We start from the raw sequence: 119446 nt of genomic DNA, 5'->3' as shown, positions 1-119446 counted from the left end.
ATCAAGGTCACAGGCCCACCCTATTCATACACTAAATATGCCCTTAGGGTGGGATTTGAAGGATTTGGAAGCAAAAGAGCTACTGGGAAACGTTTCTCTTCTGCAGAGGAATTAGGAGAGCCAAGAGTGCTGGGGGGGCGGTTTGCTCTGTGTGCGAAAATAATGTGTAATTTCCATGGGGGAACATTTCCTAAACTTTGAAGGGTGATGTATTGGTTTTCTGTAGAGTGTGTGCACCCTAACACCTGTGAGGAAAAGTTGCGGCAACGGGAACTTTTTGGTTTCAAGAAAAGGCCAGTGAGAAGTTACATGATAGAACTGCGTGAAATTATGCAGCTTCATAAGAGTATATATTTAAAGAAGATGAGTAAATGAGCAAATTAAGTTCATTTGGATATGCAGAAGATATTAAAAATAAATTTAAGGAGGTGCAGAAAGAGGGGGAGGGAAGTCAAGCTTCGAAATGTCAAAATTATTGAAAAAAATAGTGAAATGTATAAACTTGAAAAGTAGAAACAATTGTTTATTATATATTTTTTAAAGAAAGTGGCAAAAGAAGAGTTCTCCCTCTCTGGTCACACCAAAACTCGTGGGCACCCGATGAAGGTGATGGTTGGAAGACTCAGGTGAAAAGAAGCATTTCTTCACAGGTAAACTGCGGAACTCCCTCCCACAGGAGGCAGGGATGGCCACCAACCCGGTTGGCTCTAAAAGAGGATAGCTAGGCTCTTCCTCAGCAGCTGGAGGCAGCAGCGCTCCCGAATAGCAGTTGCTGGGAGCCGCAGGAGGGCAGAGCAACTCCCTGCGAGGCCTACAGAACGCGGGGAGCGAAAGGAACCCGGAAGGCGACGCCTTTTGTGAGTCTACAAACACACGCCACGCGTCTATGGAAAGCGGAGCTAGCGAAAGCGGCCGGGAGAACGAATCAACCGTTAGCTCTATGGCCTCGGCGGCGCTCAGAGCGTCGCTTCCGGTGACGTCAGAGCCGCTTCCCAGAGCGGCGTTGGAGGCGGGGCGGGAGAACGAATCAACCTGTAGCTCTATGGCCTCGGCGGAGCTCAGAGCGTCGCTTCCGGTAACGTAGGAGCCGCTTCCTGTGGTGGCGTTTACGGAACGGGTTTGTTGTGGAAGTGGGAGGTGGGGGCTGGCGGTTGGCCGGGCGTCCAGCAGGCCGTGCGGTTCGCCCCGTCAGCCGTCGCCCTCATGTTCGCGGGGCGGGAAAGTGAGGGCCAAAGCCGGGCGGCGGGGCTGCCGTAATTGCGGCCGTGCTGCGCGGAGGAGCGGCGGGTTTTGCGGGGCCTCCCGTAATTACTCCTCTAAAGCCCCCTCTGAAATTGTCCTTATTGCAGCCGTGAGATCCCCGCCCCTCTGGCTTCTCCCTGGCAGCCGGTTCAAAACGTCTTAAGAACGGGCGCCTTGGGCTCAGGTGGGCAGGCTTAGCCCCCGAGCCCACAGAGATCTCCTGTGCTTCAGGTTGCAGGTGCGCTTCAGCTGCCTGCCTCAGTCCTAGAATTACAGAGCTGGAAGGGATCCTGGGGGTCATCAAGCCCAACCCCCTTATGCAATGCAGGGATCTCAACTAAAGCATCCCTGACAGATGGCCACCACCAGCCCTGCTGCCCTGCCTCTTCCTCCTCTGCCTGCGCTGGAGTGGTGCAGTAGCTGAACGGGGTGAGCTGAAATAAAAGCCCTGTATCTTCTTTCTGTTCATGGTGTGGCATTCTCTCAGTTCACCGTTCCTACACAGCGCAACATGAGGGCAATACCAGGCCTACTAAGTTGGGCTGTTGTAAAAGCGCTTGAGATAGACGCCTGTGAAGTGTTTTGGGGGAAGCGCTGGGTGCATAAACGGTGACCAGCTCACCAGGAAGGAGGCTGCTGTCCCATTGTTAACTAAAACAGGACTAGATGGTTCGGGTTTGGAGGCAGTGGCCCACTATCTGTGCCCTACAGGGTGAATTTGATATCGCTGTACAAAAGGGGAAATATCAAAAGCCGACATTTAAAGGGGTAAAAGATCTGGAACAAAACAGGGGTGGAGAGGGTGACCCTACTTTAATAGGGAGACAAGCAGGTACAAATGTATGGTTTACTCCAGTGTGGACAGGCCCAGAGTTTGGGTAAGAGTCATGAGCTAGAAAGTCTCTAATCCAGATCTTGCTTGAGATATAAATACCCTTGGGCAAGCCAGTGTTTTCTCAATCTCAGCACCTCATCTGTTGTATGGGGATGATTTATAATACTAATTTTCCTTAAAGGCTGTTGTAAGGGTTACAGGATAATACATGTGAAGTACTTCGAACACTTGGAAATATGCTGTATAAATGGGAAGTATTATTGCTTTCTAAATATTTTTTTTCTTTTGACCTTCCAAGGGAATACCAAAGTGTTAAATGCTAGACGACTCATTTGCAAGGTGCCTTGGTGTTAAGGAACTGGAAGAGATCAACAGCCATAGCTTAACTGTTCAACTGTGATGTTGAATCATGCCTCGGCCAGCTCCCAATGGATAAATCTTTGCTGTCCAAAACCCTGCTCAGAGAGGAAAATACGCTTGCAGCTGAGGAGCTCCAAACAACAGGGTAGGTAGTCTGGCATCGCCCGCTGTAAAGGGCTTTGAAGTACCTTGACAAATACTAAAACTGCTGTAATGCTGAGAGTGGACACTTTTTAATTGGTTAGTTGAGAGCCACTGTGATGAAGTGAATAGGCTAGATTCTGCCCTCCAGATGTTGGGCTGCTGTGTTTAGCATTAGCAGAATGTGTGCAAATTACACATAGCAGAGGAACACCCATCATAGGTTCCAGGGATTGTACTAATTCTGCAGCAGCAGGAGAAAGTCTAGGGAACTTTGTTCTCCGTATGTTGCTGAAGCACAAACTGTTGGGCTGTTAGCATCCAAAATGCATATGGGAAATGTTAAGGTTTGAAAGGACTGTAGAACCCTGTGATGTCATATGCTCTGGCATTTCTCTCTGTGTGGTATTTCAGTTGGTTCAGTTGGTTTCATACACTCTGTGGTATTTCAGTTGGTTCAGTTATTAACAGTCTTGCGAGTCTTAATGGTTAGAGCAGCAGGTGTGTTGTGTTGTGCTGCTGTTTGCCTCAGAGTCAGAGTAAATGTTAGTCAGTAACAGTTTAACCTATGTAAGATGTTCTAGCAACTAAATAAACTTCCACCTGCATTGTGTGTGTATGTACACACACACACGTGTGTGTGTGTGTGTGTGTGTGTGTGTGTGTGTAACTGCAACTGCAAGTACACTAAGTAAAAGTTATTTGGTCTTTAAACATGAGTATTTATAGGAGGAAAAAGAGAACTAAAGGGTCAAACAACCCAGGGCTGTCTTCCACATACTCTGCAAATAGGGAATAGAGTCTTAATTCCCCGCACAAACATCAGTCTCAGCAAACATGGCCAATGGCCAGGTGCGATGGGAGTTATAGTTAGCAGCACATGAAGAAATTATCTTAACTCTTTAGATTGATGTATATACCCTGTAGAAGTGGGCTGGATTTGTAATGTAAAAGATACTCCAAGTCTGTTTTGATGCTGTGTGGATGACTGCATGCAAGACTTAACATATGTGCATGTATTTGGCCTGGAAGACAGCACTACATGTTTGGTGATTGCTTTCAGAATTTTCAGTAAAGTTTGTAAAAAGAACAAAACAAAGTTCAGCAACATCTGAAGGGCCACGGATTCCCTACGCCTGAGCTAGATAGAGGGTCCGTGATCAGCATGTGAAGGCCATAGGGAAAACATTCATATTGTTTTGGGTCGTATATTAGTTATTGTGTGCTTAGACTATGCTCAATTAGAAATATTTCACATGCCTGTGTACATGCTAGATCACATGCCTCAGTATTTGAGAACAATTGTGTATTTTATGTATGGTGCAAATTTGGTGTTTTTATGAAAAAGTGCACAGTTGGGACAAATTGGACTGTGCCACCACTCTATCGTGGCCATATGCAGTGTTATTGTATGCTAATGCAAGATCCCTTGCATTAGTGGATGGCATAGTTTAAAGGTTGTGCAATGAAGGAATCAAACAGCTGTTGTGCTAGTGGAAGCTTGTTGCACAACAGCTGTGTAATCTGTTGGCGAGCAATCTTTCGTAATATACTTGTGTTTGTGTTTTCCTTTGCACAGCAATGCTCCGCCAGCACAACAAGGATATCTCTAAGTGACTTAGTGCTACGCTGGATACAGCCCTTGGTTCTGCCATCCATGCTTTTCCCCTCCTGTCTTTGAGGAGCCATGGCCACCACAAACCCTTTGGAAAACCTCCAGGTAGAAGCCAGCTGCTCTGTCTGCCTGGAGTACCTCAAGGACCCCGTGATCATTGACTGCGGCCACAATTTCTGCCGGGTATGCATCACCCGATGGTGGGAAGATCTGAACCGGGACTTCCCCTGCCCTGTCTGCCGCAAGACTTCGCGCCACCGCATTCTGAGGCCCAACCGGCAGCTGGGCAACATGGTGGAGATAGCCAAGCAGCTGCAGGTCACGAACAAGCGCAAGGTGCGGGATGAGAACTTGTGCGAGAAGCACAATGAAGTCCTCCGCCTCTTCTGCAAGGACGACCAGGAGGCTGTTTGCTTAGTGTGCGAGATCTCTCACGAACACCGCTCCCACACGGTGGTGACCCTGGACGATGCCTCCTTGGAGTATAAGGTAAAGTGGGGCTGGGGCATGGCTGGAATCAAGTTTTTGAAAAAGACGGGCAAGGGAATGAAGACCAACATTTGAGTTGGTTCATAGTAATTGGTTTTAATATTTCTGTTGTGTCTGTAAGTGACTTGGAGTCATTTCCATGAGCAATGCGATTAATGTATATAAATAACAACCAGAAACATCACCAGCCGTGTGAGGTATGCATTTGATGTGTATCTGCCCATTGCGGGCAGATGCCTTTTTTGCCATCACAGTAGCGCATAAACCTGCACAGACTGTACTTAACCTGATTGAATAGGGAAGCCCAAGTGGGAACTGCAAGAAAATGCTATCCTATATTTTGGGTTGCTTGTTTAATCATTAAAGTGCTCAGCCAGCCAGCCACGGCTTCCTCCAGGGAACTATAAGTAAGCCAATTCACTCTCCCATTTTTTCTCTTCAACATAATGCTCAACTGGTTGCTAGTGACCACTGACTATGCTCTCAGTCTCCATAGGGTTGTCTGGGTGGAGGCTGTTGTTGTTGGCTCTTCTGCAAACCTGAGTATGCTGGTGCCTCTCTTTTGTTTCTTGGTGGCTTCTGTGTTAGTTGAATTTCTGTTAGGCACTGCAGTCAGAGGTGGACTTTGCCATTAGAGGGTGTCATGGAGGTGAGGAATGGAAAGCCTTAAAAATGAGGAGAAGGAGCTTGAAATTCGATGTGAGAATTCAGTGCAGAGTTGAATGGAGAAAGGGAATAATAATAATAATAATAATAATAATAATAATAATAATAATAATAAATTTTATTTATATCCTGCCCTCCCCAGCCGAAGCTGAGCTCAGGGCGGCTAACAACAATCGAAATAGTCCAACATTCTAAAAACATTCATTATAAAATTATTAAATCAAATTAAAATCAAATTAATGGCAACCATCAAGCAAAATTCTGTGCAGATTGCCAAAGGAGGGAGTCAGGCTGTGCCCTGGCCAAAGGCCTGGTGGAACAGCTCTGTCTTGCAGGCCCTGCAGAAGGATGTCAGGTCCTGCAGGACCCTAGTCTCTTGTGACAGAGCGTTCCACCAGATCGGGGCCACGGCCGAAAAAGCCCTGGCTCTGGTTGAGGCCAGCCTAACCTCTCTGTGGCCTGGGATCTTTAGGATGTTTTTATTTGCAGACCGTAAATTTCTCTGTGGGACATACCAGGAGAGGCGGTCCCGTAGGTACGAGGGTCCTAGGCCAAACACAATTGTCTTCCTATAATGAATAGGAAGGCTGGAAGAATAGCAAAATAAAGGCAGCAAATGACAGACACAATGTGGGTAGGTTGCTCTTGTGTTTGGGAACAAGGTATGCAGCCTGCTATAAGTGGAGTTATCCTGTTATGGGGTGGGCTACACCTAGATCCAGCTTTCTCACTTGAACCTCAAGTGTCCAAGGTGGTGCCTTTGTCCAGCTCTTGCTTACTTGCCAGGCTACAGTTCTTTCTGGACAAGAATACTCTTTTTCACGGTTCCCCAAATTCCAGCAACCTCTCCCTTGCTTGCATTACAGTAATCCCCCTGAAGATGTGAACACTTCAATTAGTGCAGAATGCATCTGGCTAAATGTTGACCGGTACGCGTTAGACTTGTGAGGTCAGTTGGCCCATAACCTGTTACACAGGGCCAACAATCTGTTGTTGATACTTCACCACACTTCAGCCAGTGTGATCAGCAGAACGTCAGAGACTTCCTGCTTTCTTCTTGATAGTCTTCTCCAGAGTTCCCAGTTAAGAAAACTCCTTACCCACGCAGTTCAATCTAAAATAGAAAATGTTTAGCATCTCATGACACAAGACGAGCATAAACATTCTAGCTATGTTAACTTTAAGGTATGTTGGTACATCATGAACTATTCTACAGTCATACCTTATGTTACGGACGCTTCAGGTTATGTGTTTTTGGGTTGCGAATCGCGGGAAACCCGGAAGTACCGGAATGGGTTTCGCCACTCGCGCATGCGCAGAAGCGCTAAAATCGTGCTTCGCGCTTGCACAGAAGGACAAAATCGCGCCTGCGCAGACGCGGCGCTTTAGGATGCGAACGCTGCGGGTTAGCAGACGTGCCTCCATCACGGATTACATCCGTAACCCGAGGTTCCACTGTACTGTAACACAATTATCTGGGCTTATAAGTAAACCTCTGTTTAAAAACCTCCAAGGAAGAAGAGTCCACCACCTCTCATGGGAGTCTTTCTTTCTTTTTTATAATAATATTTATTAAAATTTCAAACAAAATTACAAAAATACAAAAAACAAAACAAAAATAAAAACAAATCAGTATTTCCATATCTTAACTTTCGTTCACTTGTTTCCCGGACCTCCTCACACCTCCCTTTTTTGCATCCCAAATCAATTAATTAATTCAGCAAATCCTTTCCTTCTTTGTTCTTAACCTAATCCTTTTTCTTAGTATATTTTTACTTCAAATTCCCATCTATTAACAATCCATTTTTACATAAACCTTAATAACATTGCTGCTAAAACCACTTAACTTCATTCCAACATCATTCTAACATTCATTAATTTTGCAATATTTCTGTAAATAGTCTTTAAATTTCTTCCAATCTTCTTCCACCGACTCTTCTCCCTGGTCTCAGATTCTGCCAGTCATCTCTGCCAGTTCCATATAGTCCATCACCTTCATCTGCCATTCTTCCAGTGTGGGTAAATCTTGTGTCTTCCAATACTTTGCAATAAGTATTCTCACTGCTGCTGTAGCATACATAAAGAAAGTTCTATCCTTCTTTAGCACCAATTGGCTGACAATGCCCAGGAGAAAAGCCTCTGGTTTCTTCAGGAAGGTATATTTAAATACCTTTTTCATTTCATTATATATCATCTCCCAGAAAGCCTTAATCCTTGGGCACGTCCACCAAAGGTGAAAGAATGTACCTTCAGTTTCTTTACATTTCCAACACTTATTATCGGGCAAATGATAGATTTTTGCAAGCTTGACTGGTGTCATGTACCACCTGTATATCATTTTCATAATATTCTCTCTTAAGGCATTACATGCCGTGAACTTCATACCTGTGGTCCATAACTGTTCCCAGTCAGCCATCATAATATTATGTCCAACATCTTGTGCCCATTTAATCATAGCAGATTTCACTTTCATCCTGAGTATTCCATTGCAACAGCAAGTTATACATTCTTGACAAAGTCTTAGTTTTGGGGTCTAACAGTTCTGTTTCCAATTTTGATTTTTCCACCTGGAAGCCAATTTTCTTGTCCACATTAAATACCTCCATTATTTGATAATAATGAAGCCAATCTCGCACTTTATTTTTTAGTTTTTCAAAACTCTGCAATTTCAATTTATCTCCCTCTTGTTCCAAAATTTCCCAATATTTTGGCCATTTGGCCTCCATATTGAGCTTTTTCTGAGCCTTCGCTTCCATCGGTGACATGGGAGTCTGTTCCACTGCTGAACAGCTCTTACTGTCAGAAAGTTTTTTCCAAATGTTTAGTCGGAATCTCTTTTCTTGCAACTTGAAGTCTTTGGTTTGAGTCCTACCCTCCAGAGCAAGAGAAAACAAGCATGCTCCCTCCTCCATGTGACAGCCCTTAAGATATTTGAAGATGGCTACCGTATCTCCTCTCAGTCTCCACTTTTCCATGCTAAACATACCCATGCCTTCAAGCGCTCCTCATAAGGTTTAGTTTCCAGACCCTTCATCTTCTTGGTTGCCCTCCTCTGCACATGTTCCAGCTTGTCAAGATCCTTCTTAAATTGTGGTGCGCAGAATTGGACACAGTATTCCAAGTGTGATCTGGCCAAGGCAGAATAGAGTGGCCCTATGACTTCCCTCCTACTGCTGCATCATACTGTTGACTCTAAGTTTGTGGTCCATCAAGACTCCTAGATCCTTTTCACATGTACTGCTAGTAAGCCAGGTGTCCCCCATCCTATATTTGTGCATTTGATTCTCTCTGCCTAAGTGCAGAACCGTACATTTGTCCCTATTGAAATTCAATTTGTTATTTTGCGCCCAGTTCTCCAATCTGTAAAGGTCATTTTGAATTCTGATTCTGTCTTCTGTGGCATTAGCTAACCCTCCCAGTTTGGTGTCTGCAAATTTGATGAGCATCCCCTCAGTTCCTTCATCCAGGTAATTTATAAAGACATTGAACAACAACGGGCCCAGGACAGAACCCTGTGGCACCCCACTTCTCACTTTTTTCCAGGATGACAAGGATGGGTTTGGTCAGTCAACCAGCTACAAATCCACCTAACAGCTACCTCATTCAACCCACATTTTACCAGCTTCCTCACGGAATATCACAGGGGTGTGTGTCAAAAGCCTTACTATGTCTACAGTGTTTTCCTGAACGAACAAGTTTGTAATTCCATCAAAACGAAATCAGATTGGTCTGACATGACTTATTTTTGAGAAACCCATGCTGGGTCTTAGTAATCACAGCATCCTTTTCTAAATGCTCATAGACCGACTGTTGAATTATTTGTTCTAGGCCCTTCCTTGGTAATGATTTTGGTAATGATGTCAAGATCACCGGTTGGTAGTTACCTGTGTCTTCCTTTTTCCGCTTTCTGAAGATGAGGTCATTCCATTCTGGAGACTGTAACCTTGATTTATGGAGCTATTTGGCACTTAGCTTATATATATATATGAGAGTTTCTAACACTGCTTGTCAGCATCCTAGAGGTGTCTGTTTGTTTGTTTTTTGGCCAGTGCAGGAAGCAAGATGGGTGGTTCTTATGCTCATGACTCGTACTCTTTAACTGCTATCCCTGTGCTAGCTCCTAATTATGCCATCTCCTCTTTCAAGCAGGAAAAGCTGCAGAAATGCCTGGAGCCACTTGAACGAAAGCTGCATGAGATCGGCCAGTGCAGATCCCGGGAGGAGAAGAAGCCTGGGGAGCTCAAGGCAAGTGCTGCATGCTTTGGACTGTATCTCTTTCACTTGGAATTTTCTCCCAAAGCAAATGCTGCAGTGGAAACCCTGGGAGCCTTGCTTGAATTTCAAGTGGACTACTACTACAAATGGGATGCGGGTTGCGCTGTGGGTTAAACCACAGAGCCTAGGACTTGCCGATCAGAAGGTCGGCGGTTTGAATCCCGGCGACGGGGTGAGCTCCCGTTGCTCGGTCCCTGCTCCTGCCAACCTAGCAGTTCGAAAACACGTCAAAGTGCAAGTAGATAAATAGGTACCACTCTGGCAGGAAGGTAAACGGCGTTTCCATGTGCTGCTCTGGTTCGCCAGAAGCGGCTTAGTTATGCTGGCCACGTGACCCGGAAGCTGTACGCCGGCTCCCTCGGCCAGTAAAGCGAGATGAGCGCCGCAACCCCAGAGTCGGCCACGACTGGACCTAATGGTCAGTGGTCCCTTTACCTTTACCTTACTACTACTAGTAGTATTAACATTTTCTCTCACTGAGGAAACTCAAGGCGTCTTTATAAAAAGAAAAGACAAGCTTTCATTAATATCCAAGGGGTAAAGGAAAAACACACACATTAAAAACAACAGTACATCACGTGTGCTTTAAAAGGCCATATATCATTAACAGCCAAATGCATGGTTGAAGAGGAATGCTTTTGGGTTGCACTTAAATTTATATAACAAAGGTACCAGGGAAACCTCCCTGGGAAGAGCATGCGACAAATAGGGAGCCACTACAGAAACGGCCTGTTCTCGTGTTGCCACCCTCCAGTCCCCTTGTGGAGGGGGCACACAAAGAAGGCTTCAGATCACAGTTGCAGAGTCTGGGTCGGTTCATATATGTGCTGCTGGCTCTTCTTGCCTAAGTGCAGAACCTTACATTTGTCCCTTTTGCAATTTATTTGGTTAGTTTTGACCCAGTTCTCCAATCTGTTGGAAGTCATCTTGAATACTGATTCTGTCTTCTGGGGCAGGGGCTACCCCTTCCAGTGTGGTGTCATCTGCACATTTGATGAGCATCCCCTCAATATAAAGAGCCCAGAACAGAATCATGCAGCACCCTACTTGCCATTTTTCCCCAAGATGACGAGGAACTCTTTGGGTTCTGTCTGTCAACTAGCTACAAATGTAGCTCATTCAACCCACATTTTACCAGCTTCTCCACAAGAATGTCACAGAATTCCCATGCTCCACCGAGCTTGTAACTGCTATTGAAAAAAGAAAGAAAACTTAATAGGAAATAACTTAATAAAACCACTTGCTGTATAAAATAAAAGCTGGTACAGTCATACCTTGGTTTTCGAACAGCTTAGTTCTCGAACGTTTTGGCTGCCAAACACCAAGTGACAGTTCTGGTTTGCAAGCTATTTTTGGCAGCCGAACGTCTGACAGGGCTTCTGCAACTTGCAGTTGGCTGCAAGTTGTGCAGAAGCCGCGCTTTGGTTTCCGAACGTTTTGGGAGTTGAACAGACTTCCGGAACGGATTCCATTCGACTTCCAAGGTACGACTGTCTGTGATATTTTCATTTGCTGTGATACACCTGCACCAAGATTCCCTCAAAAAATAAACGCTGAGCACAGGCATTTGGAATATATAGTTAACTATCTCAAAGCTCTGTGCTACTTTTTGTTGCTGGTCGTTGGGCAGGAAATACCCTTCTGCCCCCACCAAAACGAACCAATTATAAAAAGGAACACAGTAGCACACCGGAAAATTGTAATGTACCAGAATTGCATACTTTGGGATAATGTGCTCTTTTTTCCCTTCCATTTAGTTCTGACAGTTCTTTATGCTCCATTGCCTTTAATTTCTTTTAGTTTTAGCTCCTCTAGAAATTGCTTTTGATGATGATGATGATGGTGATGATAAAAAATGTTTTGCAAAACAACAACAACCCACAAAGCACCCTTCAAACAACTTTAAAAGTGCATTACTATTAGTAACAGCTAAGAAGCCACATCTGCAAGTGGGTGGGAGAACACAAGGATTTGTCTTAGTGATACAGGTGAAACTGTGTAGCCCAGTATGCTGTGTAGCCACATTTGTGTATGTAACGTTTATGCTCCTCTTATCCTCTTTGCAAAGCCTGGGATAGCCGACAATTGTACAAATATACCAAAGCATATTGAAACAATTAAAAAATACAACAAATTTATGCCAGCTTTACAGTGGCAGCAGCAAGCAATGCACTCTTTCAGCATTAGTACCTTTGGGAACCCAGAAACGGCGCAGGAACATTTCCCGGACCTTCCCCTGCTGGGTTTTCTCCCTCGCATTTGATATTCAGAGGTATACTGCCGCTGCACGAGGAGGTTCAGTTTGGCTAAAATGGCTGACAGACTTGGCCTAAATGAATTCATCTAGGTTTTTTTAATGTTGCATTGAGATGCCATAGTACTGCCCATAGTAGAGAATCACATTACAGTGGACCCTCCGGTTACATACCGCTCTGGATATGTAACTTTGGGGTTGAGAATGCGGCAAACCCGGAAGTATATACTTCTGTACACTTCTATTGTGTATATTGTATATACCTCTATTGTTCTGTGCACATGCGCAGAAGCGGCGCCTCCAGTTACGAACTTTTTGGGGTAAGTACGGACCCCCAGAACGAATTAAATTCGTATCTGGAGAGTCTACTGTATTCCAAAAAATATTAGATTGCCACACTTCATAGCCAACTTTCCCTCCAACTCTAGGTGGTACACAGTGGGATAACTCTCCTCTGTCTTCACAAAACAATTGGTAACCTTCCAATTTCAAGAGGAGCGCCAGCGTTAGTCTCTTGGAGCACAAACCACAAAGATTCTTGTGACACTCTAAAGGTTGACACATTTATTATGATGTAAGCTTTCATAGACAGAATCCTCCTCAACACATTATCATCATTCATCTGATGAAATGGACTTTGATCCACTAAATTAGTGCTCAAGGTGTCACAAGGCTCTTTTTGTTGTTTCTGTACAGTAAGTTGGGCTGAGAGGGAGACTGTCCCAAGGTCACCCAGTGAGAGTCGCAACTGAGCAAGTACTTGAATTTGGGTCTTCCTGGGTGTCACACCACGGTTTTGTGCTGTGTGAGGAAGTTCCCTCTTTCTCCAAATCCTGAGCATCAACCTCATTGGGTTGACCTCATTGAGCCCTACCTAAACCCTGTCTCCCATCTCCCTGCAGCGGAAGGTTGAGGACCGCCGCCAACTCATCATCCGAGAGTTTGAGGAGATGCATTTGTTCCTGGAGGAGGAGCAAGAAGTGCTGATGCAACACCTGGAGGACGAGGAGAAGGAGATCTTGCAGAAACTAAAGGACAATGTGGCTGAGCTGTCTGAGCAGCGGGTCTCCCTCAACAGCCTCATCACGGAAATCGAGGAGAAGTGTCTGCAGTCAGGCATGGAGATGCTCAAGGTAGGGTGTGCATCAGAGTCTACCTGGAGGGGGGGGGGCGTCACCTGCATCTGAACAAATGCTGCTTGGAACATCCCATTCCTCAGCAGCCCTTGAGTCTGCCTCCTTCCCTTACTTTTTTCTAGTGCTTTAAGGAGTAGTAAACCACCAGTAAAGCTTAAGGCAGGCGGTAAATCAACAGTAGATTAAAACAGACTTTAATTATTTTTTGCACCCACGGATCTGAAAGAGAGAGCCTGCTTCCCCTTTTTTCCTCAACTGCAGCCTGATAGAGCAGATAAAGCTCTAAAAAGGACTTTCTTAGGAAGCAGTGATTGCATGTGATGGGTTCAAAGAACCTCCAGAGATCATTTGCCTCAACCAGTTTCCTGGAAATGCAGTGCTCTTGGCTTGGGACCACTATAGAATGGGGCTCATAGGCCTTCATGTGGGGTTTTGGTTCCATCACTGATTGTGCAACTCAGGGGGATGAGAGTAGAACAAAGGGTCAATGAATTCTAGTCTTGCGCCAGCCTATTTCTGTTCCCCGCTTCCTCCACCTCCCATCTAATGTTTCCATAAGGGTCTGTGAACCCCAATTTCTATAGATGCTTTGGATGTGAATCTGTATGCATCTTGTGGGCAGCAGGGCAAGATGTGTAGGGCTCTAGCTTTCTGTAGTCGACATGCAAGCATGAAATCCAGTGTAAGGTCATCAAAACTGGTTTGCTTTGTGAAGGCAGATCCTTGGATAGATGCATATAGCTGATATTTCAGGACACTGCAGTGGCAGGCTGGAAGTTGGTGTGGTTTGCACAAAAGGTCCAACACTTGAATCTTTTTGGTGCTTTTGGGTTTTTTAAAAAAATTTGCCTGTGCTTTTTTAAGCTAAAACAGCAGAATAACATGTGTTGCTTTAACCAAAGGTGGGATCTTCCTCATTTCACCAGTCTGCATAGATAGATTTTACTTAGCGGTTGGGCTCCTCAATGACTACACGACTCTTAACCATTTTTATTTCTTGTCCTTCTCATGCAGGATGTGAAGCACACCCTCGAAAGGTAAGGAGCAACTTCTTTGGTCATCACAACAGCCTCACTGCCTCTTAACATGGGGTCCTATGAGGTGGTCCTTGTCACAAACAGCTGTTGGACAAGCATTTGTCCTGGTTTGACACATAAAATGCTCTTTTAAAGACTGCTGGTCTCCTTACCTCTTGAAGGAGGGCTTCCAATGGATGCCTTTGCTTTCTGAAAGGAGGTGGGCAGCTACCAAAAACAGGGCCTTCTCTATGGTGGTGCCATCCGCCTTCACACCTGCGGAAAGCTCTCCCCAGAGAGGTTTGCCTTGCAACCTACCTTACTGTTCTTTTGGCATCAGGTGTGGTTGAAGGTATGAAAGGCCCCTGCTTTGCTGAAGCAAATACTCGTAAGGACAAAGGCAAGGGGTTGGCTCTAAAAGTGCCACTTCATTCCTAGTGGGAGTCCTTCCAAGAGCAGATTGGCCTTTGATCGAGGCCAAGGTTAGTGGAAATGTGCCTAGAACAATGGGAGTTTCGAACACTGCCAGCAGGGTTTCCCAAAATTGGGTCTCCAGCTGTTTCTGGACTACAGTTCCCATCTGTCAGGACTGATCCCTGACCACTGGTCCTGCTACCTAGCGATGATGGGAGTTGCAGTCCACAAACAGCCGGAGACCCAAGTTTGGGAGAACCTGGTGAAAACTAAATAAAACCTCCCTGAAAATAAACAAGTTGCTCAATTATAGCCTGGGAGACGATTCACACTCCCCCCCCCCCCCGGAGATTCTTTTATATATTTATTGTAAGTATTTTTTTATAACTGCCTTTCAATCATGTTCCCAGGACAGTTTACAAAAAGAAAAAAGCATATACATAAAGCATACCAAACTAAAAGGCACAAAAAATATGTAAAAAGCAGCATAAGAGAATCGGCAGAATTAAAAGTACTTGTGAATCTCAAGAATTTTTATTCACTTATTTATGTTTGTACACTGATAGCCCACCTTCCTTCCATCCCAGAAGCCAAGGCTGCAGACCTGTAGGTTCTCATGTGGTCACTCATCCAGGCACTGACCAGACCTTACAAGTATTTGAAGTCTGCCCTCACAATGGCCATGAAATGAAAGATGATTGGGGGAAACATGGAAGCAATGGACAACTTCAGGGACAGTGAACCTGGGGCCCACCAGATGTTCCTGGGGCCCACAGCTTGCAGCATCCCTGACCCTTGTCCATCCTGGTTGGGGCTGCTAGGAGTTGGGAGCCCGGCAACATCTGAAGGGGGCCACAGGTTCCCCAACCCTGGACTTGCCCTCACCCAACTTGCTCTGCTCTATTTCTTGCAGATGTGAAGAGGTGCAGGCCCAGAAGCTGAACTTGGTCTCCATCGAGCTGGAAAAGAACTTCTGCAACTTCCCCAGGCAGTACTTCGTCCTGCGCAAAATCATCAAGAAGCTCACAGGTAAGTTGGTGTGGTGCCACATCCAGGCATTTTTCGTTTTGCTTGGTGTGGGGGCTGGGAGAATTGGGCCTCTTCTCCCTTGCTCATGGATCAGGGGGTTTGTCCACAGTGCCAACAAAACTCTTTGAGTTTGGAATAGATTCTGCAGATTAGCACCATCCAAGCAATTGAGCTTAATTCTGATCAGTGCACACACAACACAACTCTGTCCAGGAGAGGTGTGCTAGAATTGTTGATAGTGGGACAGGAACAGTATTAACCTTCGTCAATCTGATGCACTCCAGATGTTTTGGGACACACACACACACACACACACACACACACCACCCAGCACAGTCAGTGGTCAGCAGTAACAGGAATGATACAGTCGTACCTTGGATCCCAAACGCCTTGCGAGTCAAATGTTTTGGCTCCCAAACGCCACATACCCAGAAGTTCGTGTTCCGGTTTGCAAACGTTCTCTGGAACCCGAAATTCCGACACGACTTTCATGGCTGCTGATTGGCTGCAGGAGCTTCTTGCAGGAGCTTCCTGCAGCCAATCGGAAGCCATGCCTTGGTTTCTGAACATTTTGGAAGTTGAACGGACTTCCAGAACGAATTCCGTTCGACTTCCAAGGTACCACTGTAGTTCAAAATAGCTGGATGGCCTCCAGCTGTGGAAGACTGGTCTGTATGTAGAGAAATGGCTGGAAGCAGAGGAAGAAGGAAGAGTAGTCATGCAGGTTGAATGTTCTTGAGGATGTCATGCCTCCCCTGAAAAGCAAAGAAGAATGCAAAGATAATTTTATGGCAAAACTAGGATAGATTATTAAATCTGTGTTAGAATATATTCTGGGTAAACAAACCAACCCCTGTGTTGCAAAATATGAGTCAGCAATATCAAAAGCAACACGATGGCCAGAAACAATAACAATGTGAACAACTTTATGGAATAATTCAAAACATCAAAATTAACAAACTGAAGTCTCTGAAAGTCCTTAAATGAATCATGGTGCCAGACTTTACCCGGAAGATAGCAAGCTGTGAAGCTTTGTATAATCAGCAAATGTCCAATTCTGATGTCCAAATCTGAACGCTGCTGAACAGTGTTTCCGGATAACAACATGGGAAAAAATTTATAACTTATCTAGGAGACCATTGTAAGCGGATGAAAACATTAGCAGGATTGCAATAACACTTGTAATGCAGCAAACATTATGGACAAAATGGAGAGAGATAAAATATGGTTATGAAATAATATGCAGTTGTAAAGGTTGCCAGTAGGACCCATGGAGGGGAAGGTGGGAAGTCCAGAGATTCGGAGAAATCTCTAAATATGGACATGTATTTTGTGTTGTATTGTTATAATTCTATATTTGTAAAATCAAATGAAAATTATTTCCAAAAAAAAAGAAAAAGCCATTGAGGCCTGGCCACCATCGCAGCAGAGCCTGAACGAATGTCTCTCCCTTTTCCTGCAGGAGATTTGACCCTTGACCCCGAGACGGCCCATCCCAACTTAGTGCTCTCGGAGGACCGGAAGAGCGTCAAGTTTGTGGAGCAACGCCTGCGAGACCTGCCCGACAGCCCGCGGCGCTTCACCACCTACCCTTGTGTCCTGGCGACGGAGGGCTTCACTTCGGGCCGCCACTACTGGGAAGTGGAAGTGGGCGAAAAGACCCACTGGGCCCTAGGGGTCTGTAACGAATCCGTGAGCCGCAAAGGGGAGACGACCTCCCTGCCGGAGACTGGCTACTGGCGGGTGAGGCTGTTCAACGGGGACAAGTACGCGGCCACCACCACCCCCTTCACGCCCCTCAGTGTCGCCACCAAACCCAAGCGAGTGGGTGTCTTCCTGGACTACGAGGCCGGCAGGCTTTCCTTCTACAATGTGACGGACCGCTCCCACATCTACACTTTCACCGACACCTTCACGGAGAAGCTGTGGCCTTTTTTCTACCCAGGAATCCGTGCCGGACGCAAGAATGCTGCTCCCCTCATCATTCGGCCTCCCACGGACTGGGAGTGACAAGATGGCCGATTCTTCTCCCTCTGCCACCCGCAACCTCGTTTTAGAATTAGCCCTCAAAGGTGGTTTTTAATTGAAAGAATTTGAAAAAATAATTATTAGAGCATAAAGGAAAGTAGATAATATCAAATATCTGTTTCCCACCCACCCCCAAACTAAAATATTAATCTAAATATCTTATCAAATGTGTTGAGGGAGTTATTTAAGGCAGTTTCTCTGTGGAGAAGGACGCAAAGGAGCAGGAAACCAAGCTGGGAATGGCAGAAGGAAACGTGGAAAGGCTTTCAAAAACACCACTGAAGGGGGCAGGGGAACCCTACAGAAATGTTGGTATTTATCTTTTTGGCTTCACATTTTCTTAAAGGGATGTGACGCTAGTAAAGAGAATATTCCCACAAAAGCAAAGAGCCCATTTTGGAGCAGTTCGGCTTTTGTGGAGGCCAGTGAAGAAATGGATTCCTTCTGCTTTCCCAAACCTCTAAAGGGGCTTAAATCTGAGACGGCGATGCTGAAACTTGGGGGGCGGGGTGGAGAAAAACCAAGCCACACTGTTTGCATTAGCTGTGGGCAGAGCTGGTCAGAAATGTGTGTGTGAATGCGAGCGTGGCAGGCGTGTGCTACATGGGCAGTGGAGGGAAGTGACCTGTCTGAAGGGATTTATCATTGCGTGTGTAGACTGCAGAAACCATCTCTTTTTCCCTTCGCTGCTCCTTCTGCACCTTATTCAGTGTATGCAGGAGCAGCCTCCTGTAGTCTTGGTAGAGTGTTGTAATGTACCGTATTTTTTGCTCTATAAGACTCACTTTTTCCCTCCTAAAAAGTAAGGGGAAATGTGTGTGCGTCTTATGGAGCGAATGCAGGCTGCGCAGCTATCCCAGAAGCCAGAACAGCAAGAGGGACCGCTGCTTTCACTGCGCAGTGATCCCTCTTGCTGTTCTGGCTTCTGGGATTCAGAATATTTTTTTCTTGTTTTCCTCCTCCAAAAACTAGATGCGTCTTATGGTCTGGTGCAACTTACAGAGCAAAAATTACAGTACATGTGAGAATAAAGCAGGCCAGGAATGGATCCTTTCCTCTTGAACACCTCAGCACTCCCTGTGTAGAGTGTTAAGAGATCTCTATGGACCAGGGCTGGGCAATACCCGGTTTTCAGCATCACAGTACATCGCCAGCTAAACATCACAACATACAGTGGTGCCTCGCAAGACGAAATTAATTCGTTCCGCGAGTTTTTTCGTCTTGCGATTTTTTTCATCTTGCGAAGCATGGTTTCGGAAGTTTTGGAAAAGCTTCAAAAATCACCAAAGTCTTCAAAAACCTCAAAAAAGGCTACCACACCGCGTGCTATGAGTTGCTCCTCGAAGTCAAGTCACAACTGTATTAACGGTGTTAAGAAAAAGGAAACAAACTTGCAAGACGTTTCCGTCTTGCGAAGCAAGCCCATAGGGAAAATCGTCTTGCGAAGCAACTCAAAAAACCAAAAACCCTTTCGTCTTGCGAGTTTTTTGTCTTGCGAGGCATTCGTCTTGCGAGGTACCACTGTATTGATATATCACAACGTCTGAAATGAAGATGGAGCTATGTAGAGGCCTTGGCTGGCTTCACAATTTTCCCCACAGTGTGATTTTTTGCATAGCACACAAATGCACATCGTGATTCACAATATATTGCCAGGTCAAAAACTATGAAAGCGATATCATGGTATGGACTTGAAACCAGTTCTGGGTGACATATCGATATATTGCCCAGCCCTATTATGGGCTGCACAGCTCTTGCAGCCGGCTGGCAGATCTGGACTGAGGGGTGCTGGAACCGAGTTTCTGTCTCGGACCCAGGAAGCAGAGCTGCCTGGTAGTGAGCGCCCTTGGACAAGCTGGTCTTAAGGCCCAAATTTTATCCAAAGGGCCAGTTGTATGATTTGTAGTTGGCGGCATCCATTTGGCTTTAACTCAAGCTGCCATCCCAAAGTCTTTCATGAATGGAACGGCATGTATTGTGACCCTTGCCTGTGGGCTGTGAAGAGGAATGCCTGGCAGCATTTGTCACGGGTAAAAGTAGTGCCCACAGTGCACAGATGAGTCAAGGGCAATGGCCTGCAATGGAAGGTGAACGTTTTCCAGGAGTTCCCTTGAATCGAGGAAAAGGCACCTCTGCAAACCTTTCGATCCTGAAGTTCACCGATGTTGCACGGCTTAGCCAAATGTGAGGCCGATGGAGCAACACCAAAAAACGCTTTTTTGGGCAATGTTTTGGGGGAAGTCAGCAAAATGCAGCTGCTACGTTTACCTGTTTGGAACGCAGACCAATCTGGCTGCACTGTGGTGTGACATCATCACACCGCTTGGAGGTTTTTAAGCAGAGGTTGGGTGGCCATCCGTCATGATATGATCTCAGCTTGGCTGCTCCTGCCTTAGGAAACAGCTTTTGTTCGGGCAGTTTTCATGGAGGAATGGTGCTGCTGCTGCTGCTTAAAGCTGGGGAAAGAAGCAGCTTTCGATAGGTGACAAGAGCAAATAAGAAAGGTAACGGGGAGCAGATGAATATGCAACTTTCTCACCACCGCCACTCGTCCTGAGAGATTCCGCCAGAGTTAGAATATTAAAAGTTATTACAGAAGGTATGTATGTTTGTGATTGGTGAAGGTAAGGTAAAGGACCCCTGGACGGTTAAGTCCAGTCAAAGGCATCTATGGGGTTGAGGCGCTCATCTCGCTTTAAGGCCGAGGGAGCCAGCATTTGTCCAGACAGTTTGAAAGCACACCAGTGCAAGTAGATAAATAGGTACCACTGCCGCGGGAAGGTAAATGGTGTTTTCATGTGCTCTGGCTTCCGTCACAGAGTCCTGTTGTGCCAGAAGCGGTTTAGTCCTGCTGGCCACATGACCCGGAAAGCTGTCTGTGGACAAACGCCGACTCCCTTGGCCTGAAAGAGAGATGAGCACTGCAACCCCATAGTCGCCTTTGACTGGACTTGACTGTTCAGGGGTCCTTTGCCTTTTTATGTTTGTGATTAGAATACCCTTGAGTGCAAAATACGTATGTTAAATAAAGATTCCAACAGCCTCTGAACATGGCAGGGATAATTCCTCTACAGCAAGGCCCTCCAGATGTTGATGGACCACAGCTGCCACAACCCTCGGACTCTGGACCATGCTGGCTGGAGGGGATTGGAGTTAGAGCAGTGGTGTCCAAACTTTTTTCAAAGAGGTCCAGATTTGATGAAGTGAAGGGCCATGAGGGCCGACCAAAGTTGTTGACCTTTTCTTAGGGTTGAAGTTGTTGAGGTTTTTAAGGATTTTACCCCAGAAAATAAACTGCCACAGGGGCCAGATTAAACAGACCAGTGGGCCAGATTAGACCCCCAAAACTGACTTTGGACATGCCTGGACTAAGGCAACATCTGGAGGGCCACCGGTTCCCCCACCCACCTTGTTCTAAGACGTTCAATTCCCAGTTCAGCCTCAGGTTAGTTATTGGCTTTAACCCATCCTTCCCAGTGATGCCCTGTGGGGCTCAGCTTGCCTCTACCTTCCAATGGTAGTGTCTGGAGTTGCGCGATTGAGTAGTGTACGTGTGTGTCTATGCGGCTGAGGAAGCTCTGACTTGGGTGCGTCCGACCCCTGAGCATGAGTGGGCTGGCAACCCACAGCTTAGGGCAAGATCTATGTCTTGTGGCTTGTAAGATTATTAATAAAATCTCTTTGTTTTATTTGACAACGATATACGTGTGCTCGTGTGCATGTGTCACTTCTTGGGCATTTTTATTTTATCGGCCGGGAGAAAGATGTCAGAACTGCAGTTCTTTCAGCAGCAACGTAACACCAGGGGCTTTACCTTGCCCCAGGTAGCAGTCAAGGCGCCACGTTTTGCAGTAGCTGCAGCTCCCAGGCCAACTTTCAGGGCAGCGACACACAATGATATGCAGTAATCCAACCTGCAGGTTACCAGTGCATGATCAGGCTATTCCTGTCCAAAAATACCGTATTTTTTGCTCTATAAGACTCACTTTTTCCCTTCTAAAAAGTAAGGGGAAATGTGTGTGCGTCTTATGAAGTGAATGCAGGCTGCGCAGCTATCCCAGAAGCCAGAACAGGAAGAGGGATTGCTGCTTTCACTGTGCAGCGATCCCTATTGCTGTTCTGGCTTCTGAGATTCAGAATATTTTTTTTCTTGTTTTCCTCCTCCAAAAACTAGGAGCGTCTTGTGGTCTGGTGCGTCTTATAGAGGGGAAAATATGGTAACTGTAGCTGCTTTACAAGCTGAAGCTAGTTTAAAAAAAACCTGTGGGGACCTGACCAGCCTAGCGGAACTGTTGGGAGACACACATGACATTTCATGTGTGCCCCTTTCCAAACTTAAAAATGGAAAGCGTAATGCTGGTGGTCAACAAAAGCGGTTTAAAGACTATCTCAATCTAAAAAAAGGTAGTATAAACACCAACAATTGGGAAACACTGGCCCGCGAGCGCTCCAGCTAGAGAACAGCCTTTACCAAAGGTGTCATGGGCTTTGAAAACACTCGAACTCAGGACACAAGGGAGAAACGTGCTAGGAGGAAGGCACGCTTGGCAAACCCTCACCGTGATCAGCTCCCATCCAGAAACCTATGTCCCCACTGTGGAAGGACGTGTGGATCCAGAATTGGCCTCCACAGTCACTTACGGACTCACTGTTAAAACCGTGTTTATGGAAGACAATCTTACTCGGCTACGAGTGATCGCCAAAGAAGAAGACAATCTTGGGGCAACCTGGGCCTATGCCTGGTGCTTTTGTGAAACATTCCTCCTCCCCGTTGCCTTTGGCTTATTAAACAAGTCAATGGTCTTTTAAACTGGGGGGGGGGGGGCATTGTTTGTGTTTGTTACTACGTTACGTATTTTGGTGTTTATAAACTGCCCTGTAATCCTTGGGTGAAGGCCAGTTTAGAAATCTAATATATAAAAATCTAATAATAATAATAAATAAACCTCAGGCCTTCCTTCACTTTGGCCTATAGTTTGTCTCCTCAGAAGCTCTGTCTTGGAGTGATCCTACTCTCCTCTGTGGCTCAGGGTGGTCTTAATTTTGGGATGTAAGTGGTGGCAAGAGCAAAGGATGTGTGCAGGCCATGGCACAGACAACAACTTCCTGTTTCTATTCCTAAGCATTTATAAATCTGGATAGGACTGCCAAAATGAATTATAGTGAGAGACTGGCATACTGCTTTTTAAAAATATTTAATTTCATCAAGTGTGATTTTCCAGGAAATGGTTTGTCTTCTTTTTTTTAAAAAAAAAAACAGTGATTAGATGGTCTAAGCATGTAGAAGACACAAAGACCTTAATAGGGAGGAAGAAGTGAAATTTTCAGATTTTATGATAGTCACACCATACCATGCATATATAGGTCCTGGTAACACTTTTAAGAGCCATGGCTGCCCATCCTCAGATTGTTCTGGAGAACTTAGTTAAGAGTGTTAGTGTCGGAATCTCAAGCATTGTCAGAGGAATTGGCCACTCTCCAGGCACCCGGATTGAGTTCCTTGTTGACCTCCCCGTCTGCGACTCCCGGCAAGATACAGGCGAAGGTCTCTATCGGCGATCCTCCTCTAACGTGAGAAGAACACACCACTCCCCCTCCTCCCTGCCATCCCCAGGGAGGGGAAAGAGACAGACAGAAATGTATTTACATGCCTTTATTTCTGTCTTTTCCAGCAGTACAGAGAAAACATGTCTGCACTCTCTTTACACCAACAGCAGAGAGAGAGACTCCACCCCTGTACTTCCAGTACAGGTCAGATGACACTCTGAGCTAACATCCGGTGCTCAGTACAGTGAATAGACTGTCCCTTTGTTCCCACGGTACAGTCCCAAACATCAACATCCTGTTTGGCATTCCAGCCATCTGCAGCTCGCTGCTGCATTGCTTCTTTTTCGTAACAGTTAGGAGGTCCCACACAGAGTTACAATTATCAGCACTCTTAACAAAACTGTGGTTCCCAGGATTCTTAGCGGGGAGGCGTGCTGCTAAAGGGATGTAATAGTGCTTTAAATGTATGGCATGACTTTGGTATGGCCCAACGTGAAGAGATGCACACGCTTCTGCCCATTTGTGGCAAATCACACCATCAATAGAGCAGCCTCGCGTTGCAGAAGTTCCCCCTCTAGCAGCAGTTCACCGTTGTTCGTTGGCCATTGAGGCGGATCTTTGTCATCCCACAGAAATAGGATTGAGGCATGAAGCAGCCGTAGGTATGGAACTGCTGAAATCCATCTAAAAGGAGAAGCATAGAATCATAGAATGGCATGAGAAATGATGTCCACGTTCTTTCCATTCCAACATCATTTCTCATGCCTTGGGCGTATAGATCAGGGGTAGCTCCTGTGGTCCCCTCCAGTTATCGTTGGACTACAACTCCCATATGTTTGCAGCCAGCACCATGGACAGCAGTCAGGGATGACAGGAGCTGTGTCACAACAGCGTCTGTTCCCATCGGCTTCTGCATACAGTGGTGCTTCTGGTTAAGAACTTAAATCGTTCTGGAGGTCTGTTCTTAACCTGAAACTGTTCTTAACCCGAGGTACCACTTTAGCTAATGGGGCCTCCCACTGCCACCGCACAATTTCTGTTCTCATCCTGAAGCAAAGTTCTTAACTCGAGGTAATCTTTCTGGGTTAGCGGAGTCTGTAACCTGAAGCGTCTGTAACCTGAAGTGTCTGTAACCCGAGGTACCACTGTATTGTGGTGTTAGCTGTACAAGCCCTTGGCCAGTGGGTGGAGTGAGGTTAGAAAATTTAAGTCAGTTACGGTTTCCCACTCCCACATGACGTCCTGACTCTGTTAGCCCTACATGGCTTCTAGCTGCCACTAAAAATACTCATTCTACGTTTGTAAGGAAACAATCTTTTAGCAGGGCAGAACCTTTGGAACTCCCTGCCTATTGCCATCAGGCAGGTGCCTTCACTGAAAACACAGAATCATAGAAATGCTGAGTTGGAAGACACCACAAAGGGTCATGTAGCCCAACTCCTGCAATTGGTTTAGCCAAACCTATCCAGACATGCGGGACGCGGGTGGTGCTGTGGGTTAAACCACAGAGCCTAGGACTTGCCGATCGGAAGGTCGGCGGTTCAAATCCCCGCAACAGGGTGAGCTCCCGTTGCTCGGTCCCTGCTCCTGCCAACCTAGCAGTTCGAAAGCACGTCAAAGTGCAAGTAGATAAATAGGTACCGCTCCGGCGGGAAGGTAAACGGTGTTTCCACGCGCTGCTCTGGTTCACCAGAAGTGGCTTAGTCATGCTGGCCACATGACCCCGAAGCTGTACGCTGGCTCCCTCGGCCAAGAAAGAGAGATGAGTGCCGCAACCCCAGAGTCGGTCACGACTGGACCTAATGGACAGGGGTCCCTTTATCCAGACATGCAGAATGTTCACATGCATTTAAATCTTGTTTTTCAGCTATTGTTGATTTTAATCCATTTCTGGAAAGTTTTAAATTGTTGATTTAACTGATTGTTTCATCGTTTTATTATTTTCGTAAACCGCTTTGAATTTCTTAAAAAAATTGACCGGAAGAATTAGAAACCAGGAAGACCAAAATGTCAATAAGGAATGGGGGGAAGATATCATTTACCATAAAAATCATTGTAAACAATTAATTTTTTTCCGCAGGACTGGAATGACACTTGTAGTTTAACGTTGGAGAATGGTTGCAATGCAATTTCAATAGAATTTGATTCATAGACACAGGAAGAAAAAAATTAACATAAAGAGCCACAAAGGGGAGTCCATGGGAATTTATGGAATTCTCTTTTTGTTTTGGTTGTTTGACAATTGCTTGTAAATTTCAAAATCTGAATTTTATTTTTTAAAGGTTTTTAAAGAAAAAATTACAATCAAGCAGTATCTCAGTTTTAAGAAGCACAATTAAATAGTTGCAGGAAACCACAGGAGGGGCAGATCTTGTACCTATTGCAAAAGATGTGTAGCTCAGGCCACCCCCCATAATCTGGGTTGGTGTAGTTCCAAATCGAGGAAAACTGGGACAGCAAAACACTCACTTACCCAGACTGACAGTAATAGCCACACATCGTTTGCGGCCTATGCACATTCTCCTACCAGCGAGACACGTGCCGTCTAGTTCATAGAGACACGCTTTGCAGTAGAAGCTCCCTAGAATAGGGAACAGAATGAGACCTGCTAGCAACTCCTTGTAAGCAAAGATTTAATGGAAGATGCTGCCCCACAGAGCTCCAAGTACAGCTGGGAGAGATCCCTGCCAGAACCCCTGGAGAGCTACTGCCACTCAGTGTAAGGTAAAGGTAAAGGGCCCCTGAATGGTTAAGTCCAGTCAAAGGCAACTGTGGGGTTGCGGCGCTCATCTTGCTTTCAGGCCAAGGGAGCCGGCGTTTGTCCGCAGACAGCTTTCCAAGGCATGTGACCAGCAGGACTAAACCGCTTCTGGCGCAACGGGACACTGTGACAGAAACCAGAGCACATGGAGACTCTGTTTACCTTCCCACCAGAGCGGTACCTGTTTATCTACTTTCACTGCCATGCTTTCAAACTGCTAGGTTGGCAGGAGCTGGGAAAGAGCAACGGGAGCTCACCCTGTTGTGAGGATTCGAACCACCAACCTTCTGATCGGCAAGCCCAAGGGGCTTAGACCACAGTGCTACCCACGTCAGTGTAGAATACTGAGCTAGAAGGACCCAGAGTCTGAACATGTTAGCATCCTATGTTCCTAGTTGTGATGACCCACCTCTAGAACTCCGCTTTCTTAAATTGTTTTGTTATTCTTTAAGATGCATTTTTATAAAAATTATTGTAAACCACTTTATTCAATATTTAAAATTTCCAGGTGTATGAAAGCTGGACAGCCTGGAAAAGGGGCCCATAGAAAAGGCAATAATATAAGAAGCAGCACAATCACAGATCATAATTGCAACTGGAGAACTTACCAACCAGTTCCAGGCAGAGCAGAATCGAAGCGGCGAAAAGGAAAGCCTGGGCCATGTTGTCCTTCTCAGTCGGGGGCGATCTGCTCCTCAACAGACAAAGAGCAGAGTGCATAACCTGACTATTGTTTCACTTGCATGCCACTTTTGTACATTACGGCACTCGAGGCACCTTGCCAGTGTGGTGTAGTGGTTAAGAGCGGTGGACTCGTAATCTGGTGAACCAGGTTCGCTTCCCCGCTCCTCCACCTGCGGCTGCTGGGTGACCTTGGGCTAGTCCCACTTCTCTGAAGTCTCTCAGCCCCACTCACCTCACAGAGTGTTTGTTGTGGGGGAGGAAGGGAAAGGAGAATGTTAGCCGCTTTGAGACTCCTTCGGTAGTAGTAAAGCGGGATATCAAATCCAAACTCCTCTTCTTCTTCTTGCAACCCACAGCAAAAGCATCATGTGCATCTGCAGGCGGTGTCGTCCGGTAACAGTTTGAAACATAGTTAAGAATGAAGCAAAACCCAAGAATCCCATTTCCCTTACAGAACTGCAAGATAATGGAACATCAGCAAATTACAAGGCCGCCGTCCATCAGATTATACAACCAATTAAACAAACGAGGCAGGGTCTGCAGAAATCCAGCACACCTTTAAAGGCCAATTTCCACCATTTATTTCATTTATTGTTAATTGATTGATTGTTTTGTTTTGTTTTTGTTTTAACTATTTATTTGTGCTTCTACCTTGTATTTTTATCTTGTGAACTGTCCTGAAATCTTGAGATCAATCAATCAACCAACCAATCAGTATTAAAATTTATATACTGCCCTTCATCCAAAGATCCCAGGGCAATTTATAAAACATGTATGCATCGCTTTCCTCACACACAACTAACTTTTACTCTGAGCAGACACTTTGCAATGAATGGCCATGACTAACATAGGTCCATTAATTTCCATGCACCTACTCTGAGTAAGAGAGAAGGAAAACTCTGGTCCTCCATCTCCACTGCCTTGCGAGACATCTTTGGGAGAAGAAAAGGCTAGGGAGTTAAACCCTACCCAAATCTGGAGTGGAGTCCCTAAGACACCTTGAGAGCCCATGTGGTGTAGTGGTTAAGAACGATAGACTCGTAACCTGGTGCGTCCCCGCTCCTCCACATGCAGCTGCTGGGTGACCTTGGGCCAGTCACACTTCTCTGACGTCTCTCAGCCCCACTCACCTCACAGAGTGTTTGTTGTGGGGGAGGAAGGGATAGGAGAATGTTAGCCACTTTGAGACTCCCTAGGGTAGTGATAAAGGGGGATATCAAATCCAAACTTCTTCTTCTTCTTCTACCTCATGTTGCGTCCACTTCAGGTTACGTGTTTTCATGTTGCGTCCCGTGGCAATCTGGAAGTACCGGAATGGTTCCATGTTACGGACGGGCCTCCGGAACAGATCCCATCCATAACGCAAGGTTCCACTGTACACTTCCTTCTGGCAACTGCTGCTGGTGCCAAATGCATTGTTCTGCTTTCCTTTGGTCCACATCAGATAGGCCAAGAGAGGCCGGTCTTGTTGTCTAGACAACCTAGGACCTCCATACACCCTGCCCAGGCTTGTGCCCCAAGGAGATCACTTTAAAGCCCTAAACGGCTTCGACCCAGTATACCTGAAGGAGCATCTCCACCCTCATCACTCAGCCCGGACACTGAGGTCCAGCGCAGAGAGCCTTCTGGCAGTTCCCTCAATGCGAGAAGTGAGGTTACAGGGAACCAGGCAGAGGGCCTTCTTGGTAGTGGCATCCGCCCTGTGGAACGCCCTCCCACCATATGTCAAGGAAATAAAGAACTATCTGACTTTTAGAAGACATCTGAAGGCAGCTCTGTATGTTGTTATTTAGTCATTTAGTCGTGTCCGACTCTTCATGACCCCATGGACCAGAGCACACCAGGCACTCCTGTCTTCCACTGCCTCCCGCAGCTTGGTCAAACTCATGTTTGTAGCTTCGAGAACACTGTCCAACCATCTCGTCCTCTGTCGTCCCCTTCTCCTTGTGCCCTCCATCTTTCCCAACATCAGGGTCTCTTCCAGGGAGTCTTCTCTTCTCATGAGGTGGCCAAAGTATTGGAGCCTCAGCTTCAGGATCTGTCCTTCCAGTGAGCACTCAGGGCTGATTTCCTTCAGAATGGATAGGTTTGATCTTCTTGCAGTCCATGGGACTCTCCAGAGTCTCCTCCAGCACCATAAAGAACTATCTGACTTTTAGAAGACATCTGTTGTTGTTTTTTATAATAATTTTTATTCATTTTTCAAACACATAATAAAAAACAAACACAACACAGAACAGAAACATACAACACATTTAAACATGTATAATTTCATACTCTTAATTTCATGCACCTTCTTTCACCCGACTTCCCCATACCTCCCTTTCGCTGCATCCTTATTTTACCATTTTTTAGCAACCCTTTGGTCAATTTATCTATTTACTTCCCTTTCATTGAGTTTTCTTTAATTTGTTAGTTACAGCTGTAATTCTCTGCTTCTTGCCCCTTGACATCTTAACACTCCTCAATTTTACAACAGTTTTTAAGATACATTTTAAATTTCTTCCAATCCTCTTCCACTGTCTCTTTCCCCTGGTCGCGGATTCTGCCAGTCATCTCTGCCAGTCCCATAAAGTCAGTCACCTTTATCTGCCATTCTTCCAGAGTAGGTAGTTCTTGCATCTTCCAATACTTTGCCAGAAGAATTCTTGCTGCTGTGGTAGCGTACATAAAAAAGGTCCTGTCCTTCTTTGGCACCAATTGGCCAACCATGCCCAGGAGAAAAGCCTCAGGTTTCTTAGGAAAGGTCCACTTAAGGACTTTCTTAATTTCATTATAGATCATTTCCCAAAAGGCTTTAATCCTCGGGCAGGTCCACCAAAGGTGGTAAAAAGTACCTTCAGTCTCATTACATTTCCAACATTTGTTATTGGGCAAATGATGAATTTTTGCAAGCTTGACTGGGGTCATGTACCACCTGTAGATCATTTTCATTATGTTTTCTTTTAAGGCATTACATGCCGTAAATTTAATACCGGTGGTCCATAACTGTTCCCAGTCTGCAAACATAATGTCCTGACCGATATCTTGTGCCCATTTAATCATAGCTGATTTCACCGTTTCATCCTGTGTATTCCATTTCAACAGCAAATTATACATTCTTGACAGGTTCTTGGTATTGGGTTCTAACAATTCTGTTTCTAGTTTTGACCTCTCCTTCTGAAATCCTATTTTCCTGTCCTGTTTAAATGTCTCATTTATCTGATGGTAATGCAACCAATCTCGAACTTTGGACTTTAATTTCTCATAACTCTGAAGTTTAACCCTTTCACCATCATGTTCTAAAATTTCACAATATTTTGGCCATTTAGAGTCCATATTAAGTTTTTTCACCTCCTTAGCTTCCATTGGTGACAACCACCTGGGAGTTTTAAAGGTAAAGGTACCCCTGCCCGTACGGGCCAGTCTTGACAGACTCTAGGGTTGTGCGCCCATCTCACTCAAGAGGCCAGGGGCCAGCGCTGTCCGGAGACACTTCCGGGTCACATGGCCAGCGTGACAAAGCTGCATCTGGCGAGCCAGCGCAGCACACGGAACGCTGTTTACCTTCCTGCTGGTAAGCGGTCCCTATTTATCTACTTGCACTGAGAGGTGCTTTCGAACTGCTAGGTTGGCAGGCGCTGGGACCGAGCAGCGGGAGCGCACCCCGCCGCGGGGATTCGAACCGCCGACCATGCGATCGGCAAGTCCTAGGCACTGAGGTTTTACCCACAGCGCCACCCGCGTCCCACCTGGGAGTTTTACTTTCCAACAAATCCTTATATCGGATCCAAACATTGTATAATGCTTTTCTAACAATATGGTTTTTAAACCCTTTATGCGCCTTTACCTTGTCATACCATAAGTATGCATGCCAACCGAAACTATTATCATACCCTTCCAGATCCAAAATGTCTGTGTTCTCAAGAAGTAGCCAGTGTTTCAGCCAGCAAAAAGCTGCCGATTCATAATAGAGTCTTAAGTCCGGCAGGGCAAACCCCCCTCTATCTTTTGCATCAGTTAAAATCTTGAAATTTATTCTGTGCTTTTTGCCCTGCCAGACAAATTTTGATATGTCTTTCTGCCACCTCTTGAAACAGTCCATCTTGTCCAAAATCTGCAAAGTCTGAAATAAAAATAACATTCTAGGGCTAGGCAATACATTCATCTTAATAGTGGCAATTCGGCCTAACAAGGAAAGTCTCAACCTTGACCATATTTCTAGATCTTTCTTTACTTCTGACCAACATTTTTCATAATTGTCTTTAAATAAGTTCACATTCTTAGATGTTAAGTTTACCCCCAGGTATTTCACTTTTTTCGTTATTTCCAAACCTGTTTCAGTCTGAAATCTCTCTCTTTCCTCCCTTGTTAAATTTTTTTCCAGCACTTTCGTTTTCTGTTTGTTCAATTTAAATCCTGCTACTTGACCAAATATCTCAATTAGTTCTAATACTCTTTTAGTACTAGTGTCTGGCCGTTGCAAGGTCAATACTAGGTCATCTGCAAATGCTCTTAGTTTGTAATGTCTGACTCCGACCTGAACTCCTTTAACCAACTGGTCCCTTCTAATCATGTTTAACAAAACCTCCAGGACTGATATAAAGAGCAAAGGGGACATTGGGCATCCCTGTCGTGTACCTTTTTCTATGGATATTTCTTCCGTTACTACATTGTTTACAATTAACTTCGCTTTTTGTTTGGAGTATATTGCACCTATACCGTTTTCAAAACCTTGGCCTACCCCCATCCCTTGGAGATTCTGACTTTTAGAAGACATCTGAAGGCAGCTCTGTATAGGGAAGTTTTTAATGTTTGATTCTATTTTTAATATTCTGTTGGGAGCCGCCCAGAGTAGCTGGGGAAACCCAGCCAGATGGGTGAGGTATAAATAATAAATTACTACTACTACTACTACTACTACTACTACTACTACTACTACTACTACTTTGGTGCTGCTAACGCAGCCATTTGACATCACCCCTGGAGGCGCACTCCATTGTCACTCAAGACAGACAGCTGCGAACCACAAGTCAAAGTTAGTTAAAGACAATCTGTGGTATGTACACAGCCAGAGTGGAAGTTTTGTGCTCCCTGCTCCCCAAAGTAATATTTAAAATTCCCCTGGGCTGTGGATTCGCACTTTCACTGTTGTTGAGACTCACCAGAAAGCTGGTTGCAAAGGACAGAAAACTGTCAGTGGCACATTTTGCTACCTTTTCTCTTTGCTGGTGTAATGAAGTTGATGGTAGGAGACTCAGTCAGGGTTGGGTGAAGGTAGAGGAACAGAAAATGTAGGCCTGGGAGGAGTCCTGGCTTGAGGAAGAAGGCCCTCCTTACAGAACCCAGGTTGTATAATATGAACCCAGCTGGGCAGATTCAGAAACTTTTAAAAAGAACATTAGGTACGTTCAAGAACAACAACCACGCCACATTCTTGCAAATCACTAGATTCTTCCTTGATCTAGTGCTGCACAGTGCGTTCAGATTAAGCCAGTCTCATTACACCCACCTCAGCGAGGCTGCTAATCGCCTCCAGCTATTAATTAATAACCCAAGATCACAGCATCTTTCCAATAGTTCCTGGACTTTCATGCAGGGTCAAGATGTCCTTCACCTGGCTAGTCCTCGCTCTCTGAGGACATCTATCTCCAATAACACGTATAATTCTGTATCTTATCAGAGAGACTTTCAAGTTGTCAAAACCACAATTCCTGCTCAGCCTTCTTAATCCTGGGAAATACCAAGCCATAGTCTGACCTGCTTTTCTGATGCATGGAAAAAAGGAAATACTTGTTTCTTTCAAAAGTTTCATTCTGTTTAGGCATGCAGGATTCCTCAAATTTATCCATTATTTCTTTAAGTTTGTATTTTCAAACCCACCCACCCCAGAAACAGAAAGAGCTTCTTTTATTTATACTTTTCAAGTTTATACATTTCAATAGTTTTATACATTTCACTAATTTTACATTCATTTTGACATTTCAAAACTTGACTTCCATCCCCCTCTTTCTGCAGTTCCTTAAATTTCTTTTGAATATCTTCTGCATATCCAAATTTACTTAATTTACTCATTTATTCATCTTCTTCAAAGACATACTCTTCTAAAACCGCAGGTTGTTACAATAATCCTGCCAATGTTTTATTCTGTTTATAATTTATCCGTAAATATTCAATAAACCATTTCCATTCACCTACAGCAAAGTTATTATTAATGCCCAGTGCCTTCTCTTCACACAACAAAATGGATTACAGTGGTACCTCGGGTTAAGTACTTAATTTGTTCTGGAGGTCCGTTCTTAACCTGAAACTGTTCTTAACCTGAAGCACCACTTTAGCTAATGGGGCCTCCTGCTGCTACCACACTGCCAGAGCACGATTTCTGTTCTCATCCTGAAGCAAAGTTCTTAACCTGAGGTACTATTTCTGGGTTAGCGGAGTCTGTAACCTGAAGCGTATGTGACCCGAGGTACCACTGTATTTGATCCTATCGCTTTTGCCTTCTGATTCTCTTGCTGCTAAGTAGAGCTCATACCTTTATCTGCTGGCTTAATCCACCAGCAGCCCACAGGGTGTGTTTTTCTAAAAGCCCACCTTCCAGCAGGGAGACTTTATCAGGCATCTCTTTTTCCGCCTTTATGAAAATTTCCACCAACTGAGAAGAAGCAAGAGATTCCAGCATGGTCCAGACCCTTATTTTTGCCACCTGTGTGCTGCTTTGCCTAGATCTCAGCCTGGCAAGTAAGTCTAATTCTGGTGTAACCGTTTACATTGAATTGCATTTGCCATTTTAGTGCCCATTCGCTCAATTTGGAGAGGTCCTGTGAGAGCTCTTCACAGTCTCTTTTTGTTTGGAACTATAATAATAATAAAAGGGACACGGGTGGCGCTGTGGCTTAAACCACAGAGCCTAGGGCTTGCTGATCAGAAGGTTGGCGGTTCGAATCTCCACGACGGGGTGAGCTCAGTTGCTTGGTCCCTGCTCCTGCCAACCTAGCAGTTCGAAAGCACATCAAAGTGCAAGTAGATAAATAGGTACCGCTCCGGCGGGAAGGTAAATGGCGTTTCCGTGAGCTGCTCTGGTTCGCCAGAAGTGGCTTAGTCATGCTGGCCACATGACCCAGAAAAACTGTCTGTGGAAGCGGACAAATGACGACTCCCTCAGCTGGTAAAGCAAGATGAGCGCCGCAACCCCAGAGTCATCTGCGACTGGACCTAACGGTCAGGAGTCCCTTTACCTTTACTACTACTACTACTACTAATAATAATAATGTTATTATTTATATCCTACTCATCTGGCATGGTTTCCCCAGCCACTCTGGGCGCCTAAACATTTCCACGTCCAAAAACATTTCTACGTCGGTTTGCAATTTTCCTCATGGAAATTCATAGAATAGAATGGTCATGTCAGAAGGCACCACAGGGGTCATCGAGCCCAACCCTCTGCAATGCAGGATTTTTTTGCCCAACATGGGCCTCAAACCCAGAACCCTGGAATTAGGAATCATATGCTCTACAAACTGAGCTATCCCTTCAGCATTTTAGTGTGCATTTCTTTAAATATTGTTGTTGTTTAGTCATTTAGTCGTGTCCGACTCTTCATGACCCCATGGACCAGAGCACGCCAGGCACTCCTGTCTTCCACTGCCTCCTGCAGTCTGGTCAAACTCATGTTGGTAGCCTCGAGAACACTGTCCAACCATCTCGTCCTCTGTCGTCCTCTTCTCCTTGTGCCCTCCATCTTTCCCAACATTAGGGCAGTGGCGTAGCGTGGGTTGTCAGCACCCGGGGCAAGGCAAGTAATTTGCGCCCCCTAACCTGTGGATTTGCGCCCCCTAACCCTAACCCCCAGATGTTGCGCCCGGTGCGGCCGGCACCCCCTGCACCCCCCACGCTACGCCACTGCATCAGGGTCTATTCCAGGGAGTCTTCTCTTCTCATTAGGTGGCCAAAGTATTGGAGTCTCAACTTCAGGATCTGTCCTTCCAGTGAGCACTCAGGGCTGATTTCCTTAAGAATAGATAGGTTTGATCTTCTTGTAGTCCATGGGACTCTCAAGAGACTCCTCCAGCACCATAATTCAAAAGCATCAATTATTCGGCGATCAGCCTTCTTTATGGTTCAGCTCTCACTTCCATACATCACTTCTGGGGAAACCATAGCTTTAACTATACGGACCTTTGTTGGCAAGGCCATTTTGGCCAATATAGGCATTTTTACAAATCAAGTTTCCTGGTTATAATGCATATTATATGTTGTTTTTCACTTAATATTTAAGTGCAAACCGAACCAAATATCTCAATGCACACTAGACGTAGACAACTCTGATTTTGCCAACACATCTTCTCAGCAGGAACTGGCTTCTTGACAGATCTAGCTGTAGGATATTGTTACATGCACAATTCCCTTCTCCAAGTGTGACTTGGTTCCAGGGGATCTAGTCCTTACTCAGAGCTTGGTTCCCTCGGAATAAGGTTACATTGGAGACTGGCATTTTGTAAAATTTGCATTTATTTACAATTATGCAGGTTGAGCACAGGTGGAGGCTCACAGAATTAGCACAGCAACAGATGCTGCTCCCCATGGGGTTTTTTTTTTTGGGGGGGGACACTGCACCCTAAATATTCTGCCAGATCTCCGACTCAGCTTTTCCACCTAGAGCCAAACTTCACTAAGTCAGGACTGCTTGTATTTCACCCAGAAGAAGAAGGAGCACGTTCCATAGTGAAAATAAACATGCAAAAAAGTGCATTATACATGGGGAAGTGGCTTACCAAAAAATGTATACACATACAGTATTAGGATAAATTAGCACCAAAATGATAATGTATTTTTATGGGGATGGGGGGTGGGATTGCCAACAGATGTGGAAATGCGGAAAATAGAACTCAAGGTTGGAAAAATGAGAGCTGGAGAGAAACCAACATTGACAGATTTGCCCAGTCCTGAATGTGTGAAATGGCTCCATGTTAGGTAAAGGTAAAGGACCCCTGGACAGTTAAGGCCAGTCAAAGGTGACTATGGGGTTGTGGCGCTCATCTCGTTTTCAGACATTTGTCCACAGACAGCTTTCTGGGTCATGTGGCCAGCAGAACTAAACTGCTTCTGGTGCAACGGGACACCGTGACGAGTGCCAGAGCACTCACGGAAACGCTGTTTACCTTCCTGCCACAGCGGTACCTATTTATCTACTCGCACTGGCGTGCTTTCAAACTGCTAGGTTGGCAGAAACTGGGACAGAGCAACAGGAGCTCACTCCATAGCAGGGATTTGAACCGCCAACCTTCCAATCGGCAGGCACAAGAGGCTCAGTGGTTTAGACCACAGTGCCACCCGCGTCCCCACATTAAACCCAAATGACAGGGTGTTTCTAATGTATCTCACCTGCGCTGCTTCCTGTGACAGAGCGCACCAGATGCTACAGCTGTCTCATGAACTACCCTGGATCTGGGTGCGTAACTGGAGGAAAGGCATGTTCGGCCGACCTAGACAGAGGACAGAATTGCATAACGCTCCATTTTTTCCACGGTAAGTCGTGGTCCCGTGACCACACATTCTTTCTTCTGAATGGGCATTTTGTTCATTTGCTGCCCCGTCACGAGGCAACTGTCTCGCTTTGCCAAATGGTAGAGCCGGCTCTGGAGCAGGTTAGATAGATAAGATAAAGCTTTATTCGTATTAGCCAATGGTTATAGCAACAGTAAAACATTACAGTATACGCAGAAAAGGAAATTTGATATAAGAGCACTGAATCACTGATATAAGTCCTAAATCAGCCGTCAGTTAGTGGCCCTTATTCTGATTGCCCCCGCTATGAACCTAGCAACCTTTGCTGTTATCTACTCATTTTGATCTGATAGAAGAAAGGACATTGTGGCAGTGGTTGAGCGCCCTGGGATGGTTAGTACGAGTGGGGTGATGATCTCGTTCCTCAGGTCTTTGTAGAGAGTACAGGACAGGAGGACGTGTGCCGCTGTTTCGGTGCTACCGTCTCCACAGGGGAAAAGACGTTTCTCAGGCGGGATCTTTTGGAATCGACCCTCAAGTACCTCAGATGGCAAAACATCCAGTCTTGCAAGTGTAAAAGCACGTCTGTATTTTGGGATAATAAGTTTGTGCAGATATGGGGCCAGAGAATCAAAATGGAGAGATGGTAAATGAACATACCAAGGGCAGAATTTCCTTATAGTGGTCTGGAGCAGGTTTGAAAGTGTCCCGAGTAATGTGCCCCCCCTCCCTGAGCCCTAATAACTCTCACCCACGCTCCATCCCCCACGTACCCCTCCCCCACTCGCCAGTCCCCCTTAGTAGAATCAGAGTTCAATGCAGAAGTCTCGGCCAAAGCATCCATGACAGATGGCCACCCAACCTCTGCTTAAAAACCTCCCAGGAAGGAGAGTTCACAGGAGACCACTTTAGCTAATGGGGCCTCCTGCTGCTGCCACACTGCCGGAGCACAATTTCTGTTCTCATCCTGAAGCAAAATTCTTAACCTGAGGTAATATTCCTGGGTTAGCGGAGTCTGTAACCCGAAGCATATGTAACCTGAAGCGTATGTAACCTGAGGTACCACTGTACATGCAAAGGTAGCTCACCACTAGCCTCGCGTTTTATTACCTTTTTGCAGAAGAGCAAGAGCTGTTGCGTGTCCAAGGTTGCACCAGGCCTGGTATCGACGTCTGTGGCACAGAACAGAAAAGCGGTGACTATACCATCAAATTTGAGTGCTGCGTGGAACCGGAGATGTGCAACAGGGTTTTCTGGGAAAGCGGTACAGATTATCCCGAGGATATGGATTCGTTGTGATCAGTCTCCAAAGCAGTCAGAGAAGGACCTGTGGGTCATGCTGCTTTCCTGATGCTCCATCATGTGCGTGCGCACACTGGCGTACTCCCCCCCCCCCCCCTTCACTTAAGCTTCCCTCTTATATGATTAGGGATGGGAGAGAAAAACGTATTTTAATGCAAACTCACCTCTCACTCATGGAAAAACCCCAACCTAGCTATCCTTCAAAATGCATACTTCTACAAAATTTCTCAATGCTGTCCCCCCCCCCGCCAAAAAAAAGCGTACCAAAAGAATGTAAATTAGGGGGAAGTGTTTTAAAAAGCACCCTTATTTTCATGGAACTAACACCAAAAATGCATTTTATTAGAGGAAATTGCTTGTAAACAAAATGCACATGAAGACAAAAATTCATATGTAGTTTTGTTCACTCAAGAAACAAAACAAAAGCAAACTATTGTGGGAATTGGGACAACTGAATTTAAGATTGGGAAAATGGCAAAGGGAGAGAAACCCAAACTTGGTTGATTTGTCCACTCCTATAACATTTCACCGAGACCAGACGAATGAATTATCTTCCAGAAAATCTCATAGCCTTGTGTGTACTCACCAAATAAATAAAATCCAAATAAACTACATGGTGGTCCCAAAGGAAGTCTCTGAAATGCTTTATCTGAGAAACTGCAGACTGCTTTGCAATAGTCTCAGACTTTAGCACTTGCAAAGTCAATTCCCCAATGCAGGACATGGCTTATCCATTGGATCACAAAGGAGGAATTCCAGTTGATCAGTCTAGACTGTTGGCAAGCTGTGTTCACTGTCTGTTAAAGATGACTACCACAGATAATTACTGGATGCAGCAAATTCACAGACAACAGGTGTATCCACTGCTTACTATTAGCCACAATAGTAGCTGGTTTGGTACCTTCCAGATTTTGGACTACAAATCATATCATGACCAGTGGTCCAGGATGATGGGAGATGTAGTCCAGCAACACCTGGAATGTATCACATTGGCTACACCTGCATACGGGTCTGCTTCTTGCTTCTGTACAGAGCAACACAAAAGCTAGTGACCTACCAAAATCTGTCTTCCAGTTTCAAGGGGCTTCAGTTTTTCTGCCTGACTCTCAGGGCATCTGAGAATTTTGATGGGTGGGTGCAGGTTTTTTTTAACAGCTAACCTAACTGTTGTGAGGTGGCCAAGGGAGGTTTCTGTGTTTTGCTTTCATGCAAACACTTCTTGAAAGTTCTGCAGCCTCCCTGGCTACCCACATTTCCCACTCTGAAGAGATGCCCCTTGAGGAGAGTTACCAAGGCTTATGATGTCTTCCCCAGGGCTTTAATTGAAGCATAGACACCCGGGAGGGCTGCAGAGTGCAGACCTTTGATAAGATGATTTGTAGAATGAGAGAAAGGACACTCAGAAACATTAGTCAGCTACACGTCTCTGTGTGTGTGTGTGTGTGTGTGTGTGTGTGTGTGTGTGTGATTTTCAAAAACAGGAACAGAGAGCATATTTAACCCCTCTCCCCTCCCTTCCCCTCCCCTCCCCCTGTCCCACTTAAAACTTCATTCCAAATATAGTAGTAGTAGTAACAACAACAACAACAACAACAACAACAACAACAACAACAACAATAATTCATTATTTGTACCCCAGCCACTCTGGGCAGCTTCCAACAAAGATTAAAAATACATAAAAATGTCACACATTAAAAACTTCCCTGAAACTCTTCTGTTTTTTTAGGACTTCTATTGTTACCATCCCCAAGAGGAAAATCTCAGGTGTTTTGGGGAAAGTTTTTTTTAAGTATATTTTTTAATTCATTATATATAGTTCAGCTACCTGAAATATAAAATAAGCACAACAAAAACTCTGCTTTTTATTTTTATTAACATTTTCTCTCCCCTATGATAATCTTCTAATGCAGTTTTTTTTTCTTATTAATTGGTAGAGTTATAAGAGGAAACACTGGAGACTTTTTTTTTTTTTGCACAAAATTAATATTGCCCTTCCCTTTGACCACAGGGATGGGTATATTTGTCACCTCCAGCTGGCTAAACTGGCCTGAACTGGCTTTCTGTTTGTAACGGAAAACTTTTTGTTTCTTCAGAGTTAATGATGGGGCTAGTTTGACCCACTGAAGGTGGATCTTAAGAACAAAACACCTCTGCTAGATCTTTAGCTGCTCAGCCAGCACATAACAATTCCCTTTTTTAAAAAAGGAAGGAAGGAAGTATAGGGACATCTTGCCAGCATTCAGCTATGACAATCCAGTTCATGCCTGGCATATTCTTTTGGAGGAGGCTGGAGAAGACCAGAACATCATCTGGTGCCCAACACAAGATGTTCTAAGCACCAACCCACCTCTGCTTCCCATAAACCCACATATACACAGATGACAAAATGCCACAAGCCAATGGCAGGAATGAACCTGGTGGTCGTCTTCAAGGTGCTGAGCTGGAACTCAAGTTGATTCAAGTCAGTAAAGGGAGCTGTGTTCCATTCACTACAAGGTACTGTTGTAAACAAAAATTGCTCTTTTCCTTTATGGGGTATCCAATTGGGGTGCCCTATTGGTAGGAGAAAATAACAGAGGCCAACCAGAGAATATTGAGAAGCAAAGCAGCTAGTAAGCTTTATCTTTATTGATCTGTTGCAACAGGGTGCTCCCCTCACCCGCAGGAGAGGAGGAGGAACCCCGAAAAATGGCATGCAAGGCCTTATAAAGACTTTTGAAATTGTCACCCTGTAGATCAAGACCACCCCCAGAAACATCATACATACATCACAGAAGGGGTGTAACCTAAGACCACCCTCCAGATACATCACACCTACATCACAAAAAAGGCAGTCTAAAACAGAAATTTGAATGTTGTTTTTCTCCTGTCCTTGTTTATCTCTGTCTGGCAGGTTACTTGATTGGATTGCCTGGGGAGCCTGGCCAGTCTTTTGTAATGATAAATACTTAGTTCCTGGGCCAGGTCACAGGCTCACACCCTATTCAAACACAGACATACCCTTAAGACAGGATTTGTGAGGAAAGAGACAATGGGGAGGTTTCCCACTTTGACCTTGCAGAGAAAACATTTGCTCAGTTTAGAAATCAAAATGGTTCCAGGTTGGTCTTCCTGTGCTGATCTATGTACGTGCTTGGTTGGTACACTTATGAACATTTAACATATAACTAAGACCTCAAAATTCCTATCACAGTACTCACAACAGACAAAGCGTCGTGCCATTGGTGGTACTTTCAGGGTCAGATAAGAGATATGAAATCAGGGTGCCAACTTGAATAAAATATTGGAGGGGGAGGCAGGGGAGCCCCGCCCCACATGATGCGGCGCACGCACACATGGGTGTAGCCAGGATTTTTGTTAAGGGGTGACAGAACCTCAGATTTGTATTGATATGTATAGATTTTGATTGATTTTGGGGGGCACAACTGCCCCCCGCCTCCTCTTGGCTACGCCCACGGATACTCACCATTTGAATGGCAATGCCCATCAACTCTGGAGGTGTGGCCCCCATGGGCGTAGCCAGGATTTATTTGGAGGGGGGTAGGCTTTATGTTGGGGGGGGGCAGAACCGAGTTATCTGTGATATAATTGGTCTGTTTGTTAAGTATTTTTATTTATTTACTTGATTTGCTCAGGAGGGCGCTGCCCCCCTGCCTACGCCCATGGCTGACCCTCAGATATCTTATGGGGGGAGCCAAAGACCCCTCGACCCCTAGGAGTTGGCTCCTATGGATAGAACGCAGTGTACACCCTTGTGCAAATTAATTGATTATTGTATTTTAGTGTTTTGTTGGAAGCCGCCCAGAGTGGCTGGGGAAACCCAGCCAGATGGGCGGGGTATAAATAATAAATTATTAGTATTAATTATTATTGAAACAAGCAATGTAGTTTATTGTACAAAACTCACATATGCATGTACAAAACTCACATATACATACATTAGTAACGGATATGATCTCCGCTATTTTTAAGCAGCATTTGAACACGGTTTGGCATGGAGTGGCATTTCGAACAGTCACTGTTGGTTTTCGGATCCCTGTACCACACTTGAATCAGAAGGAGCTTCTCCAGTCGTACAGTCTACAGCATGGAAGCGACTTTTGCATATAACCCATAAATTCTCAATGGGATTTACGTCTGGGGAATTCCCTGGCCAATCAAGTACCTGTATTTGCTGCTCTGTCATGAATTTCTTCAACGCTTAGTTATGTGACAGGGGGCTAGGTCCTGCTGCAATATCCCAGTACCGTCAAGATACCTCTTTACCAGCTCCGGAATAACTCTCTTTCATAGAACCTCAATATATTGTAGCGAGCACACCATTCCTTCTATTGGCTACAGGCTTCCAACACCATAATGGTCAACTGACTTTTTGTGTTTCTTTTGAGCACAGGATTACGAGTAAAATAGAAAACATGGTTTGTTTCAATTAATTTGCACAAAGGTGTAGGAGGGATTTATGAGAGTCACAAAAGGAAGGCACGCAGGAATGGATGAATTTTAGCCAAAAGTTAAATGCAATTAATATTGAGACATTAAAAACAAACACAACAACACCAATATCTACACCCTGGGTCCAGGGCCGGATTTAGGTTTGATGAGGCCCTAAGCTACTGAAGGTAATGGGGCCTTTTATATGTCCAGCTGTCCTTTGTTAACAACAAATTGTCACTGGTTTTTGTTGTTGTTGTTGTTAAATATATGCTATTTGGTAATTTATGGACCTAATAGGTATCTAAAGCCATTTGCACATAACAAATAGGAGCCTACACAACACAAAACACTGTTGCTGTATGTAAGTTTTATTTTATTTGTTTTTATCTTATATTTTGGAAATGTACATCCAGGTTTTTTTTCCTTTAATTTTTTTGGGGGGCCCCCAAGAGAGTGGGGCCCTAAGCTATAACTTGTTTAGCTTATACCTAAATCTGGCACTGGTAGGAGGGATTTATAAGAGTCACAAAACGCAGACATGTGGGAAAGGGTGCATTTTAGCCAAAAGTTAAATGCAATTAATATTGGGACATTAAAAAAAAAAAAAACCAACAAGAGCACCAAAATCTACACCCTGGGTCTCTGACTCCTACATCACCAGCCAGCAGTCCCAGCACCGCAGCTGGAGACAGAGCCGCTGGCAACGGGTCCCCCTGAGCCTCTCCATCCATCCCTCTGGCCAGATCTTCCAAGCCGGTCCGGAGAGGAGGCTCCGTCCTCGGCAGCCACCAGAGGGCTCTGGGTATGGCTTGGGGAAGAGAGAGAAACGCGGCTCTTTCTCTCTCGCGCTCTCTCTGCGTGTTTCCTCCGGGCGTTGCGCTTCCTGGGTGACTCGGATGCAGCTGAGAAGCGGGCCGGATCAGCTGCTCTGGCGCCCCAGCCGGAGTCGATGCCCGCGGGAGACCTGCCTGCCCTAGACGGGACTCCTCCCTTGCCATTGCCCGGCCAAGGTGGGAAGGTCTCCGGCTCGCAAGGAGAGCCGATCCGGGGCTGCGGGAATGCCCTGAGGTTGGAGGGTTGTCAGGAAGCTGAAGGCAAAAGACTGGGGTGGGTGGGGGGCGGTGGCTGCGTCTCATCCTGCTGCCTTGATCGCCTGCGCGCCTCGGAGCTGCAGCCTGCGCGAACCTCCCAAAGCTGTGTGCGCACTCGCTTGACACGGAATTGGCCACCCCGGGAGATGCTCCCGTTCACAAGCAGGTTGGTGAAAGAAGAAGGGGTGACCCCGCCCCATCCCCGCCCCACACTTTCCACGGGGGGTCTACTATGCGATGAAAAATTCTCGGCTGCCATCAGGCAAGGGTTTGCTGTTCACTGGTGGCGCATGAGGGCGCATGCTTTCGTTTAGTGATTTTAAAAAAAATAAAAATAAATAGTGTTTCTTCATACAATGCAAGCTCTGCCGCTTGATCTACGGAGAAGGCAGTTAACACGTGTAAATGATAAAGCTGCAAGACGGAATAAGAATGGGGTCGCTGTGGCAAACCGATGAACCCAGGAAGGGAGCAAAACCCGGGGAGAATTAGAAACAGCAACGGTCCCAATTTTCTTGCATAAAAAGAGTTTGTAGTACTTTTTTATTGTATGTGTCTTTAGTTGACCTATTGTCTTGTTAATAATTTGCATTGCAAATCGCCATGAATGTATTATTATTATTATTATTATTATTATTATTATTATTATTATTAAATTAACTTTGTTATACCACCCTATGTCCGCAGGTCTCAGGGCAGTTCACAACATAAAATCACAACATAAAAACACAAATACATTATGTTCTAGAATAAACAAAGACTAAGGGCATTTCCACTGTCACTATTTTGCCAGGGATTGCGCAATTACAGCAGATTCAAGCTCTGGCGCAGGTGTGGGAAACCTTTGGCCTGTTGCATGTTTTGCTGGACTACAACTCCCATCACCCGCAGCAAGCATGGCCAATGGCCAGGGATGATGGGAGTTGTAGTTCAGCAACAGCTGGCAGGCCGGCCAAAGGTTGTCTACACAGCCTCTGTACAACTAATCTTTAAACAATAATGGCTATTTGCAGTTGGGAAAGTGACTTGGAAATAGGCTGGAAAGTGTGGGATTAATGAATGACACCCCACAAACAAATCTGAATGAGTGCTTAGTGAAGACCAGTCACCATGTAAACTTTAGGATGAATGTTGAATAAATTGTTATGGCATAAACTTTCACGGGCTATATTTCAGGTTCTCAGTTGCATGAAGAGTAATCCTACATATTGCGTAGGTTGTAAACGGAGGACAGTATATAGACAGTGGTATTTACATTATGAAAAGTGGCCATCCGCCCTACTCTGGTTAACACTTCATGTATCTGAGAAAGTGGACTGTATGTAATGCACAGAAGCTTATGTCATAATTTGCTTATGCCATTTGTTTAAGAGGGCAATCCTATGTCAAGATCGGCCAGGATGAGCAGCTATTCAAAGTGCACAATTCAAAGTGTTGGTGCTGGCCTTTAAAGCCCTAAACGGCCTCGGTCCAGTATACCTGAAGGAGCGTCTTCACCCCCATCATTCTGCCCGGACGCTGAGGTCCAGCGCCGAGGGCCTTCTGGCGGTTCCCTCGCTGCGAGAAGCCAAGTTACAGGGAACCAGGCAGAGGGCCTTCTCGGTAGTGGTGCCCACCCTGTGGAACGCCCTCCCATCAGATGTCAAGGAAATAAACCACTATCTGACTTTAAGAAGACCTCTGAAGGCAGTCCTGTTTAGGGAAGTTTTTAATGCCTGGTGTTTTATTGTGTTTTTAATTCTGTTGGGAGCTGCCCAGAGTGGTTGGGGAAACCCAACCAGATGGTCGGGTTATAAATAATACATTATTATTATTATTATTATTATTATTATTATTATTATTATCATCATCATTAAGGATGCAGCAGATTTCTGGTTCAACCAGAGTTAAGTCTCCAATCCCAACTCAGTGTAATTGGCTCAGCTCACCAAGTCCCGCAAAATGAGTGCTTTATGGAGGAACAGGGCCAGAGACAGAGGACCCAAGCTGGATCCTAAGATTGTTCAGCTTAGTCACGTGGCCTGACAACCCAGCACAGAATACTATTTTAAAGGCTCGCTTCCTCTTACGCAGAGCAGCAACAGAAGCCCTGCTGCCAAACAGGGTTTGGATCTGGTGCACCTTAACTTACTCCACCGGCTTTCAAGGTGCCACAAGATTTTCTACAACAGACTAAAGGGGCTGCCAGACAGGTGCTTATTGCAGGATGGGTGCTGCCCAGGCATGCAAGTGTTTCATGGCATCTGCGTGACCTCGGCAGCATCGATATGCCAGTGTGTGTTGCCGATTTAATTTTTATTCCTGCAGAAAGATCCAATAAGCCACAGTGGCTGGTGCCTGTTGGAATTGATGGGGTGGAAGGCAGGGAGCCCAACACTAGGGGGAGACAGAGGCAACAGCAGGCAGAGCCAAGTAGTAGAAGAAGAGGAGTTTGGATTTGAAATCCCACTTTATCACTACCCGAAGGAGTCTCAAAGCGGCTAACATTCTCCTTTCCCTTCCTCCCCCACAACAAACACTCTGTGAGGTGAGTGGGGCTGAGAGACGTCAGAGAAGTGTGACTAGCCCAAGGTCACCCAGCAGCTGCATGTGGAGGAGCGGGGAATTGAACCCGGTTCCCCAGATTACGAGTCTACCGCTCTTAACCACTACACCACACTGGCTCTCCTTCCTCTTCCCTACTGAAGAGCAACTCTTGAGATCGATGGAGAGGAAGAAGATGCTGACTTCTTCTTCCTTTGAATGGTTAGAAGGAAGAAGGCTGGTAGAGGATAGACTTAGGTTGGTGGGTCACCCTCATGGACCAAACACCACTGCCAATAAGTCAAAAAGAAAATATACCCTGAGCCATTTGCGATATCTGAGGGACCCATCTGAGATACTAAGCCCCTGTCTGGAAGCACTTAAATGTGGTCACCCCTCTGGAAACTGTCAAATACCTTCAAGCTCTCAAGAAAAGAACCCCCATCACCAGGCATCTAAAGGCCAAGGTGGGTGGAACAAGGTTGGCTTCCCAAGAAGGGAGTTCCTCAATATTGGTGTGGTGTTGCCGTTCTGTGATGGTGGGGCCAGAGAGACCGAGAGCTTGTGGCCTTCTGGATATTTGCGGACTCCAGCTCCCAGCAGCCCCAGCCCACACAGGAATTATGGGAGTTGTAGTCCCAGGGTGTGGTCCAAGGGGCACATGAAACCACGACCTTGCTGAGGCTAAGCAGGCCTGGGTCTGGTCCGTGGCTGGAAAGGAGAACACCTGGGCACCACATGTAGTCTGATTTGGGTCCCATGATGGAAGAAACCTAGGATATAAGTGTAAGAGGGAAAATGTCCTTAATGTCCCTTTGTTTATACCCAGCCTGTTGCATACTAACCTTCCTTTCTTTCTGATTTTTCACTAGGCACCACAAAGAGCCAATCCCTGATACTCAGGTAGGTGTGCAGTGCTGGTTTATAGTTCAGGCAGGCGTAAGCAAAACCCAGGTTACACAGAGACTTGGGTCGCCAGCTGTTTTTGAACTACAATTCCCATCATCCCCAGCTAGGAAGACCAGTGGTCAGGGATGGTGGTAATTGTAGTCCAAAAACAACCAGAGACCCAAGTTTGGGAAACCCTGCAGTGAAATGTCTTCAATGCACTAAGCACACTCCAAGTTTATCCTGGCAGGAATGAGTCGCTTGAACTCTGAAAATGCCTATTGCTTTTCTGGAAGGTGTGTGGATGTGCGTAAAAACTAGTCTATGGTACAAAGGTAACATTTAAATGTGTTGCTCCGCCCACTTTGGCCTCTGGCCCAGCCCACCTCTGGCATGTGGCCCTTGGAGAGCTGCCCAGAGGGAAATATGGCCCTCAGGTTGAAAATGGTCCCCCGAACCTGCCATGTGGAAGAAAACATTAAGAGCATCCATTCAAATGTTTGCCGCAATGAGCAGGTCATATCTTAGGGTTGTTTTTCCCCTGCAGAAGAGTTTGGATTTGATATCCCGCTTTATCACTAACCGAAGGAGTCTCAAAGCGGCTAACATTCTCCTTTCCCTTCCTCCCCCACAACAAACACTCTGTGAGGTGAGTGGGGCTGAGAGACTTCAGAGAAGTGTGACTGGCCCAAGGTCACCCAGCAGCTGCAGGTGGAGGAGCGGAGACGCGAACCCGGTTCACCAGATTACGAGTCTACCGCTCTTAACCACTACACCACACTGGCTCTTTCCTGTCAGGAAAACCCAGCAGCTGCATGTGGAGGAGTGGGGACGCGAACCCGGTTCACCAGATTACGAGTCTACTGCTCTTAACCACTACACCACACTGGCTCTCAAGTCTCCAAAGTCAACGTCATTCACACATGGGCAGAAATGTGCATTTCAAATTGAGCAGGCAGGTTTTCCTCCAGGGCTAGCTTGATGGATGGGCAAACTTCTCCTTACAGATGCGAGAGGCCTTCGAGACCAAAGGTGCGCTTCGCAGGAGAGCAGGGCCTCGCCACCTGAGCCCTCTGCTGGAATATCATGCAGGAGAATTATGAGACGCTAATCTCTCTGGGTAAGGATTCCAGCGGTGCCAGTGAGGACCCTGGAACATGAGGACCTTCTCCCTTTAGACAGCCACATGCATTACCTTCCACAATAGACATTTTCCTTATTCTTTCGCCGCCATTCCATTCTTTACAACTCCTTCTACATTCCTGTCATGTCAGAGCAAAAAGGTAAATAAATAAAAAAAGTAGCCACACTTTGATTTTTAAAAGAAACAGCCTGCGAGACAGCCTGTTTTTCTTGTTATGATTATTGCTGTAATATATTACTGTAATATAAGGGACTGGCAATGAAAGCCTATCGGTCTCTACTAAGCCCCAAAGAACTCCGTGGGCAAGAGTGAATAGGAAGCGGCCTTTATCTCAAGTCAAGCTATTGACCCATCTAGTTCAGTACAGTGGTACCTCGGGTTACATATCTTCAGGTTACAGACTCTGCTAACCCAGAAATAGTACCTCGGGTTAAGAACTTTGCTTCAGGATGAGAACAGAAATTGTGCTCTGGCGGCGCGGCAGCAGCAGGAGGCCCCATTAGCTAAAGTGGTGCTTCAGGTTAAGAACAGTTTCAGGTTAAGAACGTACCTCCGGAACGAATTAAGTAGTTAACCCGAGGTACCACTGTATTGCCTACACTGATTGGCAGGGCTTTCCAGGGTCTTAAATCGTCGTTTGGTTAGCGGAATAGCAGAACTTTGGGCGGATAAGTGGATTCCGTAAAGACACAGATGGCAGAAAATGTATTGAGTAGAGATTTACTAAGGCATCCATCTTACTGTTTGTTGCTAGCTCCCTAGCAAGGCAAAACGTAGCTCCTTTAGAGCAAATCCAGTTTCAGCAGTCAAAAAAAAAAAATCACACCGGCTGAATATAAACGACAAAATGAAAGTAAGAACATGATGGTACAAGAAGGAAGAGTATGTGAGCTCCCCAGCAGGCAGTTGATGTAGACTGTCTCTGGGGCAAACATGCTTGAAGTTTGGAGATAGTGCAGTAGAAAAACAACAGCTGTTCCCTCTCTGTGCCCTCCAGAACACTTGAGAACCTTTGAAAGCAGAATGTACCAGAAAGGTCTGGTGGCTTCTGCACTTAGAAAAGATATTCCCTGACGCATTTGGCCTTCGAATAATAATAATAATAATAATAATAATAATAATAATAATAATAATAATTTATTTGTACCCCAGCCACTCTGGGTGGCTTCCAACAAAGATTAAAAATACAGTGGTGCCCCGCAAGACGAATGCATCGCGAGACGAAACGTCTTGCGAGTTCTTGCGAGTTTGTTTCCTTTTTCTTAAAGCCGCTAAGCCGTTAATAGCCGCTAAGCCGCTAATAGCCGTGCTTCGCAAGACGAAAAAACCGCAAGACGAAGAGACTCGCGGAATGGATTAATTTCGTCTTGCAAGGCACCACTGTACCTCAAAATGGCTATCTTCAAATGTCTTCTAAACGTCAGGTAGTTCTTTATTTCCTTGACATCTGATGGGAGGGTGTTCCACAGGGCGGGCGCCACTACCGAGAAGGCCCTCTGCCTGGTTCCCTGTAACTTGGCTTCTCACAGTGAAGGAACCGCCAGAAGGCCCTCGGCGCGGGACCTCAGTGTCTGGGCTGAACGATGGGGGTGAAGACGCTCCTTCAGGTATACCGGGCCGAGGCCATTTAGGGCTTTAAAGCTCAACACGAACACTTTGAATTGTGCTCGCAAATGTACTGGGAGCCAATGTAGCTCTTTCAAGACCTGTGTTATGTGGTCTCGGCGGCTACCCCCAGGCACCAGTCTAGCTACCGCATTCTGGATTAGCGTAACCCAGCCGCTACATAAGGTACGGAGGAGAGTGTTGCTGCAGTGAAGAGCGTTTGCACTGGGAGAATGCTTTAGCGTGGTGAAAGTTAGCCAGCAGCATCTCAATGCTCAAAGCCCAGCGCCCCGGCCAGCCTGCCTTTTGTTCTGACGGCATCCTCTCATCTTCTTGTTAGCAGAAGAGATGGCCATCAGCCTTCCCCGGATCACTGCGCTGGCCGACTCACATCGCAGAGGACTGGCATCAGGTGAGTCCCATGCGGTAAACGTTGTGCTCTATGAGAAAAAACAGCAACAATGGAAATTATTTGCTGTATCAACCCACATTCTGCACTCAGAAAAAAATTCTGCAAACTGAATCAGAGGCAGTGATGCTTCTGAACACCAGATGCTGGAAACCCCAGGAAGGGAGAGGGCTCATGCGCTCAGAACCTGCTTGTGGGCTTCTCATAGGCTTCTGGTGGACCCCTGTGGGAACAGGATGCTGGTCTAGTTGGGCCATTGGCCTGATCCAGCAGGACTCCTCTTACGTTCTGACCTGGGGGTAAGCCCCAGCGAATTCGGTTGGATTGACTTCTGAGTAGATACAGTTAGGGTTGCCCCGTAAGTTGGTGGCTCTCATAACGGCATAGTCTGGCTGTGAGCGGTGGGACTTGCTTCTGAGAAGACCTGTATACGATTGCACTGCAAGCATCACTTGAGCAAACATCCAAAGGAAGGTAACCAAGCAAGAAAGAGAGATGGAGCCCTGTTCATGGTACTGAAGTGCCAGGTAGGGACGCGGGTGGCGCTGTGGTCTAAACCACTGAGCCTCTTGGGCTTGCCGATCAGAAGGCCGGTGGTTCAAATCCCCGCAACAATGGTGAGCTCCCGTTGCTCTGTCCCAGCTCCTGCCAACCTAGCAGTTCGAAAGCATGCCAGTGCAAGTAGATAAATAGATACCACGGTGGCTGGAAGGTAAACGGCGTTTCCGTGCGCTCTGGCTTCCGTCATGGTGTCCCGTTGCGCCAGAAGTGGTTTAGTCCTGCTGGCCACATGACCTGGAAAGCTGTCTGTGGACAAACGCCGGCTCCCTCTGCCTGAAAGTGAGATGAGAGCCGCAACCCCATAGTCGCCCTTGACTGGACTTAATCCGCCCAGGGGTACCTTTACCTTTTAAGGAGTCTCAAAGCGGCTAACATTCTGCTTTCCCTTCCTCCCCCACAACAAACACTCTGTGAGGTGAGTGGGGCTGAGAGACTTCAGAGAAGTGTGACTAGCCCAAGGTCACCCAGCAGCTGCATGTGGAGGAGCGGGGAAGCGAACCCGGTTCACCAGATTACGAGTCTACCGCTCTTAACCACTACCTTTTTACCTTTACTGAAGTGCCCCTTCGTTTTCTCATCAGCTGGATTTCCACTTTCCAAACCTGACCTGCTCTCCTGGATGGACCGAGGGGAAGACCCATGGGTCCCAGATTTTCAGGAGCCGGAGGGAAGGGAGATGCCAAGTGAGTCTAGCCCAGGTGAGGAACCAGCATTTTTTAAAAATGGAATTGAACTTCAGAACTCAAAGGCAGCTCTGAACCAGACTAGTGGTCTATCCTGGCTGGGAATCATAGAATTGTAGAGTTGGAAGGGACCACGAGGGTCATCCAACCTCTTGCAATGCAGAAATCTTTTTACCCAATGTGGGGCTTGAACCCACAACCCTGAGATTAAGAGTCTCATGCTCTACCGACTGAGCTATTCCAGCTAGGTCTGACCAGAATGACGTGGTGCGATAAGTTGTGTCCCTTTCAGGCACTTATAGCGTATCTAGGACGGATTCTCATCTACATGTTCAACACTCAATTACTCTGTTGGTTATCAAGTGGTGACTTGCATGTGTGAATGAGGCATTGCAGATCAAATACCAGACAGAGAGATCCCCATCCCCCCCACAACTCTTCCCATTCTGGAGATGCCAGTCATCCAGGGCTAAGTTATTAAGTTGTCGGGAACTGCTGTTGAAGTTGCAAAACAATGTGAGCATAGATCTTTGGGAACTTTTTGGTAAAAGTTGTAAAACAATGAACCACTCGATGGCGCAGTGGAGAACTTTTGAAATAACGATGGGATATTAGCTCTGCCCAAGGCATGATGAAAGCATTGGCTGGGAAAAGATAGAAATAACACTTTACAAGGACAGGAAGGAATGCCACGGACGGAATAATTGTCACACACAGGAGGAATAAAGATACAGCTTCACCTATAAGTTTATAAATCATTAAATGTGTCAAGATGAATGGATGTCGTTAATACTGCAGTTGTTAAATAAAAGGTAAAGGACCCCTGACAGTTAAGTCCAGTGGCGAACAACTCTGAGGTTGCGGCGCCTATCTTGCTTTATTGGCCGAGGGAGCCGGTGTACAGCTTCCGGGTCATGTGGCCAGCATGACTAAGCCACTTCTGGTGAACCAGAGCAGCCCACAGAAATGCCGTTTACCTTCCCGCCGGAGTGGTACCTATTTATCTACTTGCATTGGTGTGCTTTCGAACTGCTAGGTTGGTGGGAGCTGGGACTGAGCAACGGGAGCTCACCCCATCACAGGGATTCGAACCGCCGACCTTCCAATTGGCAAGCCCAAGAGGCTCAGTGATTTATACCACAGCGCCACCAGCATCCCGTAGTTATTAAATAAGGGGTGGTTATTTTGAAAGGAATGTAATTGAGAGGAATAAGATCTTGGAACGCAGAAACAAAGTAAATTATCAATTCTAGCACGTGGGAGACCACCTAAATTATATAATTTGGCATTTGAATGATTGGGATTAGCCGTTGTATTGTAATTTTTCATTGTTATAATGAGGCTACCATGAATTACTGTAATTGAAAATTAATAAAAATTATTGTCAATAAACAACAACAGTTAAGTTATGGTGAACCACAGAAGGCAGCTCACATTTGCTTCATTTGTCTTAGGTGACGAGCTGAGCAGGAAGAATGAGGATACCCATCAGCAAGAGGTTTTGAGCAAGGCAGACCTGCAGGCAGAGAGCACCCTAGATGGGAGTCCAGTAGAGGGAGAGAGCCAGCCGGAAGGGAGACTGAGGCGCACGGAAGCAGCAGCAGGAAAGGCAGAGAAAGAAAAGCAAGCAGTGAGCGCTTCCAAACTCCTGCTGCCCTCTGGGAAGCCCCAAGGGACCAAGAGGGGCCACCACTGCCCCGAGTGCGGCAAAAGCTTCAGCCAGAAGTCCAACCTCCTCAGGCACCAGAGGCTTCACTTGGACGAAAGGCCCCACAAGTGCGACGGGTGTGAGAAGAGCTTCTCCGAGGCTGAGGCCCTGGCCAAGCACCGGAAGTGCCACGCGGGCGACAAGCCGTACAAGTGCGAGGACTGCGGGAAGAGCTTCAGCTGGACCTCTCACCTGGAGCGGCACCGGAGGGTCCACACCGGGGAGAAGCCCTACGCCTGCAAGGAGTGCGGGAAGGCCTTCAGCGTCGGGTCGCACCTGGAGCGGCACCGGCGGATCCACACCGGCGAGAAGCCGTACCAGTGCAAAGACTGCAGGAAGAGCTTCACCGTCAGCTCCACCCTGGCGCAGCACCAGAGGACCCACGCGAACGACAAGCCCTACCAGTGCGGGGACTGCGGGAAGGGCTTCAACCTCAGCGCCAACCTGGCCGCTCACCAGAGGAAGCACCTGGGCCAGAAGCCGTACGAGTGCCCTGACTGCGGGAAGAGCTTCAGCTTCACGTCCCACCTCGAGAGGCACCAGAGGATCCACACGGGAGAGAGGCCCTATCAGTGCACCGACTGCGGGAAGAGCTTCAGCCGCAGCTCCCACCTCTACCGGCACCAGCGGATCCACACGGGCGAGAAGCCACGGCAGTGCGCCGACTGCGGCAAGAGCTTCTACCTCAGCGCGGCCGCCCTCCATCACCTCGGGACGTCCCCAGCAGGGGGCCGGGATCCCACCAAATGCTCCGACTGCAGCCGCAAACGGGCCGCCCCCAACCCGCCCTCTCCACCACCACCGCCTGCCTCGCCGACGGTTTGCAGCGAGAAGCCCCACAAGTGCGCGGACTGCGGGAAAGGCTTTGGCCAGAGTTCGTCACTGGTGAAGCACCAGAGGATCCACACGGGAGAGAGGCCTTACCAGTGCCCAGAGTGCGGGAAAAAGTTCAGCTGGTGCTCGGCCCTCATCAAGCACAAGAGGATCCACACGGGAGAGAAGCCGTACCGATGTGAAGAGTGCGGGAAGGCTTTCAGCGTCAGCTCGCACCTGGAGAGGCACCAGCGCGTGCACTCGCCCGACAGGCCCCACAAGTGCGGCGAGTGCGGGAAGACCTACGGGGAGCTGGCGTCTCTGGTCAAGCACCAGAAATCCCACGCGGCCGAGAGCAAGCGTTACGGGTGCACCGACTGCGGGAAGAGCTTCAGCTGGAGCTCGCACTTGGAGAGGCACCGGAGGATCCACACGGGGGAGAAGCCTTACGCCTGCGGGGATTGCGGGAAGAGCTTCAGCGTCAGCTCCCACCTGGACCGGCACCGGAGGATCCACACGGGGGAGAAGCCCTACCGCTGCAACGAGTGCGGGAAGAGCTTCAGCGTCAGCTCCACCCTCCTGCAGCACCAGAGGACCCACTCGAGCGGGAAGCCCCACAAGTGCAAGGAGTGCGGGAAGCGCTTTGTGGCCGGCGCCCAGCTGCTGACCCACCAGCGGACCCACCGGGGCGAGAAGCCCTACGAGTGCGCCGCCTGCGGCAAGAGCTTCGGCTTCGTCTCCCACCTGGAGAGGCACCGGAGGGTCCACACGGGCGAGAAGCCGTACCAGTGCCCCGTGTGCGGGAAATGCTTCAGCCGCAGCTCCCACCGCAACCGCCACCAGCGCACGCACGCGGCCAACCGGCCCCCCAAGGGAGGGGCGCGGGGAGGGGCCGAGGGTGGGAAAGGGGGCTCCAAGCACTACAAGGAGCCGGCTCCAAGTGTTCCCGAGCCCACTCTCTCTATCATGCCGCCCTGGTGGGTCGAGGGAGACAGGAACAGCAACCCGCCAGCTGCCCCCACGTGGCCCGAGGTCCCAACTCCCTTTCAGAGCCCCGTCCCTAATGCCGCCCATCCTGGGGGTCTGCAGGGCTGGGGCGTGAAGGGGTTCTTGCCCCCAGATACATGGAGACTGGGGGAAAGCAGCTCGGGCTGGGCGTCCACCCTTGCCCAAGATGGTTGGCCGCAACTTCCCCCCACCTCCTAACTGGGCAATGGACCTCAGCTTCCAGATCTGTTTTTGCTTGCGGGGTGAGGCGGGAGAGGAAGTATTCGTCTTTTCTCCACCACTGCCCCTCAGCTGATGCTGAAAAAGCACAAGGTAACAGCTCTGCTGGGACGGTAGCATTTCAGAATGGGTGTTTGTGGGCATGGAGGAAAGACGACTTGAGCACTTCTTCACATTAAAGAAGAAAACAAAACTCCTGCATGTAGACAACTAGCGTTTTGGAAGAGGAGGAGGAATCGCAAGGGGGAAGCTGTGGGGAAGCTGCTTGCGGGCCTCCCATACAGGCCTCTTCTTATGGGGTTTCCATGTTCTGAGTGGGCCAGATTCGACCAAGCGGTTGTGCTAGTGGGAGCCAGCGCAATCAGAACGCAAGCAGAGCCTGCTGAATCTCGCAGTGGCCAACCAGATGAATTAATCCAGCTAGGGCAACTGGGGCTTTGTCCCCACACGACTCCCCAAAGCAGCTGGCGGGTGGGGTGGGGGTGTCAGGAGAGCCCCCAGAACAGCACACGGCTGGGGAGGGGGAAGGAAAAAGGAATTGGTTCCACCTGGCAAGCAGAAACGCTCGCGCTGATGGAATGATTGTGACAGCACGGCGCTGAATGCCACACAGAGTTTCTTCGATGCAGGGGGCATTGAAAGGTGCGGCAAATCCTGTCTCCAGAGCCGGACCAAGACATTTTGCTGCCCGAGGCAGAGGAGAAGAAGATGGCGCCATCTCAACCTGGAACTGAGTGTTACTTGAGAGCAGCAGGGGTGCAGGGCAGGCCACATAATGCACACAGCTCTTCCCCCAACAGGCAGTTAGTTACACAGCTAGGGAACTTGGAAGAAACAGCAGTGGGGCTGCTGCCTGCCTCCCCACCCACTTTCAGCATCTACCTCCTTACATAGTCACCTCAATGCCCAATGGTAGGACCTGCATCTCTCCATAATGAGGCAATACAATCCCAGGTGGACTGTATACCATGTCCTTTCCCCCCCCCTGAGTGGCTGAACTGGCTCACAATGTTTTTGGGAATGGGCTTTGAGGTTTGCAATGAGCAGAGCAGAGGAGGAATGCATATTCCCACCCAGGCATACCTATGTTCTTGCGGGCATCACGGAGATAGTGTTTTATGTATCTTATTAGAGGTACATAGAATCATAGAACTGTATAGTTAGAAGGGACCCGCCAGATCATCTAGTCCAACCCCCTGCGATGCAGGAATCTCAACTAAAGCAACCATGACAGATGCCCATCCAATCTCTGCTTGAAAATCTCCAAGGAAGGAGAGTCCGCTACCTCTCGTGGGAGTCTGTTCTACTGTTGAACCGTGCTTACCGTCAGAAAGTTCTTCCTGATGTTTAATCCGAGTCTCCTTTCTTGTAACTTGAAGTCATTGGTTCGTGTCCTACCCTCCAGAGCAGGAGAAAGAAAGCTTGCTCCATGTGACAGCCCTTCAGATATTTAAATACACAGGTGACGCTGTGGGTTAAACCACAGAGCCTAGGACTTGCCGATCAGAAGGTCGGCGGTTTGAATCCCTGTGATGGGGTGAGCTCCCATTGCTCGGTCCCAGCTCCTGCCAACCTAGCAGTTCGAAAGCACGTCAAAGTGCAAGTACCTTCCGGCGGGAAGGTAAACAGCATTTCCGTGCGCTGCTCTGGTTCGCCAGAAGTGGCTTAGTCATGCTGGCCACATGACCCGGAAGCTGTACTCCGGCTCCCTCAGCCAATAAAGCGAGATGAGCGCCGCAACCCCAGAGTCGGCCACGACTGGACCTAATGGTCAGGGGTCCCTTTACCTTTATCATATCTCCTCTCATTCTCCTCTTTTCCAGGCTACAGTGGTGCCCCGCAAGACGAATGCCTCGCAAGACAAAAAACCCGCTAGATGAAAGGGTTTTCCGTTTTTGAGTTGCTTCGCAAGACGATTTTCCCTATGGGCTTGCTTCGCAAGACGAAAACGTCTTGCGAGTCTTGCAATTTTTCCCCGCTTTCCCCTTTTTCTAAGCCGCTAAGCCGCTAATAGCCTTTTAGCCACTAAGCCGCTAAGCCTTTAATAGCCGCTAATCCGCTAATAGGGTTGCTTCGCAAGACGAAAAAAACGCTAGACGAAGAGACTCGCGGAACGGATTATTTTCGTCTTGCGAGGCACCACTGTAAACATACCCAGCTCCTTCAAGCGCTTAGCTTCCAGACCCTTGATCATCTTGGTTGCCCTCCTCTGGACACGTTCCAGCTTGTTAACATCCTTCTTAATTTGTGGTGCCCAGAACTGGACCCAGTATTCCATGTGTGGTCTGATCAAGGCAGAATAGAGTGGTACTATTACGCTGGACACTATACTTCTGCTGATGCATAGGAGGTTCACGGTGCATTGTATGGTATCCAGGGGAAGTACTGGGTGATGGGCCAGTCTGACCAAGCTCTGCGGAAGCAAGGGGTGCTGCTTGAGAGTAAGAAAGAAGCATGGGATTGAGTCTAGAAATGGGGCCCAGCGATGGCAGTGGTTCTCTGGGGCAAGTCACCTTCACGTGAGCATGCAGACCAAAAAGATCTATGTGTTGATGTTCCTTTGTAGCATGTTGGAGGCTATGGAAAAGATGAGAGACATGACCTTTCCAAAAGCCGCAAGAGGAAGGGGTCCACGACAGAGCTGACCTTAATCCAAAATTCCAACATCCATGCATGACCCTGAATCGCCAGATCCCCACTGTGAGGCTCTTGATCCCAGGGTCATAAGTTTGAGCCCTACGTTGGGTAACAGATTCCCACATTGCAGGGGGCTGGCCCCTTCCAACTCTACAATTTCATGATTCTATATACAGTGATGCCTCAGGTTACAGACGCTTCAGGTTACAAGACGCTTCAGGTTACAGACTCCGCTAACCCAGAAATAGTACCTCCGGATAAGAACTTTGCTTCAGGATGAGAACAGAAATTGTGCAGGTGCAGCGCGGCGGCGGCAGCGGGAGGCCCCATTAGCTAAAGTGGTCTTCAGGTTAAGAACAGTTTCAGGTTAAAAACGGACCTCCGGAACAAATTAAGTTCTTAACTCGAGGTACCACTGTAATCAGCATTGGGGCTGCCTTAGTGGGAAACCAACCTTGTCCGTTGATGTCCCTTGATTGATCTAAACCTCCTCCTGCCATCAGTTCCTAACAATAAAGTCTCCCAGGACCCAGCTGAGAAGCCCAGCTCGTAGCAGATTTATAATGCAGAATATATATCCTAAAGGAGTGTCTTTCTCAATAACCAGTTCATTCCACAAATCAGGTCTTTTCTTGGCCCAACATTCAGAGGATGGGGTTTGAGCAAATGGTTAAAGGAGTCTAGTCTCTTAGGGAAGAGGCCGTGTCCTCTCTCCCACCTTGTTTATTCTCCCACCTTGGACATTTCATTATATGCTAGCTAATCACAGGATTGCCACTGACCTGCAAAAGTCTGGCCAGCTCCTGTGCCTTTAACAACAGCCTGAGAGGAAGGAATTAGCAGGTGCTGCAAATTTTCACAGTGTGGCCATAAACACCAGACATCGGTCTGCTTCTTAAAGGGGTAGCTATAGAGCTTGTTTAGAAAGATGGAGTCCTAGGGTAAGAGACAGGCCTGAAACATGTGATTGTGATAAAGGCAGGCCCTGACCGTGTGCAAAAAACCATGTCCTTTGTGCTGAGCAGCCACTGCTCATTGTCCACATGACACCTGGACTTTTTAATAGGGCTAAATAAAAAAGGTAATGCACCCCTGAACGGTTAAGTCCAGTGAAAGGCGACTATGGGGTTGTGGTGCTCATCTCGCTTTCAGGCCGAGGGAGCCGGCGTTTGTCCACAGACAGCTTTCTGCGTCATGTGGCCAGCAGGAGTAAACCGCTTCTGGCACAACGGGACACCATGACAGAAGCCAGAGTGCACGGAAATGTCCTTTACCTTCCCGCCGCAGCGGTACCTGTTTATCTACTTGCACTGGCGTGCTTTCGAATTGCTAGGTTGGCAGGAGCTGGGACCAAGCCATGGGAGCTCACCCTGTAATGGGGATTCGAACTGCTGATAGCTAAATAAAGAGATGCTCAGAGCCATGAACTGGATTGCAATTGCATTGCAAGGATTTGGACTAGATAATACTCAGGGCCACTTCCAACTCTGCAATTCTATGATTATCAACCAGAGGCCGTTGGGATGGGGAATGGCAGCTGTAGAGGACTTAAGCAACACAGGCACACACCTGAACATGTCATTTCAAACACATAACCATGGGCACTAGAATCTCTTTGAAAGTAAATAACCCAGGACCCAAGAGATTTGGGCTTAAATCTCAGCTTCGTTACAGACTCACTGGATAGCCTTGGGACAGTTACAATCTTTTAGACTAGACTCAGTTCCCCATCTGTAAAATGGAAATCAGGGCGACTTACCTCACAGAGTTAAGAAGAGGAAGAAATTTCCTGGGCAGGACTATCCTCCCTGCCTGTCATCCACTTCTTCCCGTTTTCCCTCTTCTGTCCAATTTAGGAAATCGCAAGGAGACTCTAACCCTGCTGCTAAGACCTACTATGCCTCAATGATGTCAGCAAAGAAATCTTATGGCAATGGTTGTTGTTTTTTGGGTTGGTGGAGGGGGTAACCCCCAACCCCCAACATTCAGACCAGATCTTTTGCTTTCTCAGTTGTGCTTCCTCTGTACCACCCTTGCTTCTTCTTATTTTCTATTTTTAAATTATTGTGGGGAAATCGCAATGTAACAGTTGTCTGAAAGGAACTCGCTTTATTTGGAATTCAGCACTACAGAAGTTTTTTTAAAAATCACTATTACAAACATTATACTATATGCTATTATTATTATTATTATTATTATTATTATTATTATTATTATTCTATTATGATATATAGGTGAACCTCAATAAAGGAAGAAAACGTCCTTGAAACTGAAAATCCTCCTGCTTTTGTTTGGTTTTGCCTGGCCAGGCTTCTAACAGCTTGCTAACAGGTGGAAATAAGGGAGATGGAAGGTTTCTCTGCCACTGCTTCCCCATACCAGGGGAAACTTCCCCTGTTGAACTTCTGTTGGTTAACTCTTAAAGGCACAGAGACCTCCCGGATGACAAAACAGCCTGGTTTTCAATCAGATGTGTTCCTTTGTGAGGGGAGGAGTGCCTATAGTTGGGGGCGCGAGAGATCTAGAATGGAAAACATTGTGAAAGGGAGTTCCCCCGCCCAGTGGTCCTGATCCACCCCTGCCACTGCTTTTAAAATAAATTAACAGGGCCACCCCACTATGCATGTGTAATCCTATGCCTCTCTCAGGTGAGAGAATCTGAGGTGGTTCAATGGAAGAGGGACATGACACCGTTAGTTCTTCAGGTATTAAAACTGTATCTTATTGCTTTAAGCTCGGCAGTGACCCTGTGTACTTGGGTTGTAATATTGCTGAGTGTGAGTGGTTTATGTACGAGTAGCTGACAGATATAATGTTTGAGGCAGTGGGTGCTTCTAGCTGGTTGCATATACGCTGTGTTGATTGAAATTTTGAATTCTACCACCTAGTAGTTGTGTTCTCTGAATTTATTTATTTTCTGTTATGTTATGTTATGTTATGTTATGTTATGTTATGGGTGTGGGGTTTCCTCCCCCCCCCCCCACTATGTATTTTGTAACGAGAATCATTAGATACTGGTTTATTGTACTTACAATGTGGCATACAGTGGTTAGAGTGCTGTACAGTGGTACCTTGGGTTACATAAGCTTCAGGTTACAGACTCCACTAACCCAGAAATAGTACCTCGGGTTACGAACTTTGCTTCAGGATGAGAACAGAAATCATGCGCTGGCAGCAGGAGGCCCCATTAGCTAAAGTGGTGCTTCAGGTTAAGAACAGTTTCAGGTTAAGAACGGACCTCCGGAACGAATTAAGTACTTAACCTGAGGTACCACTGTAATAGGTTCTGGCAGACCAGAGTTCAAATCCCCACTTGGCCATGAAGCTCACTTTGTGACCTTGAGCCAGTCACTCTACTCTCAGCCTAGCCCTACCTCACAAGGTTGTTGTGAGCATCAAACGTTCCTGGGGGTGATGTCCTGTAGGGCCACACCCTGAGCTCCCTGGAGGAAAGACGGGATATAAAATGTAATAGAGAGAGAGAGAGAGCATATAAATTGTTTTGAGAACTTTTGGATAGTAAAACAGTCGACAAAACGGAAATAAACGAGTAAGAAAGCCTAAATGCCCGGGAGCGGGGTCATTTCCTACAAATAACTTGGCCTGTGTAAATAGGATAGAGAAATTCTCTACAACAGCGGTTCTCAAAGGGTGTGGCAGAAAGATTCAACGATAAAGAGACATTTAAACATTTTAGTGTTGCGTGGTATCAGAATAATTTATTTGCAGAATATGGATGGATACCCTTTTCAAAACGAGAGCAAGAGCATCAAGCGATACTCTTACAAATCACAAGCGATGTCCCTCCCTCTCTCCCCCCCTCCATGAATTTCTATCAAAAATAAATAAATCGGCGCGGCCCAGAGAGAAAAAGTTTGAGAACCACTCTGCTCTAAAAAGCACAATAGCGGAGGCGGCGGCAATGAAAGGATAGCTGAAGAACCCGACTGAAAACGAGGAAGAAAGCGTTTAGACGAAGAACGGAATGAAAAGAGAGCAAAAGCGGCCGCCGCCCACACCATTTCCCCGCTTTGACCCCCCCCCCCCACCAAGGCAATCGAACGAAGCCGGAGGAAAAAATACGGGAGCCCTGATTGGCCTCGGCTCGAGGCGGACCTGAAGGGAAACCGCAGGGGGGAAGCCGGGAAGCAGCGCTCGGCGTCCGGCTGCAACTCTGCACCTATATAATCATTGGGGGGGGGGGCGATCAGCTGGGGCGTGAAGCGAGGTTGCCGGCATGGCAGGGCGAGTCAGGCTGGAGGAGATGGGGGCGAGGATCTTGGCCCTGGTGGAAAGCGCCGTCGCCCTGAAAGAAGACTTGAAAGCCGAACTGGGTGAGCAGCAGCGCCTGATTCTCCAGGGCTCAGTTACTGGGAAGAACTTTTTAATCCCTTTCCACAGCGGCATTGCTCTAGTGAGGGGGTTTCAAGCTCGACTTTAAAATATATATATATATATATATATATATATTTTAAAAGGAGGTGGATTGCTTCACCTTTCTCTATCGGAGTTAGGAGATTCGTTTTCTCTTCAGTTAACTGCGCCTCAATCACAGATATGCAAAGGCGTAGTTGGCTAGTGAGGCAAATGCACTCTGCACATGGGCAGATGAGCTGTTGGACATTATGATTAAATGAAAACGGGGTCGGGGCTGAGCCCCTTTTTGGCTATGTACCTACATTTTTACTGTTGCAGTTGTCATTAATAACTATTTAAAATGCAACGCTAAACACTTACCGTTCCCAAAATAACCTCGGGAGCGAAAGGGCAGGGTAGGAGGGGGCACATCTTGGCTATGGTTCCTGCTGCTAAATTGATGGGATCTTTTAAAGATTGTGAGAGTTTGGTGCGTGGGTGTGTTGTTTTTGTTAGTCTGTTTGGTTCTGAACATTTGTTCTCGCTCTGAAATCCTCCTTTTAAATCTTGCCACCAAAAAGAGAAAGCCAGCAGTGTAGCTGTCTCCAACTTTTCTTTGGGGTGTGTCCAGTCTGCTAAGCACTTGGAGACTTGGAGCTCACCTTGATAGATGCTCTTCCTATCCCAGGAGGATAGGCCCAGTGGAAGCCCCAGTTCTTCAAACTCACTCCGGAAAGGCCAGTTGCCTTACATTCCCTATTCTGTGACTTACCCATCAGGATTTCCAGTTAAGGGAGGAAGTGGGAAAAGGCCCATTTAATAAAAAGAAAGAAAGCTTGCTAAGAGGAGACTGTTACCTTGAGTAGACCAATGCCTTTAAGGTCAGCAAAGCTGGAACTGGGACAGGTGTGAGCCATTGGGCTGAAATCCACTAGGTTTTCAACCTTGTTGAGTCCATGGCTCTCTTGACCAACTACAGTGGTACCTCGGGTTAAGAACTTAATTTGTTCTGGAGGTCCGTTCTTAACATGAAACTGTTCTTAACCTGAAGCACCACTTTAGCTAATGGGGCCTCCTGCTGCCGCCACGCGATTTCTGTTCTCATCCTGAAGCAAAGTTCTTAACCCAAGGTACTATTTCTGGGATAGCGGAGTCTGTAACCTGAAGCATCTGCGACCTGAGGTATACCACTGTACATTCTTTTTGTGACACCCCTGTGGGGCTCAGAAGTCCAGTTATGTCACCCCTTTCCTGCAGAGCTGGCAGCCTCTCACCATTTTTCAAACACACTCCTTTGTGGAGGGTTCCCCCAGCCTCCTCTTTCCTTGGTAGTCTTTTGGGCAGCCACAGCTGTCACCCCTGGTCTCTGAGCTGCCCCCCTGCCCCAAAGAAAGGTGCCTCCTCACACTGCCCCACAGGAGCCTGGGAAGCACCCTCTGGCCAGCCCCAGAGGCACCATTCACCTGGGGAGCTTGTAGCTACTGCAACAAGCAGCTGTGCAAGCCTTTGGGAGGCAGAGATGTAAGAAGGTATGGGGGGGGAGGGAAGGAAAGAGGGACAGGGGCCAGTGTTGCCTGTGGTATCAGTCATGGCACCCCAAGGTGCCACGTTGAAAACCATGGCACTAGGATGTTTTCCTCCACAAGCTCCTTTGTCATGAATAGGAAGCGGTCAAAAGTACTGCTGTTTACACAGCTTGGGTTTTGGTAGGCCTTGGGCAGGAGAACTTAATTGTGGTGAATTGTTATATGCTGATATGTGGGATGGAGTCACTCTTGGACTCCGAACTACTTTGAGGAGCAAAATCTCACAAGAGGAACCCTTCAAATCAGTGATTTGACTGAGTCCCAAGAACAAACTGCCATTCCTCTGGAACTTTTGAGGGTTTCATACCTAACTTAGCTCGCATCCATTCCATACATTTAAAGCACATGGCAAAATAATTTCAGGGAGCTGTGGTTTGCTAAGAGTGCTGGGAATTGTAGCTCTGCAAGGGTAGTTTTTTTTTGGGGGGGGGAGAGAAATGTGCTTTAAATATATTGTGTGGATATGACTTAAAGAGAAATGAATAGTGGTGGCGGACCTTGGCCCCTTCCCCCTCTAAGCTGAGGAGAGCCAGAGGACTCAGGGATGTCCTTACTGTTTGATGTGATGTGAATTCTGCTTTGTTTGTATGATGTTCTCCAAATTGCTGCCTTCCTATCCTTTCCCCACCCTCAGATCAAATTTTCTCATACAAGGGATACTCCAGGGTGGATAAACATCAATGATTTTTTAAAAATAAAAATGGATTTTTAAAATTTAAATTGGATTTTTAAAATAAAATGCTTTTGGAGAGAAAATCTTTCTAAAGATAGTTTTCTATTTAAGTTACATTATAGTCAAAAAGCTATTCATCAGGAAATAAGGATTTGTTTTAAGTTTTTCATGTGTGCTAAAACTCAGTCTAATGCTTTTTTTAAAAAAACAAAAAACTGTTTAACCACATCAGTTAACAAACATGGATACATATGCTATAATTGTTTTATAAATTGTTTAAATTGTTATGAAGGAAATGATTATTTTTCTCCTCCCAATAAAGTACAGCAGAAAAGTTGTCCAAATATAAACAGTTAACTTATTAAACCTCACAATAATTTCATAGTTATCTGTCAATGTATTTCTAATAGTATAACCAAATCAGTAATTTTTGATATAACTGTAAAAAGTACCGTATTTTTCGCCCTATAGGACGCACCGTCCCAGAAGGTGCACCTAGTTTTTTGGGGGGGAAATAAAGGGAAAAAAATTATTTCCCCCCCAAGCGCGGGGCTGGGGCGGGGGAAGCTCGAGCTTCCCCCCACCCCAGCCCCCAAACAGGCAGCTCTCTGCAAGCCGTGGGAGCGCTCCCGCTGCTTGCTGAGAGGTGTGCGAAGCCTGGGCACGCTGAGCTGAGCGCGCGCAGGCTTCAGCATGCAGGCAACTCTCCGCAAGCAGCGGGAGCTCTCGCTCTCCAGGCTTTAGCGAAAGCCTGCATTCGCCCCATAGGACACACACACATTTCCCCTTCATTTTTGGAGGGGAAAAAGTGCGTCCTATAGGGCGAAAAATACGGTACTCTGAAAATTTGTTATTCTGAAAATGAAACCTTCATCTGGTTGTAAATATTAAGATAATACCAGCAAGAATGAGTCTTTCTGTAAAAGAAAAAGAAGATTTAAATCAAGTCTTACTGACTAGTGATTTAAATCATGATTTAAACTGATTTGATTTAAATCAAATCCACCCTGGGATACTCCGAAAAGGAGAAGGTACGAGAAAATCTGGGACGGAAAATATGGAAAGGCAGGGATTTAGAGGAGAAGGTCACGTGGACAAGAGAGAATTAACAGTGGTTTGGAAAACTTACTCTCCACATTAAACGACAGTAGGGATAAGCCCCAAATCAAATGTGTAGTAGCCATGGTCCGCCCTAGGTAAAGGTAAAGGGACCCCTGACCGTTAGGTCCAGTCGTGACCGACTCTGGGGTTGCGGTGCTCATCTCGCTTTATTGGCCGAGGCAGCCGGTGTACAGCTTCCGGGTCAGGTGGCCAGCAGGACTAAGCCGCTTCTGGCGAACCAGAGCAGCGCACGGAAATGCCGTGGGTTTAGATTTGCCTACTATTAGGCAAAGGGGGGCAGTAACGACAGAGGTGGTGCTGGTAATGGTAATCTCTCCAGCTGTTGCTCCTGAGCTCCCCCAGTCATTCTCATCTGCCAGGAGGACAAAAGGTGTGTATTAATATGCCCCAAGGCCAGCCTGAAAGGTGCTGTCCAAACACTAATGTTGAAATGAGAATCATCTGTTGGGGACACATAAAGTATTGGGCTGGGCCCACGCATGCCATGATTGCTTTCTCTCTCTCCCCAAAATAGGGCATGTGTTTGCGTACCAAGAACATCAAGACAGCTCTCAAGAGGTCCCTGATGAAGGGCTACAGCAAAGTCAGCTACAACCAGTGCTGTCACCACTGTCACCGTCAATTTCACCGCTGCCACCGCCGCTGTCACCGCTGTCACCACAGCAGCCACTGCAGGCAGCTTCTCCTTCAAAGGCAGCCTCTGGGATGCATCTGGGCAGCGGCAGGGAGCTCGGTAAGAATTCTCTGCTGGTGAATGTGGATTTGGCTGACCTAGAAGCCAAATGGCTCGACGGATTCTGTGCTTTTCTCCAGTGGTGTAGCTAAGGGTGCAGACACGCTACAGATCTAAAGCACATCCTGCCCACCAGCCCAAGAAACCTGGGATATACTGTTACCCCTCACAGGGCAACAGTTCCCAGCACCCTTAACAAATGACAGCTCCCAGTAGCCTTAGGTAAAGGTAAAGGGACCCCTGACCATTAGGTCCAGTCGTGACCAACTCTGGGGTTGCAGCGCTCATCTCGCTTTATTGGCCAAGGGAGCTGGCGTACAGCTTCAGGGTCATGCGGCCAGCATGACTAAACTGCTTCTGGCAAACCAGAGCAGCACACGGAAACGCTGTTTATCCTCCCGCTGGAGTGGTACCTATTTATCTACTTGCACTTTGACATGCTTTCGAACTGCTAGGTTGGCAGGAGCTGGGACCGGGCAACGGGAGCTCACCCTGTCACGGGGATTCAAACCGCTGACCTTCTGATCGGCAAGTCCTAGGCTCTGTGGTTTAACCCACAGCGCCACCCGCGTCCCTCCCAGTAGCCTTAGGTTGTTTAAATGTGTGATGTGTATGCAACCTAAGTAAAATTAATGTCCTCTCCCTCTGCCTGCCTTTAGATGGCCACGTTTATACTTATAAGCAGGCACAGGCAAACTCGGCCCTCCAGATGTTTGGGAACTACAACTCCCATCATCCCTAGCTAACAGGACCAGTGGTCAGGGATGGTGGAAATTGTAGTCCCAAAACATCTGGAGGGCCGAGTTTGCCTATGCTTGCTTATAAGCATGCAATTTGGGTGATTAGCAACCCCAGTATTAATTTATCCTTCCCCAATCCAGTGCCCTCCAGAAGTTTTGTACAACTCTGATCGAGCCCAGCCTGCATGTCCAGTGGCCCAGGGATGGTGGAAGTTGCAACCCACCAATTCCTGAAGGGCACCTGGGTGGGAGACGCTGCTTTAAGCTATGTTTGAGAGCCCAGGTCTGCAGTAGTTGGATTAGGTCAGGGGTAGGCAACCTAAGGTCCATGGGCTGGATTTGGCCCAATTGCCTTCTAAATCCGGCCCATGAACGGTCTGGGAATCAGTGTGTTTTACATAAGTAGAATGTGTGCTTTTATTTAAAATGCATCTCTGGGTTATTTGTGGGGCATAGGAATTCGATCATTTCCACACCCCCCCCCAAAAAAAATATAGTCCGGCCCACAACATGGTCTGAGGGATGGTGGACCGGCCCACTGCTGAAAAAGGTTGCTAACCCCGGGACTAGGTGGACCAAGGAGGTCCAGATTCATATCCCCATTCAACCTAATAAAGGTAAAGGGACCCCTGACCATTAGGTCCAGTCGTGGCCGACTCTGGGGTTGCGGCGCTCATCTCGCTTTATTGGCCGAGGGAGCCAGTGTACGGCTTCCGGGTCATGTGGCCTGCATGACTAAGCCTCTTCTGGCGAACCAGAGCAGCACACGGAAACGCCGTTTACCTTCCCGCCGGAGCGGTACTATTTATCTACTTGCACTTTGATGTGCTTTCGAGCTGCTAGGTGGGCAGGAGCAGGGACCGAGCAACGGGAGCTCACCCCATCGCAGGGATTCGAACCGCCGACCTTCTGATCGGCAAGTCCTAGGCTCTGTGGTTTAACCCACAGCACCACCCGTGTCCCATTCAACCTAATAGGGTAGGATAAAATGGGGTTGGGTGGAGAATCATTCCAGTGCTCAAGGCAGCTTTGGAGGAACGGTGACATATAAACAAGTTCTTTCCTCTGCACAGATGCCATCCTGAAGAACCAAGAAGCTCTCTGCAAGGTCTTGATGAACCAGGATGCACTGAGGAGTCTTATGGACAGGCTGCAGAAGACCTTGTCCACCGTTGAAGAGAGGCTTCAAGCCATTGAGCAAGAGATGAACATCATTTCTCAGTTCACCCAAGAACTCAACCAAGTGGGGAATGAAGCGAACTGGACCTGAACGGTCTCATCCAAGTAGCCCAGTGACTAACCTGGTTGCCATCCAAAGCACCTGACTTGCACCTGACTCTCCTATTTTGAAGTTTCAGCTCTACCACAATTCTTCCAGCACCTACAGAGAGAATTTGTTGTACGGTACAAAAGCAAAAGATTCTCAGTACTCAAGATCTGATCTTTACAGACAAAAAAAACCAACAACACTGCTGCAGTTAGAAACGATTTCAGTCTGGCTTGTGTGTCTCTCTCTTCCCTAGGATGAAGATGTGATTTATCTTAAAACATGATCTAGCTCAATCTAGCCTTATTAAAAAACCCCAGTTTGATCAAAGAGCCTCATGGTTCTCTGAAGAAGCCTCTTGATGCCGAGTCATCAAGCCTGGAATGTGCCCAGCTGATAAAACTCAAGCCTTCCACCAGAAATAGAAATGTAAACAGCTTCCTTTTCTAGGGGTGCCTGCTTCTCTGTTTTTGCCCAGCTTCATCCTAAATGCCGCATGGAAAACCTCTTAGTGAGGGTGTGCTCGCCTTCAAAACTCAAGGGTCAAGTAAGAAATGTGAGCCAAATGTGAGATTTGTAGCTCTTAGCTTCTTCTATTCTCAGCTTGGTTTCTACTTCAACCATGATGGATAAAGGCAAGGAGGCCAATGTTTTTGGACATGATCTTGAGCATTGCAGCGCATTGAACTCTCGTGTGCATCAAATCCCACTAGTGGGTTTTAATGTCATAATAATCTGAGTGGGTTTTTAATTCACAATACTCCAGATGGTTAGCTCACAGGTTTTGGGGTAGCACTGTTGCACTTTCCGTAAGCTTACAGTGTGAAATAGCAAATGTGCTCTCATGCAAGGAGCGATTTTTCCCCTCCATTTTACTAAAACTATTGTTCGAGTGCTTTGGAAGAATCAATGCAATACAGAGACCTATCACTGTGTCCGATGCCAGCCTGCTGATAACAGTGGCCGTATCCCCGGTCATTTACACTGCAAGTGCCGATTGGACAAACGGTTGTTTAGAAAGCTTCATGTTGGGTATGGTTCTTTGAGTGGCCTAAATAGTGCTGTTAAGCTGGGCCACAAATCAGAAAAGTAAATTTGGCTTGCAAGAAAGAGGGGGTGCTCCTCCTCAGGTCTTTCCTGCCTGTCCCCTCCTGGAATGAATGGGAGGCTGGTTACAGATCTCTCCTTGCACTAATCTAATTAGCTTCAGTTGATCTTGCAGAGGAACTATTTGTTGTCATTGTTCCTAGGGGTTTATTAAGCATAGCTAAACTTCATAGTGTGTGATTGGTACTATAGCCAAGCCCTCCCTCTCCTATGCCAGCCTGAATATTTTTGGAGCACCCACCTGTGTGGAAAAGGATCAACAGATTTGTCTATACTGATCTTGAATGTATTCATTTGCTCTCAAGCCCCATCCAGCTCTTCCTCTTCTTCTGTGGTGATGGTTTGTACTTGTATACCTTTTGTGCAATACTTGGCAAAATATGTCAAACAAATAAAACTTTCTTGCATACAAAATGTATGCTTTGGTCTTTGTAGGGCATGGGCTTGTGTAGGAGCATCGCACACTGCAAGCGGCGATGAGTGAGACCTACAACAAAATGTTGCCATGTGGGGTGCTCCTGTCTAACGTCCCAGCCCATGCCCTTTCCCAGTAGTCTGCATTCCACTCGCCAGCAGCAGCTTTACTCCATGCGAAATTGCATTCAAACATAGCTATGCATATGTGCTAGTTAGTGCATGAAGGGGTTAAGACCACCGAGTTCTGTTCCTAGACTTAGCTAGGTCAACCCCACCTCTCTTTTAGGAGGAGGTGAGTTGTTTCTCTTCCTCCATCTCTTTCAGCCATGTAACCGACCAGGACGGACATGTCTGCCCTTGATCCAAGTTCAGACTGCATGTTCGAAACTGCATTGTGTATTTTGCACGCAAGAGCAATCTACCTGCGTTCTCTTTGCTGTTGCATGGAACAATGCATGAACCAGACCTTTGGATGTAATAAGTAAAACTTTAAAAGTAGCCTGCTAGTGTGTGAGGCTAAGCTGCAATGTGCCTGCCAATTCCTATGACACCTTCCCCCACCACAGACTATAACTCGCTCACTTGCTGCTTTCTCCTGTGTGGGTGGAAGAAGTAGACTAGAAACTTTGGCAGAGTTCTGTCCCTGGGCCAGGGTGGCTGGAACTCCCAAAGTATTATCTTGATGCATCCTGATATCTGCATGAGAGAATGTGCATAAATGCAGCCCTCACGCCAAGAGAGACTCGTAACCCCTACCTGTTACAAGAATTCTAAGGTCTCAAATATAAATTAAATGTTCATAAATGTACAAGGCAAACACATACATAAGTATATAGACCATGTGTCCAAAATAGTACAGGAGAGCAATCCAGAAGCCATTTTGACTCTCCCAAATTGACCTCAAATATTTCTCTGCAAGGAGGAAGGAAATGGGAAAGCCTCCCCATTGTCTTTTGCTTACAGATCCTGTCTTAAGGTCATATTTGTGTATGAATAGGGTGAGCCTGTGACCTGGATTCAGGAACTGAAGCATTAACCATCGCCAAAGAATGGCCAGACTGCCCAGGTAATGCAATCAGTGACCATTATCAGGTATCCTGGCAGACAGGATTTCTGCTGTAGATGGCCTCCTGTGATGTATGCACATTTCAGGGGGGGGGGTCTTAGGCTACAGGGTGGGCAATTTCAAGAGTCTATATAAGGGCTTGCGCACCATCATTCAGGGTTCTCTCCTGCACATGGGGAGTGAGGACCCTGCTGCAACAGTTTAATAAAGATCAGGCTTACTAGCTGCTTTGCTTCTCAATATACCATACTCTGTTGTCTTTGTCCATGGAGTTTTCTTGGCAGGGATACTGGAGTGGCTTGCCGGTTCCTCCTCCAGGTGGATCATGTTTGGTCAAAACTCTCCACTATGTCCTGTCCATCTTGGGTGCCCTGCTCGGCATAGTTCATAGCTTCTCTGAGTTATTCAAGCCCCTTTGCCACGGCAAGACAGTGATCCATGAAGGGGATTCTCAATATACCATACTCTCTTGACTAAACTGCGGGAGGCAGTGGAAGACAGGAGTGCCTGGCGTGCTCTGGTCCATGGGGTCACGAAGAGTCGGAAACAACTAAACGACTAAACAACAACACACCATACTCTGGTTGGCCTCTGTTGCTACCGATAGGGAACCCACTTAAGGACTCTTTACGGGCTCTTGGATCCCCCAAAAGGAAAAAGGAGCAGTTTTTCTTCTAACTTACCAACCACCTCCAATCCACTGTCCTCCAGAAATTTTGGACCTCAGCTTCCATCAGGCCATGTGGCCAATGTTGAGGGATGATGGGAGCTGTGGTTCTGCACTGTTTGGAGGGCTGCAGGTTAACCTCCCACAGCCTGTGGGGCACCTGGGCAACTTTGCTGTCTTCCACAAGCCAGGTAAAGGTAAAGGGACCCCTGACCACTAGGTCCAGTCGTGACCGACTCTGGGGTTGCGGCGCTCATCTCGCTTTATTGACCAAGGGAGCCGGCATACAGCTTCCGGATCATGTGGCCAGCATGACTAAGCCGCTTTTGGCAAACCAGAGCAGTGCACGGAAATGCCGTTTACCTTCCTGCCAGAGCGGTACCTATTTATCTACTTGCACTTTGACGTGCTTTCAAACTGCTAGGTTAGCAGGAGCAGGGACCAAGCAACGGGCGCTCACCCTGTCGCGGAGATTCAAACCGCCGACCTTCTGATCGGCAAGTCCTAGGCTCTGTGATTTAACCCACAGCGCCACCCGCGTCCCCTGTGGGGCACCTGAGCAACTTTGCTCTCTTCCACAAGCCAAGATACAGGCAAATGGGAGTGAGTTGAGTGGCTGAGAATATGCCTAAATAAGGATGGTCCTTTCCAACTGTAGGATTCTACGAGCGCGCTCGGCACAGCAACCTTTTGCTAAGGGTCTTGCCTCGTAAAATTGATTTCCCCCATCAGCGACTTTAAATGTCTACGCTCGACAGAGTTAAGAGAGCAAGCTTAGATCCCGGACCACTGGACCCACCCCTGACGTCCCCGCCCCCCCCTGTGCGCGCTGAACTTCTTCCCTCCACCCTTGCGCATGCACACGAAAGCGCATACTAATAACAAACTTAGTTGGTCTCTAAGGTGCTACCGGATGGAATTTTTTAATTTTGTTTTCCTTTAAGACCGGATTAACGATGCAATTCTGGGACCGCCTCCCATTGGCTGGAGCGAGCGAGGAGTGATCGCCTGCGGCTGTAAAGCGGCCGGATCAGCTGGGCGGATCGAGATTCGGGCGGTGAAGGGACGCTGCGCGAGAACAAGGGGTTTACGCAGCTCAGCCGACTCCCGTAGTGGTGGTGCAGAGGTAAATAGCATATTTCTGGGGTGCGTGTCTTTTGCGTGGTTAGGGTGCAGTCCTGCGCGTCTCCTGTTTTTTTCTCTCGTCCCCCTCCAACTGCGCTGCTTTTCCGATGATAACAATTGCGTTCTAGATCTCAGTTCCACGACACTTTCCCCATCTTCCCTCCTTTGCAGCCCCGGTATTTGGGATCTGCGCGCGCCCTTCGGTTGCTTTTTGCGCGCAACGCAGGCGGCTGTGTGGAGCAGTTGCTGCAAACCGTTTCAGCAGGTCGGAAAGGGGGCGGGGCGGGTTGGATCCCGACTGGAGCCGCTCTGATTCCAGTCTGCAAATATCTTGGAAGCGGAGCTTGCCGTTTGGGGTGGGTGGGGCTGATGGTAAGAGCAATTTCCAGGGCGGAAATCCTGTTGAAGTTACAATGCTTCTAATTTGCAAGAAAGGGTTTCTCCCAGGGCTCCTTCAGGCAACCTGCGCGTTAAATAGCCATCCTGATTGGATGGCTAGACAACGCCTGCTCATATTACTGAGCATTGATGTTGATTTACCGGTACAGAGGCTGTACTGTATCCGCTCTTTAAAAGGTAAAGGTACCCCTACCCGTACGGGCCAGTCTTGCCAGACTCTAGGGTTGTGCGCTCATCTCACTCTAGAGGCCGGGAGCCAGCGCTGACCGCAGACACTTCCGGGTCACGTGGCCAGCGTGACAAGCTGCATCTGGCGAGCCAGCGCAGCACACGGAACGCCGTTTACCTTCCCGCTGGTAAGCGGTCCCTATTTATCTACTTGCACCCGGGGGTGCTTTCAAACTGCTAGGTTGGCAGGCGCTGGGACCGAACGACGGGAGCGCACCCCGCCGCGGGGATTCGAACCGCCGACCATGCGATCGGCTAGGCACTGAGGTTTTACCCACAGCGCCACGCGCGTCCCTATGTATCCGCTCTTTATTGAGCGTTAATTCCATGTTGTATTATCCTGCACTTTAGTGCATTTCCCTGTTACTTTGCCGACCCCAGAAAGTCTGTTTTGAAAAACAGCAACAACACGGATTGTTGCACAAGAGCACTTCGTTCTGCTTTAATGATTGCACAAACCTGATTTTCCAGTATGCGATTGAATCCCTCCTGCAAAATACAGAGTCTGCAGTTGACCCTTCTGAAAAGGGAGAGGGATAATCCTGCAAACCTAGATAATCTTGCAAATAGCCTAGATCCAGTGTCAGCAGGGTTGCCACCTTGCTTCAGGCAGGGCTTTACCTACAGTTGCTTAAAGGTAATTAGGTCCAGTCGTGACCGACTCTGGGGTTGCGGCCCTCCTCTCGCTTTACTGGCCGAGGGAGCCGGCGTACAGCTTCCGGGTCATGTGGCCAGCATGACTAATCCGCTTCTGATGAACCAGAGCAGCGCACGGAAATGCCGTATACCTTCCCGCCCAAGCGGTACCTATTTATCTACCTGCACTTTGACGTGCTTTTGAACTGCTAGGTTGGCAGGAGCAGGGACCAAGCGACGGGAGCTCCCCCTGTCGTGGGGATTCGAACCGCCAACCTTCTGATCAGCAAGTCCTAGGCTCTGTGGCTTAACCCACATACAGTTGCTTAGCAGGTAGAAAATAAAGTTTTCCTCTTGCAATGTATTAGTATGCTCCAGTTGATCCTGCCCCCTATCAGGGACAGCCCCCTATTTTCACATCCCTGCCCTTTGTGAATCACTATTGCCCTATTTTTTTGCCTTTCTGTGGATGCCTTGTTAAAAATATATATTTTAGTACCAGTGGTTATGATAGCTATTCTCTGGTGTTCAGTCTCCCCATCTCCTAGTTAACCCAATCTAGGAGTGGGGTGCATTTGCGTGTGTTTATGGGTGAATAATAGGGTACCACATGGTGTCCAGATTGGCAAGTTCACACACTGATTGCTTGGCTTAGTAAATTTATTTCCATGCTGCCTTTCCACAATGCAGATTGTAGTTGCCACCCAAGGAGCATCAGTTCCTTGACTTAGATGCAGTTCAGAGAGGGAGAGGTCTTCTCCTGAGGCTAATGGCTTACACCTTATCTCCTTTATAGCTACCGTAATTGTTTGAACTGTTGATAACAGTAGCACAATGGGGGGGGGGACTCCAGCTTGCCTTTTAGCCTTTTTCTCAATTTTTATACCTGTAGCCCATGAGTAGGCAAACTAAGGACTGGGGGCCGGATCCGGCCAAATTGCCTTCTCAGTCCGGCCCACGGACAGTCCGGGAATCAGCATGTTTTTACACGAGTAGAATGTGTGCTTTTATTTAAAATGCATCTCTGGGTCATTTGTGGGGCACAGGAATTTGTTCATAATTTTTTTCCTTCAAAATATAGTCCGGCCCCCAACAAGGTCTGAGAGGCAGTGGACTGGCCCCCTGCTGAATAAGTTTGCTGACCCCAATATCCTGGGGCAGATGGGGCTGATCAACCTGGGAAGGCAGTCCATCTGAGAGAAGGGAAACTCAGACCCTAAACCTCCACTGCCTTGCGGGATATATTTGGGAGAAGAAAAGACTCAGGAGTAAACCCTGCACACAAATCAAGAGAGTAGTCACTAAGGCAAGGCCTTGTATGCCTCCTTTCGGCAACTCCTGCAGCCAAATGGTGCTAAATGTATTGCTCTGCTGTCCTTTGGACCACATCAGCAGGGCCGGTGTGTGTGTGTGTGGTCTTGTCACCTGGGCAGGCCAGGACCTCCATACACACCACCCAGGCTTGCGCCCCAGGGAGGTCACCCAAGGAAGTCGACTTTTTCAACTAAGGGAGGCTGTCCCACTGAAGCCAACTAGACTGGCATGTGAAACTGACTTCAACACTTAGGATAGGGTGGTGAGGGAAGAAGGTTAACTTAGGGGGTGCAGTGCAGGCTGCTTGCTCTACCCCACCAGGCACATCCTGGGCCTACTGCTGACTCGAGGTCCTCAGCCCTGGAGGTTTACAACACCCTCCTCTTCCTGTTGCTGCTGCCAGACACTCCCAGACTTGAGAGCGAGCTCAGCTTCCTTTGTCCAGCCTTTCATGCCTTCTAGAACAGGGGTCAGCAAACTTTTTCAGCAGGGGGCCGGTCCACTGTCCCTCAGACCTTGTGCGGGGCCAGACTGTTTTGGGGGGGGGGCGGGGGAGAACTAATTCCTATGCCCCACAAATAACCTAGAGATGCATTTTAAATAAAAGGACACATTCTACTCATGTAAAAACACGCAGATTCTCAGACTGTCCGTAGGCCGGATTTAGAAGGTGATTGGGCCGGATCCAGCCCCCAGGCCTTAGTTTGCCTACCCATGCTTTAGATCTTAGGCTTGCTGGTGGAGAGGCAGGAAGCCTGGGGAAGGCATTCAAAGGGAATATCTCCCATTGAAATTCCAGTTCCACATCCAGCAGGTGCCACACCCACAGTTAAAAGGTGAGGCACAGCACCCTAGGCTTGTCCATTCGATAGCTCAGCTGGTAGAGCGGAGGACTGTAGACTGCTGCCAAAGTCATCCTTAGGTCGCTGGTTCGACTCCGGCTCGAAGGACAGATTTTTTTTCTTCTTGTTTTTGCCAGATGCATCAGGAAATCACGCAGTAAGACAGTATTTGCATGCAGTGCTGAAATTAGTATAAACGGACATAAATCTGACATCAAGAATCACAAGACAGGACATAAATCTGACATCAAGAATCACAAGACAGAGAAACCAGTAGGAGAACACTTCAATCTCCCAGGACATTCTATACAAGATCTCAAAGTAGCTGTTTTACTACAAAGGAATTTCAGAAATAGACTGGAAAGAGAAGCTGCTGAATTGCAACTTATTACCAAACTTAAAACCATGGAGAGACCTGGTCTGAACAAAGACATTGGATTCTTATCTCATTATACATGACAAAGCCATTTTTCACCTTCTCACCCCTTGCTTTTTCCTGTAAGACCTATTGCAGTCGTTAAGAGTCATCAACAGGCTCATCACAGCTATCTGCCAATCACCCATTCCCACCACGCTTCTGAGTAATACCCCTCCCCACCTTCTCACTATATAGAAGGATCTGGCAACTTCTGTTTCAGTGTATCTGAAGAAGTGTGCATGCACACGAAAGCTCATACCAAGAACTAACTTAGTTGGTCTTTAAGGTGCTACTGGAAGGAATTTTTTTTGTTTTGACTATGGCAGACCAACACGGCTACCTATCTGTAACTGAAATTAGTAGTTTGTGCTTTATATTGGTCCGTAATGTGAAAATTCGAGCCTGGCCTTAATTTGCCTACCCATGTTCTAGAAGGACCAGCAGGAAGTCCTCCAGGTGTTGTACATCAGGGAGATGTGTTTCCATCACCGTGGCAACAGCACCATGCCAGCCCTCCATTTTCCTTTGCTTCCTAGCTAGTCCCAACCCTTTGTTGCCCCAGCAACAGCTGATGCTGCTCTGGTTGTGAGCTGTATCCCTTTCATTTCCACTGTGCACCCCATCTATGTGGCTTGAGTCCCTGCTTCTGGTCGTGTCTTCCGCTCCTCTACTGTCGCCGGTAAGGAGAACAACAGAAAATCCAGAAAACAGTCACATCCGTACGTTTAAAACAGTCTTACTACGCCACTCCCCCTTTCACAAAGAATCGTGGGAAATGTAGTTTGTTAAGGGTCTCCTCACAACTCGGCACGCCTAAAACTACAGTTCCCAAGATTCATTGGGAGAAGCTGTGCGTTTTAAGGTGACGTTATAAAGTTTTAAATGTACGGTGTGGATGTGACCGATAGCCCCAAACAACAGTATCCTCAGAACCCAAACCCACATGTAAGACATAATAGAAAACGAACCTAAACCGCCTTCTGTCCATGCTAAAAATGCCCAGCTTTAGGTCCAGGCAGGTCTCCCAAGGTGGGCTTTCCGTAGGATTGGCCCCACAACAGAAAAGACCCTGCTGTTTCACTTTGTAATTTTGGTGGAAGCTGCCCAGAGCAGCTGGGGCAACCCAATCAGGTGGGTGGGGTATAAGAAATAAATTGTTATTATTAGAGATATACTCACCACCCTTCAGCTGGTGAAGGAATCCAGAGCAGAGGCCTGATTTGGACTGAAACACTTGGGAAGGCGCAGGCAGAGGAACACTGTCCTTCAGATAACCAGATGGTTTTGGACCTTAAAGGCATGAATTCACAACTTAAATCGGGCCTGGGAACAGACACATAACTTGTGCAGATCAGATGGCAGGAATGGGGTATGTCCAAGCACTCTACGACATCCCATAGGTAAAGGTAAAGGGACCCCTGACCATTAGGTCCAGTCGTGGCCGACTCTGGGGTTGCAGCGCTCATCTTGCTTTATTGGCCGAGGGAGCCAGCGTACAGCTTCCGGGTCATATGGCCAGCATGACTAAGCCGCTTCTGGCAAACCAGAGCAGCGCACGGAAACGGTTTACCTTCCCGCCGGAGCGGTACCTATTTATCTACCTGTACTTTGACGTGATTTCGAACTGCTAGGTTGGCAGGAGCAGGGACTGAGCAACGGGAGCTCACCCCGTCGCGGGGATTTGAACCGCCTACCTTCTGATCGGCAAGTCCTAGGCTCTGTGGTTTAACCCACAGCGCCACCCGCGTCCCTCGACATCCCATGTACCAATAATCAATGAAGCCAAAGGGAGGTTAAAACATAGATTTTTTTTCTCATACCATTTTTATTATTGATGTATTACATTTGTGTTCCGCTTTTTACCTTCAAGGACCCAGTGTGGTTGTAGTGGTTAGAGTGTCAGACTAGGACCTGGGAGACCATGAAGCCCATTGGGTGACCCTGGGGCTGGTCACATGACTCCCTGCCTAATCTGCCTCGTGGGGGTTGTTGTGAGGATTACAATGAAGACAGAGGAGAGAACCCAAGTATGGAGGAAAGAGTGGGATAGAAATGAAAACTATAAATTTATTATAATAATTGATTATTGGCTAATGAATTCGTTAGCCATTCTGTGCAAAATATAAAGGCCTCAGGGTAAAATACCGCTGACAAACCTGAACATTTAAAACCAGAAACAGTTGTTCAATTTCACACTGCTTGAAGAACTGCTAACATGTAGCAGAAGGGTGGCGTTCAGGTGTACATGCCCAGAAGTCACTGATTTTTTAACTGTTTTTCATTGCCAGATTTCGCCAGCATGAGGGATGACAGCAACCTGTTTGAGCCGCTTCTGGACGATGGGGACGACAGCAAGCTCATTCCTGTGCAGAGATTCTCGTACAGAGAGAAACTCTGGGGAATCTTACCCCGAAGCTCTGCGCCATCATGGCTCTACGGCATAGAATGTGGCGTGCCCAGTTTCTCTGACAAGTCCACTATGACTCAGACGACCAGGCCTCTGGGCAAACGAAAAACCTGGACTTTGATTCTGGTTCTCCTTGCCTTCCTCACCCTCCTCACCCTGGCTTTTATCGGGGCTCTGTTCTGGGCCCCGTGGAGACCGCAGTCTCCCGTTGAAGCCAACAAGGCAAAAGCTGGGGAGAACACAACAGCGGCCATCTTGGTTGGACAGAAAAACCTCAGTCTTGCGGCTCTACTGGAAGCCGAGATGCAGGAGCCGCAAGAGGGAGCCATGCGTAAGTGCTTGGAGGAAGCTGTTCACAAGTTTTCTGAGGAGCCAGCCATGGTGCGGAAGAACTCCAGGATGGTCCTTCAGTGTAACGGAACAAAGCAGGAGTTCGTTTCCGGAAAAGGGGAAATCCACATCGAAGTGGTCTGGATCAACGGCACAGCGTCATACATCCTCGATGAGTCCAGCCCAGAAGTCCATGTGGTAAGGCTTGGGCGCCACCCAATGCCACTCAGTCTCGCCAGAATCAGTGATGTCCTCCAAGATCTGCCGTCCAACATCTCCGAGACTCAGGGAGATTTGAAGGAGCTGCGTAGCTGCCTCAACAAGGCCTTGCAAGAATTTCCACGTGAGCCAGTGGTGCTGCAGGACGATGCCAAACTGATGGTGACGTGTGGAGGAGTAAATCTGACCTTCATCTCTGGTGGGGGGCAGAGCGATATCAACGTGTACAGAGAAGACGGGGAAGTTCAGTATCAGGTGAAGCCTACCTGGTCGGCTTGGTGGGCCAGGCTTTTCAAAGGAAGGCTCGGTTGAGTGACAGGTTGGAGGAGCCAGCGCAGGAGGTACCTTTGTGGCACTGCTGGGGAGTCAAAAGGACTGACTATAAGGCATCTCGCTGCTGCGGTTTCAAATATGCACCACCCTCAAGATCCCATTATTCCAATGTTCTCTGCAGTTCCTGTCAATCACATAGCTGGCAATGAATGATTATTCACTAGTGATGTATAAAACAATCAAAATCTTTGGTCCAGGATATGATTTCAGGGTGGGCAGGGCATTTCATTTTTTCCTAGGTGAACAACTATGCCTTAATCACAGATTTAAAATTCTATGCATGCATCCGTCCTACTGCCAAGTATGTAAAGGTTTTTAATGATTAGGATCATGTGTGACAATCTTTTCCCTCAACGCAGAAAGTTCAAGTGCTGTGCCTTATGCGTCTTGTTCTTCTGTGTTCTGTTTACTGGTTTATTAAATAAATTTTTTGTTCTTTTTGTTTTGTGTGGGGGGCAAATTTGGTCCAGCAAATCTTTTTGCTGGTGGGAAAAACGTTCCTCTGATTTTGTCTCCTTTCTGCAACAATTCATCTGCTGGGGTTTTCCTTCGACTGTAGAAATGTGCCCCTGCCCCTTCTGCTTGGGTGTTGGTGAGTAGGACTGTGGAGGACACCTTTGTCCTTCTGGATGCCCAGCACTGTCCCCAATTGTGTGGGTTGGATGATGGAAAGTGGGAGTCCAACAGCGGTTTGCGTGGCACAATGGCGCCACCCCCACCCCTGGTGCTGTAGTGTTGTATTGATGCAGGGCCCTGTGACACCCTGCGCGTTTATTACGAACACTGGTAGGAAGGAGGCAAGCTCTTGTTAGGAACAGCTAGGGTCATGCCCAGCGTTAATAGATCATGGACATTAAAGGACATAGCAGACTTGGGGACAACTCCCGTTGTCTTGGCCTTGCAGACCTTTTCGCAAAAGACGTCTTGGAGGAAAGCAGATTGCCCAGGAATTGTTGCTCCAGAAAATGTGGTTAGCTGTGGGAAGATGGGGCAAGGTTGGGGTTGGGGGACATAAACAGGTGGCCATCCAACCTCTGCTTAAAAACCTCCAAGGAAAGGAGAGTCTATATCACTTTCCAAGAGAGTCCATCTTTCAGCTCTCACTGTTAGAAAGCTCTTCCTGGTGTTTAGTTTGGAATCTCCCTTATTGTAACTTGGATCCATTGATTCAGGTCCTGGGCTCCAGAGCAGAAGCCCTTTAGTCCTGAATGTGTATAATAATAATAATAAAAATTTTATTTTTTTATTTATACCCCGCCCTCCCCAGCCAGAGCCGGGCACAGGGCAGCTAACACCAATAAAATTACAATAAAACATAATTGGGGGGGGGGGGAGACAAACAATCAAACAAAAAAAAAGTTTATTAAAATATGGGTTAAAATACAATTTAAAATGCAGCCTCATTTTAATAGTAGCCCATAAATCAAAATCATAAGGGGAGGGAAACATAAGGGCCAGACTGAGTCCAAACCAAAGGCCAGGCGGAACAGCTCTGTCTTGCAGGCCCTGCGGAAAGATGTCAAGTCCTGCAGGGCCCAGGTCTCTTGTGACAGAGCGTTCCACCAAGTCGGGGCCAGTACTGAAAAGGCCCTGGCCCTAGTTGAGACCAATCTAACCACCTTGCGACCTGGGACCTCCAAAATGTTGTCATTTGTGGACCTGGCGGGTCAGAAACTTCTCCCGCCCTTCCCCTGCTGAGCAGGGAGAGGAGTTCAAGAGTTGCTGTCTTGTGAGTTAGCGAAGAATTACAGCTATGGGCACAATCCTGCCGGCTGCAGGATTTGGTGGAAGCCCAGCTATGCTGGCCGGACCCCCTCTCCCTCCCCCTCTCTCTGTACAGGAATGTGTACCTCAATTCATATGCTTTTGCCATATTATCGAATACCAAGGTTTGCATAGCTGAAAAGGCTCGAGATAGCAAACGACCACCACACTAGAACCCAACTAAGGACGCAGCAAAAATGAGCAGTTATAGACACCGGCTCTTTTGGGAGATGGAGCTTCCAGTTAATGTTGGGTCACGGTCATCATCGGACAAACATTTCAGATAATCACGAATAGCGCACACATCTCGGCAATCTTTGCAGCAACCCTTTGCAGCTAATCATAAGTAGATGGGGCGGTTGGGGTGGTGTTGGCTAGGCAAATTCTCTTCCACCAGGTGCTCTTTCAGGGAAAATGCATGATAAATTGGTGCACGCAGAGTCAGCTATGTGGCACCATCGTTGAAAGAGTGTGGAGGTTGTGATACAGAGTGGAGAAGCACCCTCTGGTCTCTGTTAGGGGACCTGAGGGCCACTGGGGAAGATGTGCTTCCTGCCTCCCAGGCAGTGCTTCGTTTACGTATAAGCTAAACAAGCTATAGGTTAGGGCCCACTCTCTTGGAAGCCCCCCAAAAATTTAAAGGGAAAAAAAGATGTACATTTCCAAAATATAAGATAAAAAACAAATGAAACCTACACACAGCAACAGTGTTTTGTGTTGTGTAGGCTCCTTAGATGTAAGTAATGGGCCCCGCCTGCTAGCCTGCTCCCTAAAATATCACTGGTTTGCTCATTTCTAGATATAGGGTGCCTACATTCTGCACGGACTGGTTGCAGGGCAACATGGGCAAATGGCTTTAGATCCCTATTAGGCCCATAAATTACCATATAGCATAGATTCAACACAAAAAACCAGCAACAATTTGTTGTTGACAGGACAGCTGGACACAGAAAGCTTAGGGCCTCATCAAACCTACGGTAAATCCTGCCCTGCTCCCAGGAAGAACAATTTGGCAAGTGTAGGGGGAAGACCAACCCAGCCCCAGCCCTAAGCTCCAAAATAAGTTACAGTGGTGCCTCGCAAGACGAAATTAATTCGTTCCGCAAGTCTCTTCGTCTTGCGGTTTTTTCGTCTTGCGATGCACGGTTTCCCATAGGAATGCATTGAAAATCAATTAATGCGTTCCTAGGGAAACCGCCTTCAGACCAGGTCCGGGGACAGACTGTCCCCGGACCTCTTCTGAAGGCTGGGGGGGGGGGGGGACAAGGGCTTTTCTTCCCACCCCCAGCATTTTAAAAAACCCTGGGACAGCGGAGGACTTCTCCGCTGTCCGGGCGATCTTAAAATGCTGGCGGGCGGCATTTTAAAATCGCCCCGGGACAGCGGAGGACTTCTCCGCTGTCCGGGGCGATTTAAAAGCCCCTGGGAAGGCAGGCAGGGGGGACAAAGACTTTCGCCCCCCGCCCGCCTTCAGAAGGTGTTCCCGCCCCCCCCCCCCCGCCCGGCTTCGCAGCAGCGCTATGAAGCCCGGCGGCTGGGGCAGGTGTTCCCGCCCCCCCACCCCGCTTCGGAGCAGCGTTCCGAAGCGGGGTGGCTGGGGCAGGTGTTCCCACCCCCCACCCCCGCCTGGCTTCGGAGCACCGGGAGAAGCGATCTCCCCGCCGCCCCTTGCTTCAAAAGAGAAGACCCGCTGTCCCCGGGGCAAGCTTCGTTTTGCGAAGCAAGCCCATAGGGAAATTCGTCTTGCGAGGCAACTCGAAAACGAAAAAACCTTTCGTTTTGCGAGTTTTTCGTCTCGCGAGGCGTTCGTCTTGCGGGGTACCACTGTACTGTAAAGAACTTGCTTCCTGCCTACCGTCAGAAAGCAAAAAAGGAAGCTGATTAGGTTTCCTTGCAGCTGCTATTTCATTAATAATTATTATTAATATTATTAATTTTATATACAGCCCTACATCTGAAATAATAACAGGGCAGTTTAAAGTATAAAACACAAAATGCATAACACACTCACACTTCACATGCTACAACCTCTGCCTCCCAAAAGTTTATTACGGCAAAGGGAAAACTAGCCTGGCCTCTAAAGGAGCAGCGTCCGCAGAGAGTTTGATTTGCGTTTCTATAACAGAATCAAGAACACACCATATACTTGAAGCAATATCGTACTACCTTAAAAACATTCCTGGCTTTTCCTAAAGAATTATTGGAGCTGTAGTTCGTTAAGGAGGCTGAGAGCTGGTAGGGAGCCTCTACAGAACTACAGTTCCCAGAGTTCCCTGTGAAGAGGGATTTGTATGTTAAACCACTCTGGGAAACTAGTTTGGGGGAGGGCAGGGGAAAAGGAGTTTCTTAACAACTCTGCAGAAAACCAAATACAGCATCTTGTGTCAGGCTTGTTAACAGATTAATGCTGAACCCTACCTACCTGTTGGTTACAACTGTATGGAATTATTATTATTTATTGTGTTGTGAATTTGTTTTGAGATGCTTCACAAGAATTGATTCATGCGTGAAATAATAGCCACAACGTCCTCTAATTTCTCAAAATTGCTGTCACTAGATTTAGCGATGACCATTAACTTGGCTGGCAGATAATATTATTTTGAACCATACACAAAAAATAGGAGGTTTGACAGCAGCTTAACATAGATGGGCTCTTCGTGCCCTAACTTCTTCCGAAAGACTGCTACTGATTCATTGGAGAGATAATACTATGACCCCCCCCCCCTAAATCAATGGGTAGGACAATTCTTGCAACATATGAATGGATTGCTTTTAGACACAGATTGTAAATACAATGATATTTGGAACTCATTTATAAAAATCATAACAACTTGCTAATAATTCTTTATTTGTTAGAATAATTAAATTACATACTCATATTTCGCATTGCATCACATTTTCAAATATCTTTGGTCTCTTTCACTTTTCTTTCCTCACCGAGCCATTCCAGCGAAATATCATTTGAAAAACCACACAATTAAATCACATAATTTTTCAACCACATGCATTTGAAATTATGCAAAAGGGGGGGGGGGTGGAAGCCCCAAATCTTGCTGCTTGCTGACATCCATCGTTTATTTCTGTCATTTACGTTTCCTCAATATAATCTGTTGCTCAACCCCAGAAATATTCTGGAAGACGAGGGGTGAGAAACGCCCCCCAGAGAGGAGAGGGGGGGAAGGCAAGCAAACGTGGGTTGTGGGTGGAGATGAGGAAGAGAAGCCATTCTTCTTCCGGAATATGAGGGAAATCTCAGAGAAGCCAGGGGAGTTTTGCAAAGATCTGTAAGTTTCCATTCCCCGCTCTTTTCTCACATCTTGGCTTGGCTCCCGAGGAGGGGAGACAAAACGGAGCGCAGATGCGGGAAGAGGAGGAAGAATTATGGAGACGGGGCTGGATTCCCAGCTCCTTGCTAGACGTTGCAGTAATCCGAAGAGCAGCATCGGATGCTGACCTGGTGGCCGTGCGACTCCTTGTTTACGCCGCAGCCTTTTTTCTTCTGTCTGGTGCAGCCCAGAATCCTGAATTTCTCCTTTCCGTCTGTGGGTGGGGCGGGAGAAGAAGGGAAAGTAGGGAAAGTTTGGCATCCGCGGCCCCTCCAGCCTCTCACTGCAGCAGCCAGAACCAGCTCTGGGCTTGTAAACTTCCTCCTGACTCACCCCAGCCTCTTAAGGTGCTCCCACCCCTCTGCTATCCCATGCCTGCATAGTCATACGTTTATTCATTTAATTTCTCATATTTCTGTCCCAGCTTTCCTGCAGGGAGCTCAAGGCTGCGCACATAGTTCCTCCTTTCCTCCTCTCCTCCTCTGATCCTTACAACAAGCCTGTGGGGTAGGAATAGATAAAATAAAAATACAAAATGTCCAGTAGCACCTTAGAAACCAACTAAGTTTGTTCTTGGTACAGTGGTACCTCGGGTTACATACGCTTCAGGTATGTACCCAGAAATAGTGCTTCAGGTTAAGAACTTTGCTTCAGGATGAGAACAGAAATTGTGTTCTGGTGGCAGCAGGAGGCCCCATTAGCTAAAGTGGTGCTTCAGGTTAAGAACAGTTTCAGGTTAAGTACAGACCTCTGGAACAAATTAAGTACTTAACCCGAGGTACCACTGTATAAGCTTTTGTGTGCATGCACACTTCTTCAGATACCTATGCACATGAAACCTTATACCAAGAACAAACTTAGTTGGTCTCTAAGGTGCTACTGGACATTTTTTTTATTGTTTATTTTTTTATATATTTAGACTGCGTCTGACCAACATGGCTACCTGCCTGACTCTAGAACCTGTGAGGTAGGCTAGGCTGAGAAGCAGTGGCAGTAATGCCAACTCGAATAAAATATTGGGGGTGGGGGCAGCGCCGGATTGAGGTTTGATGAGTCCCTAAGCTACTGAAGGTTATGGGGCCCTTTATATGTCCAGCTGTCTTTTGTCAACAACAAATTGTTGCTGTTTTTTTGTGTTGAATATATGCTATATGGTAATTTATGGACCTAATAGGTATCTAAAGCCATTTGACACTGTTGCTGTATGTAAGGTTTTATTTTATTTGTTTTTTATCTTATATTTTGGAAATGTACATCCAGATTTTTTCCCCTTTAACTTTTTTTGGGGCCCCCAAGAGTGTGGGGCCCCTAAGCTATAGCTTGTTTAGCTTATACATAAATCCGGCATGGGGGGGCAGGTAAGCCCTGCCCCACATAATCGATCACATGACATGCTGCACGTACACGATTTGAATGGCAATGCCCATTAACTCTGGTGGGCCCAGCCCCCCCAAAAATATTTTTTTGGGGAAGGGACCTTGGCTCCTAGAAGTTGGCTCCTATGCTCTGTGGAGATAATCTGATGCTCTAACCACTGTGCTATGCTGTGTATACATTGCAGGCTTAAAATGCAGCTAGGGTGTACTCTTTATGCTCCTTTGTTGTCTTGATTCAGATCAAAGCTGTTTCCTAAGAAACAGCAGGATAGATAAAAGAAATGTGGTTTGTGGCTTTGTGTTCATCACTTTCTAAGCCAGCAGCAATGGGATGCTGGATGCAGAGCAGACCACATTGGGCTAACTTAATGAAAAATTCTTCTGATTTCTATGTACCAGGGGGTGTCGACAGACAGGGTTGCCTTTACCTTATGCAAAAGGTGTTTGCACCGGGTCTGGAGAGGAATTAGGAGCGCCGTAAGAATTCCAATCAGTTTGAGGCTGGTTTAAGAAACAGCAGTATCTTTTACAGCAAAGCACAGGATACCTATGCATATTGGATTGTGACATGTGAACACATTTAAAAAAAAAACAGCTTTGGAACAGCAGTAGATGGGAGTGTGGACACAGCCTCTGTCTCTTTTTGTGTGCGTGGGCGACTTAAGAAACTACACACACACAAAGCATCAGCATCACTGCTAAAACCAGTCCCATATTATGAAAATCAAGTGCCCTGGGCCAGGCTGCTGAGAAGGACCAGAAAAGGTCTAAGGGGGAATTGTTAGATTGCACCAGTGACGTACAGAAAACACAGGCTTCAGTCCCGTGTTAGTTAACCTGCTCAATAAGTGCTGCCCCGGTTCATATGGCCACAATTTCCATCGTCTGGCAGCAGAGATATTCCTGACTGTTCCACGAGTCAAAGGTATGCCTAAAAGGAGCTTGCAGGCCCTGAGTGGGCCATACATAGATCACAGTTTGAGAGACTCTGGACCTGGGGCAGGGAATCTGTGGCCTTCCTGATGTCGTTGGACTCCAACTCCCATCAGCCCCAGCCAATGGTCAGGGATGGTGGGAGTTGTAGTCTTGCAGCACCTGAAGAGCTGCAGGTTCTCCCTGCTCCATTCAGCCGCTTCTGAATGATGCGGCAACCAGACCAGGGTCCCTTACCTTGGCTGATGCGGATGGTCATGCATTTTTCTCCCTGAGACATGCAGCCTTCGACCCCAGTCATGCACTCGGCATCGGGACTCTTCATGAGACAAGTGTTGCATTTGATACTCTCTGGGGAAGAAAGCAGAGTGAGGCCTCCTCGCTTTTGCTGTAAGGTCTGCTGCCTTGTGTAACACACAGTTGGACTACTGCAATGCGCTCTATGTGGGGCTACCTTTGAAGGTGACCCGGAAACTACAACTAATCCAGAATGTGACAGCCAGACTGGTGACTGGGAGCGGCCGCCGAGACCATGTAACACCAGTCTTGAAAGACCTACATTGGCTCCCAGTACGTTTCCAAGCACAATTCAAAGTGCTGGTGCTGACCTTTAAAGTCCTAAACGGCCTCGGTCCAGTATACCTGAAGGAGCGTCTCCACCCCCATTGTTCTACCCGGACACTGAGGTCCAGCACCGAGGGCCTTTTGGCGGTTCCCTCACTGCGAGAAGCCAAGTTACAGGGAACCAGGCAGAGGGCCTTCTCGGTAGTGGCGCCCTCCCTGTGGAACGCCCTCTCACCAGATGCCAAAGAGAACAACAACTATCTGACTTTTAGAAGACATCTGAAGGCAGCCCTGTTTAGGGAAGCTTTTAATGTTTGATGTATTACAGTATTTTAATATTTTTTGGGAATCTGCCCACAGTGGCTGGGGAGGCCTAGCCAGATGGGCGGGGTATAAATAAAATTATTATTATTATTATTATTATTATTATTATTATTATTATTATTATTAGGACTTACCCCCGGATTCAAGCAGAGCAAGGGAACAAACGGCAAAGAGCAGAGCCCCAACCATCTTGGAATCGATTGCTTCTCTCTCAGTCGAGATCTTCAGTCGAGGGGTAAAATAACCATCCTACACAGGCAGGGGACAGGCCTTTGCAAAAGCACGATCTGTAGGCGGTGGGTGAAGTGGCTGGCTAATCATTCCCAAGACTGGGGGTGGTACTCCAGAGTAGACTCATTGGAATTAATGAACAGGACTAAGTTAGGTCCATTGCTTTCAATAGATTTGTGCAGCATAACGCTTAGTTGAGTACCACCCTCGGAAACGAGATGTACAAGATTCTATGTGTGTTCCCATCCCATATTTTCGGCACTCTTTAAACTTACAGTTGAATATTTGTGAGTCAATGCCAGAGGCCAAGGCGAAGCATAGCTGGGCAGTAAAACGTGGGTTTGCACCCCTGTGGCTCCAAGATCAAACACATGCATCTAGGGAGAAGGGCAGGTTTCTATGTATGATTAACAGACCAGTAGTGTTCAGGACTGGGGGTCAAGACCCTGAGGGGGCTCAGCTTCTTTTCAGGTATGTCCAAAGTCCGTTTCGGGGGCCTAATCTGGCCCTCTGGTCGATTTAATTCAGCCCCGTGGCAGTATATGTCCTGGGGTAAAATCCTTAAAAAAGCTCAACTTGGGTCGGCCCTCACGCATGTTTACTTCATCAAATCTGGCCCTCTTTGAAAAAAGTTTGGGCACCCCTCTTTCAATAGTTGGATAGGAGAGGGTAGGTGTCAAGAGAAAGGAGAGATTCACCAGCAACATCCACATTTTTCTCTCTTCGCAGGAATACAGACAAGTTTCTGTAGTTTAGGAGTTTGCTCTTGATCAGTTTCAAGAGACATAGGCTCATTAAAAACCATTTCTCCTTGCCAGTCTATTACTAACAGCAAACTGTCTTCTGACTACCCACTCCACAAAAAATAATGATGATCCTGACCACAAGCAGACCACCATTGTCTCACTTTGGCATTGAACAGGCAGGCAGCCTGTGGGTCACACCAGACACAGAATCACAGAGTTGGACAGGACCCCAGTGCCGAGGGCTGATGTCCAGCGCCGAGGGCCTTCTGTCAGTTCCCTCACAGAGAGAAGCCAAGTTGCAGGGAACCAGGCAGAGGGCCTTCTTGCTGGTGGCGCCTGCCCTGTGGAAGGCCCTTCCACTAGATGTCAAAGGAGAAAAACAACTATCTGACTTTTAGAAGACATCTGAAGGCAGCCCTGTTTAGGGAAGCTTTTAATATTTGATGAATTATTGTATTTTAATACTTTGCTGGAAGCCGCCCAGAGTGGCTGGCGAAGCCCAGCCAGGTGGGCGGGGTATAAATATTATTATTATTATTATTACTACTACTGCTACTATTATCATCATCCAAGCCCTCAATGCAGGAAACTTGACCAACATGGAACTCGAAACCACAACCCTGAGATGACGAGTCTGATGCTCTGCCAACAGGCTTTTTTCCTTGTGCAGTGGAGTCTCTGTGCAAGAGAGGCTGGCTGATATAAGGACCCATCTAGAACTCAATTCCCAAAACAGTAAGGAGTCGTATATATCTTAATTTAAGATCCATTGATACGTCTGATACCAAAACATTTTCCTAGGTAGCAGTGAACATTCCCATTATTTATCCCAATTGTTTTTTAAACTCTGCACATCAAACTTATTTGTTGATAATAATTATCTATAAAAAGTCGTCACTGGCTTTTTAGTGTCCAATGAATTATCCAATTGCTCCCAAATTTCAGGTATCTCAAAGGCTGTGAATGCTGCCAGACCAAAGGAGTTCCTTAAAAGGTATTGTTGCTTCAAGCATTGCCATTGTGCTCTGACAGATGGTATTTTTCTCTTAGAGCAGCATACATATAAAATTAGTCTTCCTCATCTACACCTTTTATCATCCAGCTTTTTTTCCATATTGCCATATTTTCCCCAATTCTACTTTAATAGAGCAGGGATAGGCAAACTCAGCCCTCCAGATGTTTTGGGACTACAACTCCCATTACCCGTAGCTAACAGGATGGTCAGGGATGATGGGAGTTGTAGTCCCAAAACATCTGGAGGGCTCAGTTTGCTTATGCCTGCCCTAGAGCATTTTAAAAATAAATAAATAATGTTTTTCAGATTTATACATTTCACTAATTTTACAATCATTTTAACGTTTCAAAACTTGACTTCTTTCCCCCCTTTCTGCGGTTCCTTAAATTTATCTTTAATATCTTCTGAATTTCCAAATTAATTTTATTCATTTATTCATCTCCTTTAAATATATACTCTTATAAAACTGCAGGCTATTGCAAGAATCCTGCCAATGTTCTTATCTGTTTACAATTTATCTATAAATATTAAATAAAGCATTTCTTTTATAAAAAGTTTGTTATCTTGATATCTTATTCTTCCAGTAAGTTTAACCATTTCTGCAGATTCCATAAGCTTTTATATCCATTCTTCCATTGCTAGGACTTCTGCTTCTTTCCATTTTGGGGCGAGTAACATTCTTGCCACTGTAGTAGCATACATGAATAAGTTTTTATACAGTTTAGGTAGTTCTGTCCCTATAATTCCCAAAAGAAACGCTTCTGGGTGTGTTTTTTTTTGGGGGGGGGGGGTTACAAGCATCATTTTAAACATCCTTTTCAATTCATTATATATCATTTCCCCATAGAGGAAGTGTAAGGAGTAAGGATAGACAGCATCTTAAAAAGCAGAGACATCACCTTGCCGACAAAGGTCCGTATAGTTAAAGCCATGGTTTTCCCAGTAGTGACGCATGGAAGTGAGAGCTGGACCATAAAGAAGGCTGATCGCCAAAGAATTGATGCTTTTGAATTATGGTGCTGGAGGAGACTCTTGAGAGTCCCATGGACTGCAAGAAGATCAAACCTCTCCATTCTGAAGGAAATCAGCCCTGAGTGCTCACTGGAAGGACAGATCCTGAAGCTGAGACTCCAATATTTTGGCCACCTCATGAGAAGAGAAGACTCCCTGGAAAAGGCCCTGATGTTGGGAAAGATGGAGGGCACAAGGAGAAGGGGACGACAGAGGATGAGATGGTTGGACAGTGTTCTCGAAGCTACAAACATGAGTCTGACCAAACTGCGGGAGGCAGTGGAAGACAGGAGTGCCTGGCGTGCTCTGATCCATGGGGTCACGAAGAGTCGGACACGACTAAACGACTAAACAACAACAAAGGAGTAAGGAGTCGATGATCCCCTGCGGCCAAAGACAACCATGCTCCTGCTGCTAGACCAAATGACCAGCATGCTATTTCTTCCTCCTGGAAGTCGACAACCACGGTCTTGCATGGCAGCTGCTTTCCCCTCCAGTGTGGAAAGGAAGGGGTTAATCCACAGTAGCAACTCTGACCTCTACTGAAGCTCTCTGTCACCTTTGTTCTGCCCAGTGCTGTGTTGAGCTTCTGCTGCATCCCTACCCGCCTCCTTGCTTATCTTGGGGTTTTTGTTTGTCTCCCAGAGTCCAGACGCTCAAGGCCTCACGGTGCTTTGCTGTGGCTGAAAGGCAGCAGCAGGCAAGGCTGAAGAGAACCTGTCAGCATCCGTGAATGAAAGTGAGACGGCCCTGGTTCTTCTCTGCACCAGCCGTAGCTTTTGGGATCGAGCCCAAGGACCATGGGCAGGTTGGGTAAGCATGTCAGGTCACTAAGGTGATACGTGGGCAAACCCTTTCTCCTCTCGTTGTTGAGCCAAAAGGGAAGGGAAGGAAAACAGAAAGTACAGTGGTGCCTCGCAAGACGAAAATAATCCGTTCCGCGAGTCTCATCATCTAGCGGTTTTTTCGTCTTGCGAAGCAACCCTATTAGCGGCTTAGCGCTATTAGCGGCTTAGCGGCTAAAAGGCTATTAGCGGCTTAGCGGCTTAGAAAAAGGGGGGGGGGAGCGAAAAAAAATCGCAAGACTCGCAAGACGTTTCCGTCTTGCGAAGCAAGCCCATAGGGAAAATCGTCTTGCGAAGCAACTCAAAAACGGAAAACCCTTTCGTCTAGCGGGTTTTTCGTCTTGCAAGGCATTCGTCTTGCAGGGCACCACTGTACTGAAACCTCTAGTTGTGGAACTGGGCATTAGAGGGAATGGAAGTTCTGTATGCACCATGCGCTTAAAGATTGTCCCCCACCCACCACCGTAGAAAAAGAATTCTGGGAACTGTAGTTTATTACTATTACTATTTATTTTGTTTCTATGCTGCTTTATATTTTAAAGAAAAATCTCAAAGGGGTTTACAGAATATTAAAACATCAATAAAGCAATCTGAAGAAAGTCAAATACAGAGGTACCTCAGGTTACATATGTTTCAGGTTACATACGCTTCAGGTTACAGACTCCGCTAACCCAGAAATATCCTTCTGTTTCAGTGTATCTGAAGAAGTGTGCATGCACACGAAAGCTCATACCAAGAACTAACTTAGTTGGTCTTTAAGGTGCTACTGGAAGGAATTTTTTTGTCCAGAAATATTACCTCAGGTTAAGAACTTTGCTTCAGGATGAGAACAGAAATCACACAGCAGCGACGTGGTGGCAGCAGGAGGCCCCATTTGCCTCCAGCTATTAATTAATAACCCAAGATCACAGCATCTTTCCAATAGTTTCTGGACTTTCATGCAGGGTCAAGATCTCCCTCACCTGGCTAGTGCTCACTCTCTGAGGACATCTATCTCCAATAACGCATATACAGTGGTACCTCGGGTTGCAGACGCTTCAGGTTACAAACTCCACTAACCCAGAAATAGTACCTCGGGTTAAGAACTTTTCTACAGGATGAGAACAGAAATCGTGCTCCAGTGGCGCGGTGGCAGCGGGAGGCCCCATTAGCTAAAGTGGTACTTCAGGTTAAGAACAGTTTCAGGTTAAGAACAGACCTCCGGATCGAATTAAGTACTTAACCCGAGGTACCACTGTACACACAAAACTTGACTGGCAGGCGAAGATGATAGAATATTTAAAACTTGCAAAAATGACTGTGAGATTAAGAGGAAACTCAAACCAGAGAGTGAGTAAAGGTTGGACAATATTTAAAGAATATCTTAAAAAGTACGTAATGTGATAATGCAAATCTTCTGACAGGTCTAGATTGAATCTTGAATAATAATGAAATTATAGAAGCAAAAAACACATTTGATATGTATCTGTTAAAAAATAAGGAAGTACGTATGGACCCATCATGTGTAAAAAGTACAATGAGGTGAATCGGAAGTCAAAAGTGTGTGTGATATCAAATGATATGTTGTTAGTGTTTAGTTGTATGGTATTGGTCTGTTTGTGTTGTTTTTTATGTAGTATGTAAATTGTTTTGCAATAAAGCTTTAATAAATTAAAACAAAAACAAATATAGAGTATACAGTCAAAGCAACATAATTAACAGAAAACTAAAATATTATCTTAAAGATTTCAAAATACAGTGGTACCTCGGGTTACATACGCTTCAGGTTACATATGCTCCGCTAACCCAGAAATAGTACCTCAGGTTAAGAACTTTGCTTCAGGATGAGAACAGAAACTGTGCTCCGGCAGCGCGGCAGCAGGAGGAGGCCCCATTAGCTAAAGTGGTGCTCCAGGTTAAGAACAGTTTCAGGTTAAGAACGGACCTCCGGAACGAATTAAGTACTTAATCCGTGGTACCACCCGAGGTATTTAACACAACGTTAACAAACAAACAAAAAGCCTTAAACATTTCCCCCCAAAATTGCTAAGTGAAGTCAAATATAAAATGCACATTTAAAACAGCATAATTAACAAGAGAATAAAAGATTATCATAAGCATAACACGGCTGTTTGGCAGGCACAAAAAGATGGGGCAAAAGTTAGGGGTTTGTTGTCAGGCATAGCAATGTCCCTCTGGTCTCACAAGGAGCCTCTTTATTACAGGTGTTGGGAGTTGTAGTTCTGTGAGTGGTGAACTACAGTTCCCAGTATTTTTCCAGGAGATGCGCACTTTAATGTCTGGTGTGTACTCAGCCAAAGATGCTAAATAGCCCTGAAATTTTCAGATGGCATATGAAAAAATACGAACTCAATTCAGCTTAAGGAATCTCCATACAGATTTGCATGCAGATTTACAGTAAGACCAGGGTTCTATACAAAGAAGCCTAATTTTTTAAATATATGTCTTAGGGCACCATATCAATAATAATAGTTTTTAAAATATCTATATCATTTTTCCTCCTGGCAGGTTTTGGAAGGGAATATTGGGGTCCAGGAAAAAATGTGGAATGTATTTTCTGATTTCGGTGTGTGTGACATGAAGAGATTATAGGCACATGCAAGCAAGATTTGTGCAAGCACTTCTAGCTGGCTTTGAAGTATTTTTGCTGCAGCATATCCTGTTGCCAAAGAGGCAAGCCACTTTCTTGGTTTAAAAAGCAGCTTGCCTCTTTGGCTATTGCTGTGGCAACAAAATGTAAGGGGGGAAAGGGAAACAGTTGTTTTCAGTCAAGTCACCACTACTGAGCATACATTTGTTTAATGACAAATTCAGGCGTGATTGTCATGGAATCATAGAGTTGGAAAGGACCCTGTGGATCATCCCCGGCAATGCAAGAATTTTTGTGTGCAGCGTGGGGCTCAAACCCACCACCCTAAGTTTAAGAGTCCCGTGCTCTACCAATTGAGCTATACCTCTGTGTGTATGTGTGTGATGTTTTAAATGGCCCTCAAGAAAGCTTTCAGTCCAGGGTTGATACGACTGCCAAAGGATGAAACAGGCTTGGATGCATTAACCTTAAGTAACAAGAAGTTGGCGTATGTCCAATATATTTTTCACACATGAGATGGAAAAACCCACTTGGCACCGTTTCTGAATGCTGTTCTTTGGGGGCATAACGCTGAAAGCAGAGATGTTAGCCAATACAGGCTCGAATTTTCACATTACGGACCAATATAAAGCACTAACTACTGATTTCAGCGCTGCATGCAAATACTGTCTTACCACGTGATTTGCTGATGCATCTGGCAAGAACAAGAAAAAAAAAAATCTGTCCTTCGAGCCGGAGTCGAACCAGCGACCTAAGGATGACTTTGGCAGCAGTCTACAGTCCTCCGCTCTACCAGCTGAGCTATCGAAGGGACAAGCCTAGGGTGCTGTGCCTCACCTTTTAACTGTGGGTGTGGTTGGGCATGGAACTGGAATTTGAATGGGAGATACTCCCTTTGAATGACTTCCCCAGGCTTCCTGCCTCTCCGCCAGCAAGCCTAAGATCTAAAGCATGGGTAGGCAAACTAAGGCCCGGGGGATCCAGTCCAATCGCCTTCCAAATCCGGTCCACAGACGTTCCAGGAATCAGCATGTTTTTACATGAGTAGAATGTGTCCTTTTATTTGTAATGCATCTCTGGGTTATTTGTGGGGCCTGCCTGGTGATTTTACATGAGTAGAATGTGTGCTTTTATTTAAAATGCATCTCTGGGTTATAGGAATAACCCAGGGGCATAGGAATTTGTTCATTCCCTTTTTATATATATATATATATAAAGATAGTAAGAAAACCCACAAGCATAACCTTTAAAAATCCTGGGCTGGATTTAAACTAAGTTGCTTCATTGGCAGAAGCCAGCACAATGGTTAGCAGGCTGTTGCGTTGAAACATGAAAAGCTTTCGAAATAAAAGACCAAGGTAAATCTCCATCCCTTCTTTTTGGGCCTGAGAAGGCCACTTCTCTTCTTTAGAACAGGTTTGGGAGAATTGTTTTTGTAGTGTTTGTTTGAAATATATCCCTTGCTGTAATGCGTCCCTTGTTTTAAGCTGCTTTGAGGATGGTGTGTGTGTGTGTGTGTGTGTAAAAGTAGCATAAAAATAAAATGAATGAATGAACTAAACTACAACTCCCATCAGCGTAAGCAAGCATGGCCAATGGCCAAGGATGATGGGAGTCGTAGTTCAGCAGCATTTGGAAGGACCAAAGGTTCATCACACCTCTACTAGATGTTTATGGACTAAACATCATCCCTGCCCATTGGGGCTCTTAGGTGCTGTACTTCCAACAACTTCTGGATAGGCATACAGGTTCCCCATCTCTGTTATAAGGGGTCCCCCTCATCTCAGTTCATTGACTTAACTTGCAGTCAGTGTGCATCTTATGATGATGTTGTCATCCATCATCAACAGCCGCTGCCCTTGCCTCTGCAGTGTCATGACTTTGTGCCAAGATTTCTCAAGGAATATAGGGAAGCTTTCATTGAAATTCCAGTTCCATGCCCTGTAGGCCAATCGCTGCCTTTTTTTATTTTATTTTAAGGAAGCCGCATCCCAAGTTAAAAAGAACAAGGCAGAGCTTTGGGCTTGTTCCTTCGATAGCTCAGCTGGTAGAGCGGAGGACTGTAGATTGTCATCCAAGCCATCCTTAGGTCGCTGGTTCGATTCCGGCTCGAAGGACAAAGTGTTTTTGCTTGCCAGAAGTAGCTCCTGATCTCTCAACCAATCATACACTGTGACTTCCTTCATCATGACTACAAACAGTCTGGAGAAACCCTCTGAGTCATACTGAAGCCTCTAATCCAAAATAAGATCTTGTAGTTTGAAAATACCAGAATATAGTTTTCCGCATCTGGCCTTGAGACAAGCGAGTTTCAGCTCCTGTTTCAGTTTCTGGTTTGTGGACCAGCTACTGAGCCTTGCAGCACGAAATGAAAGGAGTGCTGTGTTCATTGGCAAAGTGGTAGACACTGTTCAATAAAACGCTTGTGCAACTGATCAAACCTGCAAGTGCTGTGGCCCTTGAGAAGTGCTGCTGGTGGTGGTTGTTGTCGTGAGGAACCCCATTCCCTCAGCAGCAAGATATTGCCACTGCAGTACATTGCAAAAGTAAATCTTCAAAGTAGAGAAGCTTCTTGGAGGGGAGAAACCAAGACCCCGCAGAACAAACAAGCAGCAGCTACACATGTATTGCACAGCTGGTGCCTGGGGAAACCAGGACTACTGGAGTCTGACTCGGGAGAGGGGAGCATGGATTTGTGGGGACCTGTACCAGCCAGGAGGCGAGAATCAGAGGCAGGGGAAGCTTCAGAGCTGGAGGAAGAAGAGGAAGAAGCAGGTCAGGCAAGTGAAGGGCCGGAGGCTTCCCGACCCTCTCCTGCACCACTGTCTCCCAGAACTAGGAGCGAACAGAAGTGGGAAGAGCAGAGGCAGCTTCCACAAAGGCATAGTCTCTGGCTGCATGTGTGCAGCCTGTCGTGGGGAGGTGCATAAGCTGGTGAAAAGGGCATGGCCCCCTGTTGCTGCAACTCCTCCATAGAGCGTAGAATAGCTGCCTAGATGCAAGGCTGGTGTGTGCAGGTATTCGGAGCTGAGGAAACTACTGTAAGTGTCAGCTTTGACAATGAAGAGCTAACTATCTTCCGTGGGCATTCATGTGGTTGCCAAGATATCAGAAGAGAGAGGAAAGTAGCCTCACATCTTTGCTTGTATGTTTCCCATGGGCACCTCGTTGGCCACTGTTAGAACAAGCCACTCTTCTTCTTCTTCTTCTTTGGTGATCACTTGTAGCTGAGTAAGTTTGTCTTCCATGAACACGGTGTTAGCAGTAAGTCTGTAAGTGACTGTGCAGGCCAATTCTGGACCCACACGTCCTTCCACAGTGGGGACATTGGTTTCCTGGCAGGAGTTGATCACAGTGAGGGTTTTCCAAACATGCCTTCCTCTTAGCACGTTTCTCCCTTTCGTCCTGAGTTTGAGTGCCTTCAAAGCCCACGACACCTTTGGTAAAGGCTGTTCTCCAACTGGAGCTCTCTTAGGCCAGTGTTTCCCAGTTGTCGGTGTTTATACTACATTTCTTTAGATTTGCCTTTGAGAGAGTCTTTAAACCTCGTTAACCACCAGCATTGCACTTTCCATTTTTAAGTTCAGAATACAGTGGTACCTCGGGTTAAGTACTTAATTCGCTATGGAGGTCCGTTCTTAACCTGAAAATGTACTTAACCTGAAGCACCACTTTAGCTAATGGGGCCGCCTGCTGCTGCCGCGCCGCCGGAGCACAATTTCTGTTCTCATCCTGAAGCAAAGTTCTTAACCTGAAGCACTATTTCTGGGTTAGCGGAGTCTGTAACCTGAACGGGTAACCTCCGCTAACCCGTTAGCGGAGTCTGTAACCTGTAGAGTACAGTGGTAACTCGGGTTAAGAACTTAATTCATTCTGGAGGTCTGTTCTTAACCTGAAACTGTTCTTAACCTGAGGTACCACTTTAGCTAATGGGGTCTCCCGCCTACACTACGCCATCACTGCGCAATTTCTGTCCTCATCCTGAAGCAAAGTTCTTAACCCGAGGTACTATTTCTGGGTTATCGGAGTCTGTAACCTGAAGCATCTGTAACCTGAAGCACCTGTAACCCGAGGTACCATTGTAGTTGCTTTGGAAGACGATAATCAGGCATCCGCACAACATGACCAGTCCAACGAAGTTGATGTTGAAGAATCAAGCCATTATAATAGATCCAGCAAGACTCTTCTTATGTACTTAGGCTGTTGATGTTTGTGTGTCTTCTTAGTGCTTCTGGGCCTTGCCGCTCTGCTCCTACTGCGGAAGAGCATGCCCAGCCCCTTAGAGAGATGTTTTGAGGATCCAGAATATGAGGGGCTGCTGGATATTGCTAAGGATGGGCTGGGCAAAACTGAAGAACCGAGACGGATTGCGATTGTGGGAGCCGGAGTTGCTGGACTTACAGCTGGGAAAGTGCTGCTGGACGCTGGACACAAGGTGATGGGGCCAAGGAGATGGGGAGGCATTGGCAGGGTGAGAAGACAGGGCAGGTGAGGCAGGGGTTGCATAATAACAGCAATTTTGTATTTGTACTCTTCCCGTCTGACTGGGTTGCCCCAGCCACTCTGGGCGGATTCGAACATACAGTATATAAAAACATAACGAAGCATTACACATTACAAAGCTTATCTGATGGGAGGGTGTTCCACAGGATGGGTGCCACTACCGAGAAGGCCCTCTCCCTGGTTGCCCACTTTCCTGTAAGTCAAGCCCAAATCCCGCCCCCTTGATTCACAATCTTCAGCCAACCTTGCCCAAACTCTTATCTCGCTCAGGATGTTTGGATTTAAAGACACAAGGCAGTGTTTCAGGCTGATCCAGTCTCTGAGGCAACCCCAGAGTGGCCCTACCAAATGATTAAAAAATTGGGACAATGGTTTCTGCACACGGGTTTGCAAGCCGGGAAAAGAAAACGATGGACGTGTATGGAATATAGATTGTTGTTTAGCCATCCCGTGCATCTTCTGGGGGAAACCAAGGGGTTGCTTCCAGTGTGACCTGGTGCAGATGTAATCCTGATTTCTTGCAAACCACGCTTAAAGCTAGCACTGGGAATGCACCTGAATAGGAACCATAGCTAACCTCGGCGTATATGTAATGCTAAACCATGGTTAAAGCCAGTGCTTTTTTTCTGGGGGGTACGCAGGGGTACGCATGCCCCTAAACATTTTGTGAATCTAAGTTTGGCCTCATTGAAGGGCAGTATTTCAATATGAGTAGGAAAATGAGAGTACCCCTGAACATTTTTTTTTATAGAAAAAAAGCACTGGTTAAAGCCAACAAAGGGAGAATTTTGTCCTCAAAAGGGATTGAGGGAATAGGAGGAGGATGGTATGTGCGTTCCTGAGACTGTCTTCCAGTTTTCAAGCCCTGGTCTTTATAGAGCCAGGTTTACATTTCAAAGTACCAAGCCTGGCATTTTCAGGCAGATGCTGGGGACACAGCATTCTGGAAGGGACTATAATTGATCCTTGCCTTGGGCTCTCATTTAGACAAACATTTGCTCCAGACGACTGGGCTTGGGAGCTGCTGTTTTAATTTCCCACAGTGCTCCTGACACAGCATCCCTCCATGGTATTGTGGGAAATTAAAAAGGTGTCCCCCTTTCTGGTGCCTGAGAATACAGAGGATAGCCTTTCTAAATAAGAAGAAGAAGAAGAAGAAATTTTATTTATACCCCACCCTCCCCAGCCAAGGCCGGGCTCAGGGTTAATAAAAACGAGTTGAATGAATACAACTTAAAAACAAGATTAAAATACAACATTAAAACATTAAAATGCAGCCTCATCACAGGAGGAGAAAGGAAAAACGAAAGAGGGGGAGGGAATCAAATTGACTCCAAGCCAAAGGCCAGGCGGAACAACTCTGTCTTACAGGCCCTGCGGAAAGAAATCAGTTCCCACAAGGCCCTGGTCTCATGAGACAGAGAATTCCACCAGGCCGGAGCCAGTGTAGAAAAGGCCCTGGCTCTGGTTGAGGCTGATCTGACTTCCTTAGGGCCCGGGACCTCTAGGATGTTGCTATTTATGGACCTTAAGGTCCTCCGTGGGGCATACTGGGAGAGGCAGTCCCGTAGGTACGAGGGTCCTAGGCATAATGATATGGTCTCTACAGCATATACAGCTTTCATCATGGTGGCACCTGTCAACGTTGTACTCTCGACATGTTCTGGACTACAGCTCCCATCATCCCACTCTGGCTGGGAGTGATGGGAGTTGTATTCCCAAAAATCCGGAGGATGCCCCGTCGGCAACCCCTGTCTTACACCGTCGCTTTCCTCAGCATAGTTTGGCAGGTCCAGGGGCTGAGTGGCTCCAATAGCAGCCTTACTCCTCTAGGGGATGCTGGCTCCACTTAAGACCCAGGTGCGAGTAGAAAAACAAGAGCTTCACTCAGCCTAGATTCCCCGTCTGCCTGCCCCCCCCCCCCCGCCCTCTGCTTCTGCAGAGCAGGCTCATTCCAGTCCAATAACCCGGATTAGCACGTTTGCTATATACTTTCCCCCCATCAACAGAGCCAACTGGCAGGACTTAATTACTATTTTCTGCTGCAGGGCAAGCTTATGAAAAACAAATGAAAAAACTGGGTGGGCCACGGAGTGTGCAGTTGCACAAACCGCCAGGCAATTAAATATGTAGATGGCAGGAATGATCACATCTTTTGTTGTTTTTGCAAATCTTGCAAGCCTCTGTTTTATTGGCGACCTGCCGTGCCACAATGTGCAACACATATTCAAGAGAATGGGGAAGGTAGATAGCCAGGGTGTGGAATTTGCCCCTCCAGGCTTCTACATCTGGCCCTCAAAATTCTCCCCGGCTACATCCCTGCATTAGGCACGTGGGTGGCGCTGTGGGTTAAACCACAGAGCCTAGGACTTGCTGATCAGAAGGTCAGCGGTTCAAATCCCCGCGACAGGGTGAGCTCCCGTTGCTCGGTCCCTGCTCCTGCCGACCTAGCAGTTCGAAAGCACGTCAAAGTGCAAGTAGATAAATAGGTACCGCTCTGGTGGGAAGGTAAACGGTGTTTCCATGCGCTGCTCTGGTTTGCCAGAAGTGGCTTAGTCATGCTGGCCACATGACCCGGAAGCTGTACGCCCGCTCCCTCGGCCAGTAAAGCGAGATGAGCGCTGCAACCCCGGAGTCGGCCACGACTGGACCTAATGGTCAGGGGTCCCTTTACCTTTACCTTTACATCCCTGCATTGCACAAGTGGTTTTGCTTGGCTTGATTGCATCCGGTTCAGTATAAAGGCAGCTTCCTATGCCATGCATGGGAATGGGGATCCGGAATCTGTCAGGATCACCCATGTATTTTTGACCCCAAATCGGTTGACACTTTGCCAAGGAGCTAACCAAGGCACAGCAGTCTGGTTTCCCAACAGAGCCGTTGCCAATGAGTCAGATCTTGTGGCTTTATTTATACAGGTGCATCTGTTCTGAAGCAGAGCTGTAATCATAACCAGAAAAACAGACCTTTCCCTCAGGGATCTTGGGTAATCTCTGACAAACAGTTCCTCCAGAATGTGACGTTTTCAAGATGTTAGCTGATTGAAAGCACCAGAATTCACCTACCTGTCTTGTGCCCTGTTTTTCTCAATTTTGTTTTGGAGCTAGCTCCGACCCCCCACCAAAATTTATTCTGCTGTCTGCCCTCCTGTCCCAGGACCAGACATCTGTAACGCAGCAGAGCATGCAAAGATCCTTGCGCACTGGTGTCTGTGGGCATCCTGGTGTGTGCAAAAGATCTGTAGATCAGGGCCCTAATCCAGCACTGACATTAGAAAGGAGAGCAAAGGAAGAGACATCTCTGACGTTGCAGACATAGGAGCGTAGGAAACTCTCCTTTGCTAAACCAGACTGAAATATACTCAGAGTTGAGAGTGGATTTCATGCTCTTTATTCAGCTCATAGTGGTGAGGAGGAATGAAAGTTCCCCCAAAGCATCTGCTTTATATACATTATTTACACAATGGGCTGCACGTGATTGGCTAATTCCGGGATTCTCCTGTAGGCCAATCAGGTTGTGGATTCACTTCCATCTGGAGCTGGATTGGGTGGCTCCTGCAGACCAATCATACTGCTGCATTGTTCTAGGACCAATCAGACTTCTGCATTCTGAATCCTATTGTTCTAGGACCAATCAGACTGCTGCATTTTGGATCCTATTGTTCTAGGACCAATCAGACTGCTGCATTTTGGATCCTATTCAACTCAGTACATAATACAGACCCATGGTCCTCCTAGCTTAGGATTGTTTGCTGAGCAGCTCTCCAATATTTCAGACAGAGGGTCTTTCCCAACCGTACCCGGAGATGGTAGGGATTGAACCTGGGATCTTCTGCATGCAAGGGAGATGCAGTGCTGCTGAGCCATGCCCCGTCCCCAGATAAAGTGAAGAAGCTTGACCTTGCTGTTGTACAGGGAAACCCCACTGAAACAAAGCAGCAATTGCAGGTTGCTCCCCACTCGACTTGCACACAGCTGCACTTTTCCACCTTAGGGAAAAGTGGTGGCAGAGCAGCAGTTGCCACTGCCTGCTGATTGGCTCTCTCCCTGGCAAGCAAGCCAATGGCAGCAGTGGTGATGAGGAGAATCAGCTGCCTGTGAAAGTCGAGAGGAGCTAGACTCTTGGAGGGAAAGGAGTCTTGCCCACGAGCCCTCCAAAATCAAGAGCCAACACTGCTGGCATCTGCACCCTTCCAGCTGTTCTGTGCCTCCCAAGGGGAGTCTGCCCCAACCACCGAAGATTTGTGTGGGTTTACTCCATGGGTACGCAAACTAAGTCCCGGGGGCCGGATCCGGCCCAATCGCCTTCTCAATCTGGCCCACGGACGGTCTGGGAATCAGTGTGTTTTTACATGAGTAGAATGTGTCCTTTTATTTAAAATGCATCTCTGGGTTATTTGTGGGGCACAGGAATTCATTCATATTTTTTTTCCGGCCCCTCACAAGGTCTGAGGGACAGTGGCCCGGCCCCCTGCTGAAAAAGTTTGCTGACCCCTAGCCTACACAATACAACCCAAACTTCAGCAGCAGCTGAATGCGAGTCAGAGCTTGCATGCCCGAAGCACACTGCCCAGTCCTTCCGACTCAATGAACTCAAAGCTGATGTTCCTGCAAACTTGGCCATTTTGAATCTGCACAGTCCCCACTCTCTAGTAGCATCTTCTACAGAAAGATGCTTCTTGCAGTTTGTGTTTCAATAAGGTATCAACAGGGTCCATTTCTGCTGCCCTCAGTCCCACCAGCCTAAGTCCATTCTGAGAGCAGACTTTACGCCTGAGCTTGTCCATTTTGCCAGTCCCCAGTACTGGCATCGAGCATTCCTCAACAGTGTAACTTCCAGGCAAACTTAGCAGGCTGAACATTCAGGCTAAGTAATCTGACAGCAAGTTGATAATTGCCCTTGAATAAGAATAACACCAGCAGATCCAATGTGGCAGCAACTTCTGAAAGGTAACAGAAAATATCCAAGGCTTGTAAGTCTTAATTACAAACTCACCGGAGATGAATGAATGAAATCAGCATGAGTCACCAGACATCTCTGACACCTGAATGATATAATTTGCTTAACCTGCCTAGAATAAGGTACCAGTGACAGATCGTTCAGCTTTTGGCTCTCCAGGGACTACAGCTCCCATCATCCCTGACCATTTGCCATGCTGGCAGGGGCTGATGAAAGTTGCAGTCCAACATCTGGAGGCTGAGGAAAGCTGCTATAATCAGGACTATAAATATTGGACTGGTGGTGTAGTGGTTAAGAGCGATAGACTCGTAATCTGGTGAACCGGGTTTGATTCCCTGCTCCTCCACATGCAGCTGCTGGGTGACCTTGGGCCAGTCACACTTCTCTGAAGTCTCTCAGCCCCACTCCACAGAGTGTTTGTTGTGGGGGAGGAAGGGAAAGAAGAATGTTAGCCGCTTTGAGACTCCTTAAAGGGAGTGAAAGGCGGGATATCAAATCCAAACTCTTCTTCTTCTTCTATTCTCATAAAACAAACACTTTGGCCCTTTCCCATTGGCACCTTCTTCAACCTTGTTCGGTGGAGGCCATTTTGCAACCGCTGCAATTATAGTTCTTCTTTTGCCCACCCCCCAGGTGACAATTCTAGAAGCCAGCAGCTGTGTGGGAGGCAGGATGGAGACTTACCGTGATCCCGAGGGGGGCTGGTATGTGGATTTGGGCCCAAGGCGCCTGCCTTTCAGCCACAGGTAAGAAGGGGCAGTGATATTCCCATGGTGGTGTGCGGCTGATAACATTTGACAGGAGAAAAGAGAGTTGGTATGACAGCCACCTTCAAATGAGAGCCACTGTGGCGTAGTGGTTAAGAGTGGTGGACTCGTAATCTGGGGAACCGGGTTCGCGTCTCCGCTCCTCCACATGCAGCTGCTGGGTGACCTTGGGCCAGTCACACTTCTCTGAAGTCTCTCAGCCCCTCTCACCTCACAGAGTGTTTGTTGTGGGGGAGGAAGGGAAAGGAGAATGTTAGCCGCTTTGAGACTCCTTCGGGTAGTGATAAAGCGGGATATCAAATCCAAACTCTTCTTCTTCTTCTTCTTCAAATATAGGGAGGGCTATCACATAGGAGGTGAAAGGAGCTTGTTTCCTGCTGCTCCGAAGGGCCTGAACCAATGGATTCAAAATGGCAAGAAAGGACATTCCGACTAAATATTAGGAAGAGCTTTCTGATGGTAAGAGCTGTTTGACAGTAAAACAGACTTATCTCAGAAGGCGGTGGACTGTCGTTCATTGCAGGTTTTTAAGCAGAGGTTCGGTGGCCATCTGTCAGGGATTCTTTAGCAGCGATTCCTACGTTGCAGAGGGTTGGTCTAGATCGGTGTTTCCCAACCTTGGGCCTCCAGCTGTTTTTGAACTACAATTCCCATCATCCCTGACCACTGGTCTTGCTAGCTAGGGATGATGGGAGTTGTAGTCCAAAAACAGCTGGAGGCCCAAGGTTGGGAAACACTGGTCTAGATGACCTTTGGGGTGTCCCTTCCAACTCTGCAATTCTGTGACTCAATGAGAACAAAATCAAGAACAAAACTGAAATGAGTCTGATGGTAAAATGCCCGTTATCATGTCATGCAGCATGTGCAGAGATGGGAGGTGTTGCGATTTTAGGGGACCCTGTGGTGTGCAGTGGATCCCTGTGGTCACTAAATCTTAGAGTTGGAAGGGACCCCATGGGTCATCTAGTCCAGCCCCCTGCAATGCAGGAATCTCAGCTAAAGTATCCATGACAGATGGCCATCCAACCTCTGTTTGAAAACCTCCAAGGAAGGAGAGTCCACCACCTCTCATTGGAGTCTGTTCCACTGCTGAACTGCTCTTGCTGTCAGAAAGTTTTTTTTGAATGTTTGATCATTGCATACTTCATTCATTCATTTATTTGCATTTGTATTGTCTCCACCTTTTTTTCCAAGGAGCTCAAAGGGGTCTCCATGGTTCTCCCCTTCCCCATTTAATCCCCACAACAACACTGTGAGGTAGGTTAGGCTGAGAGGCAGTAAGTGGCTCAAGATCACCCCGTCAACTTTGTGGCTGAGTGGAGATTTGAACCCTGGTCTCCCAGGTCCTAGTCCGACACTCTAACCATTACACCACGCTGGCTCCTCCGCACAACAACTTCCCCTGCATGATCAAAGTCAGCAGAAGTGGAGTGTCCAGTTTCAGAGGGAGAGGGCGTGTGCTGCCCTCCGTCTCATTATGTCCCCAAATGTAGCACCTTACCATTGCCTCAAAGGAATGGATGACAGACATTCCCCCATATGTCAGGATGCAAAGGTACACTGACACAACTGGGTAAGAGTTGAACCTGTTCCTTAATCTCTTGCTGATCCCAGCCATTATGAATTCAGGCTTTCTGTTTCTGGGGCCGTGCTTCTTGGTCATGCTAGAGTGTGACAGAATATTTGGAACCAGCTTTGGGGGAAAAGGAAGGGAGGGAGGGAGGGAGGGAGGGAGGGAGGGAGGGAGGGAGGGAGGGATTGCTCCAGCAACAGGCCATATGATTGCCAAGTTGCAGGCTAGAGATATTCCCCTTTTAACTTTGTTTCTGCTCCTGATTCAGAAGAGACAGTTGGGGCTTCCCCAGTTTTGTTTTCCTCTAGTCCACACCCTTTCCCACCTGCTGGGATCCAGCTTGTTACAAGCAGGTGTGGGAGGAGGGGGTGGGAGGATAATGGGGGGGAGAATCCACATCCCTTTCATCTCCTGTTCCAGCAGCAGAATTAAAAGGCGACTCTCTAGGTTGCAACCTAGCCAGCGACTGTCCAGTTCTGTGGGGGTGGGAAGCTCCCAGGGCAAGTGATAAGCTTTCAGCACCTTGGACAGCTCCGATGAGTCATGCTAAGGCAGTGTTTCCCAACCGGTGTTCCGCGGCACACTAGCGCAGTGTTTCCCAACCTTGGGCCTCCAGCTGATTTTGGACTACAACTCCCATCATCCCTAGCTAGCAAGACCAGTGGTCAGGGATGATGGGAATTGTAGTTCAAAAACAGCTGGAGGCCCAAGGTTGGGAAACACTGCACTAGTGTGCCGTGAGACCTTGCCTGGTGTGCCGTGGGAGGGAGGCGGGAGAGGCGGGGCGGCGGCGGCATCTCCTGCTGGATGCAAATCCAAACATGGCGGGCGCCTCCCTCGCTCCTTTGTAGGCGGACCATCGAGAGAGAAAGAAAAGGAGGCGAAAGAGCGAGAGAAGGCGCCTGCGCGGAAAGAGGAGCGAGCAGTGCGCCTGCGCGCCGCGGCGCCCGAGATCGCTTCTCCCCACCGCCCCTTGCTTCAAAAGAGGTCCGGGGACAGCGGGAAGCGCTTCGCGCTGCCCCCGGACCTCTTTTGAAGCAAGGGTTTGCGGGGAGAAGCGATCTCCCCGCAGCCCCTTGCTTCAAAAGAGGTCCGGGGGCAGCGGGAAGCGCAGCGCTTCTTCCCCGCTGCCCCTGGACCTCTTTTGAAGCAAGGGGCTGCGGGGAGATCGCTTCTCCCGGTGCTCCGAAGCGGGGCGGGGGGGCGGGAACACCTGCCCCAGCCGCCCCGCTTCGGAACGCTGCTCCGAAGCGGGGCGGGGGGGCGGGAACACCTGCCCCAGCCGCCCCGCTTCGGAGCGCTGCTCCGAAGCGGGGCGGGGGGGCGGGAACCTCGCACCCCGCCGCCGGGCATCGGAACGATGCCCCGATGCCGGGCGGTGGGGCGGGAACCTCTCCCCCCGCCGCCGGGCATCGGAACGATGCCCTGATGCCGGGCGGTGGGGCAGGAACCTCTCCCCCCACCGCCCGGCATCGGAACGATGCCCCGATGCCGGGCGGTGGGGCGGGAACCTCGCACCCCGCCGCCGGGCATCGGAACGAGGTCCTGGACCTCTTCTGAAGGCAGGCGGGGGCAAAAGTCTTTGCTCCCCCCGCCTGCCTTCCCGGGACAGCGGAGACTTCTCCGCTGCCCCGGGCGATCTTAAAATGCTGGCGGGCGGGAGCGAAGCGTTCGCTGCCGACCCCCAGCATTTTAAAATCTCCTCGGGGCAGCGGAGACTTCGCTCCCGCCCGCCAGCATTTTAAAATCGCCCCGGGACAGCAGGGGCTTTTAAAATGCTGGCGGTCGGCAGCAAAGCCCTCCTGTCCCCGGAGCTTGCGGGGCGGGAGGTGGGAAGAAGGGCTTTTCTTCCCACCGCCAGCCTTCAGAACAGCCTTCTGAAGGCTGGCAGTGGGAAGAAAAGCCCTTGTCCCCCCCCCCCCAGCCTTCAGAAGAGGTCGGGGGACAGACTGTCCCCGGACCTGGTCTGAAGGCGGTTTCCCTAGGAACGCATTAATTGATTTTCAATGCATTCCTATGGGAAACCGTGCATCGCAAGACGAAAAACTCGCAAGACGAAGAGACTTGCGGAACGAATTAATTTCGTCTTGCGAGGCACCACTGTACTTTTTATATAGTCAATATAGGCACAGAGTTAAATTTTTTAACATTTTCTAATGGTGGTGTGCCTCGAGATTTTTTTCATGAAACAAGTGTGCCTTTGCCCAAAAAAGGTTGGGAAACACTGTGCTAAGGCAAGAGGCTACCTGAAATGTTGTCTGTGCAGAGAGCTAGTACCAAGGGAAGTCTTATGTAGGCTGATCAAATCTGGTAGGCTCTGCCAGTCTAGAGGTGCTGGCTGGGTAGTTAAAGGGCCCTCAGCTTATTTTAAAGTCTTTGGCTTCTGTGAGGTTGGGATGACAGAAGTATGGCAGGGGACCCTGCTTCTGGGAGGTTGGAAAGACAGAGATACTGCAGGGAACGGTGGCAGGCCTGTGTTGCCAGAAGGCCTCTGGTGTGTTTGGGTTTGTTTGTTTTTTGCCTGTTTATTTATCTAATTTATACCATACCCTTCTTCTAAGGAGTCCAGGGTGGCAAACATGTATACAATTTAAAAACAGGAACAAAGAGAAATCTTATAAAACAGATCAAAATATAATAAAAAAGAATTAAAAACATCTAAAAGGTGTTACAGTTTTAAAACTTCTAAAAGCAACTACAGTGAAAAACACACATCCATCGCGAGATTGCCAGGAACAGTATTCTTCAGACACCAAATTCCTGTGTAAGCAGGAACCTATACAAATCTCTCCTTGATGGAGACAGGAACACCTCACTGTGTAGCACATTCCACAACCTGGGGACCACCACTGAAAAGGCCCTGTCATGGATGAGGACCAACCTGTGAATGAGATGCTGGTGGTTCTTTGAGGAGGTTTCCTGAACCCTTTCCTCATCAAAGTTCTCCACCCTATACAGTAAAGTCTCTGATGGGACATGGGTCAGACCCTGGTAGACCATGGCAACAGAACAGGAGGCACAATAAGGGAACAAACTATGCAGAAAAACTAAACACAGGAAATAAAAAACTAATGGCATAATAAACACACCCCTTTATGTTTAATACCCATTCTTCCCCTCTGTTACCATCTTTCCTCCTACTCTTCCCCTCTGATCCGCCCATTGGCTCTCTCTACCTCCATGCAGAATTGTCCGGGAATATGTTGCAAAATATGGCCTGAAATTAAACCATTATTCAGACGGCAATGGCAACGCCTGGTACCTGGTGAACAATATCCGAGCCAGAGTCAAAGAGGTGGAGAAGGATCCAGACATTCTGGGATACCCTGTAGATCCCTCCGAACGTGGGAAGTCTGCTGTGGAGCTGTATTACGAAGCGTTGAAACCGGTGAGTTTCTTTTTGTAAACTGCTTTGAGGTGTTTTGTTTTGTTTTTTAAAACCCATCAAATAGTGTATAAATTTTATGAAATAAATGAGAGAGAGAGTGTGCATGCGTGTGTTTGTGAACACAGTTGCCAACAGGTTAGCAGGGAGCCATACCAGCCTGCCTGAGGGGTATCTGTGCTACTCTGCTGCAGCAAAAACTGCCAGGAGAACTGTGGTATCTTAAAGACTAACACTTTTTAGTGTGGCGTTGACACACACACACACACACACACACACACACTCTATATATATATCTTCTTCATCTTCTTTGGCGTTCACTCATAGCCGAGTAAGATTGTCTTCCATAAACACATTTTTAACAATGAGTCCATGACTGTGGAGGCCAGTTCTGGATCCACACGTTCTTCCACAGTGGGGACATTGGTTTCCAGGCAGGAGTTGATCACGGTGTGGGTTTGCCAAGCGTGCCTTCCTCTTAGCACGTTTCTCCCTTGTGTCCTGAGTTCGAGTGTCTTCAAAGCCCACGACACCTTTGGTAAAGGCTGTTCTCCAACTGGAGCACTCGCAGGCCAGTGTTTCCCAGCTGTCAGTGTTTATACTACATTTTTTTAGATTTGCCTTGAGACAGTATTTAAACCTCTTTTGTTGACCACCAGCATTACGCTTTCCATTTTTAAGTTCAGAATAGAGTAGTTGCTTTGGAAGACCACACACACACACACACACACACACACACACGTCTGCAAAGGGGCATAGTTGTACACAGTGGTGCCAAAGGGAAGTGAAATGTAAGAAGTCTCGACAGTGATAATTCAGTTAGACCTAGAACATATGTGTGGCTCCCAACAAAAAAAAAATAGCAAAAACACAATGCAACATCAAACACTCAAAACTTCTCTAAACAGGGCTGCCTTCAGATGTCTTTTAAAATCACATAGCTGTTTATCTGCTTGACATTTGATGAGAGGGCATTCCACAAGGCGGGTGCCACTACCGAGAAGGCCCTCTGCCTGGTTCCCTGTAGCCTCACCTCTTGCAACGAGGAACCACCAGAAGGCCATGGGAGCTGGATCTCAGAGCGAGTGGAGATGCTCCTCCAGGTATACAAGGGTGAAGCAGTTTTTATTTATTTTTGTTTTTATTTTATGTTTTAAACTATGTGATATTTGGCTGAAGGGTGGTATATAAGTCTAACATCATCATCATCATCGTCATAATTTAACCTTCTGTTTCTCTAAACCTGAGGTTGATGGGGAGAAAAGGAGGACACACTTTGCCATTCAAGGATAGTCCTACAACAATTCGTCTTCGTTTGTGCCTTTCAGATAGAAGAGGACTTGGTGAGATCAAACTGCAGCCATGTGCTTGAAAAATACGATGCCTATTCTCTCAAGGTGCTCAGTTTTATTGATATACGTGGGTGATATTTGCTGTTTGTGGCACGGATCTGCTTCTCCCTCTTTTTATATATATTACATCACTTTGCGGAATTGAGAGCCCCATTCGATGATACACAAGACATGGAAGTGCTCTTGCTTGTGCAATGCTGTGATTTGCATCTCTCCAGCCCCATCTCACTTTACTGGCTGTTGGAAATAGCAAAGGGACAGAGAGCAGTGGCAGTTCCATGTCTGGTTTGGCACTGTTAAGTGCAGACCTCTCCATCCATTCATAATTCATATGAGTCTGTTCTGGCCAAACTAAACTGCAAGCGTTGGCCCAAGTTCATGTAGGTTTGCAAAACCTTGCATTTCTGCCACCAGGGGGCAGCAGAGTGCTACCATGTGTATAATGACTGCAATAAAAAAAAATGTTTGTTTAATTGAATTCGATTGTTTTGAAACATTCAGTTTCAAAGTCTAGAGTACAATTTTTTAAAAGTCAACACCTGAAATTTTGATTTTGGAATACAACTCATGCTTTGAGAAGTGGGATGGAAAATTGTTAAGCTTTCACAAGGAAAACTCATCCTTTGAGTTTTGACATTGAAACGTGTATGTTGAAATTTGGAACACGGTTTTCAAAACTTGTTAGTTTAGTTATTTTTAATTTAGGGTATACGACAGCCTTTGAATTTTAGGCAAAGATGTGTTTAAGTTCTATCAATATTTCCACTTGAGCGCAGCCATATTATTCCTCATACACTCTCCCACCTTCACAGGCCTATCTGATCGAAAAGGGAAATCTAAGCTACGCAGCCGTCCGAATGATTGGAGACCTGATGAACCTGAGTGCGGAGTTTTCCCGCAGTTTCATTGAATTCCTCCAAGAGGTTTTCCTGTTTACCCGTGAAAAGAGGTAATAAAAGCCGGTTGCATAGGTGCTGCCTCCATGGGGGAAATTCCCCATGAAGGGGAATTTACTTTTCAGTATTCTGCTAAACAAGCACGTGGATGGTGCTGTGGGTTAAACCACAGAGCCTAGGACTTGCCAATCAGAAGGTCGACGGTTTGAATCTCCGCGACGGGGTGAGCTCCCATTGCTCGGTCCCTGCTCCTGCCAACCTAGCAATTCGAAAGCACGTCAAAGTGCAAGTAGATGATTAGGTACCACCCCAGCGGGAAGGTAAATGGCGTTTCCGTGTGCTGCTCTAGTTCGCCAGAAGCAGCTTAGTCATTCCGGCCACATGACTGTACACCGGCTCCCTCGGCCAATAAAGCGAGATGAGCTCCACAACCCCAGAGTCTTCTGCAACTGGACCTAATGGTCAGGGGTCCCTTTACCTTTTTATTCTGCTAAACACGTGGGTACGGGTGGAGGGATCAGAAGGTGTGGAAGTGTGGAGGGCCTGTGTGAGGAATCCCACTCCCCTACCCACATGTCTGGGACGTTTCGAGAGTCGAACGGACTTCTGGAACGAATTAAGTTTGAGAACCAAGATTCCACTGTATATAAATTCAATAAAGAAATAAACACACACACACACACACACACACACACACACACACACACACTCCTGGTGGTTGAATGAGCATGTCTAGCAGAAACGACTTCTCCAGCCTTTTCTTGACCTCCAGGTATGATGAGATTGCTGGCGGGTTCGATATGCTGCCCAGGGCTATTCACCAGTCGCTCCCAGCTGGCACCGTGATGCTCAACAGCACCGTGACGGAGATCCTCAGAGAAGGGGACACGGTTTCAGTGCTCTACCATCCTTCCAGCTCCCTGGCCTCGTCGGGCACCATCCTGGCTGACTACGTCATCGTCACGTCCACGGCAGAGGCCACACGCCTCATCCGCTTCCACCCTCCCCTCTCGCCTGCCAAGACCCAGGCGCTCCGTTCTCTGTGCTCCACAGGAGCCACCAAAGTGGCCTTGGCCTGTGCTAAGAAGTTCTGGGAGGAAGAAGGAGAAGAGATCTATGGTGGAACCTCCATCAGTGACCTGCCCTCCAGGATCACCACTTACCCCAACCGCAACTTCTCCAGCGGCCTGGGGGTCATCCTGGGCTCCCAGACCTACGGGGACGACTCGGAGTTTTTCGCCCCCCTCAGCCCCCAACAGGCTGTCGAGGTGATCCTGAGGGACTTGTCCACTATCCACCAGCGCCCCCTGGAAGAACTGAGGCGTCTTTGTAGCCGGTGGGTGGTCAAAAAATGGAACCTGGACCCCCATGCCATGGGGGCCTTCACCCTCTTCAGGCCTTACCAGCTGAGCGAACACGCGGAGGCCCTTGCCCACAAGGAGGGGAGGGTCTATTTTGCCGGAGAGCACACGGCTTTGCCACATGGTTGGATTGACACTGCGATGAAATCAGCCCTGAGGGCAGCCAGGGATGTCCATCGGCATGCAGGGGCACAGGGCTGTGGTCACCAGACAGGCATTTTTGATGATCAAGGAGATGGCTCGGAGGTTTGTAAACCTCCTTGATCCGTTGTAAGGCTATGCCGCCTTTAAAAATTCAGGAGCAGTGAGTAAATAAAGGTGACTCATCTGAATCGTTTTTGTCAGTGTTTGAAAACACATGGAATATTATTCTGTAAGACCTTGCGAAATGGTTCGCCAGCTCTTTTAGGTTGTTCCCTCTCGGGTCTTTTGAATATGCCTCTACCTCTGAGTCCACATCTTCAGTTGTTGTCAGTCAGGTGGGGATCTTCCAGATGTGGCTTTGCAACGCTTCAAATTGACCTCCGTCGCCCTTAGTAATGTTATCACGTATCACATAATCAGATGTGTTTGGCTACGTAACACAACAGAGGTGTCATGCTCACCAATTGGTTGGGATCACCCACGTGACTCATCTAGGAAGCGTCACCCTTGCTTGCCTCACTTGATCGCAGCAATGTCATCAGATACCTAATTTGTACTTGCTAAGTGATGACATCCTGTTTTTGCTTTGACCCTGATTGACTACTCTATAGACCCATGTGGCCAATCCAGGGTGGAGAAAGCCTAAGAAAACTCTCTCTGAAAGATTATCAAGCCACTACTGTGGCTGTAGAGGCTGATATGGGAGAGACAAGTTTTGTTGCAGCTAGGGCAGATGAAGGTGTCCGGTTGTGCTGCGGCAGGTGCTTCATGGCACATCTTTTTTCTGCAGTCCTTCATGCAGTCCTTCCTCCTCTGGTCACTGCTGTTATGCATCAGATCACACGAAAACGAGCACTTTGGGGCTTGCATATTTCTCTGCTGTTGACTTCCTACCTTCAATTTCTGCCAATCTTTGCCAGAGATAATTCAGTGAGAGAGAGAGACAGTGTGGTGTAGTGGTTAAGAGCGGTAGACTCGTAATCTGGTGAACTGGGTTCGCATCTCCGCTCCTCCACATGCAGCTGCTGGGTGACCTTGGACTAGTCACACTTCTCTGAAGTCTCTCAGCCTCGCTCACCTCACAGAGTGTTTGTTGTGGGGGAGGAAGGGAAAGGAGAATGTTAGCCGCTTTGAGACTCCTTCGGGTAGTGATAAAGCGGGATATCAAATCCAAACTCTTCTTCTTCTAACTCAGATGTGGCTGTTGCAACATGAGGGCACTGGGGCCATTCCTAAGAAAAGCAGGCGATATCGCTCCCATTTATTGATAACCAGTCATGAAACCTGCAACACCAGATCCTATAAAACAGCCCTCCCCAGCCCCCAGCAAGCAACCAGAGCAGGGAAGAGCAGGGCTCCTGTACCTTTAATACTTGGACTAATTTATGGTAGGTGTAGCTTTTCACTCTCGTCCATGTAAGCTGTCAAAAAATATCCATCCAAATGCCTAAACAACACCCTTGGGTCCTGTGCATCTGTTTGCTCTACAAATGGCATTGGCACACCACAACATTTATTGCACCATGGGATGTGTTTCCTCATGCCGATTTACTGGGTGACATTGTCCAGCTCAGCATCGACAGAAAGGTTGCTGGTTATGGTGGAAGCCAGGTAGACAGAACCACCTACCACTTCAGATGTCCCAGGATGTTGTTGGTCTTCGTCAGGCTAATGGTGAGACCAAACTCCCTGCGGGCTTGGGCGAAACAGTCCATGAGTCTCGGCGCTGTCAACGCTGCGTCATCTGCAAACATCAACTCTCAGATAAGGGCCCGCCGTACTGTCAAAGTCACGTTTTACAGATAAAATGAAGAACTCTGGAATACCGTCACATTCTCTTATTGTGTATGATGCTGAAGCTCTCTTAAGATTCACTTTAAAGCTGAAATGAAAAATGTAGAGAGAGAAAAATCAAACTCACAAGGCTTTTTTTTTTTTTTTAAAGGAACCTGCAGGCACCTCCTCTTGTGGAATGTTAAAAAAGTTAACCTATTAAAGAAAACAGTCAACTTCTTGTGAAGGTTTTGAAGAAATGTGGATCAGTTTGTTTTATTTGGGAATCTGTTATGTACTGAATTGAATAGGATCCAAATTGCAGCAGTCTGATTGGTCATAGAACAATAGGATTCAGAATGCAGCAGTCTGATTGGTCCTAGAACAATAGGATCCAGAATGCAGCAGTCTGATTGGTCCGCTGGAGCCACCCAATCCAACTCCAGGTGGAAGTGAATCCGCAACCTGATTGGCCTACAGGAGAATCCTGGAATTAGCCAATCACGTGGGGCCCATTGTGTAAATAATGTATATAAAGCAGACATTTCGGGGGAACTTCGATTCCTCACTACTATGAGCTGAATAAAGAGCATGAAATCCACACTTGACTCCGAGTATATTTCAGAATCCCTGTGTGCTCCTTTAATTATTTTAAGTTTACAAAACTCAAGCGCATGCTCAGAGTCTCTCAGAAGCTAAGGCTTAACTGATCTGGAACTAGTTGATCCTGTGTATGCACTCTGCCATAATTACATGTCTCTGACCAAGCTCTATATAAGCCAACCTTTGCAAAAATAGTAATAATAATCCCCACAACAGCAAACTGGGAATGGACTTCAACTCAGTGGATATGCATGCAGATGGTACTAGGTACAATTGCCACTGGCATGTCCAGGTTGCGCTGGGAATGCCACCCCACCCCCGTCCAAAATCTTGGTGAGCCCTGCCAGTCAGTGTAGACAATATGGATTTAAAGGGACCCAAAGTTAAACAGCTGCCTATGCTCCACAAGGCGGTCCACTGGAAATCAGAGCATGGTTTATTGGTGTGCTGCCTTCTGCTCATTGCTGTGTTATGCTCAGTGCATTATTTGTCCAAGTTTTCCTTGGGAAACACAAAAGGAGATTCCCTAGATTACTCAATAACCTGTGATTGCCTTATCACCTTCCGTCTGGGGTGGTGAGAAAAGGCCATGATCCGTGATGCTGTGTCACATGATAAACTAGGCTCTGCACAGTTTCGTTCCATTTGTGGTTTCCCAGTATGCAAGTATGTTGTCTGGCATCTTGACAATCTTCTTTCGTCGTTTAGATTTCTTTAAAAATAACAAACAGTTGTCAGGGAAGGCTTGAAAATGTTTGGGTTGCATCTTGGCAGAGGAAGCTCAGGAAACAAGTGCAAAAGGGGTTGTGCAACGTTCACTGTTTTGGGCAGTGGGAAGGGGGGAACTCCAAGGATTTGTGCCACTCTGTGCTGCTGTTCTTAAAAAGCAGAGACATCACCTTGCCAACAAAGGTCCGTATAGTCAAAGCTATGGTTTTCCCAGTAGTGGTGCATGGAAGTGAGAGCTGGAACATAAAGAAGGCTGATCGCTGAAGAATTGATGCTTTTGAATTATGGTGCTGGAGGAGACTCTTGAGAGTCCCATGGACTGCAAGAAGGTCAAACCTATCCATTCTGAAGGAAATCAGCCCTGAGTGCTCACTGGAAGGACAGATCCTGAAGCTGAGGCTCCAATACTTTGGCCACCTCATAAGATGAGAAGAGAAGACTCCCTGGAAAAGACCCTGATGTTGGGAAAGATGGAGGGCACAAAGAGAAGGGGACGACAGAGGATGAGATGGTTGGACGGTGTTCTCGAAGCTACCAGCATGAGTTTGACCAAACTGTGGGAGGCAGTGGAAGACAGAAGTGCCTGGCGTGCTCTGGTCCATGGGGTCACAAAGAGTCGGACAGGACTAAATGACTAAACAACAACAACAACAACAACAACAACATGCTGCTGTTCACACAATCTTGCAAAGCTCACCCAATTGCTTCCCCCCCCCCCCCAAACTGAGGAGTCTTTCCATATGGTCCCCATAGCTCATATTTCAGCTGGAAGCAGGGAATGCCTTGCCTCAGTGAATTAACAGTGAGGCTCTGCCTCGTTCCCCACTCAGCCATCAAGGAAGGCTTGTTCATTGCAGCGGTGCTATAAAAAACAACAGGGAAGTGAAACTGATAAAAGACTGAGGACCATCTGTGCATTGCTGCTAGTGGGATAGGTATGACCTTACAGATAAATAGAGCACATTTTGAAAAGGCTTTTGTGTTTATAGTTGCTTTATTACACCATCAATGTGCATATCGCTTGAAAGCATAACAGGACAGTCCCTGCCCCCAGTGAGCATACAATCTAAAATCCAACACAGGGAAAACAACAGTGGAGCAGAAGCAATGTGTGCTGGAGGCCTTGTGTAGACGGTGGAAGTCTCTCTTGTTACAGGTACTTAGATTCACAGTAAGTAATGGGGATTTGGGAGTTGTGCTTGTAACAATGAGCTTACAATCCTAACTATTGGGAGGCGGCATAAGTAAGGTCATTGTTGTTGTTTAGTCGTGTCCGACTCTTCGTGACCCCATGGACCAGCATAGCAGACCTTCCAAGTATCCTTATTTCCCAGGGACAGTCCCAAATTTACAGAAGCCCTCCCAGTTTCTTATTTGATCCCAGAATGTTATGCTTTTCCTTAAAGGTAAAGGTAAAGGGACCTCTGACCATTAGGTCCAGTCGTGGCCGACTCTGGGGTTGCGGTGCTCATCTTGCTTTATTGGCTGAGGGAGCCGGCATACAGTTTCCCGGTCACGTGGCCAGCATGACTAAGCTGCTTCTGGCAAACCAGAGCAGCGCATGGAAATGCCATTTACCTTCCCGCCGGAGCAGTACCTATTTATCTACTTGCACTTTGACGTGCTTTCAAACTGCTAGGTTGGCAGGAGCAAGGACCGAGCAACGGGAGGTCACCCCGTTGCGGGGATTCAAACCGCCGACCTTCTGATCGGCAAGTCCTAGGCTCTGTGGTTTAACCCACAGCGCCACCCGCTTTTCCTTAGAACATCCCTATTTTCATCGGAGAAATGTTGAAGGGTTTTATGTACTGAGCTAGGATCCTAGAACAATAGGCAGGTAGAATCCTAGAATGCAACAACCAGATTGGCCTGCAGGAGCAGCCCAATCAGGCCCCAGGAGGAAGTTAATCAGCCTATTGGGTCAGGAGGATCCTAGAATGCAACAACAGTCCAATCAGGCTCCAGGAGGGAAGTGGAGTCAGTTACCCATTGTGTAAATAATGTATATAAAGCCTAAGGTTGGGGGGGGGGGGGATTCAATTCGCTCAGCACATAACAAAGAGTATGGCATATGTCCTGCATTTCTGATTGCTCTGTTATAATATCTGAATGGTTATGGGTTATTCCCCGATCCCTGATTTACATGGATTGCAGAGCAATTGTACATATGAAAACCAGCTCCTGGAAGGGCTTCTCTGAAAGGCGAACGTCTCCTTGCATGGAGATGCAGTGTCAGGGAACTGCCATCGACTCAGAGGCGAGAAATAGAAGGGCAGTTGTGTTACAGGGAGCCTCCCAAAAATCTTGCGAAGCAATTCCTCTTCCGGGGAGGAGGAAAGCCCCACCTCCAGTGGGGAAGAGGTGCAAGGACCAGAGGATGCTGGTGGGGGCCTTAACACAGCTCCTGGGCAAGCCGGACAGGAGGGAAACATGCCCTTGCCATCGCCCATCCAGCACAGTAACCTAAGGCACAAAGAGGGAAGGAGAAGGTTGGGGGTAACAAAACTCTTATGTTGCGGGAGGTCCAAAGAAAGACCACTCCCAGATTCTGCTAGCGATTGAGCCAGACATGAGCTTTGGGGCTCTTCACTGTAAATAGTTTGCACCAAAATAAAGCCTGTAAAAAACAGGTTGGAGTCCTGCCTGGTTACTCTCGAGCAACCGCAACAGCCACCTGACATGCAGCGATCAGGAAAAGATGCCAGATGGCTATTGGTGTCACACCAGCAGCTAAGAACCCAGGAATCCTTGAAAAACACCTGAGGATATTCAAAAACACCACACAACCTCAGAGGACTCATTTGATAGGAAGATTTTCATAAAATGAGCCACCGTCTAGCTGATTGCACCTCTCAGAAGGCTCTGAGTCGCAAACCTCCACTGACTTTTAACAAGCTTTAGCAAACCTCTGGGAGATCAGGAGGCACCGTTGCCAGTCGCTGGGGGGAATTAACATCATCAATTATCTTGCTAATTGCTCCCCCACAATGCAGGTGCCCTTTTCCCCAAGGCACTGGCCCTCTTACCTCATCTTATCAGAAATCAAAGAGGCACAGGTAAGCCGTGATCATGGGAGGGAGAATTCTTGCATCTCTGGTTGTGTTGTGATTATGCAACGGGGACGTTCCAGAAAGCCTGACATTTCTGGTCTTACCGGAATGTCGCAGCTGAAACACCGGGCCTTACATAAGGGCCTGGGAGAGTGCGTCACCTGTTCCACAAAAGACCAATGTTGAGAGGAGAGCGAGTCAGGGCAGCTGACAGAAAGGGGAGCCAGGAATCAAGGGGACAGAGCACTGGGGGTGGCAAAGCTAGATAATAAAAACGAAACATGCGCCATTGCTCATAAAGTTCTTCCTGTCTGGGTGTCTGCCACCTGCCCAGATTTTAACTTGTCTGAATTAATTTTAAGATGTTTTTTAATTAATTGATGTCTGTTTTTATGCATATCGTGTTGTTTTTATGATGTTAGCCGCTCTGAGCCCAACCTCGGCTGGGGAGGGCGGGATACAAATAAAATATTATTATTATTATTATTATTATTATTATTATTATTATTATTATTATAAATTTTATTTATACCCCGCCCTCCCCAGCCAAGACTGGGCTCAGGGCGGCTAACAACCAATAATAAAACAAGTTGATTGAAATGCAACTTAAAAACAAGATTAAAATACAACATTAAAAC

The 119446-nt window shown here is 47.2% G+C and overlaps 6 protein-coding genes and 4 non-coding genes across 14 annotated transcripts; 7 read left to right on the top strand and 3 right to left on the bottom strand.

The window, feature by feature from the left end:
• Window positions 1-1080: 1080 nt before the first annotated feature.
• On the top strand, window positions 1081-21200 carry TRIM39 (tripartite motif containing 39). 2 transcript variants are annotated; one of them, XM_028713486.2, is made up of 8 exons: window positions 1081-1671; window positions 2376-2582; window positions 4158-4682; window positions 9495-9593; window positions 12780-13010; window positions 14028-14050; window positions 15357-15472; window positions 16935-21200. In XM_028713486.2, the coding sequence occupies exons 3-8, from the start codon at window positions 4266-4268 to the stop codon at window positions 17480-17482; spliced, it is 1434 nt and encodes a 477-aa protein (XP_028569319.1). In that variant the 5' UTR covers window positions 1081-1671; window positions 2376-2582; window positions 4158-4265; the 3' UTR covers window positions 17483-21200. The 2 variants fall into 2 exon arrangements, with proteins under 2 accessions (XP_028569319.1, XP_028569322.1); XM_028713489.2 differs by having other exon boundaries at window positions 1082-1671; window positions 9498-9593.
• Window positions 21201-42504: 21304 nt separating this feature from the next.
• LOC114588497 (uncharacterized) lies at window positions 42505-59275 on the top strand. The gene is made up of 6 exons (XM_028713833.2): window positions 42505-42971; window positions 46201-46231; window positions 47224-47336; window positions 49306-49377; window positions 50517-50633; window positions 52073-59275. Exons 3-6 carry the CDS (start codon window positions 47303-47305, stop codon window positions 54343-54345), a joined length of 2496 nt encoding a protein of 831 aa, XP_028569666.2. The 5' UTR covers window positions 42505-42971; window positions 46201-46231; window positions 47224-47302; the 3' UTR covers window positions 54346-59275.
• Window positions 50791-50868, bottom strand: TRNAK-CUU (transfer RNA lysine (anticodon CUU)). The gene has a single exon. It is a non-coding gene; the product is annotated as a tRNA-Lys (tRNA).
• A 1692-nt stretch (window positions 59276-60967) lies between the features above and the next one.
• On the top strand, window positions 60968-68983 carry LOC144327038 (uncharacterized). The gene is made up of 3 exons (XM_077925157.1): window positions 60968-61337; window positions 65255-65473; window positions 67287-68983. Exons 1-3 carry the CDS (start codon window positions 61241-61243, stop codon window positions 67481-67483), a joined length of 513 nt encoding a protein of 170 aa, XP_077781283.1. The 5' UTR covers window positions 60968-61240; the 3' UTR covers window positions 67484-68983.
• A 2627-nt stretch (window positions 68984-71610) lies between these two features.
• LOC114588508 (uncharacterized) lies at window positions 71611-79428 on the top strand. 3 transcript variants are annotated; one of them, XM_028713861.2, is made up of 2 exons: window positions 71611-71883; window positions 77988-79428. In XM_028713861.2, exon 2 carries the CDS (start codon window positions 77999-78001, stop codon window positions 78965-78967), a length of 969 nt encoding a protein of 322 aa, XP_028569694.2. In that variant the 5' UTR covers window positions 71611-71883; window positions 77988-77998; the 3' UTR covers window positions 78968-79428. The 3 variants fall into 3 exon arrangements, with proteins under 3 accessions (XP_028569694.2, XP_028569693.2, XP_028569695.2); XM_028713860.2 differs by having other exon boundaries at window positions 71613-71863; XM_028713862.2 differs by lacking the exon at window positions 71611-71883 and adding an exon at window positions 76013-76378.
• On the top strand, window positions 75301-75389 carry TRNAY-GUA (transfer RNA tyrosine (anticodon GUA)). Its single transcript is given in 2 exon segments — window positions 75301-75338; window positions 75354-75389. It is a non-coding gene; the product is annotated as a tRNA-Tyr (tRNA).
• Window positions 79429-83559: 4131 nt separating the features above from the next.
• Window positions 83560-112841, top strand: LOC114588443 (L-amino-acid oxidase-like). Of its 2 annotated transcripts, none has more exons than XM_028713740.2 (8): window positions 83560-84036; window positions 90924-91091; window positions 97940-98148; window positions 103809-103921; window positions 108702-108903; window positions 110229-110297; window positions 111065-111201; window positions 111903-112841. In XM_028713740.2, exons 2-8 carry the CDS (start codon window positions 91079-91081, stop codon window positions 112771-112773), a joined length of 1614 nt encoding a protein of 537 aa, XP_028569573.2. In that variant the 5' UTR covers window positions 83560-84036; window positions 90924-91078; the 3' UTR covers window positions 112774-112841. The 2 variants fall into 2 exon arrangements, with proteins under 2 accessions (XP_028569573.2, XP_028569577.2); XM_028713744.2 differs by having other exon boundaries at window positions 83571-84036; window positions 111921-112841.
• On the bottom strand, window positions 83581-88760 carry LOC114588444 (lymphocyte antigen 6 complex locus protein G5b-like). The gene is made up of 3 exons (XM_028713745.2): window positions 87410-88760; window positions 86625-86738; window positions 83581-84292 (listed from the first exon to the last, which is right to left on the bottom strand). The coding sequence occupies exons 1-3, from the start codon at window positions 87462-87464 to the stop codon at window positions 84165-84167; spliced, it is 297 nt and encodes a 98-aa protein (XP_028569578.1). The 5' UTR covers window positions 87465-88760; the 3' UTR covers window positions 83581-84164.
• On the bottom strand, window positions 94437-94524 carry TRNAY-GUA (transfer RNA tyrosine (anticodon GUA)). The gene is given in 2 exon segments: window positions 94437-94472; window positions 94488-94524. It is a non-coding gene; the product is annotated as a tRNA-Tyr (tRNA).
• On the top strand, window positions 95743-95830 carry TRNAY-GUA (transfer RNA tyrosine (anticodon GUA)). The gene is given in 2 exon segments: window positions 95743-95779; window positions 95795-95830. It is a non-coding gene; the product is annotated as a tRNA-Tyr (tRNA).
• Window positions 112842-119446: the final 6605 nt, after the last annotated feature.

Source organism: Podarcis muralis, chromosome 2 (assembly GCF_964188315.1).
Source record: "Podarcis muralis chromosome 2, rPodMur119.hap1.1, whole genome shotgun sequence".
Lineage (NCBI taxonomy): Eukaryota > Metazoa > Chordata > Lepidosauria > Squamata > Lacertidae > Podarcis > Podarcis muralis.
This window is presented reverse-complemented; position numbering and strand designations above follow the sequence as displayed.

What these genes read in the sequence shown, in the direction of transcription:
- TRIM39 (XM_028713486.2), top strand. Translation starts at nt 4,266, where the DNA reads ATGGCCACCACAAACCCTTTGGAAAACCTCCAGGTAGAAGCCAGCTGC. An exon ending in CAGGCATGGAGATGCTCAAG is followed by an intron (nt 13,011 to 14,027) that starts GTAGGGTGTGCA and finishes CTTCTCATGCAG; the next exon opens with GATGTGAAGCACACCCTCGA. An exon ending in GTGAAGCACACCCTCGAAAG is followed by an intron (nt 14,051 to 15,356) that starts GTAAGGAGCAAC and finishes TATTTCTTGCAG; the next exon opens with ATGTGAAGAGGTGCAGGCCC.
- LOC114588497 (XM_028713833.2), top strand. Translation starts at nt 47,303, where the DNA reads ATGCAGGAGAATTATGAGACGCTAATCTCTCTGG. An exon ending in TGAGACGCTAATCTCTCTGG is followed by an intron (nt 47,337 to 49,305) that starts GTAAGGATTCCA and finishes TCTTCTTGTTAG; the next exon opens with CAGAAGAGATGGCCATCAGC. An exon ending in GCCAAGTGAGTCTAGCCCAG is followed by an intron (nt 50,634 to 52,072) that starts GTGAGGAACCAG and finishes CATTTGTCTTAG; the next exon opens with GTGACGAGCTGAGCAGGAAG.
- LOC144327038 (XM_077925157.1), top strand. Translation starts at nt 61,241, where the DNA reads ATGGCAGGGCGAGTCAGGCTGGAGGAGATGGGGGCGAGGATCTTGGCC. An exon ending in AGACTTGAAAGCCGAACTGG is followed by an intron (nt 61,338 to 65,254) that starts GTGAGCAGCAGC and finishes TCCCCAAAATAG; the next exon opens with GGCATGTGTTTGCGTACCAA. An exon ending in GGGCAGCGGCAGGGAGCTCG is followed by an intron (nt 65,474 to 67,286) that starts GTAAGAATTCTC and finishes TCCTCTGCACAG; the next exon opens with ATGCCATCCTGAAGAACCAA.
- LOC114588508 (XM_028713861.2), top strand. Translation starts at nt 77,999, where the DNA reads ATGAGGGATGACAGCAACCTGTTTGAGCCGCTTCTGGACGATGGGGAC.
- LOC114588444 (XM_028713745.2), bottom strand. Translation starts at nt 87,464, where the DNA reads ATGGTTGGGGCTCTGCTCTTTGCCGTTTGTTCCCTTGCTCTGCTTGAA. An exon ending in TGCTCTGCTTGAATCCGGGG is followed by an intron (nt 86,739 to 87,409) that starts GTAAGTCCTAAT and finishes TTTCTTCCCCAG; the next exon opens with AGAGTATCAAATGCAACACT. An exon ending in GACCATCCGCATCAGCCAAG is followed by an intron (nt 84,293 to 86,624) that starts GTAAGGGACCCT and finishes CCCCACCCACAG; the next exon opens with ACGGAAAGGAGAAATTCAGG.
- LOC114588443 (XM_028713740.2), top strand. An exon ending in TGCTGGACGCTGGACACAAG is followed by an intron (nt 98,149 to 103,808) that starts GTGATGGGGCCA and finishes CCCACCCCCCAG; the next exon opens with GTGACAATTCTAGAAGCCAG. An exon ending in ATTACGAAGCGTTGAAACCG is followed by an intron (nt 108,904 to 110,228) that starts GTGAGTTTCTTT and finishes TGTGCCTTTCAG; the next exon opens with ATAGAAGAGGACTTGGTGAG.